The 116931-nt window shown below is 46.9% G+C and overlaps 2 protein-coding genes across 6 annotated transcripts in view; one reads left to right on the top strand and one right to left on the bottom strand.

The window, feature by feature from the left end:
• The first annotated feature begins 7301 nt into the window (after positions 1-7301).
• LOC118360694 (transcription initiation factor TFIID subunit 4) lies at positions 7302-95671 on the top strand. Its single transcript, XM_052462625.1, has 6 exons — positions 7302-7473; positions 11845-11975; positions 12985-13110; positions 39802-39924; positions 91161-91621; positions 93197-95671. Exons 2-5 carry the CDS (start codon positions 11874-11876, stop codon positions 91329-91331), a joined length of 522 nt encoding a protein of 173 aa, XP_052318585.1. The 5' UTR covers positions 7302-7473; positions 11845-11873; the 3' UTR covers positions 91332-91621; positions 93197-95671.
• A 3003-nt stretch (positions 95672-98674) lies between these two features.
• Positions 98675-116931, bottom strand: part of LOC127907375 (BTB/POZ domain-containing protein kctd15) — a 28650-nt gene continuing 10393 nt past the window's right edge. For all 5 annotated transcript variants that reach the window (XM_052462624.1, XM_052462623.1, XM_052462620.1 and 2 more), the window contains exons 3-5: positions 116287-116431; positions 110554-110859; positions 98675-102524 (exon numbers count right to left, since the gene is read on the bottom strand). In XM_052462624.1, coding sequence (XP_052318584.1) covers positions 102366-102524; positions 110554-110859; positions 116287-116431 — 610 coding nt within the window. In that variant the 3' untranslated portion in view covers positions 98675-102365. The remainder of the gene's footprint in view (positions 102525-110553; positions 110860-116286; positions 116432-116931) is intronic.

The following is a 116931-nucleotide window of genomic DNA, read 5'->3' as shown; positions in this document are numbered from 1 at the left end:
TATGGTTGCCCTCCTTCCAGGTTGTTCAGCTCGTTTCATCTTTGTAAAAAACATCTGCATGAAAAATTCTCTTTACGATCTGAACTATAAGTGTTAAGTGCTTATGTGTGTGTGTACATGCATGTTTGCGCACATCGTAGTTTGTGTGTGCGTGCGTTTGTATGCACATTTTCCTGTCCTGCTACATATTCAAAATGTAGCGAGTACTTTTGGGTGTCAGGGAAAATGTAAAGAGTAAAAAGTACATTATTTTCTTTATGAATGTAGGTGAGTAAAAGTACAGTAGAGATACCCCCAAAATACTTAAGTAGTGCTTCAAAGTATTTTTACTTAGTTACTTTACGCCTCTGGCTCCGAGCCCATAGTAGGCCACCGGGTTCATGGTAATGGCCTCCCTTCCTGAGGGAAATTAGCCGCCCGGGCCCTGATTGATAAACCAATAAATCTTTAGTGGCCTTGATAATTAAGCTGTCAGTGCTGCTTGTTACTGACAACCTTTTCCCTCTGGTGCTTCTGCCTCCATGTTTACACAACCCACGCATTGCCTCCCTGCCCTAGCAGTGCACTATACTGGCTTACCATACAGTACATAGGCTACACACTAGTTTCATGTCAGATCAATCAAATAGGGTTCATATATCCTCACCAGCACTACCCCTCTACTCTGCTGGTTGACATGGATTAGGAATCCCTGTTGTCTGGCTGTGTAGTGTAGTAGTCCCTGGTAGGGCAGGGCTGTATGTACCTCTATACTGTTCCCCTCCTGAGGACATAAGAGCATGTTGGAACAGAGCCCTGTGGCGTGTATATCCTCTCACCTCAGAGCACTCTCAGCCACTCCCTCCCAGCATGGGTGCACAATAGGCCAGAAATGGGGAGGGATGGTGGGAGTCTCCCCCCTCCTTAAAATAGTGATGATACTGAGATTGTACTGTAGGCATTTTTTTGTTTGATCTTAAATGCTCCCCCTCCTTCCACTCCCCAGTGTTGTGCTATGTAGATGGTGTTTGTATAACATCAGATTTGTATGGTTTCCTTGTAAAGAATATAATGCTCGGGTTGAGTAGATAAGTGGATAGGGGGTTGAATAGACTATGATCTGACAGATTTAGCTTATAACCAGTCAAACATGCTCCAAAAATAATCAACCAGGCATGACCCTCTAGTGTCTCCACCTTGACCTATGTATTTATTTATCTGTTGTGTTGTAATGTGTTGTGTTGTGCTGTGTTGTGATGTGTTGTGATGTGTATTGATGTGTTGTGCTGCGTTGTGATGTGTTGCATTGTGCTGTGTTGTGATGTTGCATTGTGCTGTGTTGCATTGTGTGCGTTGGTGTTATGCTGCGTTGTGATGTGTTGTGCTGTGTTGCATTGTGCTGTGTTGTGATGTGTTGTGCTGCGTTGTGTTGTGCTGTGTTGTGATGTGTTGCATTGTGTTGTGATGTGCTGTGTTGTGTTGCATTGTGCTGTGTTGTGATGTGTTGCATTGTGCTGTGTTGTGTTGTGCTGCGTTGTGATGTGTTGCATTGTGTTGTGTTGTGCTGCGTTGTGATGTGTTGTGCTGTGATGTGTTGCATTGTGCTGTGTTGTGATGTGTTGTGCTGCGTTGTGATGTGTTGTGCTGTGATGTGTTGCATTAAAGCTGTGTTGTGCTGCGTTCAGATGTGTTGTGATGTGTTGCATTGTGCTGTGTTGTGATGTGTTGTGCTGCGTTGTGATGTGTTGTGATGTGTTGCATTGTGATGTGTTGTGCTGCGTTGTGTTGTGATGTGTTGCATTGTGCTGTGTTGTGATGTGCTGCATTGTGCTGTGTTGTGATGTGCTGTGTTGTGTTGCATTGTGCCGTGCTGTGATGTGTTGCATTGTGCTGCGTTGTGATGTGTTGTGCTGCGTTGTGATGTGTTGCATTGTGCTGTGTTGTGTTGTGCTGCGTTGTGATGTGTTGCATTGTGCTGCGTTGTGATGCTGCATTGTGCTGCGTTGTGATGTGTTGCATTGTGCTGTGTTGTGATGTGTTGCATTGTGCTGCGTTGTGATGTTGCATTGTGCTGTGTTGTGATGTGTTGCATTGTGCTGTTGTGCTGCGTTGTGCTGTGATGTGTTGCATTGTGCTGCGTTGTGATGTGTTGCATTGTGCTGCGTTGTGTTGTGATGTGTTGTGCTGCGTTGTGATGTGTTGTGCTGTGTTGTGATGTGTTGCATTGTGCTGCGTTGTGATGTGTTGCATTTTGCTGCGTTGTGATGTTGCATTGTGCTGTGTTGTGATGTGTTGCATTGTGCTGCGTTGTGATGTTGCGTTATGATGTGTTGTGCTGCGTTGTGATGTTTTGCATTGTGCTGTGTTGTGATGTGCTGCGTTGTGATGTGTTGCATTGTGCTGTGTTGTGATGTGTTGTGCTCGTTGTGATGTGTTGCATTGTGCTGCGTTGTGATGTGTTGCATTGTGCTGTGTTGTGATGTGTTGCATTGTGATGTGTTGTGCTGCGTTGTGCTGTGATGTGCTGTATTGTGCTGCGTTGTGATGTGTTGCATTGTGCTGCGTTGTGATGTGTTGCATTGTGCTGTGTTGTGATGTGTTGCATTGTGCTGCGTTGTGATGTGTTGCATTGTGCTGTGTTGTGATGTGTGTTGCATTGTGCTGTGTTGTGATGTGTTGTGCTGCGTTGTGATGTGTTGCATTGTGCTGCCAGATGTGTTGCATTGTGCTGCGTTGTGATGTGTTGCATTGTGCTGTGTTGTGATGTGTTGTGCTGCGTTCAGGATGTGTTGCATTGTGCTGCGTTGTGATGTGTTGCATTGTGCTGCGTTGTGATGTGTTGCATTTGTGCTGTGTTGTGATGTGTTGCATTGTGATGTGTTGTATTTGCATTGTGCTGTGTTGTGATGTGTTGTGATGTGTTGCATTGTGCTGTGTTGTGATGTGTTGCATTGTGCTGCATTGTGATGTGTTGTGCTGTGTTGTGATGTGTTACATTGTGCGGTGTTGTGATGTGTTGTGCTGCGTTGTGATGTGATGTGTTGCATTGTGCTGCGTTGTGATGTGTTGCATTGTGCTGCGTTGTGATGTATTGTGCTGCGTTGTGATGTGATGTGTTGCATTGTGCTGCGTTGTGATGTGCTGCGTTGTGATGTGTTGTGCTGCGTTGTGATGTGATGTGTTGCATTGTGCTGTGTTGTGATGTTCTGTGTAGTGATGTGTTTTGATGAGTTGTGATGGGTTGTTATGTGAGTTCCAAATCAAATCAAATCAAATTTTATTTGTCACATACACATGGTTAGCAGATGTTAATGCGAGTGTAGCGAAATGCTTGTGCTTCTAGTTCCAACAATCCAGTAATAACCAACAAGTAATCTAACTAACAATTCCAAAACTACTGTCTTATACACAGTGTAAGGGGATAAATAATATGTACATAAGGATATATGAATGAGTGATGGTACAGAGCAGCATAGGCAAGATACAGTTGATGGTATCGAGTTCAGTATATACATATGAGATGAGTATGTAAACAAAGTGGCATAGTTAAAGTGGCTAGTGATAAATGTATTACATAAGGATGCAGTCGATGATGTAGATTACAGTATATACGTATGCATATGAGATGAATAATGTAGGGTAAGTAACATTATATAAGGTAGCATTGTTTAAAGTGGCTAGTGATATATTTATATCATTTCCCATCAATTCCCATTATTGAAGTGGCTGGAGTTGAGTCAGTGTCAGTGTTTTGGCAGCAGCCACTCAATGTTAGTGGTGGCTGTTTAACAGTCTGATGGCCTTGAGATAGAAGCTGTTTTTCCAGTCTCTCGGTCCCAGCTTTGATGCACCTGTAATGACCCTCGCCTTCTGGATGATAGCGGGGTGAACAGGCAGTGGCTCGGGTGGTTGATGTCCTTGATGATCTTTATGGCCTTCCCTGTAACACCGGGTGGTGTAGGTGTCCTGGAGGGCAGGTAGTTTGCCCCGGTGATGCGTTGTGCAGATCTCACTATTTTCTGGAGAGCCTTACGGTTGAGGGCGGAGCAGTTGCCGTATCAGGCGGTGATACAGCCCGTCAGGATGCTCTTGATGTGCATCTGTAGAAGTTTGTGAGTGCTTTTGGTGACAGCCGAATTTCTTTCAGCCTCCTGAGGTTGAAGAGGCGCTGCTGCGCCTTCTTCACGATTCTGTCTCAGTGAGTCATGGTGACCACAGACAGTGACCACAGACAGACAGACAGACAGACAGACAGACAGACAGACAGACAGACAGACAGACAGACAGAGTAGTTTTACATTGCTGAGTGGAAGCAGATGGTCTCCATGCTTTCTGTAAACACCCAACATCCACTTTAATCACAGCCGGCCCTCATCTCCTAGTTCTCAGACGTCGCCCCTTCAGCTCAATGCCGCTGCAGGTAGTCTAGTGGTTAGAGCGTTGGGCCAGTAATCCCAAAGGTTGCTGGATCGAATCCAGGCACTAACAAGGTAAACATCTGTTGTTCTGCTCCCTGAACAAGGCAGTTAACCCACTGTTCCCTGGTAGGCCGTCATTGTAAATAAGAATTTGTTCTTAACTGACTTGCCTAGTTAAATAAAGGTTAAAATGCCAGTGGTGAGCCCACTCTATGTCTGGTCTGGGTCATACGTCCCTTCTACCCCGGCCCCCATCCAGCTCATTCACGTCCAGACCAGGCCTGACACACAGTGAGGGAACATGTTTAAACGGTGGTAAACTGGCTTTGATACATATTGGCAGCAGTCAGCGTTGTCTAAAGCGACAGGCTGTAGTGCACATTGAGGGAACTAAGGAACTGTCCCTGTGTGTGTGTGTGTGTGTGTGTGTGTGTGTGTGTGTGTGTGTGTGTGTGTGTGTGTGTGTGTGTGTGTGTGTGTGCGTGCGTGTGTGTGACTATGTGTGACTATGTGTGACTATGTGTGACTATGTGTGTGTGACTATGTGTGTGTTCCATTCCACTGTGAGGTACGACTAGCTACATGGAGGGGTGTCAGGATGTTAGTCACTCAGATGGCTCGGTGGACTTACCCCTACCATGGCACAGGGGCACTCTGGGGGAGGTATCAGAGACGATCCTGGTCTGGCCCTGGATCCGGCTTCCTGACTCGGATGCCCTTTCCACACATACACATGCTCCTTCTAAATCCAATCCAGCCCCACCCACGGCGTGCCCTTCCTCCCATCCAGGCTTGATATGGAAAATACATGCACAAGTATTCATGTTTCTCGGTGTCGCGTCCCGCAGCAAAAGCCAAACCAATCATTGAGAGGTGTCTTTTTCCTCCACAGTGGAACCTAATTTCATATCACCTTTATTATGGTGAGGAGAAGGTACTGTACATTCGTTCAGCAATCTTTTTGTTGTTGTTGTGCTGCTTTCATGTTTAATTCACTCCTTATAATGTCAGCCATGTATTGCATTTCCGTTTGGTTGTAGCCCCCGCAACACAGGAGACATCTAGCTGTGCAATTAAGAATAAGGGATAAGGTAGTTATTTGCATAGAAACTTAGCACGTCCACTAGCTGTGTTGTGTAACTGAGTTAATCATCAATACATATGATGATTTATGTAAGGTTTTATTTATTTAATGGTTAATGAGGTTAGGAGGCCAGGTGTTGAGTGTTGATGAAGTTGACGGTGGTGAAGATGTATAGCCTACAGTAGAGAGATAGTAGGAGAGATATAATAATAACATAGTAAATCTCCTTGTATCATGAGAGTGTTGTTGGGTAGATTTACATGGAGGTTCATTATTAGACTCAGAGAGAGTAGGACTGGGACTGGCAGGGTGAGTAGAGGGTCTAGTGAGATCTCTTGGTGCAAGAAGGAGCTCTAATCGTCTTTGTCAACCTCCTGCCGGGATGTCAGGACTCATAGGTGCTCGTGGCCTTACAGAGGAACAGGAAGACATCAGCGGGTGCGATGCCTGCCGCTGACGATGGCGATGTGTTCCCATGCACGGACGTCCCGCCTGCTGCAGGCAGAGACTCAGGAACAAGGGCAGCATCAACGTGCTGCCTTGTTCCCTACAACACTGACGGTCAGAACCCAGCGACTGCTGGCGGTGTGAATTAGTTTAGAGGGGAGGCGATGGAATGGGCGAGGAGGGAGTGTCCGGCTGCCCTGTGTGTGTTCCTCCGTGGTTCTCTGTCACCGCCACTCAGTACTTCCTCCAGCCCAGCGGACGAGGGGAGGGAGGCAGTGTTTCCATGGATGATCTGCTCAGGGCATTGCCAGCCACAACTAGGTTACCACAGCACTCGTTCCCCTGTTAGGGTACAGTAGTCATTAGCACTCACTCATAGAGACTAGAAAGAGGATTTAGGCCTGACTGTCAATGTCAGATTCACCCAACAACTAAAATTAAAGTTGAACTGTTTGGGTAAGACACTCCATTATTTTAATGATGGTCATCCTTGGGGAGGACCTTGACCTCAATATGTCTTCTTGGTCCTTTATCCCCTTGTTACTCTTTACCTCAAATACAATATCTAATACATATTACTGATCCAAACCTATGTATGAATTCTAAAACCTCATATTTAAGAAAATGAACAATGTATTGAGAAGCCAGATCGTGTTGTGAATCAAATGGTGGTGGATATTTCCACTGGACTGGTACTGGATGATGTTGCTGTTCTCAGCAGAGTGGTCTGTATACAGTGTTTGTTGATATAAGTATATTGCCAGATTCATCACACAGCAGTTCCAATCCTCCTGTGCATCCTTACCCAGCTCCCCGCCATCCAAACATTGTCAACCCTACTATATGCTGACTCAAATGGACTCTGGATGGAATAAAGCCTATTAAAATAGTGTATTATTATGAGCAGTTTATACACCTCTGAATCATAACAATGCAAGTGCATACACTACTTTCCCTGTGTGATTGCACCTTGAATGAAATGAGAAAATCAGAGTCCTTTTTTCCACAGGAACAGCCCTGTAATTGCCTATAGGGACATGCAAACTAATACTGTAAAAGGGAGACATATAGTGTTGTTTTATACAGACATTGTTGTAAGAGCTAATGTATAGATGTAGGCTCTTAAGTTGAGCCAGTTTGCTACAGCAGGAAAATAGTCCAGCAACAGGACATTTGAATTATTGTGTGGATTATAATTAAATTACATTTTGTAGGGGTTGATACATTTTTCATGAGGGCAAAACAAGTCTGACATTTCTAAGTGGATATGACAACTTTAGATATATTTTTAAAACTCAAATACACTACAAGTTTGCAGAAACAAACTACATCTGTAGAGCCCTTAAAACATGAATCCTCCATCTATTTTTTTCCAGGGATGATGATGACATTAACGATGTGGCGTCCATGGCGGGGGTGAACCTGAATGAAGAGAGCGCTCGTATCCTGGCAACCAACTCTGAGCTGGTGGGGACACACATCCGCTCCTGTAAAGATGAGGCCTTCCTTCACCCGGCCTGTTACACAGACGCATCCTGGAGACAGGTATGGACAGTACACTACTACAGTACATTATAGTACATGATGACACCCTCACTAGAGAAACCTCTGGAGAATACCCATATTGTATATGATGAGGACTTGTTCACATCAATAGAACATTAGAAGTTGCATACACAGTAACTCTTTAACCTCTAGCATCGAGCAATCCCGTATCCGGGAGCGTAATTATAGCCTCAAGCTCATTACCATAACGCAACGTTAACTATTCATGAAAGTCGCAAATGAAATGAAAGAAATATATTCACTCACAAGCTTAGCCTTTGTTAACAACACGGTCATCTCAGATTTTCAAAATATGCTTTTCAACCATAGCTACACAAGCATTTGTGTAAGAGTATTGATAGCAAGCATAGCATTAGCATAGCATTAAGCCTAGCATTCAGCAGGCAACATTTTCACATAAACAAGAAAAGCATTCAAATAAAATAATTTACCTTTGAAGAACTTCGGATGTTTTCAATAAGGAGACACTCAGTTAGATAGCAAATGTTCAGTTTTTCCAAAAAGATTACTTGTGTAGTGAGAAATCGCTCCGTTTTGTTCATCACGCTTGGCTAAGAAAAAATCAGAAAATGCAGTCTCTACAACGCCAAACTTTTTACCAAATTAACTCCATAATATCGACAGAAACATGGCAAACGTTGTTTAGAATCAATCCTCAAGGTGTTTTTCACATATCTATTCGATGATAAATCATTTGTGGCAGCTGTGTTTCACCTCGAAGCAAACAAAAAATTTGCACCTTGGGAAACGACAGAAAGTCTAAATTCATTCGTGACCCATACACAGCCATATAAGGAGACATTGGAACACAGCACATTCAAAATCTGGGGCACTTCCTGTATGAAATTCCATCTTGGTTTCACCTGTAGCATTAGTTCTGTGGCACTCACAGACAATATCTTTGCAGTTTTGGAAACGTCAGAGTGTTTTCTTTCCAAAGCGGTCAATTTTCGTTACAAAATATCTTTGTTTAAAACAGGAACGTTTTTTATCCATAAATTAAAAGAGCGCCCCTATATCCAAGAAGTTAAAGTCATTAAATGATAGAGAATTGAGTTGGAATCATGTACCGTATCGTTGTCTTCACGGTTAGTACTATCTCCAGGTCCATAATAATAATTCCATAATCATCAAGTGTTGCCAATGATGCTGATCTTCATTTTCATCATAGTGATTATTATCTTCAGATTGATCTTGAATTTATTCATGAACGTGTACCAAACAGAATCATGTTCCTTCAAACGTGTGTTGGTTTAGAAAATATAGGCCAGACCCCTGTCTGTGTGTGTGTGTGTGTGTGTGTGTGTGTGATGAAATCTGTCTGTGAGCTTTGTGTTTTCTTGTATTCTCCTTGTTGTTTCTGCATCTGTAGTGTCATCACTAAAGACAGACAGTTTGATTTACTTCCCTGATGGGAGGTTGCAGGCCAGGCCGGAGCAGACGCTCCTTTCTGTCCTCCCTCATTTTAAACTTGTGCACTTAACAGTTCTTTCACCTCCTTTAATGAATTCTTCAGTGTCTGTCTGAACTTACTAGACCCCAGGCTCTGACATAAATACTTTATAGAGCTGTCTTTTGAAGGCTGCTTGTCAGATTGTCCTGTGGACTGAAGGAAGAGAGTTCAGAGTTACAAGACTGGATCTTGTTCTTCTTCTGTCCTTTGATTGGATCTCCACATTCAAATACTGTCCTATTTGTGAATCTGAGATGATACACGGATGTATATTACCATTAACAACTAAGTCTTGAGTACAAGTTGCATTATAAATCACACAGTAGATTAGAATTCAAGCACAACAGGGAGTTTTATCGCTAAGATGTTTTTTTCTGTTTTACCTAAGTATCCACAGTGACAGTGACAATGAGGCCCAGAGGTCATGTGCTGTTAGACAGTACATTGGTGAGGTTGTTATCCTGTCGCCTTGGGGAGGAGGGGGTTAAAAATGTAAATCTTGCTCTGGGGGCTTGGTGCTGTGCGGGGGCCGGGTGGGTGGGAGGCCATGGTGCCCCCTGCTGGGGAAGTGGCACTTGGGCGGCTTTGTTGTGTCAGTGATGGGCTGTGGAGAACTCTCAGCTGGCAGCAGAACCAAGGGAGGCTCCCCAGCCTGCCAACTCTGCTCAATCAGAAGCTAGTGGGGATGTGGTCCTCCTCACACAGTGGTACACAGCCCTGACTCACCCCTCTGCTTCATGCTGTCCTCTCTGCTCTCTGCTGCCACCACTGGGCAGGGAGATGTACAGCGGGGCAGGGTAGATTCAGACCCGGTGAGGACCAGGGAACCCTGTGTCTTTCAGAATGTCCACACACAGATTGGGAGAAGAGGAGCTTGTTTTTCTCCCTGTTTCTTTCTTTCTCTCTCCTTTTTTCTCTTTCTATCTCTTCCCATCTCTCTTTCCTCTCACCCCCCTTCTCTCTTTCTATCTCTCTTATCTCTCCCCCTCCCCATCATTCTTCAGGCTTGTCCTTGAGCCATGGGCCAGTTTCATTTGTGAAACTGCAAGCGGCAACTCCTCCTGACTCCCAGGGCCTAGAACATATGCACAGCTGGAGTTCTCTAGAATAGCCTCTCAAAGTAAATGTGCACTGGTACCTCAGAGGTCCAATTCTGCAGAGACACATGCAGAAGTACTCAACTCCAGAGAGACTCACTCGTGTTCAGTGCAGAAAGTTCACTTTTCTCTATTTAAGGGTAGATGAGATTACCAGTAAAAAACAGTACAAAATAAAGCCTGTTAAGGTGGTTGGAAACGAACACTAAAGCAATTCAATGCTGTTTAGACTCTCCTATAGTCTTAAGTGAGGGGCTGGTGTGGACTACATTGAGGAAGGTATTTATTATTTCATAGAGAACTTGGCTTTCTTTGTCTCGGTGCCTTAAAGATCTCAGTTTGTTGGAGAGTGGAAGCCTTTAGTAGTTTTCCTTTTGTCATCGCTTACGACCCAGAGAAAATGTTTTGAATTTTTCACACTAATTATCAGGCTTATACAGATCTCGATCCTTTCAAGATGTTAGACTGGGAAAAGATGTGTACAGTACAGCTGATTTAAATAATTGGTGTGGTTTACTTAAAAAGTGTACCAGAGAGAACATTCTGTTAATGGAATATTAAAAAGGAAGATAAACTGATCCTAACCTGCTAAACTCTGTCCTCTGAATTATGACTTCACAAACTGTTTACTGCCTGAAAACTAGTCGAAATGATCCTTTAAAGTTAAGGTTGGCCAATGTTGTTTACAGCTACACATGAAAGACTGCAGAGTAAGCTTGGCAATTCATACTTGGATATTATTCTCAACATGGCACTAGAACTGTGAAACATCTAGACAGAGCTTTATCATTATGAAACAAATACCCTTTTCACACTATGGTCCTGACCTAACACAAACTGTGAAACATCTAGACAGAGCTTTATCATTATGAAACAAATACCCTTTTCACACTATGGTCCTGACCTAACCCAAACTGTGAAACATCTAGACAGAGCTTTATCATTATGAAACAAATACCCTTTTCACACTATGGTCCTGACCTAACCCAAACTGTGAAACATCTAGACAGAGCTTTATCATTATGAAACAAATACCCTTTTCACACTATGGTCCTGACCTAACCCAAACTGTGAAACATCTAGACAGAGCTTTATCATTATGAAACAAATACCCTTTTCACACTATGGTCCTGACCTAACCCAAACTGTGAAACATCTAGACAGAGCTTTATCATTATGAAACAAATACCCTTTTCACACTATGGTCCTGACCTAACCCAAACTGTGAAACATCTAGACAGAGCTTTATCATTATGAAACAAATACCCTTTTCACACTATGGTCCTGACCTAACCCAAACTGTGAAACATCTAGACAGAGCTTTATCATTATGAAACAAATACCCTTTTCACACTATGGTCCTGACCTAACCCAAACTGTGAAACATCTAGACAGAGCTTTATCATTATGAAACAAATACCCTTTTCACACTATGGTCCTGACCTAACCCAAACTGTGAAACATCTAGACAGAGCTTTATCATTATGAAACAAATACCCTTTTCACACTATGGTCCTGACCTAACCCAAACTGTGAAACATCTAGACAGAGCTTTATCATTATGAAACAAATACCCTTTTCACACTATGGTCCTGACCTAACCCAAACTGTGCTGGCACAGATGTTTTGCTTTGTCCTTTTTAGCATGGTTCCAACAACTATGGTGGATGTGGAACCAGGCCAGCTTGGTTTGGTTCGGCTCAGCTTGGTTCAGTAGTATGAAAAGCCTTTTCTGACTGGGATTTGGGGAGATCAGCGTGTATTAATGTTGGAGTCCTTCTGTCTGTGTGTGACCCTAAGCTAAGAAGTTTGGCGTGTCAGAGGTTCCTATGGAGGCTGTGAACTTCATCTCCCACGCTACCCAGTCCCGACTCCGCACTGTGCTGGAGAAGGTCTCCTCCATCGCACAGCACAGGATGGACGGTGGTAAAGTAAGTAGATGTGCCAGAGACAGACATACCTATGAGGAGGTGGGCGCTTTTACACTTAAGTGATAAGCACCATAGCACAGTTTCCACATAAACATATTCTTCAGAACTTGAAAAATACCTGCTAGATCTTTTTCAGGCCTCTGTCTGGCACACCAGCATGGGTGACATTAACTTTTAGCCTTGAATATAGCAATGGAACCACATTTAATTGGGTTTCAATAAAGTCAATTCAACTCTGCTCCTTGTAAAAAGAAAGAAAGCAAAAACATAGCAACTTTGAAAAGCTGTTTTCCTGTTTGTATGTGAGGCAGAGGAGAGGGGTGGTGGGCTACAGCTGTCCCTGTCTTGTTTTGTCTTTTTTTGCGGTTTGTAAATGAGGCGTGTTAGATGCGTGAAGTCTCCTCGTCTCTGTGAAGCCACTCTGTTGACATCAGCGAAAAACCAACCCGGGCGGGCGGCCTGAAAGAGCGAGCACGGCTCGACTGAGTTACGGAGGAGGGGAGGAGTGCAGGCTCAGCTCTGAACAAAGGAGGGAGGAAGGATGAGAGAGACGTGCGCGTGGTGACAAACCCTCAGATGTCACTCTACTCTGTGCTCTGCTCTGCTACCCAGCTCCTCACATCGCCACAGAGAGGGAGATAGAGTGAGAGAAACTGATAAAGGGTGTTGGGGGAGAACAGAGAGACAGAGACACACACAGGGAATAAACAATTGTCATATTAACTTTTTGATGACCCACAAACTTTGTTTTCCTTCTGAAACTTGTCTCATCTTCCCATCTCCCAAGTGCAGAACAACATATTTAACACAACGAGAAGCAGTGATACCTGTAAACAAAGAAAAGTTGTGATTAGTTATCCAAACTGGCGGTTGTAAGAAACGAGGTGTCTAAAGTTGTAGTAATATGTTTATCCAAACTTGTGGTTGAAATGAGATCTTCTTAGTATCTTAAGTTATTTTTCCTCCTCTCACTCTCTTTTTCTTTCTTTCCCTCTCTGTCTCTCTGCAGGATGAGGAGTGGTTTGAGCAGTCGGCAGACGTGCGGTCGCAACTAAAGTTCTTTGAGCAGCTGGAGAGGATAGAGAAGCAGAGGAAGGATGAACAGGAGAGAGAGATCCTACTCAAAGCAGCTAAAGTAAGTCCTAGTCGCCTTCTTGTTATAAAGGCATATATCCCTTTTAGTTACAACCACACAGTCATGGAAGTGTTTTCACATTCCATCCTGATCCCGTGCTTCTACACCTGCATTGCTTGCTGTTTGGGGTTTTAGTCTGGTTTTCTGTACAGCACTTTGAGATATTTTGAGAAGGGCTATATAAATACATTTGATTTGATTTGATTTAGCCCAATTTAGCAATACGCTGAAATCTTACCAGTTTCAGTTTCCCCATTTCTAAGCCTACCTCATACACCATGAAGTCCAGTGTAGGGACTAGAGGTTGACTGATTAATCTGAATGGCCGATTAATTAGGGCCGATTTCAAGTTTTCACAACAATCGGAAATCGGTATTTTAGGCGGCGATTTTACATTTTTTTTTATACCTTTATTTAATCTTTATTTAACTGGGTACGTCAGTTAAGAACACATTCTTATTTTCAATGACGGCCTAGGAACAGTGGGTTAACTGCCTTGTTCAGGGGCAGAACGACAGATTTTCACCTTGTCAGCTTGGGGGGTCCAATCTTGCAACCTTAACTAGTCCAATAACGACCTGCCTCTCTCTCGTTGCACTCCACAAGGAGTTACGCGAATGCAGTAAACCAAGGTAAGTTGCTAGCTAGCATTTAACTTATCTTATAAAAAACAATCAATCATAATCACTAGTTAACTACACATGGTTGATGATATTACTAGATATTATCTAGCGTGTCCTGCGTTGCATATAATCTGACTGAGCATACAAGTGTCTGACTGAGAGGTGGTAGGCAGAAGCAGGCGCGTAAACATTCATTCAAACAGCACTTTCGTGCGTTTTGCCAGCAGCTCTTTGTTGTGGGTCAAGCATTGCTCTGTTTATGACTTCAAGCCTATCAACTCCCGAGATGAGGCTTGTGTAACCGAAGTGAAATGGCTAGCTAGTTAGCGCACGCTAATTGTAGTTGTGTTGTTGGTTCGATGCCAGGGAGGAGCGAGGAGAGGGACAGAAGCTATACTGTTACACTGGCAATACTAAAGTGCCTATAAGAACATCCAATAGTCAAAGGTTAATGAAATACAAATGGTATAGAGGGAAATTAGTCCTATAATTCCTATAATAACTACAACCTAAAACTTCTTACCTGGGAATATTGAAGACTCACGTTCAAAGGAACCAACACCTTTCATATGTTCTCATGTTCTGAGCAAGGAACTGAAACGTTAGATTTCTTACATGGCACATATTTTACATGGAACATATTGCACTTTTACTTTCTTCTCCAACACTTTGTTTTTGCATTATTTAAACCAAATTGAACATGTTTCATTATATATTTGAGGCTAAATTGATTTTATTGATGTATTATATTAAGTTAAAATAAGTGTTCATTCAGTATTGTTGTAACTGTCATTATTACAAAAAATATATATATATTTTTAAATCGTCCGATTAATCGGTATCGGCTTTTATGGTCCTCCAATAATCGGTATCGATGTTGAAAAATCATAATCGGTCGGCCTCTAGTAGGGACTGTAGCTCTGTTGCTATTGTGTGTGTTACTTGTGTGCGAGGTGGTGTGTAAGGTGGTGTGTAAGGTAGTGTGTAAGGTAGTGTGTGAGGTGGTGTGTAAGGTAGTGTGTAAGGTAGTGTGTAAGGTAGTGTGTGAGGTGGTGTGTAAGGTAGTGTGTAAGGTAGTGTGTAAGGTAGTGTGTGAGGTGGTGTGTAAGGTGGTGTGTAAGGTGGTGTGTAAGGTAGTGTGTAAGGTAGTGTGTGAGGTGGTGTGTAAGGTAGTGTGTAAGGTAGTGTGTAAGGTAGCGTGTGAGGTGGTGTGTAAGGTAGTGTGTGAGGTGGTGTGTGAGGTGGTGTGTAAGGTGGTGTGTAAGGTAGTGTGTAGGTAGTGTGTGAGATGGTGTGTACCTAGGATAGGGTAAGTAAGGGTAAGTAATCCTTCTCACCCCCCAAAAAAAAAAAAAAATATTTAGATGCAAGTGGCTGTTCCACTGGATGTCATAAGGTGTATGCACCGATTTGTAAGTCGCTCTGGATAAGAGCGTCTGCTAAATGACTTAAATGTAATGTAAATGTGTAAGGTGGTGTGTGAGGTGGTGTGTAAGGTGGTGTGTAAGGTAGTGTGTAAGGTAGTGTGTGAGGTGGTCTGTAAGGTGGTGTGTAGGTGGTGTGTAAGGTAGTGTGTAGGTAGTGTGTGAGGTGGTGTGTAAGGTGGTGTGTAAGGTGGTGTGTAAGGTGGTGTGTAAGGTAGTGTGTGAGGTGGTGTGTAAGGTAGTGTGTAAGGTAGTGTGTGAGGTGGTGTGTAAGGTGGTGTGTAAGGTGGTGTGTAAGGTAGTGTGTAAGGTAGTGTGTAAGGTAGTGTGTAAGGTAGTGTGTAAGGTGGTGTGTAAGGTGGTGTGTGAGGTGGTGTGTAAGGTGGTGTGTAGGTAGTGTGTAAGGTAGTGTGTGAGGTGGTGTGTAAGGTGGTGTGTAAGGTGGTGTGTAAGGTGGTCTGTAAGGTGGTGTGTAAGGTAGTGTGTAAGGTGGTGTGTAAGGTAGTGTGTGAGGTGGTGTGTAAGGTAGTGTGTAAGGTAGTGTGTAAGGTAGTGTGTGAGGTGGTGTGTAAGGTGGTGTGTAAGGTAGTGTGTAAGGTAGTGTGTGAGGTGGTGTGTAAGGTGGTGTGTAAGGTGGTGTGTAAGGTGGTCTGTAAGGTGGTGTGTAAGGTGGTGTGTAGGTAGTGTGTAAGGTAGTGTGTAAGGTAGTGTGTAAGGTAGTGTGTAAGGTGGTGTGTAAGGTGGTGTGTAAGGTGGTGTGTAAGGTGGTGTGTAAGGTAGTGTGTGAGGTGGTGTGTAGGTAGTGTGTAAGGTAGTGTGTAAGGTAGTGTGTGAGGTGGTGTGTAAGGTGGTGTGTAAGGTGGTGTGTAAGGTGGTCTGTAAGGTGGTGTGTAAGGTGGTGTGTAAGGTAGTGTGTAAGGTAGTGTGTAAGGTAGTGTGTAAGGTAGTGTGTAAGGTGGTGTGTAAGGTGGTGTGTAAGGTAGTGTGTGAGGTGGTGTGTGAGGTAGTGTGTGAGGTAGTGTGTGAGGTGGTGTGTAAGGTGGTGTGTAAGGTGGTGTGTAAGGTGGTGTGTAAGGTAGTGTGTGAGGTGGTGTGGTGGTGTGTAAGGTGGTGTGTAAGGTGGTCTGTAAGGTGGTGTGTAAGGTGGTGTGTGAGGTGGTGTGTAAGGTGGTGTGTAAGGTAGTGTGTAAGGTAGTGTGTGAGGTGGTGTGTAAGGTAGTGTGTGAGGTGGTGTGTAAGGTAGTGTGTGAGGTAGTGTGTGAGGTGGTGTGTAAGGTGGTGTGTAAGGTAGTGTGTAAGGTAGTGTGTAAGGTGGTGTGTAAGGTGGTGTGTAAGGTAGTGTGTGAGGTGGTGTGTAAGGTAGTGTGTAAGGTAGTGTGTAAGGTAGTGTGTGAGGTGGTGTGTAAGGTGGTGTGTAAGGTGGTGTGTAAGGTAGTGTGTAAGGTAGTGTGTGAGGTGGTGTGTAAGGTAGTGTGTAAGGTAGTGTGTAAGGTAGTGTGTGAGGTGGTGTGTAAGGTAGTGTGTAAGGTGGTGTGTAGGTAGTGTGTAAGGTAGTGTGTGAGGTGGTGTGTAAGGTAGTGTGTAAGGTAGTGTGTAAGGTGGTGTGTAAGGTGGTGTGTAAGGTGGTGTGTAAGGTAGTGTGTAAGGTAGTGTGTGAGGTGGTGTGTAAGGTGGTGTCTAAGGTGGTGTGTAAGGTGGTGTGTAAGGTGGTGTGTAAGGTAGTGTGTAAGGTAGTGTGTGAGGTGGTGTGTAAGGTAGTGTGTAAGGTAGTGTTTAGCTGTGGTGTGGTGTGTGTTCCTTGTCAGTGTCTAGGGCAGTGTGGTGTCTTCGCTGTTCCTGCCCAGGCCCTAGCTAACAGATGAAACCGAGTGCGCCCTCCGTAGTGTGACCTCAGTGTGTTCTCCCGCCCCCTCGCTCTAGGGCTCCTTTGTCCTCTCATTGTCCCCAACACAACAAGCAGAGGAACCACTGTGGAACTCTATACATTCCTCTGATCTGATCCTCCTCACATACCCGCTGACATGCCCAGAGCTAAGCGTGTCATGTCAGCCATCTCAATACTCAGGAGAACCAGCTTCAACAGTAGTGGGCAGGAGAGCCTCAGAGAGCCTTACAGAGTCTCAGAACAGATGAATTGCATCTAGGCAGTCTCTGCACACTCATGTGTGTCCATCCAGTCACACTCAGGCTGTTGATACTGGTGTAAACACTTCTTGCACACACTTAACTTGTATAAGATTGTGAAATGACTTGAATACGTTCTCACATACTTCATACAATCTATCAAATAAGACAGGTACATAATTCATTAGACATACAGTATGATGTGAAGGTCCAATACTGTCACCACCAACAGAATGTGTTTTGAAGGGAAATGCCCCACGGTGAGACATTAGAGAGAAGCTTGCTTCATTTAATACATCTTCAACAGAGACAATGTCCCACAGCTGATTGCATTATCACTTCCCTGTGTTAACAGCATTGTTATGGTCTGGCCCTGCCTGCCATGCAGGACATTAGAAACATTCAGACTGATGAACAATGACCCGCCTTGCCGCTGTTATAGTTGGTAATTAGGAAACTACTGCCTTGACAGCAAAGCTGTTAATTAAGCACCAAGCTTTATTTTGTTATTTTAAAAGATGCAATCTCAGGGTCTAACTGTAAGTGTCTTTAGAAGGAGTATATGACAGTAAGTTTTACTAAACACAAAATCTTTAGTATAACTGTATAGCTAATATGCAATATGTGTTGTCTGGCCTCATTATTATGTAATAGGATGGTGGCACATTAATTCATCTGACTTGTCCATTTCCACTATACACTTCCTACAGTATATTTCACTCTCTAACTGATGTATTCAAACAGTATAGTGAGGGTGGATCCAGCACCCAGCCACTGTACTGTTATGAGAGAGAGAGGGGGGGGGGGTCAGGACAGCTGGGCTGACAGAGGTGATATAAAGTATGTCAGTACCACCATGGCCCTTTGTAAACAGTCCATCTTTGTCCCTGTTTTCTCCCCGCTGATGGCCAGGCTCCACGCTGGGGCTCCCTTATAATTTGACCTCTCAAATAAGAATCTACTAAAATAATCCCCTCCTCCGTCCATTTAAAATATGACTCAGGTCTTCAGGGATGCTCCGGCCGACTGGAGGGCAAATGCAGTCGTTTTAGTTGAGACACCGACCAGTACGTGAACCGCCTGATATATTTAAAGCCAATTAGCAAGGAGCAGGGCAAGACGACTGCATCTGTTCATGAGGTAGTGAGGGAAGGAGGGATGGAGGGAGGGAGGGAGGGAGCCAGGGCACGGGTAGCTAGACTCTTGCTTTCCAGCACCACTGAAGGCAAATAGCATTTGATTGCTTATAGTAGAAAAAATAAACATCGGGAGGAGCATCACGTTCAGAGATATTAATGAGGTAGTCTTTAACACCACTGGGATGACCATGCTCTTAGAGAGGTTAGGCAATGTTAAAGACACATTGGACCATTACTAGTCACATCCCTAACCTTCATTCAAGCTAAATTAATTTATGCTAGTTAAACAGGAAGTCATTTTTAATATAATTATTCCCATTGCTATGGCAGGGGCAGCACTGTTAGCTGCCTGTATTACCATAGTATAGACGAAGACCTACAGGTCGAAACGTTGTACAATAAAACTGGGGGTAATTAAAAAGTGTATCTATCTTTCTTTCATAGACTCATAGGAAGAGTACACTGCGTCGCTGATAGCTACAGTAGGCTAGTACTGTGTTAGTGTGGTGATCTGGCAGGGTGCCACTAACAGTGAGCTTTTAGAAGAGTCCCTGTATGGTTAATTGGAAGCCCTGTGGTTAACAGCTCACACAGACAGGTACAAGCTGCACAGGCAGCTCAGCTCTCACTGACTAATTACAGTGGCGCTCCAGTACTGTGGACTCTGGTCCTGACTCCAGAGAGATACGCACGCACGCATGTACGCATGTACGCATGTACGCACGCACACACACACACGCACACACACACACACACACACACACACACACACACACACACACACACACACACACACACACACACACACACACACACACACACACACACACACACACACACACACACACACACACACACACACACACACACACACACACACACACACACACACAGCAATGGCACTGGAACAAAAGAGGGACAGAGTGCCAGTGACTTTCTGAGTTTGAGCACATTCTCCCAGCCCTGTGTGCTCTGCTGGCTCGTGCAGAATTTTTAATAACCTCTTTTGATTAGAATCTCCCTCCAGCAGCTTATTTACGGTGGGATTTGGTGCAGGTTTAAAGGGCACTGGCCTTGGGCGCTCAATTGCACTTCTATGAATCCAAATACGATGTCCTTGACACCTTGTATCCTGTTCCCATTTTGTACTATTTTTGTGCTGGCTGCAACAGATGAGGGGTCCTTAAACCAGCTGTTAACCTGTGTCCCCCAACTCTGCAGAGTCGCTCCAGGCAAGAGGACCCAGAGCAGGCTCGGCTGAAACAAAAGCTAAGGAGGTAAGCGCTGTGCTGGAGATCATTACCCTTGACATTTTCCCAAGACTTCAACATATAAATGTTTCATGCCTCGCTACATATGTAATGCCATTTAAAGGTCTGACTTAAAAAGTTGTAGGAATTATTTGTGCTGATTTATGTCTGCCTCGTTTGGAAAAGTGGTTATAGAACAGAGACACCACACCAAAGAGATCCTCCTCCTCTTTTCTCTCTCTCTCTCTCTCTCTTTTCTGGCTCCCGATAACATTTTGGAGACTGCTGTTCATTGTGCATGGCTCTTTCAAAGAGATAGATTGGGGAGCATATCAGTGTTGTGAGTACCGGTTTAATATTCACCATAGCACTTTCTGTAGAGCCATTTGCATTGTAAAGCTGATCGAAAAATGTTTACTGTCACAGTTATGTATACATTTTGGTTTAAAACTTTGAAATGGCTTTGGCACTGTAGGCGCACAAATGGGAAATATAAAAAATAAAGTAGGAAGCTACTGTGCTTATTTGTTAAATTGTACAGCTACAGTGTCTTCAGAAAGTATTCATACCCCTTGACTTATTCCACATTTTGTTGTTACTGCCTGAATTCAAAATTGATTAAATATAATGTTTTTCTCATCCATCTGCACACAATATCCAATAATGACAAAAAGTGAAAACGGGTTTTAGAATAGTTTTCAAATGTATTGAAAATTAAATACAGAAATATCTCATTTACATAAGTATTCTCACCCATGACTCAATACTTTGTAGAAGCACCTGACAGAGATTACAGCTGTGAGTCTTTCTGAGTAAGTCTCTAAGAGCTTTCCACACCTTAATTGCGCAACAATTTCCCATTATTATTTTCAAAATTCTCAAAGCTCTGTCAAATTGGTTATTGATCATTGCTTTAGAACCATTTTCAGGTCTTGCCATAGATTTTCAAGTAGATTTAAGTCAAAAGTTTAACTTGGCCTCTCAGTCACTGTCTTCTTGGTAAGCAACTCCAGTGTATATTTGGCCTTGTGTTTTACGTTATTGTCCTACTGAAAGGTGAATTAATCTCCCAGTGTCTGGTGGAAAGCAGACTGAACCAGATTTCCTCTAGGATTTTGCCTGTGCTTAGCTCCATTTTATTTATTTTTTATCCTGAAAAACTCACAAGTCCTTAGCAATTACAAGCATACCCATAACATGATGCAGCCACCACAATGCTTGGAAATATGGATAGTGGTAGTCAGTAATGTGTTGTATTGGATTTGCAGCAAACATAACATTTTGTATTCAGGACAAAATGTTAATTTCTTGCCACATTTTTTGCGGTATTACTTTAGTGCCTTTGGAATATTTTTATTCTGTACATGCTTCCTTCTTTTCACTCTGTAAATTAGGTTAATATTTAGGAGTAACTACAATGTTGTTGATCCATCCTCAGTTTTCTCCTATCACAGCCATTAAACTCTGTAACTGTTATAAAGTCGCCATTGGCCTCATGGTGAAATCCCTGATCGGTTTCCTTCCTCTCATTGGTCTTTGTGGTTTAATCTGTGTTTGAAATGCACTGCTTGACTGACGGATCTTACAGATAATTGTAAGTGTGGGTTACAGAGATGAGGTAGTCATTCCAAAATCATGTTAAACACTATTATTGTATGCAATTTTTACTCCTGAACTTATTTAGGCTTACCATAACGAAGGGGTTGAATACTTATTGACTCAAGACATTTCAGCTTTTCATGTGTAAAAATTATATTCTAAAAGCATAATTACACTTTCACATTATGGGCTATCGTGGGTAGGCCAGTAACCAAATAAATCTCAATTTAATACATTTTAAATTTACGATGTAACACAACAGAACGTGGAACAAGTTAAGGAGTGTGAATACTTTCTGAATGCACTGTAGACCATGATAGATCTCTAGCAACATAGAGCTGCTTAGCCCCATTTCAATTGGGTCCATACTAGTGTACCACTTAGTATGAAGCAATGTATTGGACATGCATTCCAAGTGGTATGCTATGGACATTAGAATGGGGATCTTCTCTCCTCTCCACTCTGCTCTCTGTAAAGAGATCTTACACTACCACCACACCAGTGTGTGGTGAAGGGATGCCTTTCATTGGCTCTGTTCATTCGTTTAGAACCTTGAGACTAGAGCTCAGCCTCCCCATAAGCCCTAGCTGCATATGCAAATGAAGCAGTGTAATAGGCTGTGCTGCGATAGGTTCGCCCCCGGGGTGGTGTGATCTCCTCCCCGTTAAGTGGCAGGCCGCTCATCATCTCGATGGAGCCAGATTATCTTCTGAGAAAGAAACGTGGCACGCGCACATTCTCATTTTCATTTTAGAATTTCAGAAGGAGCAGAGGGAGGGGGGTTGGGGGGTGAAATTGTTACTTTATGTAATGTTCAGTGCGACAGTCAGCGATGACACCAGTACAGGGGGAATTTTTTTTCTACGTTTTTTCTTCCCCCCTTCTCTCTTTTTTTGCTTAATGGCCGTCGTTTCTCAGTCCTGTGCCTCTCTGGTTTTCATCACCTGACTAGCTCAAGGGGACAGAGCTAGCTGTTTGTGTCACCACGGTTACCGCAGAGGGAGTCTGTCGGTGGCGGCTCCTTGTTCAGCACATCTGCACAAATTTCATCAGGATAATGAGGCTGAGCTGCTCTTCCAGGTGACTGATGGACGAGTGGACAATCCTGCCAACCCTCTTTCCGAAAATAATTTTCTATGACAGTTATATACTTGTTCCAAGAAATGTGTTTGAAATTGAGTTGGCGCTGATTTGTTTGTAAAGGCAGGTGTGGTATATGGGGAGGGAACAGGGAGGTGTTGGGGAACTTTATTGAGGTGCTTACAGGTGAATTACACCCAGTCAGAGTGGGATGATAGAGACACACTACTCTGGTAGTGTGATGGCAGCCTTGGCCCCATGTGGCCTCTATCAGACCTCTCTAGTTTCCACCTCAACCTAATCCATCCCCCTTCCCCGTCAGCCTTCAGTACCGCCCAGGCAGATAGCAAAAGGCATAAGGCCAAATGTGTGTAGCGCCCCTGTTTCCTCCATTCAGAAACATTCGCCCCAAAAGGTCAGATGGGCTATTTTAGAAATGCCCCCAGTGAAAATCAATGGCCAAAATGAGTATTCCTCATTTCTTTATTTTTTGGTCTGGTCTGTGTGCTCTGTCTGAAATCCCACTGAGGCAGGAGGCGAGGCAGTGCCTAATCATCAGGTCCTCTCAGCACTGAGAGAGGGATGGGGGTGGGAGTGGACCAGACCTACATACATCACAGTGTCAGACACACAGACACACTGCGGCCATAGATTCATCATCAGAACTCCATCTGGAGGCAGTGAGAGAGAGGAAGACTCTCTCTGGTCTAAACTCATCATCCCCAGGACCTCACATCCCACTGGGCACATCACATCATTTCAACGTGGATAATATATAATATATAATATAATAATAATATAATAATATATGCCATTTAGCAGACGCTTTTATCCAAAGCGACTTACAGTCATGTGTGCATACATTCTACGTATGGGTGGTCCCGGGAATCGAACCCACTACCCTGGCGTTACAAGCGCCATGCTCTACCAACTGTGCTACAGAAGGACCACATCACTCTGGATAACTTGGTAATATTTGGTCGAGGTGTTGATCAATGAGATTACAACCTATATTCACCCAGTCAAAAAGACAGCCAAAAGTTAATTGATTTTCCAATGTGGTATCACTCTGCTTTCAACCATCTAAAAGCACAACCACATTCCAATGGAAAAACAATGTCTTATTTTTAGTTGTCACCCAAAGTACAGTATCACTGTTCAACCATTTAAAAGCACAACTAGCACAACTGTCAGATATTTTGTTTTGTATTAATACAACCGATTAATGTGTTATCACTGTGCAGAACCAAACAACCTGGGCTGCAATTGAAATTACATAAAAAAATATATGGTGCAAGTGATCAATAGTCTTCGACATTATTAAAGCAATTGTAAAAATCTCCACAAACCTGCAGCGACCTATGCATTATTTTTATGAATACATAAGAAGACATTTTTAGTTACAGTAACCTCAATGAGGCCATGGATGTGTTACTCATTTTAAGGTTTAATGTTACATTAGCTTGTAAGATATTTAAATATATGTAGGCTATTACAACAGTATTACAACAGTAATTTTGAGTTGTGGTTGGTTGACAACGCAAACAACATCAACATTTGAAGGAGATGTATCTACTGCTTGAATAGTTTCATCTGAACCACCTCCCATTCTTTAACTTTTTTTGGGGGGGGGGGAGTTCGGAATTCAGCATACTGTATCATTTGTTAACTTGTCAACAAGTTAATAGGCTAAATGTATCGTATTTCAGAAGTGATATTGAAATGTGTTTGCTTGTCAATGCAATCACATAATAACATTTGAAGGAGATTTATCTTCTGTTGGATAGTTTCTTCTCTGTGCCGCTAATGTAGTCTGGCTTTAATTCCAGTTTGTCTACAAATGTCACGCCCTGGCCATAGAGAGGCTTTTTATTCTCTATTTTGGTTAGGCCAGGGTGTGACTAGGGTGGGCGTTCTAGTTTCTTTATTTATATGTTTTGGCTGGCTATGGTTCTCAATCAGGGCCAGCTGTCTATCGTTGTCTCTGATTGGGAATCATACTTAGGCAGCCTTTTTCCCACCTGTGTTTTGTGGGTAGTTGTTTTCTGTATAGTTTATGCACCTTTACAGAACTGTTTCGTTTTTTTTCCCACTTTATTTTGTTCAAGTGTTTTGGTTAATAATCATGAACACTTACCACTCTGCGTTTTGGTCCGATCCTCATTACGTCGAGAGCCGTGACAACCAATTAATAATTGATATGTTGGATTTACGTCTCCATCTCAACCAAAAATCTAAGTGAAAGAAAAGGACTAAATCAAATCAAACTTGAAATGCACTTTAAATAAAGTTTGATGTGATTTAGTCCTATTCTTTAACTGATTTGGTCACGTTTATTTTGCTCTGTTAAACCTGCCCTTTGGAATGACTTCGATAGCAACAGTGAATCTGTTTTGTTTTTAAGTGGAGATCTCTCAACAATCGTTCTCACGATATCACATTGGTAAAGGTCAGTGACAAATATCAAAGTTTATCAGGGCTGGGCTCAGTTAAAACCCTGGAAGGGAGACCAAAGGGTACCTGTAGATAGATCAATTCTCTAGTAGGAGGTGCTGCCCAGCCTATAGTTTTTTGTCTGAAAGTGGATATAACGTTGAAGATCTGACGTAGTTTTAAAGGTACAAATTCTACATATTTTATACAAGGTTTGTCTATGTTGCAATTTGGTTACCATGATGACATAATCCTGTGGTTGAAATGTTACCCTCAAAATAAGAGTTGATGACGTTTTTCAAATTCAATGTATTTTTATTTTCCACATAGATTCCACATCACAATACGTTGACAAATAACGTTGAAACAACGTTTATTCAACCAGTGTGTTCCCAGTGGGATGGTTCTGGCTTTTAGCCTATGATTGGTTGGGAGGAGTCGGTCAAACGTCTGTCAGCTGATTGGGATAAATGGTTTCCCTAGAATTTGTTGCCTTTGTAAGGACAGGCTTATTTTGATGATGGCCCTTATCCTCCTAATTACATTCTTGATCAAACCAGCTAAGAAATGCAGGTCATTGATGTTTCGGGCCATGGCTTCAGAATCTAATTTGTCGAAAACCATAAATAATTAATGGTAAATGTGTTATTGGAAAAGCCCAATTATATTTTATACGCCACATGCAATGCCAAGGCTGAGTGCAAAGCTTTTTGCTTCAGGTTTGCCACTAAAAGAAACATATAGATAATTGAAATGGTTGTAAAATGGGTTACAGACTTATCACAGCTTGATACACCTATGATAAACTTCCTGGCAAAATAGGAATTGAAAGAGGTGAACTTTGGCATCATCAGGTGACATGTTGATGCAGAGGAATATCAGGCGATAGACAGTTGGACGCAGAAGCCTGTCTTTTGTTCCTTCCTCAAACACACCTGATTTTATATAATCAACTAATCATGGTCTTCAGTCTGGACATGATTAGCTAAGCAGGTGTGTTACTGCAGGGCTGAAATGAAAGCCTGCACGCCCAGCTGCTATCCAAGACTGGAGTTTTACATAAAGATGATCCTCCACAAGAATTGAACATAGCTAGAGTATTTAGAGGCATATCACTATACAGTTTATGTGTTTGACTATAAGGACTGTCAGTGAGACTGTTGTTAAGACAGCTCTTGGTTGCTCTGAATGACACCCCCATATCAGCAGGTCACAGGGGGGCTGAGGGGTGTTGGGGTGGGGGGGTGAGATGCGGGAGCCCCTGTCTTCCCTTCCTCTCTCTTCTCATCCAGCCAGTCGGATCTGTGTCCTTGCAGCGTTGCTCCACTTTACCTCAGAGTGATTCCAGACCCGTGTGAAACTGAGAGCTGTCCAATGGGAATCGCTCAGCTTTTTGTTAGAATAATTTTCCTCAAATATTTTTCCTCCTCAGGCGTTCAGAGGGAGTTTTTTCTTGCCTCGTTTGCACACCAGGATTGATCATGAAATGTCTTGATCCACGCAGCAATGAATTCTGCCCTCGCTCAACTCTCAACCTTGTATGGCACCAATTAAAAGCAAGAGGCGTTATATGGACAGTATGTCCTAGCCAGATGCATAAACATCTACATACATCCACATAGTGTATTACTGGATTGACTTGGAGTCAGTAGCATCAACATGACATAGAAACACTGGTCAACATTTTTACATTTTTCTCTTCCCACCTCCATCAAGAGATATTGTAGATTTAGCCAACTTATTTTAATTATAACCTCTGGATGTAACCAATGTGCTCCAAGACATCATTGGCTCTAAGACACATGTTCATGATTTCCCAGCATCCCCCACAGATGACCAGGTCACATTTAGCCTGTAAAGGCGCTTGTGCAACAGGCCCCGTCATGCAGCGCTATTTCTCCTCTATTGTCAGAGGTGTCAGAGGACAAGGCTACAGTGCCATGCGTTTATTAGTGCTTTTGTGTCTGTTTTATCTGTGGTCGGCCTCTCATCACGTGGCCCCACAGAACCCGTCATCGTACCCATTGTAGAGCGCTCGCTGTTAGGCATGCTCAGGGCTAAAGCCTGTCAGAATAATCACTATGATTATGAAGCCAGTTTGGGCTAGTTAACAGAGCGCTGACATTTGGTGATATACTGTAAGGACCAACACATGGCAGTAAATCTCTCCGTTTCATTGAACTTTTACGTTTGGCTTTTTTAAAATATGCTCTTTGAGAGTCTCTGTACATGGAAGATTGTGTTCTACTACAGGAAAAACAGTGAGGTTAAGTACCTCTAACCTCTTAGTGGTTATTACAAATGTGTATGTAGATACATGCAAATATCAGATATCCACACGTCTTCTCAAATATTTCCCATGGTTGAAGTGTTTCATCAGTGTTGTTTGAAAGATCAAAGTGGGGCTATTTAATTGTTCATTTAATTATTTCAGAATGAAGATCTGTTTTGATGAACTCCTCAACATGCACAGCCTAGTCCACACTAGCACTATTTTTATTTATTTGTTGCTTTGTTGTCTGGAGTTTCAACTTCTTTCAGTTTTTTTCCCTTTCTTTTTTTCCTCAAGACATATTATAAAGAAAAAATCACCAGGCTTTTAAAAATACCTTTGGTGTTCCTGTGTGTTTTGGAATATTACAAAGTCCTGTAATGAGAATGAAAACAACAAAAAGGAGATTTGCCTCAGAGGGAGATTGCGGCTCGTCTTCTCTTGCAAAAGAAGCCTGTAGGAGCACTTTTTCTTTGTGCGCTGTAGCACTCCTTGGGACTCCAGCGACAGGGGAATTGGGTACGCTGAGCTACGCTCGTGGCGGGGTGCCAGCCAGCCTCCCTCCGTTCCCGGGATAACAGGGAGAGGAGAGGAGGCAGATTTGAGGACACGTTTCAATTAGGGAACAAACACCACACACACAGAGGAGAGAAGAAGATCTAAATCCTGACCAGCCAGACTACCTCATATTCTCTTAACCTCTTTCCTTTATAAACTGTACCTGCACTGGAGAACAATAGCTCAACCAGCCTGCCCCTTTTTTATTTGAGAAATGTAATTTGTATAGAACTTCACAGGGGAAGGAAGAGGAGGGTAGTGTAAAGAGAGGGGTCTTTCTTTGTGAGTTGATTCTCTAAGTGTGCCAGCTCTTCCCGCATGTTTCCATTAGATTGTCATGTTGGCTAATTAGAGAGCGGCAGCATGATTCACCTTGGTAATTAGCAGGACTTGCACACCACGTGCCTGGAGGCTAGTGTGAAAGAAGAGCCCAGCCTCAGAGCCCTGCAGTCTCCTCTCCCCTCCGCTGCATGCCTGCCTTCTCTCTCTCTCCCTGCTTCCCCGTGAAGATTCTCTTTCTCTCCCTGCTTCCCTGTGAAGATTCTCTCTCTCTCCCTGCTTCCCTGTGAAGATTCTCTCTCTCTCTGCTTCCCTGTGAAGATTCTCTCTCTCCCTGCTTCCCTGTGAAGATTCTCTCTCTCCCTGCTTCCCTGTGAAGATTCTCTCTCTCTCTCCCTGCTTCCCCGTGAAGATTCTCTCTCTCTCCCTGCTTCCCTGCAAAGATTCTCTCTCTCTCTCTCTCTCTGCTTCCCCGTGAAGATTCTCTATCCCTGCTTCCCTGTGAAGATTCTCTCTCTCTCCCTGCTTCCCCGTGAAGATTCTCTCTCTCCCTGCTTCCCTGTGAAGATTCTCTCTCTCTCCCTGCTTCCATGTGAAGATTCTCTCTCTCTCCCTGCTTCCCTGTGAAAATTCTCTCTCCCTGCTTCCCTGTGAAGATTCTCTCTCTCTCTCTCTCTGCTTCCCCGTGAAGATTCTCTCTCTCTCCCTGCTTCCCTGTGAAAATTCTCTCTCTCCCTGCTTCCCTGTGAAAATTCTCTCTCTCTCCCTGCTTCCATGTGAAGATTCTCTCTCTCTCCCTGCTTCCCCGTGAAATTTCTCTCTCTCTCTCTCTCTGCTTCCCTGTGAAGATTCTCTCTCTCTCCCTGCTTCCCTGTGAAGATTCTCTCTCTCTCTCTGCTTCCCTGTGAAGATTCTGTCTCTTCTCATCTACCTTACACTTTTTTGATTTAGAAATGAATAAATCATGGCGATCGTCCTCGTCCTCTTGAATATCTGAGTTCACATCTTTTCCTTGATGCAAATGATACGTGATCAATAGAAAGGTGATGAGCACTGAATCTCTTTCAAAAGAGAGAGAGAGGGAGAGAGAAGACTGCTAGCACAAGCACGGTCGCATGTAAAGGGAGACCATGTGAAAGAAGAACATTTCAAGTTGGACATTTTCCCTTAGATAAGCATTATTTTTAATGATCACCGCTTTCCTGGCGCTTCCTTATAATGCTGCTGCTTGAATATGCTTATCGGTGATTTCTGGGTTCCTCTGTTTAAAAACTCCTATTCTTTAAAAAAATATTCTACAAATGTTATTCTAAGGAATTAAAATACTATCTCTGTGGATGGGTTTTGGAGTGTGTTTTATACACAACCAATTTTTATAAACACAGTCTTTATACACGGTTTAATTTCTGCAAATAAGTTGCAAATAAATACGAACCGTAGTGTCATGATAGTGGCCCTCACATAATGACCTTAGCTCCGGGAGGGCTCATGGCGCTGAATAATTGGTTGTTGGCTCTGGAAATAGTTGTGACGTATCCATCCAGCTCAGGAGAAAATATAACATGCTGAGACTGTAACTAGGGTTCATTTCCATAGGTAACGTATACGTATAATAAGTATGGCAGCAAACAGATGCTTTCTTCATCTCTCGATTTTATGGTGAAGAAAAACACGACTGAAATTCCTCAATGTAGTATTAATCACTGTACATGAATCTATTCATCGAGATAAGCATGTCTATGTATAATCCTTGGTTAATGCAGTGACTCATACCTACCTACAGTATGTGTGTTTACTCAGAATAAATACATATTGTGGTGCATAAAACATTTGTAAAAACAAAAATTGAAAGACGTTATTATTTATTTTCTTTCCTGTATCTATTTATCTAGTTAAAGGGCCAATCTGAGATTGCTACATCCATTTTTGACTTTTAAATAGATTATATACAGTGCCTTCAGAAAGTAGTCATACCCTTGACTTATTCCACATTTTGTTGTGTTACAGCCTGAATTCAAAATGGAATACCTTTTTTTTCTTTTCTCACCCATCTACACACAATACCCTATAATGACAAAGTGAAAACATATTTTCCAGAAATATCTCATTTACATCAGTATTCACACCCCTGAGCCAATACTTTGTAGAAGTGCCTTCGGCGTCAAATACAGTCTTGGGTATGTCTATCAGCTTTTCACATCTGGATTTGGGGATTTTCTCCCATTCTTCCTTTAAGATTTTCTCAAGCTCTGTTAAGTTAGATGGGAGTAGCAGTGAACAGCAATCTTCAAGTCTTTCCACATATTTTCAATGGGATTCAAGTCTGGGCTTTGGCTGGGACACTGAAGGACTTTCACATTCTTGTTCTGAAGCCATTCCAGTGTTGTTTTGGCTGTATGCTTGGGGTCATTGTCCTGTTGGAATGTAAATCTTCACCCCAGTTTAAGGTTGTTTGCACTCTGAAGCAGGTTCTCATCAAGGATTTACCTGTATTTGACTCCATTCATTGTTTCCTCTATCCTTACCAGTCTCCCAGTCCCTGCCGCTGAAATGCATCCCCATAGCATGATGCTGCCACCACCATGTTTCACAGTAGGGATGGCGTCCGGCGGGTCATGAGCTGCGCCTGGTTTTATCCAAAACTATTATCAGACCACAGAATATTTTGCCTTTCACATGCCTTTTCGCAAATTCCAGTCGTGCTGTCATGTGCCTTTTTCTCAGGAGTGGCTTCTGTCTCTCCCATAATGTGCTGTAGAGACTCCATGACCAAGGTCATTCCTGCCCAGTTGCTCAGTTTGGTCGGAGGGACAGCTCTAGGCAAAGTCTGGGTAGTTCCATATTTTTTCCCCAGATGTATGCCTCATCACAATTCTATCTCAGAGATCTAAGGACAGTTCCTTGGACTTCATGGTATAGTTTCTGCTCTGACATGCACTGTCAGCTGTCGGACCTTATATAGACAGGTGTGTTTCTTTTTTTAAACCATGGCCAAACAATTGAAATGGCCACAGATAGACTCCAGTCATGTTGTAGCGACACTTCAAAGTAAATCGGATGAACCTGAGCTCAATTTGGAGTGTCATAGCAAAGGGGTGTGAATAATTACTCTATATGAATGAGATATTTCTGTATTTCATTGTCAATACATTTTCTGAAAGCATGTTTTCACTTAGTCATTTTATTTCACCTTTATTTAACCAGGTAGGCTAGTTGAGAACAAGTTCTCATTTACAACTGCGACCTGGCCAAGATATAGCAAAGCAGTGTGAGACAAGCAACAACAAAGAGTTACACATAAAATAAACAAACATACAGTCAATAATACAGTAAAAAAAAGTATATATACAGTGTGCACAAATTAGGTAGGATAAGGGAGGTAAGGCAATAAATAGGCCATAGTGGCAAAATAATTACAATATAGCAATTAAACACTGGAGTGATAGATGTGAACAGGAGATGAATGTGCAAGTAGAGATACTGTGGTGCAAGGGAGCAAAATAAATAAATAACAGTATGGGGATGAGGTAGTTGGATGGGCTATTTACTGATGGGCTATGTACAGGTACAGTGATCTGTGAGCTGCTCTGACAGCTGCTGCTTAAAGTTAGTAAGAGATATGAGTCTCCAGTTTCAGTGAATTTTGCAGTTCGTTCCAGTCATTGGCACCAGAGAACTGGATGGAAAGGCGGCCATAGTAGGAATTGACTTTGGGGGTGACCAGTGAAATATACCTGCTGGAGTGCGTGCTACACGTGGGTGCTGCTATGGTGACCAGTGAGCGGAGATAAGGCAGGGCTTTACTTAGCAAATAATTATAGATGACCTGGAGCCAGTGGGTTAGGCCAGTGGGTCAGCCAACAACAATTATGGGGTGTTGTGTGTAGATGGGTAAGAAAAACATCTATTTAATCCATTTTGAATTCAGGCTGTAACAAAACAAAATGTGGAATAAGTCAAGGGGTACCAATACATTCTGAATGCACATCGATTTTTGAAGAATATACAGTACCAGTCAAAAGTTTGGACATACCTACTCCTTCAAGGGTTTTTCTTAATTCTTTGTTATTTTCTCCATTGTATAATAATAATGAAGACATCAAAACTATGACATAACACATATGGAATCATGTAGTAACCAAAAAAGTGTTAAACAAATCAAAGATATATTTAATATTTTTCAAAGTAGCCACCCTTGGCATTCTCTCAACCAGCTTCATCAGGAATGCTTTCCAACAGTCGTGTAGGAGTTCCCACATATGCTGAGCAATTGTTGGCTGTTTTTCCTTCACTCTGCGGTCCAACTCATCCCAAACCATTTCAATTGGTTTGAGTTTGGGTGATTGTGGAGGCCGGGTCATCTGATGCAGCACTCCATCACTCTCCTTCTTGGTCAAATAGCCCTTACACAGCCTGGAGGTGTGTTGGGTCATTGTCCTGTTGAAAAACAAATGATAGTCACACTAAGCGCAAATCAGATGGGATGGCGTATCGCTGCAGAATGCTGTCGTAGCCATGCTGGTTAAGTGTGCCTTGAATTCTAAATAAATCACAGACAGTGTCACCAGCAAAGCACCCCAACACCATCACACCTCCTCCTCCATACTTCACGGTGGCAACCACACATGCGGTGATCATCCGTTGATCATCCGTTCACCTACTCTGCGTCTCACAAAGACACGCCGGTTGGAACCAAAAATCTCACATTTTTACTCATCAGACCAAAAGACAGATTTTCACCAGTCTGAAGTCCAATGCTCGTGTTTCTTGGTGTCCTTTAGTAGTGTTTTCTTTACAGAAAATTGACCATGAAGGCCTGATTCACGCAGTCTCCTCTGAACAGTTGATGTTGAGATGTGTCTGTTACTTGAACTATGTGAAGCATTTATTTGGGCTTCAATTTCTGACGCTGGTAATCTCTGATGAACTTATCCTCTGCACTGACCTTCATGTCTTAAAGTAATGATGGACTGTCATTTCACTTTTCTTTTTTGAGCTGTTCTTGCCATAATATGGACTTGGTCTTTTACCAAATAGGGCTAGTGGTTGGGTGCCTGTTTTGTTATCGTTTGAACTGCAGATAGCCCCTTTAAATCAACCTGTATACCACAGCTGTACTTTAGCTCTACCAAACACAGCCCCCACATCAGTAGGTCAGGGCTGAAACATGGGGAGACATAGCAGATTGGCCCAGTCATATTGGATGTCTACTGAGTTGAGATGAGGTTGGAGATCTGATCGGCGATTTAGCTTAGACTCCCCTCGCTTAACTACCAGGCATTTTAAATGAGAAAAGGCCTTACAGCTCACAGATGTTCATAGAACGGAGAGACAGACTGCCTCATATAGTTACTAAAAAAAGTCTGCTGTGCGGGTGTCAAGTAATGAAATCAAATGCATGGATTTAGGTAGCTGCATAAGTAGGAAGTTAATGCACGTACCCAGGCACGCACACACACACATGCGTGTACACACACCCTCAGAATACAGTATATAGGTTATTATATGGGTTGTTTTGGCCCCTGGCGAGTTCCCTGCTGTGCCCCCTCGGCCCTCAGACCAGGTCTGGGCTGGGGTAGAGATCAGCAGAGGCCCCCTGCCCCTGCCTTTATCCTGGGCTCTTTTAGAGGGCAGAGAGCCCCCTGCTCCTCTCCTCCACAGCCCCACAGCCATCTGTGACGTCAGCCCTGCCTGCCCTGCCTCCTCTCTGCTCTGCGTTCTGCTCCACCAAGGACATCTGTCTGTAAGCGTCTGGGGGGCCGCGAGGCGAGCAGCTAGTCCCCCAGGCCAGGGGGTAGAAGCCTTTGTTACCAAGCAAACTGCACAGATAGAAAACGTCAGGTTGGACATCGTGGCTTATGGAACTGACTCCTCTGTGTATGTGGGGTTTATCTGATTGCTGTCTGTCTGAAGAACGATCTCTCTCTAGCTGTCTGCCTTTCCCTGTTTCAGACATTTTTGCATCATGTAGAGAACATGGACATCGTGTTCTTTCCTTGTGAGGAGACAAATAACTGTGCATAGGTTTTTATGTGGGTTTGACACTTGAAGGGCTGAATTTTTTGTGAAACATTTAGGGCATAGCCCTGACTGAGTTTTTTACTGCTGTAAATAATTCAGAAAAAGGAACAACCAAGTAAATAAGCATGGGAAAACCTCAGCCAACAAATGGGACAGAATTGGCCTATAAAAGACAAACATATCCACTCTTCTGATATTGACTGTTTCTTCACTTCACTCAATCCATTTACTGAATACTTTTCCAGTTATGATGTTAAAGGTGTTAACATTGCTGTTTGTGTATTGAAACCAGACTTCTAGCTATAGGAAGTGTAGCCTGATTATTGGGCAAACACATTGATTGGAGATTCTATCGGGGGATTTTTGCATCACATCTAAGCAATGTTCTACTTCTCCTGACCTTTGTAAATCATTTGAGTTTCCAAGTCTCCTTCCCTGTTTCCAAAGGGCATGCGGGCAGACTGCAGGAACTGGTTTTTAAGAGACTTCGGGAGAACCAAATACTTAAGCGCAGACATTGATCGAACCTGGCAAATATATGTTTGTTGGTTCTTGGTTATTTTATTCTATTGTTTTGAGCTGCAGACTCCAGTATTTCAGTGACCTTGGTGGTAGTCTAGTTGAGGCTTCTCATCCATAGGTTAGACGAGTCAATAATACACAGTACACAGGCCCCGCCCAGGGGTGTGTCCAAAGGCCAACCTAGGCCTATAAACGGCACTACGTTTGACCTGGTTAAATGGAGGGCATTATACAGGAAAACGTAGTGCACTATATAGGGAATATGGTGCCAGTAAGGTCAAATCCATCCACCCTTTAGTTTTGACCTGGACTCATAGTGCTCTGATCAAAAGCACTGCGCTGTATAGGAAATAGTTTGTCATTTCAGATGCAGCCCAGGTTTGCAGTCATCTTATGTAGAGTTATAGAAGCACTATGGCAGCAGGCCTCAGATCAGATTGGAATCAGTCTCTTCTCCCAACATCATTATGGCCTCAGTCTCCAGTGAGGGGAAATGCAGACTGGAGGAGGGAGGGTTGGGGTTGAAGGAGGGTTGCAGATGGTGAAATGAGGTCTGCATTTATCATACAGTCATAAATCTGAATGGCAGAACAGGCAGGGTAGAACGCTGCAGGCTGTGAGCCCACGCCTGGTGCCAACTGCCAGGCAGGGTAGAGATGCATCCCAGCATCATGGTGCCATCAGAGAGATAGCAGGACCCAGACCCTAACACACACACACACACATAGACACACAGACCCCAGTAGACCCAGTCCCTCTCTCTCCATGGAGGCAGCAGAATCCTTTGAGGTCAAGCCTTAACAGCTTTCTGTGTGTGACCAAGCTTAACAGGGTTAACACTGATACCAGAGTTCCATCTGATATCTGTACCCAAACTGTGTAATGGAAATCTTTAGCCATAATAGCTAGCTAGTTTATCCAGCTGTCTCCTAACTTTCCACTGGATTTTCTCATTTGTATAGTTCTGCTTTAATTCACACCCAAACACTCCCTGGAATCACTTCCTGAACCTGTCATCTGGTTACGTGTTTATGGGTGTTTGGGAGCCGTGGTGGAACAGTGGTGGGACTGCTCCTCTCCTCAGGACCCCGTGTTGCTTACATCACACAGCCCTGTAAAACGGCTACAATACTTTCATGTGATGGAAAATGCACAGTAGCAGCAGTAAAGTTTGGGTGGATTTCTGTCTGGTTATTATTGCAGTTTTTCCTGTCTCCTAGTTTATCCTAGTTTATGTTGTCAGTGTGCTTTGAATTTTTCAACGGTTTTGCCTTGATAAATGTGAAGTGGCAACACCCTAAGGGCATGCTTTGCCTGGGGCTTTTTAAGATTCAGAGACAACTGCATGCGCATTTTGGATCAGGTTTTTGTAAACCAATGCAACCTTTTATAGAGCACCATCTGAAAGCAACATTTCCTCTGATCAGACAACATGCACATGCACACGCACAGTTTAAATACTGAAATTGAATCAACAAATCACATTACATCAAGAAGGATTCAAACATTTCAAGGTATTGCATACAAGGATACAAAAAGCACCTTCTCCATATAGCTTGGCTGCCTATAACAGCTGAAACAGAGCACCATCTGAAAGCAACATGACATTTCCCCTGATCAGACAACACGCATGCATGTACACACTCTCACACACACACATACACACACACGATCTTAGATAACATAAAAGAACATGAAAGACATGAAAGAACACATTGATTGTCTCTATTCACTTCGACCCAGGCCTCTCCCCCACTGGGCAGGCAGGCATTTCTCCCCTCCGTGCTGTGGCTGTGACTGGAGTTGATAGGATAGGCACGTGGGTGTGGGGAGAGGAACTGACGCCCTCTGTGCTACCATGACCCCAGGCTCTCACACGTCCGCCCTGCCCCAGCCCCATGCAGCAGAAACGCCAGCTCCCAGCAACGCTCCCTCCCTCCCCTCAGCCCTTCTCCCTCTCAGCCCCCAGGTCAGACAACACTCCCCTCCCTCCCCTCAGCCCTTCTCCCTCTCAGCCCCCAGGTCAGACAACACTCCCCTCCTTCCCCTCAGCCCTTCTCCCTCTCAGCCCCCAGGTCAGACAACTCCCCTCCTTCCCCTCAGCCCTTCTCCCTCTCAGCCCCCCAGGTCAGACAACGCTCCCCTCCCTCCCCTCAGCCCTTCTCCCTCTCAGCCCCCAGGTCAGACAACGCTCCCCTCCTTCCCCTCAGCCCTTCTCCCTCTCAGCCCCCAGGTCAGACAACGTTCCCCTCCCTCCCCTCAGCCCTTCTCCCTCTCAGCCCCCAGGTCAGACAACACTCCCCTCCTTCCCCTCAGCCCTTCTCCCTCTCAGCCCCCAGGTCAGACAACGCTCCCCTCCTTCCCCTCAGCCCTTCTCCCTCTCAGCCCCCAGGTCAGACAACGCTCCCTCCTCCCCTCAGCCCTTCTCCCTCTCAGCCCCCAGGTCAGACAACGCTCCCCTCCCTCCCCTCAGCCCTTCTCCCTCTCAGCCCCAGGTCAGACAACACTCCCCTCCTTCCCCTCAGCCCTTCTCCCTCTCAGCCCCCAGGTCAGACAACGCTCCCCTCCCTCCCCTCAGCCCTTCTCCCTCTCAGCCCCCAGGTCAGACAACCCTCCCTCCCCTCCTTCTCCCCTCAGCCCTTCTCCCTCTCAGCCCCCAGGTCAGACAACACTCCCCTCCTTCCCCTCAGCCCTTCTCCCTCTCAGCCCCCAGGTCAGACAACGCTCCCCTCCCTCCCCTCAGCCCTTCTCCCTCTCAGCCCCCATGTCAGACAACACTCAGCCCCCTCCTTCCTTCCCTCAGCCCTTCTCCCTCTCAGCCCCCAGGTCAGACAACGCTCAGCCCCTCCTTCCCCTCAGCCCTTCTCCCTCTCAGCCCCCATGTCAGACAACGCTCCCCTCCTTCCCCTCAGCCCTTCTCCCTCTCAGCCCCCAGGTCAGACAACACTCCCCTCCCTCCCCTCAGCCCTTCTCCCTCTCAGCCCCCAGGTCAGACAACACTCCCCTCCCTCCCCTCAGCCCTTCTCCCTCTCAGCCCCCAGGTCAGACAACACTCCCCTCCCTCCCTCAGCCCTTCTCCCTCTCAGCCCCCAGGTCAGACACACTCCCCTCCCTCCCCTCAGCCCTTCTCCCTCTCAGCCCCCATGTCAGACAACACTCCCCTCCCTCCCCTCAGCCTTCTTCTCCCTCTCAGCCCCCAGGTCAGACAACGCTCCCTCCCTCCCTCAGCCCTTCTCCCTCTCAGCCCCCATGTCAGACAACGCTCCCCTCCCTCCCCTCAGCCCTTCTCCCTCTCAGCCCCAGGTCAGACAACACTCCCCTCCCTCCCCTCAGCCCTTCTCCTCTCAGCCCCCATGTCAGACAACACTCCCCTCCCTCCCCTCAGCCCTTCTCCCTCTCAGCCCCCAGGTCAGACAACACTCCCCTCCCTCCCCTCAGCCCTTCTCCCTCTCAGCCCCCAGGTCAGACAATGCTCCCCTCCCTCCCCCTCAGCCCTTCTCCCTCTCAGCCCCAGGTCAGACAACGCTCCCCTCCCTCCCCTCAGCCCTTCTCCCTCTCAGCCCCCAGGTCAGACAATGCTCCCCTCCCTCCCCCCAGCCCTTCTCCCTCTCAGCCCCCATGTCAGACAACACTCCCCTCCCTCCCCCTCAGCCCTTCTCCTCTCAGCCCCCATGTCAGACAACACTCCCCTCCTTCCCTCAGCCCTTCTCCCTCTCAGCCCCAGGTCAGACAACACTCCCCTCCCTCCCCTCAGCCCTTCTCCCTCTCAGCCCCCAGGTCAGACAACGCTCCCCTCCCTCCCCTCAGCCCTTCTCCCTCTCAGCCCCCAGGTCAGACAATGCTCCCCTCCCTCCCCTCAGCCCTTCTCCCTCTCAGCCCCCATGTCAGACAATGCTCCCTCCCTCCCCTCAGCCCTTCTCCCTCTCAGCCCCCAGGTCAGACAACGCTCCCCTCCCTCCCCTCAGCCCTTCTCCCTCTCAGCCCCCAGGTCAGACAACGCTCCCCTCCCTCCCCTCAGCCCTTCTCCCTCTCAGCCCCCAGGTCAGACAACACTCCCCTCCTTCCCCTCAGCCCTTCTCCCTCTCAGCCCCCAGGTCAGACAACGCTCCCCTCCCTCCCCTCAGCCCTTCTCCCTCTCAGCCCCCATGTCAGACAACACTCCCCTCCCTCCCCTCAGCCCTTCTCCCTCTCAGCCCCCAGGTCAGACAACGTTCCCCTCCCTCCCCTCAGCCCTTCTCCCTCTCAGCCCCCAGGTCAGACAACGCTCCCCTCCCTCCCCTCAGCCCTTCTCCCTCTCAGCCCCCAGGTCAGACAACGCTCCCCTCCCTCCCCTCAGCCCTTCTCCCTCTCAGCCCCCAGGTCAGACAACGCTCCCCTCCCTCCCCTCAGCCCTTCTCCCTCTCAGCCCCCAGGTCAGACAACGCTCCCTCCCCTCCTTCTCCCTCAGCCCTTCTCCCTCCCCTCAGCCCCCTGTCAGAGGTCAGACAACACCCCCTCCCTCCCCTCAGCCCTTCTCCCTCTCAGCCCCCAGGTCAGACAACGTTCCCCTCCTTCCTCAGCCCTTCTCCTCTCTCAGCCCCCAGGTCAGACAACGCTCCCCTCCCTCCCCTCAGCCCTTCTCCCTCTCAGCCCCAGGTCAGACAACGCTCCCCTCCCTCCCCTCAGCCCTTCTCCCTCTCAGCCCCCATGTCAGACAACACTCCCCTCCCTCCCCTCAGCCCTTTCTCCCTCTCAGCCCCCAGGTCAGACAACACTCCCCTCCCTCCCTCAGCCCTTCTCCCTCTCAGCCCCCAGGTCAGACATGACATTACCTCAGGCAGCGCCTCACCACTGCTTCCCCTTTACACATCACATACTGAAAAATCACAATGAGGCATGTGACCATGCAGCACCGCTCACCACTCAGACTCACAGACATGTACGCTGCTAAACCCTGACAACATGCTGCCATTTTGTCTCTCTCTGAGTTTGGGGAGGGAGGGAGAGAGATGGGTCATTTATTGGAGGGATGGACATTAAAATGTAATTTCTCAGCAATAGACCTGTTCTGTGCGCACAGACATGCCTCTGCTACTGATGATGTCCATTGTGTTCATCCATTTATGATATGTAACATCTTAGTCTGCTTTGGCAGATGGGACAAAAATCAATTTTCCCTGACAAATAGAGTTGGTCAAATAGTTACAGTTGGTTATGATAGAGGGTAGATATACAATAAACCAGTAGATCTAAACAACAAGTACAGTAAGATAACCACCAATGTCTCTGAATCGTTACCCCCATGTAATCTGTTGACCCATGTAACTGAAGGTCATGCTGAGCTAGTAATGCTAAGCTAACGTGTGCCTGTTGCTTTGTCTCCCTCAGATGCAGCAACAGGAAATGGCCCTGGTGAGGCAACGAGACGCGAACCTGACCGCGCTAGCTGCCATCGGACCTCGGAAGAAACGCAAGGTGGACTCGCCAGGGGCCACGCCGTCAGGGACCGAGGTAAGACCGGAGCCCCCCTATAAAGTTTCCAACTGCTAGTTAGCTTTTGTCGTTTTCTTTAACCTGCTGTAGGAGGACGAAATATATACCTACACAATTACTTCTGAAACAAAACTAACAAATAAAACAAACATTGTTCGATTTCCCTCTCAATTTTTTAAAATCCGCCCAGTCGCCCTAAAAACAAGTTTTAGGACCACACTGTTGAGATGCATGTCAATTGTAATTACTCACCAACCCCAGTAGGAGTACTAAGGTGTACATATTAGATGCCCAGAATGGGATGTTCACACACAACAGGTTTACACACCCCGTGGACTGTTTTCTCTTCTGTTTCTACTGAACATTGATGAATTGCATGGCCACATGCTCTGCAGTATTGGTATTCATTAGTCAAGAACCAGATGTTGGATTGGCTCTGTACTCTGATTGGCTCTGTTTTGTTGTCCTCATATTATTTAGGAAGAGTTCTATGGTGGGCCTGGTACACAGTGTGCAGGCCATCCTCTCAACCATTACGTTGTCCTCATGCTTATTTGTCTATAAAGTGGATGAAGATGAGTCCTTCTGAAGTCTCCCTTTAGATTAGAGACATGAGCCAATACCAAGGTGCGAGGCAGAGAAATACAATCCCTAGAATGGGATCCCCATTCAAGTCAATGTTCTAGGGATTCTATTTCTATGAAGAGAGGGGATGGTGGTTTGTTAGTTTGTTTATCAATTATCCAAGGATTGGAGTTGTTGTTTTGGGGGTATTATTGTTGTATTCTTAATACCAGACCTCCTGAACAGAAATAATCTGTTCTACATTATCCCGGTTTGGGGCATGTATCTAATGCACCACATTGAGACCTCAGTAAGCTAATACAGGGAAGATGATGGGAATATATCTCTGATACATGAACCAACATCCACATCGACAGGACCAGAGCATGTTGACTTACTCCCGTCTGACTGTCTGTTGTTAATTAAGATGAGTTATGTTTTTATAAAATAATAGTCTCCTGTTGAAAATGGTTAAAGAACAGCCCGATTATCACATTTCTCCTATACGGGGTTATACATTGTCATAAACACAGTTATTCTGTAACCAAAAATATTTTACATTCTCAGAGAAAGAAATGTTGACATATTCAAACTCCCCTCGATATTCCCTGATTACTGCTGTTATTCTGTGAATATGATGAATAAAACATTTAAAAAATCTTCTGAATTTCTGAATGACAATTGGTCATTTTAATAACCTGCTTGTTGGGTTGTATCTTCACATCATTCGCTTAGTTGCAATCTGCTGCAGAAAGAGCACATTAATGCACCCAGTATAAGAAGGCAGAAATAACTAAATAAAAGCATTACTTCTGGTCCTTGAGTGCAGTGCCAACCTCTTTCACTATGTTTTTTATCCTGATTGGTTAGCGAGCCCTCGACCCTCTGCTTTCTGCTGAGAACAAACAAACTACAATAATCCGGTTTATATATCTAACATAAACAGTCACACAACATAAACATGAATATCCAGAGCTGTTTCTAATGTCCTGTCCCCGTTTAATTTGGGGCTATAATTAAGTGAAGTCATCCCCCTCCTCCCCTCCTCACCCCCTCCACCCCTCTTCTGAGTGATTGAGAGGGGAGGAGAAAGAGGGAGGAATCTTAACTTATTTTCACTTCATTTTCACCTCCTCACATTTCTTCATTTCACATGGGCTGGAAGCGCCAGTGGCGTTCTCTTTCCCTTCTCCAGAGCAAAGTGAATGTGACTTTTCTAAGGGGGTCACAGGATGCCTGCAGGCCCTGTGGGTGTTACTGGACTGTTGCCTGCTCTCAGCTTCACTGAGGGGTTTGTCATAGATTTCATCTCCACAGAAATGAGCCGGGGGCCCTGGCCAGGAGCAGGCAGCATTATGAAGGAGTAGGGCCCACGCTGCCTGGCTGGCTGATTACTTCCCTCTGACATCGCATCCTGAGCTTTCCGCATTAATCCCAGACAGACAAAGGCAGTCCTTCAGTGCTGCGCCAGAGCTCAAATTAGGAGAGGGAGGATAATGACCTTCTTGAGATCCTGTTCTCTGTTACTCCGTTCTGTTAGTAGAGAGAGCTCCTGTTGAAACTAACAACTAACTCTACCCCTTCCGACCACCCTTCCACCGTGTTCCAACCGTGACAGAATTCAGGTGACACAATTTCGGTACATGTTTTTTTTTTCTACCTCCATTTGATGGTGGCTTGGCCAGAGCTCTGCTGTGCTGGAGCCTGGTTGCCTCGACTAGACTGCCAAAAGGTCTGAAACTGATAGCCAGTCAAGACTGGAGTGTCTGTCTCCAGCCTGATCTGGTCTGCAGGAGGGAACAAAGGGGGGCTTACAGGGCTCCGGAGGACGGATTAGTTCCCAGGAGCCAATGGCAGGGCCTGTTCACAGGGGCAGAGAGACGAGGTCCGGCTGTGGCCCTGACTGTGGGTCACAGCACAGACACCGGTAGCACTGACCCCCCTACTACCCCCCAACAACCCCTGGCTGAGAAGGATGGCCTTTTGAAGTGCTCTACTAAGCCAATTCGAGGGCTAGAGAAGGATGAAGGAGGACTAGAGGAAGGAGGATGTGGAATGAAGAAGGAGAAGGACTGATGAATAGAGGCTCTTTACCTTTACACCTTCTCAAACATCAGCCTACAGTATCAGCCCTGACATGACTAGCCTCCAGTAACATTTACAGCTAATGGGTTAGCCATGCATCCCAGCCTGGCAGACTGAGCAGGGTCACTGTCCAGTCACCCAGACAAACACTGGATTATTCCATTTTCATTAGATTACTCCACTGTCACCATCACTATGTTATGGAGTCTCCTTCTTTTCACAAACGGAATAGTTTCAGAGCAGTAGTAATTCATTGTTTGTTTTTTGTGCATGAACTGCCCATGTTGTGGTTTTATCCCTTTTAAAAGAAGAATAGAAGGTGCAGTATTGTTGGGGAGAGTGTCAATGTAGGGTGAAATTTCAGAACTGTAATATTGGCCAATATCAGGACACGCTTTAGCTTTTAAATGTAAAGATCCCATTGCCTCTACTATGATGGAACATATTGTAGTGTAAAACGTGCTCGGAGCTCTGAAACATCCTTGACACGTTTACGAGCACACAGTTATCATCATCTAGACAGTTGGGCCATTTATCACATCAAAGGAACAGCCTTGTTTGTTGACGTACAACAACAATGGCAGCTAAAATGCCCGGACTTGTACAGTACTGTATAACCACACTGTCAGACTCCTATCTGTCTCTCCCAGGCAGTGCTGGGTGGAAAAGGTACGGCAAGAAGAGATTTAATAGCAAGCAGACTATTTCTCCATTTGAATTCATTTCACCTTCTTACTTTGACGGTGTAGATCAGAAAAATGGAGTGAGGCAATAGAGCAAGAGGCAAAGTGAGAGAGAGGGGAAAAGCAGAAGGAAAACTGATGCCCTTTCCTACAGCTAAATTAACAGGAATCACGTGGAAAACAATCTGAGCCTCCAATGAAAGGGGGAACCATTAAAATTAGCCCCGAGCTATGGACTGCACCCAATATCACTAAAGCTGCACTCACTACAGATGTGGAGGCTGGCTTACAGGCAAACTATGCTCTGTTCTATAGCTACAATTAAAATCAACCTCTCTGCCAAAAAATAGGAGAGGAGAAGAGGGGAGAAAGGCAGACATGGAACATCAAAGACAGATTGAAATGTGTAGTCAGTAATAAGACTGGTCTCCAAGCCCTTGGGTTCTCCACGGTCCCCTTGTTAATGAGAAATTTTGACCTCTGGTTTGTAAGTTAAACTTGTAATCTCTGGTTAATGAAGTAAATCAATCCCAACTTGGAGTGTGCAGTTTCTCCCTCCATCCTCCCCCTTCCTTCAACCCTCCCCTTACTCCCCCTTACTCTCTTCTCTTCTTCTCCTCCTCTGCCTTCTCCTTCCCTCCCAACACGCTGCCTGGGAGTAAACGGTCAGGTCTTCAGCCAGACAAACAGGAAAGAGAGGCAGAGAGGAGAACATCGTTCTGGGGGAGGAGGAGGGGACTGGGACTGGGCAGGCAGGCTGGCTGTTTGGTTAAGGCATGCAGGCCAGCTTCTTGGTTAGGGAGAGGGGACATCCACCTCATCCACCACTCCCTCCCTCCCCTCCTCCTCCTCTCGTCCTCTCCTTTCCCCTGCCCATTCCATCCGTCCAGTGGGATTTCACTGAGAGCACAGTGGAAGAGGCTAAAGGCGTGCTCCTCTATTAACCGTCCTTAACATGTTGCTCAGGGAGTAACTACTGTATTGCATCGGAGTGTTTTTCCCTTTGCTGTTACCATATGTATAATTTTGGTTATTTTACCTTTATTTAACCAGGTAGGCTAGTTGAGAACAAGTTGTCATTTACAACTGCGACCTGGCCAAGATAAAGCACAGCAGTGTGAACAGACAACAACACAGAGTTTCACATGGAGTAAACAATAAACAAGTCAATAACAAAAGGCATGAGGAGGTAGGCGAATAGTACAATTTAGCAGATTAACACTGGAGTGATAAATGATCAGATGGTCATGTGCAGGTAGAGATACTGGTGTGCAAAAGAGCAGAAAAGTAAATAAATAAAACAGTATGGGGATGAGGTAGGTAAATTGGGTGGGCTATTTACCGATGGACTATGTACAGCTTCGGTTAGCTGCTCAGATAGCAGATGTTTAAAGTTGGTGAGGGAGATAAAAGTCTCCAACTTCAGCGATTTTTGCAATTCCGTCCAGTCACAGGCAGCAGAGAACTGGAAGGAAGGCGGCCAAAGGAGGTGTTGGCTTTAGGGATGATCAGTGAGATACACCTGCTGGAGCGCGTGCTGCGGGTGGGTGTTGCCATCGTGACCAGTGAACTGAGATAAGGCAGAGCTTTACCTAGCATGGACTTGTAGATGACCTGAGCCAGTGGGTCTGGCGACGAATATGTAGCGAGGGCCAGCCGAATAGAGCATACAGGTTGCAGTGGTGGGTGGTATAAGGTGCTTTAGTAACAAAACTGATGGCACTGTGATAAACTGAGATTGAGGGCATCTAGCTTAGATTGTAGGACTGCCGGGGTGTTAAGCATATCCCAGTTTAGGTCACCTAACAGAACAAACTCTGAAGCTAGATGGGGGCGATCAATTCACAAATGGTGTCCAGGGCACAGCTGGGAGCTGAGGGGGTCGGTAGCAGGCGGCAACAGTGAGAGACTTATTTCTGGAGAGAGTAATTTTTTAATTAGTAGTTCGAACTGTTTGGGTATGGACCTGGAAAGTATGACATTACTTTGCAGGCTATCTCTGCAGTATACTGCAACTCCTCCCCTTTGGCAGTTCTATCTTGATGGAAAATGTTATAGTTGGGTATGGAAATCTCTGAATTTTGGTGGCCTTCCTAATTTTAATGATATTTGATTGGTGCAGTCAATGTATTCATTGGCCTTGACCTCCAATTGGCTGTCATTTGAATCCCTCAAGGAAAGGAATGCAGCATGAGTAACATATGGAATTTTGAAGAGGTTCTGGAATGGAGCCCACATTTACATATGTAGTGTGATGATATAATGAGCCACGCAGGAGGACTCCTGTGGGTTATCTCTACAGCTTTAACATGGTACATACATAGTCCTGATTAGAGGGGGCACCAAGAGGCTGTTATCGGTTGCGTAATGTCAGTAAGATCGTAATGCTCGTTTTACTTTTTGTCTTTAGGCAGTTACATTTATTTTTTCAGAGCGGGGACAAAGAGAGGAGATGAAGTTGAGTCTTTAAGAAGTGTTACAGGAGCTGCTGTACTTGGCCAGATGCCATGTTGTTAGAGCTGTACCATACTGCACTTTGCCAGCCAGCATCCCTGGCATCACAGTGCAATGCTATAGACTATAGACTACTGATCGTAGGCTGACTGCTGGTTAAAGTCCTTGAATAGAAATGCAGCTACAGTTAACATCTGTTCGTGATCTTTGTCACTTGGAAAATATTTGTTTTATACTTTTGTCCTCTTAATAAAATGAACTCTGTTATTGTGAGACAAACGTCAGGCAACTGAAGTGTGAATACAATTCGCAAATGGAATACCAGATTATATTATCTTTCATATTTAAATGTTTCAGTTTTCTCCAATGTATTTGTGTCATGCTCTTTGAATATGTATGGAATGCAGAACATATGAATTGATGAGATGGCCATCATCATGCATGGCTGGTTAGGTTCTTTATAAAACTGTCAACACGGTTTAAAATCAATGTTTTTAATTCCCACATGAATGGAAACAGGGCAAACAGATTCCAAGATCAGAAATAGTTAAATAGTGATGAATCATGGTGTTAAAGATATGAAGCTGTGTGTGTGTGTGTGTGTGTTTGTGTGCGGCGAGCATATTGTAGACACGTGTACTGTAGACATGACATTAAGTGTGATTAATTACACTATGGGTCATTGAATATTACCAACCTTTGATCATATTCAATCAGGTTTTTCATGATAAAAACAACATTCCTATTGCGCTTATTAATGCGCAAAACAATGTTTACAGGATGAAACAAACACTCCATATTGATTACTCAACCCCTTACACATGTACAGATTTGGTAGCCTCTTTGACTGTGAAACTCCAAGGTCGTCTTGGTAGTTTAGTCCTGGCTAACCCTGGTAGCAGTACAGTAATTATGTCCTTCAGTGCCAGTCTGGAGGCCAGGTGGCTGTTGTAGTAGGTGACAGTGTGTGGCTGGGGGCTCCTGTCCTCCTGCAGCTCCTGAATGCCCTGAACCCCTCCAGTCCCACACAGCCCTGAATGCCTTGACCCCCTCCAGTCCACACACAGCCCTGAATGCCTTGACCCCCAGTCCACACACAGCCCTAAATGTCCTGACCCCCTCCAGTCCACACACAGCCCTGAATTCCCTGACCCCCCTCCATTCCACACACAGCCCTGAATTATCTGACCCCATCCAGTCCACACAGCCCTGAACAGCCCTGAATTCCCTGACCCCTCCATTCCACACACAGCCCTGAATTCTCTGACCCCATCCAGTCCACACACAGCCCTGAATTCCCTGACCCCTCCAGTCCACACACAGCCCTGAATACCCTGACCCCCTCCAGTCCACACACAGCCCTGAATTCTCTGACCCCATCCATTCCACACACAGCCCTGAATTCTCTGACCCCTCCAGTCCACACAGCCCTGAATTCTCTGACCCCATCCATTCCACACACAGCCCTGAATTCTCTGACCCCTCCAGTCCCACACAGCCCTGAATTCCCTGACCCCTCCAGTCCACACACAGCCCTGAATTCCTGACCCCCTCCAGTCCACACACAGCCCTGAATTCCCTGACCCCTCCAGTCCACACACAGCCCTGAATACCCTGACCCCCTCCAGTCCACACACAGCCCTGAATTCTCTGACCCCATCCATTCCACACACAGCCCTGAATTCTCTGACCCCTCCAGTCCACACACAGCCCTGAATTCTCTGACCCCATCCATTCCACACACAGCCCTGAATTCCCTGACCCCTCCAGTCCACACACAGCCCTGAATTCTCTGACCCCTCCAGTCCACACACAGCCCTGAATTCTCTGACCCCATCCATTCCACACACAGCCCTGAATTCCCTGACCCCTCCAGTCCACACACAGCCCTGAATTCTCTGACCCCATCCAGTCCACACACAGCCCTGAATTCCCTGACCCCTCCAGTCCACACACAGCCCTGAATTCTCTGACCCCATCCATTCCACACACAGCCCTGAATTCCCTGACCCCTCCAGTCCACACACAGCCCTGAATTCCCTGACCCCTCCAGTCCACACACAGCCCTGAATTCTCTGACCCCATCCACACACAGCCCAGTCCACACACAGCCCTGAATTCTCTGACCCCATCCAGTCCACACACAGCCCTGAATTCCCTGACCCCTCCAGTCCACACACAGCCCTGCATTCTCTGACCCCATCCAGTCCACACACAGCCCTGAATTCTCTGACCCCATCCAGTCCACACACAGCCCTGCATTCCCTGACCCCATCCAGTCCACACACAGCCCTGAATTCTCTGACCCCATCCAGTCCACACACAGCCCTGACTTCCCTGACCCCTCCATTCCACACACAGCCCTGAATTCTCTGACCCCATCCAGTCCACACACAGCCCTGAATTCTCTGACCCCATCCAGTCCCACACAGCCCTGAATTCCCTGACCCCTCCAGTCCACACACAGCCCTGAATTCCCTGACCCCTCCAGTCCACACACAGCCCTGAATTATCTGAACCCCTCCAGTCCACACAGCCCTGAATTCCCTGACCCCTCCAGTCCACACAGCCCTGAATTCCAAGACCCTCCAGTCCACACTCAGCCCTGAAAGCCCTGACCCCCTCCAGTCCACACTCAGCCCTGAAAGCCCTGACCCATCCAGTCCACACTCAGCCCTGAAAGTCCTGACCCCCCTCCAGTCCACACTAAGCCCTGAAAGCCCTGACCCCTCCAGTCCACACTAAGCCCTGAATTCCAAGACCCCTCCAGTCCACACTCAGCCCTGAATTTCCTGACCCCTCCAGTCCACACACAGCCCTGAATTCCCTGACCCTCCAGTCCACACACAGCCCTGAATTCTCTGACCCACTACAGTCCACACACAGCCCTGAATTCCAAGACCCTCCAGTCCACACTCAGCCCTGAAAGCCCTGACCCATCCAGTCCACACTCAGCCCTGAAAGCCCTGACCCATCCAGTCCACACTCAGCCCTGAAAGCCCTGACCCATCCAGTCCACACTCAGCCCTGAAAGCCCTGACCCATCCAGTCCATACTCAGCCCTGAAAGCCCTGACCCCCTCCAGTCCACACTCAGCCCTGAAAGCCCTCAGACCCCCTCCAGACCACACTCAGCCCTGAAAGCCCTGACCCTCCAGTCCAGTGACCCCTCCACTCAGCCCTGAAAGTCCTGACCCCCTCCAGTCCACACTCAGCCCTGAAAGCCCTGACCCATCCAGTCCACACTCAGCCCTGAAAGCCCTGACCCCCTCCAGTCCACACTCAGCCCTGAAATCCCTGACCCCTCCAGTCCACACACAGCTCTGAAAGTCCTGACCCCTCCAGTCCACACTCAGCCCTGGAAAGCCCTGTCCACACACAGCCCTGAAAGTCCTGACCCTCCAGTTCACACTCAGCCCTGAAAGCCCTGGCCCCCTCCAGTTCACACTCAGCCCTGGAAAGCCCTGGCCCCCTCCAGTTCACACTCAGCCCTGGCTGCCCACCGGCTTCAACAAGCACACCCCGCAACTAACCACCTCATAATCACTGAGTAATAGAGGCTACAGGTTTCCAAGAAATTAGACCACAGTTACCAATGAGAGGCTACTGCCTTATGCCTTCATCAAGCTCAGAGGATGATAGTGGTTTGTGAGGTGAGAGGAATGCCGGTGAAGATGTTGCCTAAAGGGTTAAAGAAGCACGGTCAAATGAAATGGACAGCTGGACCAGATTCCTACCTTTATAGCTGGATTTTCTGATGGCCCTATCATAGACATTGCTGTGTCCATGCTGGATGTCTTTGCTAGCTGAGAGGACTCTGGACATAGTAGCAGCGAGGCTATTTGGTGAATTGTCTCAGTTGTCCGGCAGACTGATGAACGGTCCCTGTCCAGACTTGCAGAGAGAGACATCAGGGAAGCTTTTCAACCCTTCCAGAGTAACACGCCTCCCACTGGCTCTGTGCTTGTAAAATACATATAACAGTCATCATCGTATCACATCGCTGAGTTGAGTGATCTTGTACACTGAGGAAATTGTTCAGTCAGGAACATTTACATATCGGAAAACTTATCATGATAAATGGTTTGATCACACATTGTTCTGTTGTAGGGTTTCAAGCAGACAGCAGCCTACTCTGTCTCCTCAGACAACAACAGCTCTGTTACCTAACCACATTCCCTTGACTGTAATCATGTTTGTGTTTGTGCTGACAATCTGCTGGGCAGTGTGAGATCCTGGCCTGGAGAATGGTCCAGAACCAGACAATGGGCCAGTGTTATAACCTTGGATCTATGACATGGAGACCAGGTGTGTCCCCAAAATGGCAACATATTCCCCATATAGTGCACTACTTTTGACCAGAGCCCTATGCAGACCCTGGCCAAAAGTAGTGCACTATATAGGGAACAAGGCGCATTTTCAGACGCAGACTAGCCGTTCTGTCCATTCTACACAGCCCATTAGCTTAGTACACTAGATGGCCATGCCTGTAACAAGCCAGTGGAATGGAGCAGTCTGTCCAAGCTGTAAAAATATACAAACTTAACATGCCTCATTATTTTAATTAGAGTGAAACTCAGATTTTTATGGAATTCACAATATTCTTCGTCGACTTCTTTGTGGCATTAATAAATACATTTTTACATTTATATATGTACATAATTGCGTGTATTTGTGCTAATACTGTAAAAGAATCGTTTAGATAAGAAACTCCTATATTTCCATATTCATGGTGAAAGCAGTGATCCTCCGCTTTTCTCTGCCTTTAAAACTTTGCCCTGAAATAATGGTTAAATATACAGTTTTGACAACAAAGTTGAGCCCAAGGCAATTAAAAGATACCCATCTTAAAGAAATTAATTACCTCCCTTGTTAATCTTGATATAATTAAATTTCTGAAGAATGAAATTTGCTGCAGTCTTTCTTGTGCTACTGGTGCCATGGAGACAGGGCCGATAAAGTCTGGTTCTCTAGCCCACAGACTCTGCCTGCTGGCCAGGGACATGGGGCCAGGGATCCCATGGGGATCCCATCCCCAAACCCCTCTCCCCCATCCAGGGCCCCTCCAAACCCCCTTTCCACATCCCACTGCCATCCTCCAAACCCCCTCTCCCCATCCCACTCCCACCTCCAAGTCCCCTCTCCAGAGAAAGAATAGATAGAATACCTCCAAACCCCCTTTCCACATTTTCTGCCGTCCTCCAAACCCCTCTCCCCATCCCACTGCCGTCCTCCAAACCCCTTTCCACATCCCACTGCCATCCTCCAAACCCCTCTCCCCATTTCCAAACCCCTTTCCACATCCTGGATCCTCCAAACCCCCTCTCCCCAAGTCCTCCAAACCCCTCTGCAGCCTTCTCCAAACCCCCTTTCCACATCCCACTGCCGTCCTCCAAACCCCCTCTCCCCATCCCATCCCACGCCTCCAGTCTTACAGAGAAAGAATAGATATACCTCTATACTACGTCATTTTATATTTTCTGAACTTTCTCTGTTTCTTTCCCCAGTCCTGGAGGTTTGGGAGCTCTGGGTCTCCAGTCTAAATTGCGTCTCTCAGTCTCAGTCAGTGATAACATAGCGTGGTATGAATTGAGGGTTTGGGAGGGCTGCTAACGAAGTTGTCGATATGAAGCGGCCTAGTCAGCCTGTGTAACTGCAATGGCAGGACCCCTGAGAGATCAGTCAGAGAGTATGCGCCCTCCTCGCTGCTCTGACTCGCTCCAGGAACTCCTGTGTGTCTTTGTGTCACTTAGTGGAGTTATTTATAGTGTGTTCTCTCTCTCCTCTGTCTGATGTTAGAATTAGCCGTGATTGGTTTGTGCAGCGTAGCATTGTGACATCGCCGAGAAAGTGGTTGGATTTGTTGTTACTATTTATTAAAGTTAGTTTTTCTTTTGACTGGATTACTTTTGTCAGCTACATTGTCAGCTCTAAAGGTTGGAGCCTTGGGGAAAGAAACAAGTGGAAATGCTGCAAATTATCTTTCATTAAAAGCTGGCATGGGGCTGAGGGAAACATTTTTTGTTGAAATGTATAGCAGTAGGCAGAATAACTAGATGGCAGGAATGCCAACATAAACATAGAGATTCAAAGTTTTCCACAACAGGATCTGATTTAATATGTTTCCTTGTGGAGGTTAATGTATACTGCTCTAACTGAAGAAAAATAGCACATCTGGCCTCAACTTTCTAGATAAGACAAGGTTACTGTATAATGAATGTTCCATCGTTATATAGTGTACTTATAGTGCAGCATTACTTACATGTGCTCTTTCTCTAAGCAGACTAGAGACACAAGTAGATGCTTTTTTCAGAATTAACATTCCACATTCAGACAGGCTTAGTTTGCTTATTAGGATTTTTAATTTTTATTTCGTTTTGGTTGGTCTCAGTGCCTCGTGTCCGCAGCATGACTTAGAAAGAGCATTCCTGGATATTACTTTTAATTTGAAGGGCCTTTGGTCGCTTGCCGGGGAAGGTTTGATTAAAAAGAAGGGCACCATATTGTTTGCAGATGGAGGCGCTTCAGGAAGACTCTAATTGAATTTATGCATTGAGATGCCAGGCTAGTCAAAGCACCTGTCTGGCACATAGTAGGACAGCATGCATGTGGAAGTATTACTGACAAATCTGTCAGCTGGTTCTCCACTATCAAATTCATGATAAATGTTACTGTTTGCAATGCAGAAGAACTCAAAGAAGAACCAATGAGAAAATAGATTGTTGCTGGTGTTGTATGTATATAATTCCCTCTCTATTGGAATCATTTGTTGTGGGAGGAGACTTGGGTATATTTTTTCCATACCTTGCTTCACATCTCAAACATAAACATACTTCAATCATAAACAATCCTTTCAGCCCCTTCTCAGTACTACAGACCCTAGTGTACAGTAGACCCCATCCACCCCCCCTTTCTCTCTCTAGCCTTCCACTGTGAGAGAACTTGCCTTGTTCTGGCAATTACTCTGCATCACCCCTCTAATATAGAGCCAGCCACCATTCCTTTATCTCATATCAATCAGTGCTTCATTCAAATGGCTGATATGCCCTTTAACTAACAGACGATAAAGAACCTTTTAAATGGTTACGTTTTGTACATTTCTATACATTTGTTGTGATGCAATTTATTCCTCTCATATGTTATTTTTTATGATAAAAACAGTGTGGCTAAAATTAGCCCTCTAGAAAATCGAAAATGGTGCAGGAGAATAAACAAGGCAGCGAGTGGCTCCGTTAGTGGGGATGGGTTATTGGCTGACTTTCCTCTTCTCATGGCGGCCCATTAAAAGTGGTAATGTCTGCCTGCAGCAGCGCCTAGGGGAACAGAAGGAGGCCATGAAAGGCATATTTCACATGCATCAGACACTGGAATTAAATAGACCAATGTTCCCTAAAAATACTGAAGTACATCTCTTTCTGATGTGCGTCCCGGGCAAAAAATTCATTGATCTTGGAATGTCCCTTGGCAATTATAAAATATTAAATCCAAGTCACACTTTTGGGCTCCAGCTTCATTCTTTTTTCTGGCGCTTTTCCACTGCTCTCCCATTTGATCAATTTAAATGGAATGGATGGTACTAAAACAGACTGCACTAATAATAATACCTCACAACTGGAGGTCCTTGGTAGGTTCCAGAGTTGTTTCTTCCTTCTTTTTTGGGGTATTTTTTCCGAGATATTCCTGGACATTAAACAAGCGATATCTCCAGCAACAACAGAACGGTCTGGAGACTTCACACTAGAATTACCCCGCAGTTCTATCAAGCCATGCAAATGACTGTCATTTCACCACACCGGGAATTGAGACGTGCGTGTATGATATATTTATTTCTAAACACAAAGTCTGTTCAGTCTCTTATGTTCCAGAACTCTGGGGACGACAATTATTTGTCAGCTGCTTTTCATTTAGGGCAGTGGCCCCGGTGCCTCCCTCCCCATCCCCTCAGTGTCCTCTGAGATTAGAGAAGGGGTCCACAGTTAATTGCCCAAATCATTAAATGTAACGTTGATCTCAATAAATATATTCACCCAGCTGTTTGATAAAGTACACGGTTCATTAAGTCCTGCAATTGTTTGTCGTTTGCCTAATTAAGATTTAGAATCGATCATTGAGTGCCGTAATGTACAGTGTAGTATAGCCTAGCCAGGCTTGTTGTACAGGGTCTGGGTGCTGTAATGTACAGTGTAGTATAGCCTAGCCAGGCTTGTTGTACAGGGTCTGGGTGCTGTAATGTACAGTGTAGTATAGCCTAGCCAGGCTTGTTGTACAGGGTCTGGGTGCTGTAATGTACAGTGTAGTATAGCCTAGCCAGGCTTGTTGTACAGGGTCTGGGTGCTGTAATGTACAGTGTAGTATAGCCTAGCCAGGCTTGTTGTACAGGGTCTGGGTGCTGTAATGTACAGTGTAGTATAGCCTAGCCAGGCTTGTTGTACAGGGTCTGGGTGCTGTAATGTACAGTGTAGTATAGCCTAGCCAGGCTTGTTGTACAGGGTCTGGGTGCTGTAATGTACAGTGTAGTATAGCCTAGCCAGGCTTGTTGTACAGGGTCTGGGTGCTGTAATGTACAGTGTAGTATAGCCTAGCCAGGCTTGTTGTACAGGGTCTGGGTGCTGTAATGTACAGTGTAGTATAGCCTAGCCAGACTTGTTGTACAGGGTCTGGGTGCTGTAATGTACAGTGTAGTATAGCCTAGCCAGGCTTGTTGTACAGGGTCTGGGTGCTGTAATGTACAGTGTAGTATAGCCTAGCCAGGCTTGTTGTACAGGGCCTGGGTGCTGTAATGTACAGTGTAGTATAGCCTAGCCAGGCTTGTTGTACAGGGTCTGGGTGCTGTAATGTACAGTGTAGTATAGCCTAGCCAGGCTTGTTGTACAGGGTCTGGGTGCTGTAATGTACAGTGTAGTAATAGCCAGGCTTGTTGTACAGTAATGTACAGTGTATATAGCCTAGCCAGGCTTGTTGTACAGGGCCTGGGTGCTGTAATGTACAGTGTAGTATAGCCTAGCCAGGCTTGTTGTACAGGGCCTGGGTGCTGTAATGTACAGTGTAGTATAGCCTAGCCAGGCTTGTTGTACAGGGCCTGGGTGCTGTAATGTACAGTGTAGTATAGCCTAGCCAGGCTTGTTGTACAGGGCCTGGGTGCTGTAATGTACAGTGTAGTATAGCCTAGCCAGGCTTGTTGTACAGGGTCTGGGTGCTGTAATGTACAGTGTAGTATAGCCTAGCCAGGCTTGTTGTACAGGGCCTGGGTGCTGTAATGTACAGTGTAGTATAGCCTAGCCAGGCTTGTTGTACAGGGTCTGGGTGCTGTAATGTACAGTGTAGTATAGCCTAGCCAGGCTTGTTGTACAGGGTCTGGGTGCTGTAATGTACAGTGTAGTATAGTCTAGCCAGGCTTGTTGTACAGGGTCTGGGTGCTGTAATGTCAGTGTAGTATAGCCTAGCCAGGCTTATTGTACATAATGTACAGTGTAGTATAGCCTAGCCAGGCTTGTTGTACAGGGCCTGGGTGCTGTAATGTACAGTGGTTATTAGCCTAGCCAGGCTTGTTGTACAGGGTCTGGGTGCTGTAATGTACAGTGTAGTATAGCCTAGCCAGGCTTATTGTACAGGGTCTGGGTGCTGTAATGTACAGTGTAGTATAGCCTAGCCAGGCTTGTTGTACAGGGCCTGGGTGCTGTAATGTACAGTGTAGTATAGCCTAGCCAGGCTTGTTGTACAGGGCCTGGGTGCTGTAATGTACAGTGTAGTATAGCCTAGCCAGGCTTGTTGTACAGGGCCTGGGTGCTGTAATGTACAGTGTAGTATAGCCTAGCCAGGCTTGTTGTACAGGGCCTGGGTGCCTGTCTTTATCTTGGGTGTTAAGGAAAGGCATCTGCTTGATAAAGCTCTACCATTTAGCACACTGACTGCAATGGGAATTAGACATCCTGTGCTAATTAACAAGCCCAATTAACTGTGAAATTCAGTCGTTTTTGACAAATAATCTCAGCAGAATTCAGACATCATCACCCTAGACGGTATCATCATCTACCTCTCAATGAAGAGAAAGAGAGGGAGAATAAAAGACTTGTGATTTTGGAAAGGTGCTCGACAATTGTTTGTTTTTGCTCAACCCCATAGGTTAAGTTGTTATTCAAGTATATCACATTACAAAGGTTTTCATAGTAAGTCAGGTGGGTTGGATCAATTTAGCACACTTCCTTAAGAGGGCCACCACATACGTTACTGAAAACTACATTTCTATTGGATGGTGCCTTTTTTTATCTGGTTGAATAGCCTAATTGCCGTTCTAGAACTGAGAGCAAAGAATTCAAGTAAACAGACTGATTGCTCCTATTTGTGAGTGAAGCATTAACAAGCCAGGGGGAGCGTTAAGTCTTTGTTCTCTGAGGAGAAGTACGGTACGACAGAGCTTTGTTGTGGTTGGAAATGGTTGGAGTGAGATCAGCTGGCCAACATGTAACTAACTAACTCAAGGCTCTCCTGACCAGTTCTTACTGTTCACACGAAACAAAGAATTGTCATCGCCCGAGAGAACTTCGCTCTGTGGCTTTTGTGTCTCATTCCCATTTTGATTCATTATCACATGTATTTTTTAGATTGCATCAATTATGTATTTGTTGGACTAATGAACACTCTCTCGACTGATAGAACTTTGGGAGTTTGAGTTGTGAGTGTGAAGAACCGGATTTGGTCTGCCCAGATTGCGTCAGTGTGGCTGATTACATGTCAGTTGAGAGCGATAGATGTGGTCTTGCTGCAAGGCTTGGTGGGTCTTTGTCAGTGTTTATATAAACCCACAATGAAGGAGAGGGAGCCAGGAGAAGTAAACATACCTCCTGGGTCAGACTGTATTACTGTATGCACTGTGTGTGTCTGTGTCTGTGTGTCTGTCTGTGTGTCTGTCTGTGTGTGTCTGTGTGTGTCCGTGTGTGTGTGTCCGTGTGTGTGTGTGTGTGTCCCTGTGTGAGGACACTGTGTGCGTGCAGGCACATTACATCCACTCTGCTGTCTGACAGGTACGGTGTAAACCAGGCACATTACATCCACTCTGCTGTCTGACAGAGGACACTACTGCGTGTAAACCAGGTACTCTGCTGTCTGACAGAGGACCCATTACATCCACTCTGCTGTCTGACAGAGGACACTGACCCGTTGACAAGCATTAAACAGGCCCCTGCTGGCTTTATTACCTGTCCATTACATCCACTCTGCTGTCTGACAGAGGACACTACTACGGTGTAAACCAGGCACATTACATCCACTCTGCTGTCTGACAGAGGACACTACTACGGTGTAAAACAGGCACATTACATCCACTCTGCTGTCTGACAGAGGACACTACTACGGTGTAAACCAGGCACATTACATCCACTCTGCTGTCTGACAGAGGACACTACTACGGTGTAAACCAGGCACATTACATCCACTCTGCTGTCTGACAGAGGACACTACTACGGTGTAAACCAGGCACATTACATCCACTCTGCTGTCTGACAGAGGACACTACTACGGTGTAAACCAGGCACATAGCATCCACTCTGCTGTCTGACAGAGGACACTACTACGGTGTAAACCAGGCACATTACATCCACTCTGCTGTCTGACAGAGGACACTACTACGGTGTAAACCAGGCACATTACATCCACTCTGCTGTCTGACAGAGGACACTACTACGGTGTAAACCAGGCACATTACATCCACTCTGCTGTCTGACAGAGGACACTACTACGGTGTAAAACAGGCACATTACATCCACTCTGCTGTCTGACAGAGGACACTACTACGGTGTAAACCAGGCACATTGCATCCACTCTGCTGTCTGACAGAGGACACTACTACGGTGTAAACCAGGCACATTACATCCACTCTGCTGTCTGACAGAGGACACTACTACGGTGTAAACCAGGCACATAACATCCACTCTGCTGTCTGACAGAGGACACTACTACGGTGTAAAACAGGCACATTACATCCACTCTGCTGTCTGACAGAGGACACTACTACGGTGTAAAACAGGCACATTGCATCCACTCTGCTGTCTGACAGAGGACACTACTACGGTGTAAACCAGGCACATTACATCCACTCTGCTGTCTGACAGAGGACACTACTACGGTGTAAACCAGGCACATTGCATCCACTCTGCTGTCTGACAGAGGACACTACTACGGTGTAAACCAGGCACATTACATCCACTCTGCTGTCTGACAGAGGACACTACTACGGTGTAAACCAGGCACATTACATCCACTCTGCTGTCTGACAGAGGACACTACTACGGTGTAAACCAGGCACATTACATCCACTCTGCTGTCTGACAGAGGACACTACTACGGTGTAAACCAGGCACATTACATCCACTCTGCTGTCTGACAGAGGACACTACTACGGTGTAAACCAGGCACATTACATCCACTCTGCTGTCTGACAGAGGACACTACTACGGTGTAAACCAGGCACATTACATCCACTCTGCTGTCTGACAGAGGACACTACTACGGTGTAAACCAGGCACATTACATCCACTCTGCTGTCTGACAGAGGACACTACTACGGTGTAAACCAGGCACATTACATCCACTCTGCTGTCTGACAGAGGACACTACTACGGTGTAAAACAGGCACATTACATCCACTCTGCTGTCTGACAGAGGACACTACTACGGTGTAAACCAGGCACATTACATCCACTCTGCTGTCTGACAGAGGACACTACTACGGTGTAAACCAGGCACATTACATCCACTCTGCTGTCTGACAGAGGACACTACTACGGTGTAAAACAGGCACATTACATCCACTCTGCTGTCTGACAGAGGACACTACTACGGTGTAAACCAGGCACATTACATCCACTCTGCTGTCTGACAGAGGACACTACTACGGTGTAAAACAGGCACATTACATCCACTCTGCTGTCTGACAGAGGACACTACTACTAAACGGTGTAAAACAGGCACATTACATCCACTCTGCTGTCTGACAGAGGACACTACTACGGTGTAAACCAGGCACATTACATCCACTCTGCTGTCTGACAGAGGACACTACTACGGTGTAAACCAGGCACATTACATCCACTCTGCTGTCTGACAGAGGACACTACTACGGTGTAAACCAGGCACATTACATCCACTCTGCTGTCTGACAGAGGACACTACTACGGTGTAAACCAGGCACATTACATCCACTCTGCTGTCTGACAGAGGACACTACTACGGTGTAAAACAGGCACATTACATCCACTCTGCTGTCTGACAGAGGACACTACTACGGTGTAAAACAGGCACATTACATCCACTCTGCTGTCTGACAGAGGACACTACTACGGTGTAAACCAGGCACATTACATCCACTCTGCTGTCTGACAGAGGACACTACTACGGTGTAAACCAGGCACATTACATCCACTCTGCTGTCTGACAGAGGACACTACTACGGTGTAAACCAGGCACATTACATCCACTCTGCTGTCTGACAGAGGACACTACTACGGTGTAAACCAGGCACATTACATCCACTCTGCTGTCTGACAGAGGACACTACTACGGTGTAAACCAGGCACATTACATCCACTCTGCTGTCTGACAGAGGACACTACTACGGTGTAAACCAGGCACATTACATCCACTCTGCTGTCTGACAGAGGACACTACTACGGTGTAAAACAGGCACATTACATCCACTCTGCTGTCTGACAGAGGACACTACTACGGTGTAAACCAGGCACATTACATCCACTCTGCTGTCTGACAGAGGACACTACTACGGTGTAAACCAGGCACATTACATCCACTCTGCTGTCTGACAGAGGACACTACTACGGTGTAAACCAGGCACATTACATCCACTCTGCTGTCTGACAGAGGACACTACTACGGTGTAAACCAGGCACATTACATCCACTCTGCTGTCTGACAGAGGACACTACTACGGTGTAAACCAGGCACATTACATCCACTCTGCTGTCTGACAGAGGACACTACTACGGTGTAAACCAGGCACATTACATCCACTCTGCTGTCTGACAGAGGACACTACTACGGTGTAAACCAGGCACATTACATCCACTCTGCTGTCTGACAGAGGACACTACTACGGTGTAAAACCAGGCACATTACATCCACTCTGCTGTCTGACAGAGGACACTACTACGGTGTAAACCAGGCACATTACATCCACTCTGCTGTCTGACAGAGGACACTACTACGGTGTAAACCAGGCACATTACATCCACTCTGCTGTCTGACAGAGGACACTACTACGGTGTAAAACAGGCACATTACATCCACTCTGCTGTCTGACAGAGGACACTACTACGGTGTAAAACAGGCACATTACATCCACTCTGCTGTCTGACAGAGGACACTACTACGGTGTAAACCAGGCACATTACATCCACTCTGCTGTCTGACAGAGGACACTACTACGGTGTAAACCAGGCACATTACATCCACTCTGCTGTCTGACAGAGGACACTACTACGGTGTAAACCAGGCACATTACATCCACTCTGCTGTCTGACAGAGGACACTACTACAGGTGTAAACCAGGCACATTACATCCACTCTGCTGTCTGACAGAGGACACTACTACGGTGTAAACCAGGCACATTGCATCCACTCTGCTGTCTGACAGAGGACACTACTACGGTGTAAAACAGGCACATTACATCCACTCTGCTGTCTGACAGAGGACACTACTACGGTGTAAAACAGGCACATTACATCCACTCTGCTGTCTGACAGAGGACACTACTACGGTGTAAACCAGGCACATTGCATCCACTCTGCTGTCTGACAGAGGACACTACTACGGTGTAAAACAGGCACATTACATCCACTCTGCTGTCTGACAGAGGACACTACTACGGTGTAAAACAGGCACATTACATCCACTCTGCTGTCTGACAGAGGACACTACTACGGTGTAAACCAGGCACATTACATCCACTCTGCTGTCTGACAGAGGACACTACTACGGTGTAAACCAGGCACATTACATCCACTCTGCTGTCTGACAGAGGACACTACTACGGTGTAAAACAGGCACATTACATCCACTCTGCTGTCTGACAGAGGACACTACTACGGTGTAAACCAGGCACATTACATCCACTCTGCTGTCTGACAGAGGACACTACTACGGTGTAAACCAGGCACATTACATCCACTCTGCTGTCTGACAGAGGACACTACTACGGTGTAAACCAGGCACATTACATCCACTCTGCTGTCTGACAGAGGACACTACTACGGTGTAAACCAGGCACATTACATCCACTCTGCTGTCTGACAGAGGACACTACTACGGTGTAAACCAGGCACATTACATCCACTCTGCTGTCTGACAGAGGACACTACTACGGTGTAAAACAGGCACATTACATCCACTCTGCTGTCTGACAGAGGACACTACTACGGTGTAAACCAGGCACATTGCATCCACTCTGCTGTCTGACAGAGGACACTACTACGGTGTAAACCAGGCACATTACATCCACTCTGCTGTCTGACAGAGGACACTACTACGGTGTAAAACAGGCACATTACATCCACTCTGCTGTCTGACAGAGGACACTACTACGGTGTAAACCAGGCACATTACATCCACTCTGCTGTCTGACAGAGGACACTACTACGGTGTAAACCAGGCACATTACATCCACTCTGCTGTCTGACAGAGGACACTACTACGGTGTAAACCAGGCACATTACATCCACTCTGCTGTCTGACAGAGGACACTACTACGGTGTAAACCAGGCACATTACATCCACTCTGCTGTCTGACAGAGGACACTACTACGGTGTAAACCAGGCACATTACATCCACTCTGCTGTCTGACAGAGGACACTACTACGGTGTAAACCAGGCACATTACATCCACTCTGCTGTCTGACAGAGGACACTACTACGGTGTAAAACAGGCACATTACATCCACTCTGCTGTCTGACAGAGGACACTACTACGGTGTAAACCAGGCACATTACATCCACTCTGCTGTCTGACAGAGGACACTACTACGGTGTAAACCAGGCACATTACATCCACTCTGCTGTCTGACAGAGGACACTACTACGGTGTAAACCAGGCACATTACATCCACTCTGCTGTCTGACAGAGGACACTACTACGGTGTAAAACCAGGCACATTACATCCACTCTGCTGTCTGACAGAGGACACTACTACGGTGTAAACCAGGCACATTACATCCACTCTGCTGTCTGACAGAGGACACTACTACGGTGTAAAACAGGCACATTACATCCACTCTGCTGTCTGACAGAGGACACTACTACGGTGTAAACCAGGCACATTACATCCACTCTGCTGTCTGACAGAGGACACTACTACGGTGTAAACCAGGCACATTACATCCACTCTGCTGTCTGACAGAGGACACTACTACGGTGTAAACCAGGCACATTACATCCACTCTGCTGTCTGACAGAGGACACTACTACGGTGTAAACCAGGCACATTACATCCACTCTGCTGTCTGACAGAGGACACTACTACGGTGTAAAACAGGCACATTACATCCACTCTGCTGTCTGACAGAGGACACTACTACGGTGTAAACCAGGCACATTACATCCACTCTGCTGTCTGACAGAGGACACTACTACGGTGTAAACCAGGCACATTACATCCACTCTGCTGTCTGACAGAGGACACTACTACGGTGTAAACCAGGCACATTACATCCACTCTGCTGTCTGACAGAGGACACTACTACGGTGTAAACCAGGCACATTACATCCACTCTGCTGTCTGACAGAGGACACTACTACGGTGTAAACCAGGCACATTACATCCACTCTGCTGTCTGACAGAGGACACTACTACGGTGTAAAACAGGCACATTACATCCACTCTGCTGTCTGACAGAGGACACTACTACGGTGTAAAACAGGCACATTGCATCCACTCTGCTGTCTGACAGAGGACACTACTACGGTGTAAAACAGGCACATTACATCCACTCTGCTGTCTGACAGAGGACACTACTACGGTGTAAAACAGGCACATTGCATCCACTCTGCTGTCTGACAGAGGACACTACTACGGTGTAAAACCAGGCACATTACATCCACTCTGCTGTCTGACAGAGGACACTACTACGGTGTAAAACAGGCACATTACATCCACTCTGCTGTCTGACAGAGGACACTACTACGGTGTAAACCAGGCACATTACATCCACTCTGCTGTCTGACAGAGGACACTACTACGGTGTAAACCAGGCACATTGCATCCACTCTGCTGTCTGACAGAGGACACTACTACGGTGTAAAACAGGCACATTACATCCACTCTGCTGTCTGACAGAGGACACTACTACGGTGTAAAACAGGCACATTACATCCACTCTGCTGTCTGACAGAGGACACTACTACGGTGTAAACCAGGCACATTACATCCACTCTGCTGTCTGACAGAGGACACTACTACGGTGTAAACCAGGCACATTACATCCACTCTGCTGTCTGACAGAGGACACTACTACGGTGTAAACCAGGCACATTACATCCACTCTGCTGTCTGACAGAGGACACTACTACGGTGTAAACCAGGCACATTACATCCACTCTGCTGTCTGACAGAGGACACTACTACGGTGTAAAACAGGCACATTACATCCACTCTGCTGTCTGACAGAGGACACTACTACGGTGTAAACCAGGCACATTACATCCACTCTGCTGTCTGACAGAGGACACTACTACGGTGTAAACCAGGCACATTACATCCACTCTGCTGTCTGACAGAGGACACTACTACGGTGTAAACCAGGCACATTACATCCACTCTGCTGTCTGACAGAGGACACTACTACGGTGTAAACCAGGCACATTACATCCACTCTGCTGTCTGACAGAGGACACTACTACGGTGTAAACCAGGCACATTACATCCACTCTGCTGTCTGACAGAGGACACTACTACGGTGTAAACCAGGCACATTACATCCACTCTGCTGTCTGACAGAGGACACTACTACGGTGTAAACCAGGCACATTACATCCACTCTGCTGTCTGACAGAGGACACTACTACGGTGTAAAACAGGCACATTACATCCACTCTGCTGTCTGACAGAGGACACTACTACGGTGTAAAACAGGCACATTACATCCACTCTGCTGTCTGACAGAGGACACTACTACGGTGTAAAACAGGCACATTACATCCACTCTGCTGTCTGACAGAGGACACTACTACGGTGTAAAACAGGCACATTACATCCACTCTGCTGTCTGACAGAGGACACTACTACGGTGTAAAACAGGCACATTACATCCACTCTGCTGTCTGACAGAGGACACTACTACGGTGTAAACCAGGCACATTGCATCCACTCTGCTGTCTGACAGAGGACACTACTACGGTGTAAACCAGGCACATTACATCCACTCTGCTGTCTGACAGAGGACACTACTACGGTGTAAAACAGGCACATTGCATCCACTCTGCTGTCTGACAGAGGACACTACTACGGTGTAAAACAGGCACATTACATCCACTCTGCTGTCTGACAGAGGACACTACTACGGTGTAAACCAGGCACATTACATCCACTCTGCTGTCTGACAGAGGACACTACTACGGTGTAAACCAGGCACATTACATCCACTCTGCTGTCTGACAGAGGACACTACTACGGTGTAAAACAGGCACATTGCATCCACTCTGCTGTCTGACAGAGGACACTACTACGGTGTAAACCAGGCACATTACATCCACTCTGCTGTCTGACAGAGGACACTACTACGGTGTAAAACAGGCACATTGCATCCACTCTGCTGTCTGACAGAGGACACTACTACGGTGTAAAACAGGCACATTACATCCACTCTGCTGTCTGACAGAGGACACTACTACGGTGTAAAACAGGCACATTACATCCACTCTGCTGTCTGACAGAGGACACTACTACGGTGTAAACCAGGCACATTACATCCACTCTGCTGTCTGACAGAGGACACTACTACGGTGTAAACCAGGCACATTACATCCACTCTGCTGTCTGACAGAGGACACTACTACGGTGTAAAACAGGCACATTACATCCACTCTGCTGTCTGACAGAGGACACTACTACGGTGTAAAACAGGCACATTACATCCACTCTGCTGTCTGACAGAGGACACTACTACGGTGTAAAACAGGCACATTACATCCACTCTGCTGTCTGACAGAGGACACTACTACGGTGTAAACCAGGCACATTACATCCACTCTGCTGTCTGACAGAGGACACTACTACGGTGTAAAACAGGCACATTACATCCACTCTGCTGTCTGACAGAGGACACTACTACGGTGTAAAACAGGCACATTGCATCCACTCTGCTGTCTGACAGAGGACACTACTACGGTGTAAACCAGGCACATTACATCCACTCTGCTGTCTGACAGAGGACACTACTACGGTGTAAACCAGGCACATTGCATCCACTCTGCTGTCTGACAGAGGACACTACTACGGTGTAAAACAGGCACATTACATCCACTCTGCTGTCTGACAGAGGACACTACTACGGTGTAAAACAGGCACATTGCATCCACTCTGCTGTCTGACAGAGGACACTACTACGGTGTAAAACAGGCACATTACATCCACTCTGCTGTCTGACAGAGGACACTACTACGGTGTAAACCAGGCACATTACATCCACTCTGCTGTCTGACAGAGGACACTACTACGGTGTAAAACAGGCACATTACATCCACTCTGCTGTCTGACAGAGGACACTACTACGGTGTAAAACAGGCACATTACATCCACTCTGCTGTCTGACAGAGGACACTACTACGGTGTAAACCAGGCACATTACATCCACTCTGCTGTCTGACAGAGGACACTACTACGGTGTAAAACAGGCACATTACATCCACTCTGCTGTCTGACAGAGGACACTACTACGGTGTAAACCAGGCACATTACATCCACTCTGCTGTCTGACAGAGGACACTACTACGGTGTAAAACAGGCACATTACATCCACTCTGCTGTCTGACAGAGGACACTACTACGGTGTAAAACAGGCACATTGCATCCACTCTGCTGTCTGACAGAGGACACTACTACGGTGTAAACCAGGCACATTACATCCACTCTGCTGTCTGACAGAGGACACTACTACGGTGTAAAACAGGCACATTGCATCCACTCTGCTGTCTGACAGAGGACACTACTACGGTGTAAACCAGGCACATTACATCCACTCTGCTGTCTGACAGAGGACACTACTACGGTGTAAAACAGGCACATTACATCCACTCTGCTGTCTGACAGAGGACACTACTACGGTGTAAAACAGGCACATTACATCCACTCTGCTGTCTGACAGAGGACACTACTACGGTGTAAAACAGGCACATTACATCCACTCTGCTGTCTGACAGAGGACACTACTACGGTGTAAAACAGGCACATTACATCCACTCTGCTGTCTGACAGAGGACACTACTACGGTGTAAAACAGGCACATTACATCCACTCTGCTGTCTGACAGAGGACACTACTACGGTGTAAAACAGGCACATTGCATCCACTCTGCTGTCTGACAGAGGACACTACTACGGTGTAAACCAGGCACATTACATCCACTCTGCTGTCTGACAGAGGACACTACTACGGTGTAAAACAGGCACATTACATCCACTCTGCTGTCTGACAGAGGACATACTACGGTGTAAACAGGCACCATCCACTCTGCTGTCTGACAGAGGACACTACTACGGTGTAAAACAGGCACATTACATCCACTCTGCTGTCTGACAGAGGACACTACTACGGTGTAAAACAGGCACATTGCATCCACTCTGCTGTCTGACAGAGGACACTACTACGGTGTAAACCAGGCACATTACATCCACTCTGCTGTCTGACAGAGGACACTACTACGGTGTAAAACAGGCACATTACATCCACTCTGCTGTCTGACAGAGGACACTACTACGGTGTAAAACAGGCACATTACATCCACTCTGCTGTCTGACAGAGGACACTACTACGGTGTAAAACAGGCACATTAATCCACTCTGCTGTCTGACAGAGGACACTACTATTAAACCAGGCACATTACACTCTGCTGTCTGACAGAGGACACTACTACGGTGTAAACCAGGCACATTACATCCACTCTGCTGTCTGACAGAGGACACTACTACGGTGTAAACCAGGCACATTACATCCACTCTGCTGTCTGACAGAGGACACTACTACGGTGTAAAACAGGCACATTACATCCACTCTGCTGTCTGACAGAGGACACTACTACGGTGTAAAACAGGCACATTGCATCCACTCTGCTGTCTGACAGAGGACACTACTACGGTGTAAACCAGGCACATTACATCCACTCTGCTGTCTGACAGAGGACACTACTACGGTGTAAAACAGGCACATTACATCCACTCTGCTGTCTGACAGAGGACACTACTACGGTGTAAAACAGGCACATTACATCCACTCTGCTGTCTGACAGAGGACACTACTACGGTGTAAACCAGGCACATTACATCCACTCTGCTGTCTGACAGAGGACACTACTACGGTGTAAACCAGGCACATTACATCCACTCTGCTGTCTGACAGAGGACACTACTACGGTGTAAACCAGGCACATTACATCCACTCTGCTGTCTGACAGAGGACACTACTACGGTGTAAAACAGGCACATTGCATCCACTCTGCTGTCTGACAGAGGACACTACTACGGTGTAAACCAGGCACATTACATCCACTCTGCTGTCTGACAGAGGACACTACTACGGTGTAAAACAGGCACATTACATCCACTCTGCTGTCTGACAGAGGACACTACTACGGTGTAAAACAGGCACATTACATCCACTCTGCTGTCTGACAGAGGACACTACTACGGTGTAAACCAGGCACATTACATCCACTCTGCTGTCTGACAGAGGACACTACTACGGTGTAAAACAGGCACATTGCATCCACTCTGCTGTCTGACAGAGGACACTACTACGGTGTAAAACAGGCACATTACATCCACTCTGCTGTCTGACAGAGGACACTACTACGGTGTAAACCAGGCACATTACATCCACTCTGCTGTCTGACAGAGGACACTACTACGGTGTAAACCAGGCACATTGCATCCACTCTGCTGTCTGACAGAGGACACTACTACGGTGTAAAACAGGCACATTGCATGGCGCTGTGCTCACGGTGATTTGGATGCTGTGCAGTAGCAGTTTAATAGGAAGCCTACCATTGACTGGGAACACAATGGCTTTGGGTGTGTTTGAATATCAGGCTACGCTGGAGGTGTTAGTCGGCAGGGCGGGCGCCGGTGGGCACTCCCACAGCTTCCCGCCCCTGGTGCAGGAAGAATGAAGCACTTCCTTTTACATGATATGTAATTATTATGGCAGACAAGGGTGTGGGTTTAATACCGAGTCAATATGTAGATAAGGTTTTATACATACACACAGTTAGATTAGCTGCCTGAGAAGACAAAATGCTGTTACTGTAGAACAGGTTGCTAAAACGCTGTGCAGGTATACTGAGGAAGCCTTTAGGGCCTCTGCAGGAGAAATCTGTTGAGATAAATTAAGCTTCCAGTGTACGTGAAGAAGGCTGGGGGGAGTGTCATGATGAGTCCCAATAACTGAAGACAAACAGGGAGCTGCACATCTCTTCTTAACCTTTGACCCTGTGGGTGTCTCTCCTAATTGGCCCAGATGGAGCCTAGACTCATCCCCTAATCACCTACAGTATGCTTCTCATACTCTCTAGTACTGTTCACTTTTTTCCACCTAAGCTGAACACCATGTTCAAGAAAATAAGGATGTTTTAATTAGATGTAAAATGTGCTGTAAATGTCTCAGGTTTGACAACCCCTTTCAATATGACACCCAGGCTTGGGTAGGTAGGTCAAACATGCACATGGAGTTGCTCTTTAGAAATAAACTCCTCAAGTTTCAGTTGGTTCTTTCTGGGGCATCTATATAAAACATGAAGATCATCTCTATCTGTCCCCTGCAGACCCAGGATGTTAATCAGAGCTGCTCTTCAGACGTAACCTACTCCCCCTGCCTTTAATGACACACTGTAGCTACACGCTTTATACACGCTTTACATCAGGTGGGGATTGGTGACAGGAGCAGTACAGGGACAGAGCGTACGACGGCTAAGGCGATAGTTTGCAAAAAAGGACCCATTTATTTGAGATCAAGGACCTGTTTAGAGTTTGAACCTCCACTGGAAAACTCCTCTCTAATATCTCAGTGATCTGAATAAGCAGTCCCTTGGTGCTCTGGGTTACATTACATTTCCTTGGAAGTGAAAAGTGTCGCTTCTCGTATATGGTTTTATGGGAAAACACTGACAGTTCTGGGTAGATGGGTAGAGTGTGGTGCTCTGGGATCTACTCTTGTGCCTATAGTTTGCCTCCCATTACCCTGTGAAGTCAGGATCTATCAGTACCACAGTACGATGCTCTATAGTTCTCTAATGTTGGCTACCATTACGCTAGCCTACTTTCTTCTCCCCAATTAGTCCATTTCTGTCTGGGATGTGTTCAGTAATGTGTTCAGTATCTGGTCATCCTTTACTCTTTCCTGAGTAGCTTCTTTATTTCTGTTTGCTGGTTCCTGTCCCTCCCTGCCCAAGTTTAGGAGTGATTCACTTCAACAAAGACATCTGAGTTGGACCACAGCCCTCATTTGGCATCTTTCTTAAAGGCCCAATGCAGCTGTTTTTATATCAATATCAAAACATGTCTGGGTAACACTGAACTACCACACTGTTGTTGTTTCCCTTAAAATTGAAATAAAATAAATAGCTTTTTAGCCACAAACAAGAATTTTGCTAGGACTGTTTGGGGGGAGTGGTCTGAGTGGGGAGGGGAAAACTTAAAACTAGCTGTTATTGGCAAAGAAGTTTGGAACTGTCTTTCTTATTGGTCTATTAATCAATTTACAGCATGGTGATGTCATCAGGCAAGCCGAAACTCCCGCTCTGTGTAGATTATATTTTCAACCAGCAACTGTCAGGAAATAACAATGATCACTTTTTTTCACTCTTTCACAGTGTTAGTTTCATCAGCTGTTGTACAATATAATATAAAATACAGGAACAACTGAATTTTCACTGCACTGGGCCTTTAAAAGTAGATAACCATCAGTTGAAAAACACCCCGACCAGTGCCTTGGTTATTAACTCAGTCACCACCCACTCATTCAACTTGAATTAAAAATTTAAAACCGCAAGAAATGACACTGCCACACCATTTAAAGTGTGTAAAAACCAACAAGGGCTCATTAGCAGAGTACTTCTGAAGACAAGCATTCTGACTTGAGACTCATTACACTTTCCCCATTTTAACTCTAATTGGGTTCATTTTATATATGAAACGCTCTGAATATTTAATGCAGAAAAAGTTTGGCACAACTGATACTTTCTGAACAGCAGTTCTGAAGATACTTGCCCTGATAAATTGCCCAGGTTATCAAGCATGTAGAGTACAGTATTGTCCTATTAGTAGTATGTTGTATTGCTGGAGATAGAACTTCAGAATGGGTTGCTAAGATGGGGGTTCCATGTTTAACAGTCTAATAGTCTTATTGTTTAATTGTCCATGTCTTTTAATGTTAAAAGACAAAGACATTTCATGTTACGTCTAATCGATTTGATTTAGGTAATAACAGCTCTGTTGTTGTACCACTGGCAAACAATAGACCATCAACCCCACAATGTTATTACCAACTTTAACATTGGGAATATAACCTACTTAATATATTGCAGTCTCTTAATTTGGTAAGATAGTCAGCTAGTCCAGCTAAGAGCGTTGCAATTAAACATATTCTAAAATATGTTGTGTTTTTTGTTGTACTTTCTGCCATCTCCGACTCGCTCCTCAACAAAATCTTTTGTTTCTCTGAGGTTGGAAAATAAAAAACAGCCCAGAATCTGTTTCCAGGCAGGGAAGTTTGAAGTTCTTTGTTTGGAAGGAAGGTTCCGGGTGCTGCACACTGTTTAGCTTGGTGACCCTGTGACTGTCTTCTGAGGAGTTGTATGAGCAGCCCTCCAGAATACTGCTTCAGGTTCAGCTTTCATCTTAGCAGTAACCTGTGGACTTTGAAACTCAAGGCGATGGAATTGCAGCTTTGTCAGTACACTACTAATTAGAAAATTCCTAACCTAAAGCAAGATGTTTTAATTATGTGTTGTGTCAACGAGTTTGCAGATTTAATCCATGGTTGGTACACACTCAAGTGTACCTCGAACTGTGTTGTTGTACTCACACCGTAAATCAACTGTTAGGGATTTGTTTTAAGGCTCTTTTCCCTTTCCCTCTATCTGCCCCGATAACCTTCTGCCTTCTCATCCTCCATGTTTGTTTTAAGGCTCTTTTCCCTTTCCCTCTATCTGCCCCTATAACCTTCTGCCTTCTCATCCTCCATGTTTGTTTTAAGGCTCTTTTCCCTTTCCCTCTATCTGCCCCTATAACCTTCTGCCTTCTCATCCTCCATGTTTGTTTTAAGGCTCTTTTCCCTTTCCCTCTATCTGCCCCTATAACCTTCTGCCTTCTCATCCTCCATGTTTGTTTTAAGGCTCTTTTCCCTTTCCCTCTATCTGCCCCGATAACCTTCTGCCTTCTCATCCTCCATGTTTGTTTTAAGGCTCTTTTCCCTTTCCCTCTATCTGCCCCGATAACCTTCTGCCTTCTCATCCTCCATGTTTGTTTTAAGCCATCACATGCTTAAGTAGCCAGACTAGATGGTGAGTTAATGTGTTAGCTGGTGAAAAAGCTGTGCTGATTTGCGTTGGTTTGTGTTGTGTGTGTGAGGCTGAACAGTGTGACAGCTAGGCTATAGAGCTGTAGCTGGGTGTAGACTACATCGCTGGTCTGTTGCTGTGAGTCAGTGTGAGGAAAGCCAGGGAAGGGTTAAACAGAAATTGAGCGGGGATGCTGGGGGCAGCAGTGCTGCAGAACATAGCAGTGTTCGTGCGAAGGCAAGTCATTTCCCGAAACACTGCAGACACATGGCCTGCGGCGCTCTGAAACCTTTGGAGACCAAAATGGCTTGCAGGAGTTAGAAGTAATAAGGTGTTTTTTTGCCTCTTTCTCCTTGACTGAAATTCTGCACGGTTGCTATGCATTATTGCCATGGAGCTGGGTAGCAGTTTTTATGTTTTATGTGGGTATTAAGATGCTCTGCAACTGGCATTTTTTTTGTATATTTGTTGTTCTTTAGTGGAGAACCAAATGGAAGTTGTTTGTTTTGAAAGTAATTCCTACATGTTTTTATCATGATCAGAATGCCAGACCTGACTATTCTTCTCTCGTATTTATTCAGTTTTTTTTGTAATCTTTTCAAGGACAAAGGGGAAATATGAGACCCTTTTTAGATTAAAATGACTATATTTACCTTACATGGTTGAACATTCTCTCTCTCTCTCTCTCTCTCTCTCTCTCTCTCTCTCTCTCTCTCTCTCTCTCTCTCTCTCTCTCTCTCTCTCTCTCTCTCTCTCTCTCTCTCTCTCTCTCTCTTTCATGATCATTGTCATAGTGCTTTCCTTTCTGGTGTATGGTTTCCTACAGAATAGGACCTCTCTATGAGCCCTGACCCTCCACAAGGTCAGATAAAGGGCAATCTGTGTACGAGTCTGAACATAAACCTGCAGTATTAGTCCAGTCTTCCTCTGTCCTCTCTCCCATCCTGACCCCCTGATTACCAGCAGACTGAACCAAAGCCTTTTCATCCCCTCCCCTGGTTCTGTTAATCTTGGCTTGCCTTGTCTTCGTGGTTCAAAGAGTGGCTCCGGCATATAATCTGGTGTATGGTACATCTGTGAATTATTATTCTAATTCTTTATACGTTTATTAGAGCTGAATAAACTCCACATCAAATACATCACTTGGGCGATGTCAAAAGGCCCAGGGCAAATCAGCCGACATCTGTTAACTCTTTCAAAATGGCCTCATCCAGCATGTCTGTGGGCGTATAGGGAGAGGAAGAGAAAGAAAGAGAGAGAGCGAAAGAAAGAGGGACAGGGGGAGAGAGACCAATGGGGACAGAGAAAAGAGGGAGAGAGAGGGAGAAGGAAATGGAGGGAGAGGGAGAAAGAGAGGGAGAGAAAGAGAGAGGGGCTCTGTTGCTGATTAATGGCTGCCGTAGGAGAGAGGGAGAGGCGGTTGGGCAGACGGAGAGTGCAGACCGAGCGTGGAGAGAGAGGAACTGCACTCCCACGGCTGGGCTACACACTATAAACAGAACTGAGGGAGGGAGGGAGGGAAGAGAGGAGGAGAGGAGCGTTCCCTGGATGAAATGCAGCGTGGAGGTGAACATGTGGGAAAGCTTTGTGTTCCTGGCACACAGTCAGTCAGTCGGTACGGTGGTGATGGGAGGGCCTTTCCTAACTTCACAGAGCAGGGCGGCGGGTTGGGCTCTTTGACGAAGAGGGACTATAACACACTCACTCACCCTTTCACCACCGTCTGACCACTGGTCCCCCATTAGATGTTCCCAGTTGCACAGCCGGTCAGCCACAGTAATGACTGTTGTACTGTTAATGTCTGGTTGTGCCTTGTCACAATAACTCCTGGTTTAGCTTGTCAAGAAAGAGGTTTCGTTGTAAGTCTGTTTGTAAGTCAGAGATAAAAAAAATTTGCCGTGAGTTTCAGGCTTTATGAACATTTGGAAAGGGATGGTTTAACATGTAAGTTGTAGGTTAATATGTACATACAGCCCACATAGCCAAGCTATTTCTTGACCTTACAGATTTTTCCCCAGAATGTGAAACACATTTGGAGAAACTGTGCAGACTGCTGTGTGCATATGCACTCTTGTCTGTCTGTGTGTGTGTGTACATGTGTGTCTGCAGCCTCCTCTCGTCCCAGACCCCTGTCTGCAGCCTCCTCTCCTCCCAGCCCCCTGTCTGCAGCCTCCTCTCGTCCCAGACCCCTGTCTGCAGCCTCCTCTCGTCCCAGCCCCCTGTCTGCAGCCTCTCCTCCCAGCCCCTGTCTGCAGCCTCCTCTCCTCCCAGCCCCCTGTCTGCAGCCTCCTCTCCTCCCAGCCCCCTGTCTGCAGCTTCCTCTCCTCCCAGCCCCCTGTCTGCAGCCTCCTCTCCTCCCAGCCCCCTGTCTGCAGCCTCCTCTCCTCCCAGCCCCCTGTCTGCAGCCTCCTCTCCTCCCAGCCCCCTGTCTGCAGCCTCCTCTCGTCCCAGACCCCTGTCTGCAGCCTCCTCTCGTCCCAGCCCCCTGTCTGCAGCCTCCTCTCCTCCCAGCCCCTGTCTGCAGCCTCCTCTCCTCCCAGCCCCCTGTCTGCAGCCTCCTCTCCTCCCAGCCCCCTGTCTGCAGCTCCTCTCCTCCCAGCCCCCTGTCTGCAGCCTCCTCTCCTCCCAGCCCCCTGTCTGCAGCCTCCTCTCCTCCCAGCCCCCTGTCTGCAGCCTCCTCTCCTCCCAGCCCCCTGTCTGCAGCCTCCTCTCCTCCCAGCCCCCTGTCTGCAGCCTCCTCTCCTCCCAGCCCCCTGTCTGCAGCTTCCTCTCCTCCCAGCCCCCTGTCTGCAGCTTCCTCTCCTCCCAGCCCCCTGTGTGCAGCTTCCTCTCCTCCCACCCCCTGTCTGCAGCCTCCTCTCCTCCCAGCCCCCTGTGTGCAGCTTCCTCTCCTCCCAGCCCCCTGTCTGCAGCTTCCTCTCCTCCCAGCCCCTGTCTGCAGCTTCCTCTCCTCCCAGCCCCTGTGTGCAGCTTCCTCTCCTCCCAGCCCCTGTCTGCAGCCTCCTCTCCTCCCAGCCCCTGTCTGCAGCCTCCTCTTTTCCCACCCCCTGTCTGCAGCCTCCTCTTTTCCCACCCCCTGTCTGCAGCCTCCTCTTTTCCCACCCCCTGTCTGCAGCCTCCTCTTTTCCCACCCCTGTCTGCAGCCTCCTCTTTTCCCACCCCCTGTCTGCAGCCTCCTCTCCTCCCAGCCCCTGTCTGCAGCCTCCTCTTTTCCCACCCCCTGTCTGCAGCCTCCTCTTTTCCCACCCCTGTCTGCAGCCTCCTCTTTTTCCACCCCCTGTCTGCAGCCTCCTCTCCTCCCACCCCCTGTCTGCAGCCTCCTCTCCTCCCAGCCCCCTGTCTGCAGCCTCCTCTTTTCCCACCCCCTGTCTGCAGCCTCCTCTTTTCCCACCCCCTGTCTGCAGCCTCCTCTTTTCCCACCCCCTGTCTGCAGCCTCCTCTCCTCCCAGCCCCCTGTCTGCAGCCTCCTCTTTTCCCACCCCCTGTCTGCAGCCTCCTCTTTTCCCACCCCCTGTCTGCAGCCTCCTCTTTTTCCACCCCCTGTCTGCAGCCTCCTCTCCTCCCACCCCCTGTCTGCAGCCTCCTCTCCTCCCAGCCCCCTGTCTGCAGCCTCCTCTTTTCCCACCCCCTGTCTGCAGCCTCCTCTTTTCCCACCCCCTGTCTGCAGCCTCCTCTTTTCCCACCCCCTGTCTGCAGCCTCCTCTTTTCCCACCCCCTGTCTGCAGCCTCCTCTCCTCCCAGCCCCCTGTCTGCAGCCTCCTCTCCTCCCAGCCCCCTGTCTGCAGCTTCCTCTCCTCCCAGCCCCTGTCTGCAGCTTCCTCTCCTCCCAGCCCCCTGTGTGCAGCTTCCTCTCCTCCCACCCCCTGTCTGCAGCCTCCTCTCCTCCCAGCCCCCTGTGTGCAGCTTCCTCTCCTCCCAGCCCCCTGTCTGCAGCTTCCTCTCCTCCCAGCCCCCTGTCTGCAGCTTCCTCTCCTCCCAGCCCCTGTGTGCAGCTTCCTCTCCTCCCAGCCCCCTGTCTGCAGCCTCCTCTCCTCCCAGCCCCCTGTCTGCAGCCTCCTCTTTTCCCACCCCCTGTCTGCAGCCTCCTCTTTTCCCACCCCCTGTCTGCAGCCTCCTCTTTTCCCACCCCCTGTCTGCAGCCTCCTCTTTTCCCACCCCCTGTCTGCAGCCTCCTCTTTTCCCACCCCCTGTCTGCAGCCTCCTCTCCTCCCAGCCCCCTGTCTGCAGCCTCCTCTTTTCCCACCCCTGTCTGCAGCCTCCTCTTTTCCCACCCCCTGTCTGCAGCCTCCTCTTTTTCCACCCCCTGTCTGCAGCCTCCTCTCCTCCCACCCCCTGTCTGCAGCCTCCTCTCCTCCCAGCCCCCTGTCTGCAGCCTCCTCTTTTCCCACCCCTGTCTGCAGCCTCCTCTTTCCCACCCCTGTCTGCAGCCTCCTCTTTTCCCACCCCTGTCTGCAGCCTCCTCTTTTCCCACCCCTGTCTGCAGCCTCCTCTCCTCCCAGCCCCCTGTCTGCAGCCTCCTCTTTTCCCACCCCCTGTCTGCAGCCTCCTCTTTTCCCACCCCCTGTCTGCAGCCTCATCTTTTCCCACCCCTGTCTGCAGCCTCCTCTCCTCCCACCCCTGTCTGCAGCCTCCTCTTTTTCCACCCTCTGTCTGCAGCCTCCTCTCCTCCCACCCCCTGTCTGCAGCCTCCTCTCCTCCCAGCCCCTGTCTGCAGCCTCCTCTCCTCCCACCCCCTGTCTGCAGCCTCCTCTCCTCCCAGCCCCCTGTCTGCAGCTTCCTCTCCTCCCAGCCCCCTGTCTGCAGCTTCCTCTCCTCCCAGCCCCATGTCTGCAGCTTCCTCTCCTCCCAGCCCCCTGTGTGCAGCTTCCTCTCCTCCCAGCCCCCTGTGTGCAGCTTCCCTCCTCCCAGCCTCCTGTGTGCAGCTTCCTCTCCCTCCCAGCCTCCTGTGTGCAGCCTCCTCTCCTCCCAGCCCCTGTCTGCAGCCTCCTCTCCTCCCAGCCCCCTGTCTGCAGCCTCCTCTTTTCCCACCCCCTGTCTGCAGCCTCCTCTTTTCCCACCCCTGTCTGCAGCCTCCTCTTTTCCCACCCCCTGTCTGCAGCCTCCTCTTTTCCCACCCCCTGTCTGCAGCCTCCTCTCCTCCCAGCCCCTTGTCTGCAGCCTCCTCTTTTCCCACCCCCTGTCTGCAGCCTCCTCTTTTCCCACCCCTGTCTGCAGCCTCCTCTTTTCCACCCCCTGTCTGCAGCCTCCTCTCCTCCCACCCCCTGTCTGCAGCCTCCTCTCCTCCCAGCCCCTGTCTGCAGCCTCCTCTTTTCCCACCCCCTGTCTGCAGCCTCCTCTTTTCCCACCCCCTGTCTGCAGCCTCCTCTTTTCCCACCCCCTGTCTGCAGCCTCCTCTTTTCCCACCCCCTGTCTGCAGCCTCCTCTCCTCCCAGCCCCCTGTCTGCAGCCTCCTCTTTTCCCACCCCCTGTCTGCAGCCTCCTCTTTTCCCACCCCCTGTCTGCAGCCTCCTCTTTTCCCAGCCCCCTGTCTGCAGCCTCCTCTTTTTCCACCCCCTGTCTGCAGCCTCCTCTCCTCACACCCCCTGTCTGCAGCCTCCTCTCCTCCCAGCCCCTGTCTGCAGCCTCCTCTCCTCCCAGCCCCCTGTCTGCAGCCTCCTCTCCTCCCAGCCCCTGTGTGCAGCTTCCTCTCCTCCCAGCCCCCTGTGTGCAGCTTCCTCTCCTCCCAGCCCCCTGTCTGCAGCCTCCTCTTTTCCCACCCCCTGTCTGCAGCCTCCTCTCCTCCCACCCCTGTCTGCAGCCTCCTCTTTTCCCACCCCCTGTCTGCAGCCTCCTCTCCTCCCACCCCCTGTCTGCAGCCTCCTCTCCTCCCAGCCCCCTGTCTGCAGCCTCCTCTTTTCCCAGCCCCTGTCTGCAGCTTCCTCTCCTCCCACCCCCTGTCTGCAGCCTCCTCTTTTCCCACCCCCTGTCTGCAGCCTCCTCTTTTCCCACCCCCTGTCTGCAGCCTCCTCTTTTCCCAGCCCCTGTCTGCAGCCTCCTCTCCTCCCAGCCCCCTGTCTGCAGCCTCCTCTTTTCCCACCCCCTGTCTGCAGCCTCCTCTCCTCCCAGCCCCCTGTCTGCAGCCTCCCCTCCTCCCAGCCCCTGTCTGCAGCCTCCTCTCCTCCCAGCCCCTGTCTGCAGCCTCCTCTCCTCCCAGCCCCCTGTCTGCAGCCTCCTCTCCTCCCAGCCCCTGTCTGCAGCCTCCTCTCCTCCCAGCCCCCTGTCTGCAGCCTCCTCTCCTCCCAGCCCCCTGTCTGCAGCCTCCTCTCCTCCCACCCCCAGTCTGCAGCCTCCTCTTTTCCCAGCCCCTGTCTGCAGCCTCCTCTCCTCCCACCCCCTGTCTGCAGCCTCCTCTCCTCCCAGCCCCCTGTCTGCAGCCTCCTCTCCTCCCACCCCTGTCTGCAGCCTCCTCTCCTCCCACCCCTGTCTGCAGCCTCCTCTCCTCCCAGCCCCCTGTCTGCAGCCTCCTCTCCTCTCAGCCCCCTGTCTGCAGCTTCCTCTCCTCCCACCCCCTGTCTGCAGCCTCCTCTTTTCCCACCCCCTGTCTGCAGCCTCCTCTCCTCCCAGCCCCCTGTCTGCAGCCTCCTCTCCTCCCAGCCCCCTGTCTGCAGCCTCCTCTCCTCCCACCCCCTGTCTGCAGCCTCCTCTCCTCCCAGCCCCCTGTCTGCAGCTTCCTCTCCTCCCAGCCCCCTGTCTGCAGCCTCCTCTCCTCCCACCCCCAGTCTGCAGCCTCCTCTTTTCCCAGCCCCTGTCTGCAGCCTCCTCTCCTCCCACCCCTGTCTGCAGCCTCCTCTCCTCCCAACCCCTGTCTGCAGCCTCCTCTCCTCCCACCCCCTGTCTGCAGCCTCCTCTCCTCCCACCCCTGTCTGCAGCCTCCTCTCCTCCCAGCCCCCTGTCTGCAGCCTCCTCTCCTCCCAGCCCCCTGTCTGCAGCTTCCTCTCCTCCCACCCCTGTCTGCAGCCTCCTCTTTCCCACCCCTGTCTGCAGCCTCCTCTCCTCCCAGCCCCCTGTCTGCAGCCGCCTCTCCTCCCAGCCCCCTGTCTGCAGCCTCCTCTCCTCCCAGCCCCCTGTCTGCAGCCTCCTCTCCTCCCAGCCCCCTGTCTGCAGCCTCCTCTCATCCCACCCCCTGTCTGCAGCCTCCTCTCCTCCCACCCCCTGTCTGCAGCCTCCTCTTTTCCCAGCCCCTGTCTGCAGCCTCCTCTCCTCCCACCCCCTGTCTGCAGCCTCCTCTCCTCCCACCCCCTGTCTGCAGCCTCCCTCTCCTCCCAGCCCCCTGTCTGCAGCCTCCTCTCCTCCCCCCCCCTGTCTGCAGCCTCCTCTCCTCCCACCCCTGTCTGCAGCCTCCTCTCCTCCCAGCCCCCTGTCTGCAGCCTCCTCTCCTCCCCGCCCCCTGTCTGCAGCCTCCTCTCCTCCCACCCCCTGTCTGCAGCCTCCTCTACTCCCACCCCCTGTCTGCAGCCTCCTCTCCTCCCACCCCCTGTCTGCAGCCTCCTCTTTTCCCAGCCCCTGTCTGCAGCCTCCTCTCCTCCCACCCCCTGTCTGCAGCCTCCTCTCCTCCCACCCCCTGTCTGCAGCCTCCTCTCCTCCCAGCCCCCTGTCTGCAGCCTCCTCTCCTCCCAGCCCCCTGTCTGCAGCCTCCTCTCCTCCCACCCCCTGTCTGCAGCCTCCTCTCCTCCCACCCCCTGTCTGCAGCCTCCTCTTTTCCCACCCCCTGTCTGCAGCCTCCTCTTTTCCCAGCCCCTGTCTGCAGCCTCCTCTCCTCTCTACATAGTGCTGATCCAGCAGTATTGGCTCTGCTGGGCCAACCAATCCAACCCTCTCTGTGCTGTGTAGAGCTGTGTGTATGCCAGGAGAAGTGGGCCATTAACCCTCAGCCCGAAGGTGTGACCTGAGCCAAATCCAATATTGGCTCCAGCATCAAAGCCCAGTGCCACTCAAGTTCAAACCTGCTGATCAGCAGAAAGACCCTAAACAATAAAGGACCAAATGTTAATTCCTAAGACACCTAGGAGCTTCAACACCACCAGACAATTAGCCAGGAGAGGAGAGGAGAGAGAAAACATACATTATTAATCAAAAGTAAATTTAGCAAAGTGGGGACTAATCTTGGCCCTCTCTGTACCCAAGGTTGAACAGTAGATTAGGGAAGATAGAAAATATTGAAGGTAGACTGACCTGAGCTCAATCTTCCCTTTATGGTATAGATACTATCCTATAGTAATGAGTGAATAACATAGCAGTGTATGGAGGACAAATATCTAAATATCCTCTTGCTGTCTTCCTGATCATTTTGTGTGCTGAAATATGTAGGCGCCATAATGATACTGAGTGTACACTATGCACATCATGTCAGTTGTGTCGTTGTGTGTTTCTGCATGTACATGCACACCCAGGCTCCCTGGTCCCTCCCAGCCAGTCTGTCTATCCAATTGGCACACTGTCCTGTTAGAGTGTGGATGTGAGGCGGTAAGGGCTGTAGCCAGTGTTAACGGACTGGGGCCCTTCTCTAGAGTATCCAGTCTCTATAGTCACCTCTCCTCTCAGCCCCTGTCCTCTCCTCAGGTTCTCCACAGCTCTGTGTGTCTGTGTGTCTCAGGGCACCAAACAACTGGAACATCTGAAAGGATGTATCGAGGTATCTCTGTGTGTGTTGCAGGATGGATATGTCATGTGACATAATGCCTCGCAGCACCCATCACAGATAAAATGACAGATGCTGCTTTTTGCCTCGTGGATCTTTCTCAGCAGCAAAGACGATTTTGCAAAGACGAACTCTCTCTGTCTGTCTCTCTATCTCTCTCTCCACGGTGACCTTACGAAGCGTGCCATTCTGCCGTTCATTTAATGTCAGACGCCATTACTATATAATTGCTGTTTGACGGGATAAGCGTGGTGTCTTGACTTCTCGCCTCTCCTTATATCTGACACTCAGCCATCTGCTTTGTTTTGTGTTTGTGAGTGTATTTCCCTATTTTCCCCCTTAACATGAGTCAACATGCTTTTGTAAGAGGGATTGGTCTCCATAGATACAGACAACAACAGACCGTGTGTTTGGGTTGCTGGCAGGTTGCAGGCTTATTAAGATGAGGGGAGGAGGAAGAGAAGAGGCTGCCTGCGACGCTGCTGCGTTAGCTAAGTGAAATCAGCTTGGCTCGCTGGCAGCAGGCTGACCTTTCTCCCTGTATTTGGATCACTTACCCAGGCTGAGGCTCGCCATGAACTAGGTACCCACAGGAGATGAGTGAGGCATTCTGGGAGCTCCAGACCACAAGGCCAGGGGGCTTGTAGTGATGTCCAGGGCTACTGCCCATCCCCACCTCCCTCCTCACCCCTCCACGCCACACGCCGGCGGCCACCCGCCACGTCTGTCCAGGTGGATGGATGGCTTTGATTGGTGGAGTGTGTTGCTGTGTCGCAGGGCGGTGGGGTGAGTGGCAGTAATTGGCATGGCAGCGGGCAGGCCCATCTTTCACGTGTGGTCAGTCGTGATTGGCCTGATGAGCCAGGCAGGGTGAGGGTAGGGGCGCTTCTTCCCAGTGAGGACCCTGGGGACGGAGGAGACAGACGGAGGCCTGTCCCGGGTGCACCTCCACCCCGACTGGCCCTCCCGACTTGTCAACATCACTGACAGGAACAGATGTGTGGAGGGAGACATGGGAGGGACAAATGGAACTCTATTCCCTATATAGAGCACTACTTTTGACCAGAGCTCTATGAACACTATAGTGCACTCTAAAAGGAATAACGTTTGACCAGAGCTCTATTTATTTTATTTATTTTTTTATTTCACCTTTATTTAACCAGGTAGGCTAGTTGAGAACAAGTTCTCATTTGCAACTGCGACCTGGCCAAGATAAAGCATAGCAGTGTGAACAGACAACACAGAGTTACACATGGAGTAAAACAATTAACTAGTCAATAACACAGTAGAAAAAAATGGGCAATCTATATACAATGTGTGCAAAAGGCATGAGGAGGTAGGCGAATAATACCTTTTGCAGATTAACACTGGAGTGATAAATGATCAGATGGGCATGTACAGGTAGAGATATTGGTGATATTGGTGTGCAAAAGAGCAGAAAAGTAAATAAATAAAAACAGTATAAAAACAGTATGGGAATGAGGCAGGTGAATAAGGGTGAGCTATTTACCTATAGACTATGTACAGCTGCAGCGATCGGTTAGCTGCTCGGATAGCTGATGTTTGAAGTTGGTGAGGGAGATAAAAGTCTCCAACTTCAGCGATTTTTGCAATTTGCTCCAGTCACAGGCAGCAGAGTACTGGAACGAAAGGCGGCCAAATGAGGTGTTGGCTTTAGGGATGATCAGTGAGATACACCTGCTGGAGCGCGTGCTACGGATGGGTGTTGCCATCGTGACCAGTGAACTGAGATAAGGCGGAGCTTTACCTAGCATGGACTTGTAAATGACCTGAGCCAGTGGGTCTGGCGACGAATATGTAGTGAGGGCCAGCCGACTAGAGCATACAAGTCGCAGTGGTGGGTGGTATAAGGTGCTTTAGTGACAAAACGGATGGCACTGTGATAGACTGCATCCAGTTTGCTGAGTAGAGTGTTGGAAGCCATTTTGTAGATGACATCGCCGAAGTCGAGGATCGGTAGGATAGTCAGTTTTACTAGGGTAAGCTTGGCAGCGTGAGTGAAGGAGGCTTTGTTGCGGAATAGAAAGCCGACTCTGGATTTGATTTTTGATTGGAGATGTTTGATGAGTCTGGAAGGAGAGTTTGCAGTCTAGCCAGACACCTAGGTACTTATAGATGTCCACATATTCAAGGTTGGAACCATCCAGGGTGGTGATGCTAGTCGGGCATGCAGGTGCAGGCAGCGATCGGTTGAAAAGCATGCATTTGGTTTTACTCGCGTTTAAGAGCAGTTGGAGGCCACGGAAGGAGTGCTGTATGGCATTGAAGCTCGTTTGAGGTTTGATAGCACAGTGTCCAATGACGGGCCGAAAGTATATAGAATGGTGTCGTCTGCGTAGAGGTGGATCAGGGAATCGCCCGCAGCAAGAGCAACATCATTGATATATACAGAGAAAAGAGTCGGCCCGAGAATTGAACCCTGTGGCACCCCATAGAGACTGCCAGAGGACCGGACAGCATGCCCTCTGATTTGACACACTGAACTCTGTCTGCAAAGTAATTGGTGAACCAGGCAAGGCAGTCATCCGAAAAACCGAGGCTGTTGAGTCTGCCGATAAGAATTTGGTGATTGACAGAGTCGAAAGCCTTGGCGAGGTCGATGAAGACGGCTGCACAGTACTGTCTTTTATCGATGGCGGTTATGATATCATTTAGTACCTTGAGTGTGGCTGAGGTGCACCGTGACCGGCTCGAAACCAGATTGCACAGCGGAGAAGGTACGGTGGGATTCGAGATGGTCAGTGACCTGTTTGTTGACTTGGCTTTCGAAGACCTTAGATAGGCAGGGCAGGATGGATATAGGTCTATAGCAGTTTGGGTCCAGGGTGTCTCCTCCTTTGAAGAGGGGGATGACTGCGGCAGCTTTCAATCCTTGGGGATCTCAGACGATATGAAAGAGAGGTTGAACAGGCTGGTGATAGGGGTTGCGACAATGGCGGCAGATAGTTTCAGAAATAGCGGGTCCAGATTGTCAAGCCCAGCTGATTTGTACGGGTCCAGGTTTTGCAGCTCTTTCAGAACATCTGCTATCTGGATTTGGGTAAAGGAGAACCTGGAGAGGCTTGGGTGAGGAACTACGGGGGGCGGAGCTGTTGGCCGAGGTTGGAGTAGCCAGGCGGAAGGCATGGCCAGCCGTTGAGAAGTGCTTATTGAAGTTTTCGATAATCATGGATTTATCGGTGGAGACCGTGTTTCCTAGCCTCAGTGCAGTGGGCAGCTGAGAGGAGGTGCTCTTGTTCTCCATGGACTTCACAGTGTCCCAGAACTTTTTGGAGTTGGAGCTACAGGATGCAAACTTTTGCCTGAAGAAGCTGGCCTTAGCTTTCCTGACTGACTGCGTGTATTGGTTCCTGACTTCCCTGAACAGTTGCATATCACGGGGCTATTCGATGCTATTGCAGTCCGCCACAGGATGTTTTTGTGCTGGTCGAGGGCAGTCAGGTCTGGGGTGAACCAAGGGCTGTATCTGTTCTTGGTTCTGCATTTTTGAACGGAGCATGCTTATCCAAAATGGTGAGGAAGTTACTTTTAAAGAATGACCAGGCATCCTCAACTGACGGGATGAGGTCAATGTCCTTCCAGGATACACGGGCCAGGTCGATTAGAAAGGCCTGCTCACAGAAGTGTTTTAGGGAGCGTTTGACAGTGATGAGGGGTGGTCGTTTGACTGCGGCTCCGTGGCGGATACAGGCGATGAGGCAGTGATCGCTGAGATCCTGGTTGAAGACAGCGGAGGTATATTTGGAGGGCCAGTTGGTCAGGATGACGTCTATGAGGGTGCCCTTGTTTACAGAGTTAGGGTTGTACCTGGTGGGTTCCTTGATGATTTGCGTGAGATTGAGGGCATCTAGCTTAGATTGTAGGACTGCCGGGGTGTTAAGCATATCCCAGTTTAGGTCACCTAACAGGACAAACTCTGAAGCTAGATGGGGGCGATCAATTCACAAATGGTGTCCAGGGCACAGCTGGGAGCTGACGGGGGGTCGGTAGCAGGCGGCAACAGTGAGAGACTTGTTTCTGGAGAGAGTAATTTTCAAAATTAGTAGTTCAAACTGTTTGGGTATGGACCTGGAAAGTATGACATTACTTTGCAGGCTATCTCTGCAGTAGACTGCGACTCCGCCCCCTTTGGCAGTTCTATCTTGACGGAAGATGTTATAGTTGGGTATGGAAATCTCTGAATTTTTGGTGGCCTTCCTGAGCCAGGATTCAGACACGGCAAGGACATCAGGGTTAGCAGAGTGTGCTAAAGCAGTGAGTAAAACAAACTTAGGGAGGAGGCTTCTGATGTTGACATGCATAAAACCAAGACTTTTCGATCACAGAAGTCAACAAATGAGGGTACCTGGGGACATGCAGGGCCTGGGTTTACCTCCACATCACCCGCGGAACAGAGAAGGAGTAGTATGAGGGTGCGGCTAAAGGCTATCAAAACTGGTCGCCTAGAGCGTTGGGGGCAGAGGATAAGAGGAGCAGGTTTCTGGGCATGGTAGAATATATTCAGGGCATAATGCGCAGACAGGGTATGGTGGGGTGCGGGTACAGCGGAGGTAAGCCCAGGCACTGGGTGATGATGAGAGAGGTTGTATCTCTGGACATGCTGGTTGTAATGGGTGAGGTCACCGCATGTGTGGGGGTGGGACAAAGGAGGTAACAGGGGTATGCAGAGTGGATCTAGGGGCTCCATTGTGAACTAAAACAATGATAACTAACCTGAACAACAGTATACAAGGCATATTGACATTTGGGAGAGACATACAGCGAGGTATACAGTAATCACAGGTGTTGAATTGGGAAAGCTAGCTAAAAACAGTAGGCGAGGCTAATCAGCTAGCACAACAAACAGCAGGTAAAATGGCGTTGACTAGGCAACTGGGTCGACAGATAAAACAAACAAGCAGAATGGAGTACCGTGATTAATGGACAGTCCAGCGTGCGTCAGCTATGTAGCCAAGAGATCAGTGTCCAGGGGGCAGCGGTGGATGGGCAGGGAAGCTGGGCTGGCGAGTGTTATCCAGGTTTAAAAAAAAAAAAAACTAACAATGACTAAATAGCTTGTAGCTAGTTAGCTGGTTAGCGTCTGGAGGTTCTTGAGTGTGTCATAAAAATAAAATAAAAATTAAAGGTGATAGCGATTCCGTATCACAGTGGGTGATGCAGGTTTCCGGAAGGTATAAACAAAAAATAAAAATCAAAGAGAGATAGAAAGTAAATGGGTTCAGAGTGTTTAGAACGCAGTGAGCCAGATGGTTAGCAGGCCTGTGCTAACAAGCTAACAGTTCGTAGGCCCGGGCTAGACAAGCTAACCGTTAGCAGGCCGAATTAGCAAGCAGGGAGATAGCGAGGGCTAGAGAGCTAACCTTTGGGGGACGTCGCGATGGGGTGAGTCTGTTTATTCCTCTTCTTGCGGTGACATCGACAGACCGGTTGTGGGCCCGGGTAATTGTAGCCCAGGATTATGCTACAGGAGCTCTAATGCGCTGGGTGAGCTGGAGACACAGCGTTTCAGAAAGCTCGCGGGCCTTGGCCAGCAGATGGATCTTTGGCGATGTCGCAACGAAAAAGCCTGTTGAAACCACCTCGGACGATTATGTCGGCGGACCAGTCGTGATGGATCGGCGGGGCTCCGTGTCGGCAGTAAAGGGTCCAGGCCAATTGGCAAAAGAGGTATTGTTGGGCCTCTTCGGCTAGTCGGGAGATGGGTTTAGCTCAAGGCTAACTGTAGCTTGTTTTGGGACAGAGACGTTAGCCAGGAGTAGCCACTCGGATTGCAGCTAGCTAGTTGCGATGATCCGGTGTAAAGGTTCAGAGCTTGCGGTAGGAATCCGGAGATGTGGTAGAGAAAGAGCAGTCTGATATGCTCTGGGTTGATGTCGCGCTGGTGTCCTAGTTAGCTTTGAAGACCGCTAGCAATGGCTAACTGAGTAGTAGCTAGTTAGCTGGCTAGCTTCTGACGGTTCTAAAGTAAAGTATAGAAAAAGCAGATCCGTACCACATTGGGTGATGCGGGTTGCAGGAGAGTACTATAGTGCACTCTAAAAGGAATAACGTTTGACCAGAGCTCTATGAGTACTATAGTGTACTCTATAGGGAATAACGTTTGACCAGAGCTCTATGAGCACTATAGTGTACTCTATAGGGAATAACGTTTGAGCAGAGCTCTATGAGCACTATAGTGTACTCTATAGGGAATAACTTTTCACCAGAGCTCTATGAGCACTATAGTGCACTCTAAAAGGAATAACGTTTGGCCAGAGCTCTATGAGCAATATAGTGTACTCTATAGGGAATAACCTTTAACCAGAGCTCTATGAGCACTATAGTGCACTCTAAAATGAATAACGTTTGTCCAGAGCTCTATGAGCACTATAGTGTACTCTATGGGGAATAACTTTTTACCAGAGCTCTATGAGTACTATAATGCACTCTAAAAGGAATAATGTTTGGCCAGAGCTCTATGAGCACTATAGTGTACTCTATAGGGAATAACTTTTGACCAGAGCTCTATGAGTACTATAGTGCACTCTATAGGGAACAACTTTTGACCAGAGTACCATAGTGCACTCTATAGGGAATAACTTTTGACCAGAGCTCTATGAGTACTATAGTGCACTCTAAAAGGAATAATGTTTGGCCAGAGCTCTATGAGCACTATAGTGTACTCTATAGGGAATAACTTTTGACCAGAGCCCTATGAGGACTATAGCGTACTCTATAGGTAATCATTTTTGACCAGAGTGCTATAGTGCCCTCTATAGGGAATAACTTTTGACCAGAGCCCTATGGATACTTTAGTGCACTCTATAGGGAATGAGGTTCTATTTGGGATGCAACCTAGAGACTACAGAGAGGCTGTGGCCACCCTTACTCCCCCACTGTCATGTATACAACGTCTATAGGGTGAGTTTGTACAACTGCACTGTAGTCTTGGGTCCTGTAAATCCATACCTTTCATATGCTTGCAATTAGGCTCTGTCTATACAACTGTGTGTTTATAGAGTGGTGCAATCAATGTAATTGTGGGAGGGTGTTATGGGGAGTTCCTCACGGAAATGGCTGTCTTATTTCTTTCTGACTGGGTTACAGTGGGCATTTTGGTGGATTTGCTACCTGATGTTTTTCATTTGGAAACGTAAACGGTTGTCTGTGATTTATATCAGGGTTCTGTATACACTCATTCTATATTTTAATTTTCCCGCTTCTTTGCATAGAATTGAATACAAACAAGGAGTTCGTTTCAGAATGGAAAAGTCAGCTCAGATCTGTGTCAGCTGATTTGTTTATCTAGAGAAAATGTGTTCATTTCCAGGGCGATATAAAGAGCTATGAAGACAATTAAATATGAACAATGTCTTCCCCCTCAGTCTGAGTACATCAAGATTGTTTTCATGATCTTCACATCCTGCTAGTTTAAGTGCAAAGTAATGCTGTAAATGATTTCTTTGTACACTAGAATGCACCTAAAGTTCTGGACTTTATTAGTGAATCAGCTTTGATCTCGTTCTCTTACTCTACAAGAGGGTTTTACTTTGTTAAAACTGAAGTAAGGGCTTGTAAGTAAAGCATTTCACTGTAAGGTCTACACCTGTTGTCACGTTCTGACCTTGGTTATTTTATTATGTCTTTGTTTTAGTATGGCCAGGGGGTGAGTTGGGTCAGTTGTCTATGTTCCTTTTTCTATGTTTTGGGATTTCTGTGTTTGGCCTGGTGTGGTTCTCAATCAGAGGCAGTTGTTTATCGTTGTCCCTGATTGAGAACCATATTTAGGTAGCCTGGTTTCACTTTTGAGTTGTGGGTGATTATTTTCTGTTTAGTGTGTGTTGCACCTGACGGAGTTGTTTTGTTTGTTCTCTTTTGTTAATTTGTATTTAGTGTTCAGTTTATTAAAAGGATGAACACTTACCACGTTGCACAATGGTCTGACATTTCTTACTCCTCATCAGAGGAGGACGAAGACGAACGTTACAGAATCACCCACCACCAAAGGACCAAGCAGCGTGGTAACTAACAGGCAGCAGCACTGATCTCAGGACTCCTGGACATGGGAGGAGATTCTGGACGGAAAGGGACCCTGAGCACAGGCTGGAGAATATCGCCGCCCCAAGGCTGAGCTGGAGGCAGTGAAAGCCGAGAGGCTGGGGTATGAGGAGGCAGCGCGGCTGGAAGCCCAAGAGGCAGCCCCAAAAATGTATTGGGGGGAGGCACACGGGGAGTGTGGATAAGTCAGGTAGGAGACCTGCGCCAACTCCCTGTGCTTACCATGGAGAGAGAGGGATCTGGCAGGCACCGTGTTATGCCGTGAGGCGCACGGTGTACCCGGTGCTCAGGCATAGCCCGGTGCGATACATAGCAGCGCCTCGTATCGGCCGGGCTTGAGTGGGCATCGAGCCAGGTGCCATGAAGCCAGCTCAGCGCATCTGGTCTCCAGTGCGTCTCCTCGGGCCGGGTACATGGCACCAGCCCTACGCATGGTGTCCCCGGTTCGCCAGCACAGCCCAGTGCGGGCTATTCCACGTCGCCGAACTGGCCTGGCTACGGGGAGCATTCAACCAGGTAAGGTTGGGCAGGCTCGGTGCTCAAGAGCTCCAGTGCGCCTTCACGGTCCGGTCTATCCGGTGCCACCTCCACGCACAGCCCTCCAGTGGCAGCCCCCCGCACCAGGCTGTCTCTCCGTCTCCTTCCTACAGGTGCTCCCGCGTGCTCAGCGCTGTCAGAGTCTTCCTCCTGCCCAGTGCTGCCAGAGTCTCCCGTCTGTCCTGAGCTGTCAGAGTCTCCCATCTGTCCTGAGCTGCCAGAGTCGCCCGTCTGTGTCCTGAGCTGCCAGAGTCGCCCGTCTGTCCTGAGCTGCCAGAGTCGCCCGTCTGTCCTGAGCTGCCAGAGTCGCCCGTCTGTCCTGAGCTGCCAGAGTCGCCCGTCTGTCCTGAGCTGCCAGAGTCGCCCGCCTGTCCTGAGCTGCCAGAGTTGCCAGTCAGCCAGGAGCTGCCAGAGCCGCCAGTCAGCCAGGAGCTGCCAGAGCCGTCCGTTAGCCAGGAGCTGCCAGAATCACCTGTCACGCCGGCGCTGCCAGAATCGCCCTTCACTCCGGAGCTGCCAGAGCCGCCAGTCAGCCAGGAGCTGCCAGAGCCGCCAGTCAGCCTGGAGCTGCCAGAGCCGCCAGTCAGCCAGGAGCTGCCAGAGCCACCAGTCAGCCAGGAGCTGCCAGAGCCGCCAGTCAGCCAGGAGCTGCCAGAGCCGTCAGTCAGCCAGGAGCTGCCAGAGCCGTCAGTCAGCCAGGAGCTGCCAGAATCGCCTGTCACGCCGGCGCTGCCAGAATCGCCCTTCACTCCGGAGCTGCCGGAGTCACCCGCCTGTCCGGTGCTGCCGGAATCTCCCGTCCATTCGAGACCCGTGGCTTGGGTCCCCAGTCCGAGGACGGTGGCGAGGGTCGCCGCGTTAAATAATTCACTGTATCACAATTCCAGTGTGTCAGAAGTTTACATACACAAAGTTGACTGTGCCTTTAAACAGCTTGGAAAATTCCAGAAAATTATGTCATGGCATTAGAAGCTTCTGATAGGCTAATTGACATAATTTGAGTCAATTGGAGGTGTATCTGTGGATGAATTTCAAGGGCTACCTTCAAACCCAGTGCCTCTTTGCTTGACAACTTGGGGAAATCAAAAGAAATCAGCCAAGACCTCAGAATAACAATTGTAGACTTCCACAAATCTGGTTCATCCTTGGGAGCAATTTCCAAACGCCTGAAGGTACCACGTTCATCTGTACAAACAATAGTACACAAGTAAAAACACAATGGGGCCATGCAGCCATCATACCGTTCAGGAAGGAGACGCATTCTGTCTGCTTGAGATGAACGTACTTTCGTGCAAAAAGTGCAAATCAGTCCCAGAACAACAGCAAATGACCTTGTGAAGATGCTGGAGGAAACAGGTACAAAAACATCTATATCCACAGTGAAACAAGTCCTATATCGACATAACCTGAAAGGCCGCTCAGCAAGGAAGAAGCCACTGCTCCAAAACCGCCATAAAAAGCCAGACTACGGTTTGCAACTGCACATGGGAACAAAGATTGTACTTTTTGTGGAAATATGAAACAAAAATGTTACTCTTTGTCCATAATGACGATTGTTATGTTTGGAGGAAAAATGGTTGCAAATGGTTCTTCCAAGTGGACAATAACCCCAAACATACTTCCAAAGTTGTGGCAGAATGGCTTAAGGACAACAAAGTCAAAGTATTGGAGTGGCCATCACAAAGCCCTGACCTCATCCTATAGAACATTTGTGAGCAGAACTGAAAAAGTGTGTGTGAGCGAGGAGGCCTTACAAACCTGACTCAGTTACACCAGCTCTGTCAGGAGGAATGGGCCAAAATTCACCCAACTTATTGTGGGATGCTTGTGGAAGGCTTCCTGAAGTGTTTGACCCAAGTTAAACAATTTAAAGGCAACGCTACCAAATACTAATTGAGGTTATGTAAACTTCTGACCCACTGGGAATGTGATGAAAGAAATAAAAGCTGAAACAAATAATTCTCTCTACTATTATTCTGACATTTCACATTCTTAAAATAAAGTGGTGATCCTAACTGACCTAAGACAGGGAATCTTTACTAGGATTAAATGTTAGAAATTGTGAAAAACTGAGTTTAAATGTATTTGGCTAAGATGTATGTAAACTTCAGACTTCAACACGTTGGATGACTTAGACACAGAGGAGTGAAGGCGTTCACAGTATTGAAAGCCTTGTCGTGGATGATATTGATGTTAGTGATCTGTTGTCCCTTACTTTCTTTACCTTCCCCTCTATCTGTCTCTTCTCTCTGTCTGTTTGAGTGCCAACTCAAATATTTTGAACTTGAATTGGTTATTTAATTCTTACCAGCCACCTACAGCCGCTAGCCTTGAAGCACATGATGTTCATGATGTTGGTGTACATGATGTTGAAATGGATATGTTATCCCATGACTTCCCCCTGTCCTCCTCTCTCTCTCCCCAGGTATCAGGCAGCTCAGTGGGGTCGCCGGGCGCCTCCTCCTCCCCCTCCACGTCGTCACAGCGGCAACGTCAACGCATCACCCGCGTCAACCTCAGGGACTTCATCTTCTACATGGAGCAGGAGAGAGAGACAGCCCACTCACTTCTGCTCTACCGGGCTCTGCTCAAGTAGCACCCTCTCCCTCCCAGCACCCTCCTCTCTCTTCCTTACCATCTCCTTCTACCCCTGCAACGTGCCTTCAATCGGGTCAGATGTTTCAGCTCAGTGTTTGTTGTGATATTGATATTAACGTAGCTTTTGATATAAAGGCGAGAGAAAAAACTCACTAAAATATATTGTATGTGTCTTTATCTGTTTTAGTTTCATGATAAATACACTGAGTACCAAACATTAAGAACACCTTCCTAATATTTCCCTTTTGCCTTTTGCCCCCAGAACAGCCTCAGTTCAGACTCTACAAGGTGTTTACATTTACATTTAAGTCATTTAGCAGACGCTCTTATCCAGAGCGACTTACAAATTGGTGCATTCACCTTATGACATCCAGTGGAACAGCCACTTTACAATAGTGCATCTAAATCTTTTAAGGGGGTGAGAAGGATTACTTTATCCTATCCTAGGTATTCCTTAAAGAGGTGGGGTTTCAGGTGTCTCCGGAAGGTGGTGATTGACTCCGCTGTCCTGGCGTCGTGAGGGAGTGTGTTCCACCATTGGGGAGCCAGAGCAGCGAACAGTTTTGACTGGGCTGAGCGGGAACTGTACTTCCTCAGTGGTAGGGAGGCGAGCAGGCCAGAGGTGGATGAACGCAGTGCCCTTGTTTGGGTGTAGGGCCTGATCAGAGCCTGGAGGTACTGAGGTGCCGTTCCCCTCACAGCTCCGTAGGCAAGCACCATGGTCTTGTAGCGGATGCGAGCTTCAACTGGAAGCCAGTGGAGAGAGCGGAGGAGCGGGGTGACGTGAGAGAACTTTGGAAGGTTGAACACCAGACGGGCTGCGGCGTTCTGGATGAGTTGTAGGGGTTTAATGGCACAGGCAGGGAGCCCAGCCAACAGCGAGTTGCAGTAATCCAGACGGGAGATGACAAGTGCCTGGATTAGGACCTGCGCCGCTTCCTGTGTGAGGCAGGGTCGTACTCTGCGGATGTTGTAGAGCATGAACCTACAGGAACGGGCCACCGCCTTGATGTTTGTTGAGAACGACAGGGTGTTGTCCAGGATCACGCCAAGGTTCTTAGCGCTCTGGGAGGAGGACACAATGGAGTTGTCAACCGTGATGGCGAGATCATGGAACGGGCAGTCCTTCCCCGGGAGGAAGAGCAGCTCCGTCTTGCCGAGGTTCAGCTTGAGGTGGTGATCCGTCATCCACACTGATATGTCTGCCAGACATGCAGAGATGCGATTCGCCACCTGGTCATCAGAAGGGGGAAAGGAGAAGATTAATTGTGTGTCGTCTGCATAGCAATGATAGGAGAGACCATGTGAGGTTATGACAGAGCCAAGTGACTTGGTGTATAGCGAGAATAGGAGAGGGCCTAGAACAGAGCCCTGGGGACACCAGTGGTGAGAGCGCGTGGTGAGGAGACAGATTCTCGCCACGCCACCTGGTAGGAGCGACCTGTCAGGTAGGACGCAATCCAAGCGTGGGCCGCGCCGGAGATGCCCAACTCGGAGAGGGTGGAGAGGAGGATCTGATGGTTCACAGTATCGAAGGCAGCCGATAGGTCTAGAAGGATGAGAGCAGAGGAGAGAGAGTTAGCTTTAGCAGTGCGGAGCGCCTCCGTGATACAGAGAAGAGCAGTCTCAGTTGAATGACTAGTCTTGAAACCTGACTGATTTGGATCAAGAAGGTCATTCTGAGAGAGATAGCGGGAGAGCTGGCCAAGGACGGCACGTTCAAGAGTTTTGGAGAGAAAAGAAAGAAGGGATACTGGTCTGTAGTTGTTGACATCAGAGGGATCGAGTGTAGGTTTTTTCAGAAGGGGTGCAACTCTCGCTCTCTTGAAGACGGAAGGGACGTAGCCAGCGGTCAGGGATGAGTTGATGAAAGTGTTCCACAGGGATGCTGGCCCATGTTGACTCCAATGCTTCCCACAGTTGTCAAGTTGGCTGGATGTCCTTTGGGTGGTGGACCATTCTTTATACACACAGGAAACTGTTGAGCGTGAAAAACCCAGCAGTGGTGCAGTTCTTGACACAAACCGCTGCGCCTGGCACCTACTGCCATACCCCATTCAAAGGCATTTACATCTTTTGTCTTGATCATTCACCCTCTGAATGGCACACATATGCAATCCATGTCTCAGAAATCCTTCTTTAACCTGTCTCCTCCCCTTCATCTACACTGATTAAAGTGGATTTAACAGGTGACATCAATAAGGGATCATAGCTTTCACCTGCAGTCTCCTGGTCAGTCTATGTCATGGAAAGAGTAGGTGTCCTTAATGTTTTGTACACTCAGTGTATATGTATTTAGTGTTGACTTTAAGGCCATGGTGATGCAAACTCCTTGGGTATTATTGGGACTGGGTTTTTAAGGAGAAATGGGTTTTTGTGTCTAAGGACCTGAGCCAGTACTTTTTCCATGTCAGTTGTAAATTTGATGTCCCAGGCGAAATACTGAATGAACCATCTCAAAGTGATTTTCTTAAAAAAAAATCATATTCTGAACTTAATACAGCCTACAGTATTCTCTAGAATTTATTTGTTGAACAAAGTTCAGTGAATATGGTCACACAAAACTAACAAGTCATAGAGTGGTCTGATTCTTTATACCAGAAACTTACCAGAGCAGCTTTTTGGAAAGTTTATATTCAGACAATGGATTACAGCATAACAGAAATCAAGCTCTTTAAATGTAAATAGTCATTTTGAATACTTTTAAATAGCATGTATGATATTTTTACCACATGTAATGTTAATTACTCAGTACTGAGATTTTCTGTAAAATCATGTGCATTGAAATTTGTTATGATTAGAATGTTATTTTGTTTGGATCCCCATTATCTGACGCCATGACGACAGCTAGTCTACCTGGGGTCCGACACAAAATGAAAAAGACATTACAGACAAAAATAGTTTGTAATTTACATACAGTACAATTAAAAACCATGAACAAATGGAAAATACCTGAAAGGTAACATTTAACTGTCAATAAGCAAATTGTATTCTTTGTATTCTTTCACTTTATAAACTTTATTTCAATACAATGCAGAAAGTCTTATCCAATCCAACAGGTCAATAATATAACAATGGTCAGAGTTACCACAGTCCACCAATATGGTGGATTCTGGCCAGTCACCCTCATTGAGCAAGGCACAGTAGTCTCTCTCTGTACCCACATTTACGGAGAGATAATTTTTTTCTAGATGTCCCTGTAGAATTTAGATGTTGGCCATCTGTCTCGTTGTTTGTGCCCATTTCCACAATACTTTAGGTTGTCTGAAGAACCTATTCTGTGAAGCCAGGCCCATACCCTCAGCAGACGCCCAGAGTGCAGTAAGGTCGTTCGACAAGCAGCTCCCATCTTAGGGTTTCCTCTGTTTCACTTCAAGACTATTAACAAAACATATCAGACGTGTGAGCAGCTGGACAGTTGTTGAAGTACAGTTTTGAGAATTATTCCTTTAAGCCTAATATTGACATTGCAATGTTTTTAGAGTTGTATGTTTTTATGTTCTCTCTAGAACAAGAGATGGCAGGTGACTGCCTCTCTGTCAGTAGCTATAGATCCTTGTCATTAGGGTCCAACTCTGCAAGGCCTCAGTGTTGTCACCTGTTTCTGACCATCCTCTTATTAACATGGCCTTTCTCTTATTGGTTAGTTTTGAATAGCCTCTATGCAGCTTGTCTTGTGTCGCTTTGTCATTTATTTGTTGAATGGGCAAAATTTTAAATGAATGTTCATTGAAGTTCTTTCTAACAGCACTATTATATACAGTTTTTTATTACTTATACAATGAGAAAAAAACAGAACGCTGTGTTACCAATGTATAGAAAGAAATAGTTCCTGTTTCTTAAGCATCAAACAGTATTGTCAGTTGGTGTTGAAAGGGAAATGTATTTTTTAACTATTTATATATTTTTCTTTTTAGTTATTTTTTCATTGGAATTTCATTCGCCACATTTTAGGCAATGCCATTTTATCTCACAAGTACTTATAGTTGAAAAAATGTAAATGTAAAAGCACAAAAATACCTATTTGTTCAGTGGTTATTAATATTTTAATAATTATTTGTATGATTTCTGATAAATTAACAGGAGAACATTTCTACTACTTCAGCTTTTTAGCCAAAATATAAGGATTACTGATGTACCCAGTTGGAAGATGTTTTAATGTATGGATAATTTGTAAATATTGTTTACAGGACCATGTGTTTATTAGGACTATGTTATTTTTGGTAAACTCTGTACATATCCTGAAAATGTCCTGTTTGTGTGAAAAACATACTTCTGTATTTGTACCTATTTTGTAAAGGAATAAATAAACTGTTTACTAAACTAAGCAGACACATACTTGTGATTTGAGTACAATTTCTTTGAATATCTTTGAATATCCATATTACATACTCATCTCATATGTATATACTGCACTCAATACCATCTATACCATCTTTATTTGATTTAATACTGTATCTTGCCTATGCCGCTCTGTACCATCACTCACTCATATATCTTTATGTACATATTCTTTATCCCCTTACACTTGTGTCTATAAGGTAGTAGTTTTGGAATTGTTAGCTAGATTACTTGTTGGTTATTACTGCATTGTCGGAACTAGAAGCACAAGCATTTCGCTACACTCGCATTAACATCTGCTAACCATGTGTATGTGACAAATAAAATTTGATTTGATTTGATCAATCTGTAATATGTTTAGTAACACTTGATACCATACAGTACAATTCTGTAGTTTTGCAGAGCATAATAATCCGTTTCTCTTAATTATTTAAGGTTAACCACAAAATCAACAGTAATATTTTTACAAGACAGTTAGTTGTACCCAAACTGAAATTGACTATTGAAACCAACTTCATATCCATTTACTAGCATTACACATGCTAAGTACAAATCGAGTTAAGTACCAGTGTTAGAGACCAAGAAGAAGTCCCCTCCGGATTCTACTACTAATTAAGCAGCAGCATTTTGAAAAGACCAAAACGTTTAACTCAGTGCCAAACCCAGGGATTTGGGAGCAGATTCTGGTGTTTGTTGTCCAGATGCAGGGATTTGGGAGCAGATTCTGGTGTTTGTTGTCCAGATGCAGGGATTTGGGAGCAGATTCTGGTGTTTGTTGTCCAGATGCAGGGATTTGGGAGCAGATTCTGGTGTTTGTTGTCCAGATGCAGGGATTTGGGAGCAGATTCTGGTGTTTGTTGTCCAGGTGCAGGGATTTGGGAGCAGATTCTGGTGTTTGTTGTCCAGGTGCAGGGATTTGGGAGCAGATACTGGTGTTTGTTGTCCAGATGCAGGGATTTGGGAGCAGATACTGGTGTTTGTTGTCCAGATGCAGGGATTTGGGAGCAGATTCTGGTGTTTGTTGTCCAGGTGCAGGGATTTGGGAGCAGATTCTGGTGTTTGTTGTCCAGATGCAGGGATTTGGGAGCAGATACTGGTGTTTGTTGTCCAGATGCAGGGATTTGGGAGCAGATACTGGTGTTTGTTGTCCAGATGCAGGGATTTGGGAGCAGATTCTGGTGTTTGTTGTCCAGATGCAGGGATTTGGGAGCAGATTCTGGTGTTTGTTGTCCAGATGCAGGGATTTGGGAGCAGATTCTGGTGTTTGTTGTCCAGATGCAGGGATTTGGGAGCAGATTCTGGTGTTTGTTGTCCAGATGCAGGGATTTGGGAGCAGATTCTGGTGTTTGTTGTCCAGATGCAGGGATTTGGGAGCGGATTCTGGTGTTTGTTGTCCAGATGCAGGGATTTGGGAGCAGATACTGGTGTTTGTTGTCCAGATGCAGGGATTTGGGAGCAGATTCTGGTGTTTGTTGTCCAGATGCAGGGATTTGGGAGCAGATTCTGGTGTTTGTTGTCCAGATGCAGGGATTTGGGAGCAGATTCTGGTGTTTGTTGTCCAGATGCAGGGATTTGGGAGCAGATTCTGGTGTTTGTTGTCCAGATGCAGGGATTTGGGAGCAGATACTGGTGTTTGTTGTCCAGATGCAGGGATTTGGGAGCAGATACTGGTGTTTGTTGTCCAGGTGCAGGGATTTGGGAGCAGATTCTGGTGTTTGTTGTCCAGATGCAGGGATTTGGGAGCAGATTCTGGTGTTTGTTGTCCAGGTGCAGGGATTTGGGAGCAGATTCTGGTGTTTGTTGTCCAGATGCAGGGATTTGGGAGCAGATTCTGGTGTTTGTTGTCCAGATGCAGGGATTTGGGAGCAGATTCTGGTGTTTGTTGTCCAGGTGCAGGGATTTGGGAGCAGATTCTGGTGTTTGTTGTCCAGATGCAGGGATTTGGGAGCAGATTCTGGTGTTTGTTGTCCAGATGCAGGGATTTGGGAGCAGATTCTGGTGTTTGTTGTCCAGGTGCAGGGATTTGGGAGCAGATTCTGGTGTTTGTTGTCCAGATGCAGGGATTTGGGAGCAGATTCTGGTGTTTGTTGTCCAGATGCAGGGATTTGGGAGCAGATTCTGGTGTTTGTTGTCCAGATGCAGGGATTTGGGAGCAGATTCTGGTGGGTTTGGTCCAGATGCAGGGATTTGGGAGCAGATTCCGGTGGGTTTGGTCCAGATGCAGGGATTTGGGAGCAGATTCTGGTGGGTTTGGTCCAGATGCAGGGATTTGGGAGCAGATTCTGGTGGGTTTGGTCCAGATGCAGGGATTTGGGAGCAGATTCTGGTGTTTGTTGTCCAGATGCAGGGATTTGGGAGCAGATTCTGGTGGGTTTGGTCCAGATGCAGGGATTTGGGAGCAGATTCTGGTGTTTGTTGTCCAGATGCAGGGATTTGGTAGCAGATTCTGGTGGGTTTGGTCCAGATGCAGGGATTTGGGAGCAGATTCTGGTGTTTGTTGTCCAGAAGCAGGGATTTGGGAGCAGATTCTGGTGGGTTTGGTCCAGATGCAGGGATTTGGGAGCAGATTCTGGTGTTTGTTGTCCAGAAGCAGGGATTTGGGAGCAGATTCTGGTGGGTTTGGTCCAGATGCAGCAGCAGAACCATTTGAAAGTCCCTTTGGCCCCTCAGACTGCTGATCTTCATTTAACCCCTAACGCCCTCTACTTTACCCATGCAGGGATTAAACTGGTGCTCTGCAAAGATATGTTTGTGCAGGGTCTGACACATTTTTCTGGGGGATTATAGTATATTATAGTATATTGAGAGTTCACTTCAGGTCAAACTGAAAAAGTTCATGACCACCTAAGAAACCACATGAGATCTGTTTTACATGTAACTGCATGAGGTGTACTGTATTTTCCCTCTTGAAAGAGACAATGTTAGTGCAGATGAAAGGAGGAAAAAACCCACAATATTATCCAAGAAATGACACAAAGGACAGGAATGAGGCAGAAAATATACAGTACATCCTTTTATTATCGCAAATATGCAAGAAAAATCAAATGGACACACTGTAAGTGAACACATGCCCTTTAATACCACAGTCTAATTATTAAAACATTTTCAATAATATACATTTTGTACCTTAAGTATACCCTTTTGAAATGTGTTTAATCCATATGTACACAACATAATGCTTGCAAATTGGAAATTATTTTTGTTATTTTTGTTTGGTAGTAAATGAGAGGACTTATAGGTCTCTTTTTTATTAAGACGGTCGAGGGCTCAGTAAAAGCCAGTGTGCTGATAACAATTTAATATACAAACAACTGTACAACTGCCCTCCGGTCTCTGGACTGTGTGGACACACCACACAGAGAAGTGGTAGGACTCCTTGTTAATTATGGTCTTACTGACCACAAATTACTAAAAGAAAATGGTACACTCTCAGAAAAAAAAGAGTGCTATGTGGCACCATGTGTCCCTGTAGGGGAACCCTCTGAAAAAAGGGTTCCAGATAGAACCATTTAAGATCTGGTTCAAAATAGCATGCTTTAATAGCACCTGGAACACAGGTTCAATTTGGAACCCAAAATGGTTCTGTCTGGAGCCAACTTTCAGGGGGTTCTCCTACAGGGACAAATGGTGCTGCACGGCACTTCTTTTTTTCTGAGGGTATGTGTGAAAACATACAATATGTTAGAAGAAATGGCCCAGTAATGTAATGAGGTATCTGTCAGAACCTGCCACCTGTAAGAGGTATTGTTGAGTTGCTTTACTCTTGTGTCAACAGGGAAGTGAACTGATGAAGGTGGGCTAAATGCTGCCACATACTGTAACTATTCAGAACCATTGAGAACTGAGCCGGTTCCCTTCAGATGTAAAGTTGAATCTAGAGATACCAGAGGACATAAAGTAGGGAGGGAATGTTTGTTTGGTCTGGTGCGGTGCGGTCCAGTGAGCCATGGGGGTAACGTTAGGAGGGTGCTCTGTACAGAAGGGTCTGGGAATGTGATGACGCAGTGGGGGGCACAACCCTTGTCTCTACTGGCATTTCTGAGGAGCTGGGAGTGCATGGGAGCCCGGGGGACCCGCTGGGCTCTGAAGCCCCACATCCCTCAGCAACATAAAAGGCCTGGTTGGCCATTCCCTTTGAGGCGACTGGATACAAGGGCCCAGGACAGTAGCAGGTCAGAACAAAGAGGAGCCTGATTGGGAGGGAGGCCCCCTAGGAGGTCTGTGCTGCCTTCTGGACTTCTTGGAGCTAAACTAACTAACTAACCCTGACCATCTTTAAAAACTGAAGACTGAAGAAGTCCTGTGGCTTGTTTAATCAGTGGACATCCACAGAGAAGACACTGGACACTAGGACCAAGAGGATAGTTGGTTCATTACAAATTAGACTACCATCCCATTTGAAATAAGATTTTTGTAATTGTAATTAGTGAAACACCCACCATAGGAGGTTTCAAAACAAACTCATCAACAAGCCGGTGCTGAACCAAGATCAGAATGGGCCTCTTTTTGATCTATTATTTTGGAATGGATGAAACACAGATATAAAGTATGACAACTTTATACTCTTTCTTTCTTGTTTCTCTCTTTGATCCACAAATGTAGAGAATCAAACCATGGAATCACAGCAGGATAGAACAAGTGCCTCCCACTCTTTTTCTCTGTAAACAATGCTCTGATGCTCAGCTTACAGTTCATTTTAGGTTATGCTGCTGCAGACATGTGAAGAGTGATTGAAATAATCCTCCCTTAGAAATGAAATGACAGTCAGCAAGACAAACATGATTGAACGTAAAGTATTCTTTCAATTGTCAGACTATTTGTACTGTGTTTGTTCCTATCATTTTTTTTTGAATAATCATAGTGATTTCTGTGTCAAATAAACAATTATGAAAACATGAATTTTAAACTTTGTACAATCATCAAATAGGCAACTTCGCTTTATCACCGAAGTTTGATATTACTTACATTGGACTCTCTCAACATATTAATATGTGCTAATTACTATAAACACAATGAAATAATGTGTGGGTTGATTGGGCGCTGGTCATCAGGACGTATACTAAGAACTTATTTGGGGTGGAGGATGTTTTGTAGAGGATGTGTTATAAGTGCAAACAAAGTTATCAAGCATTTAGAGTACATCTCATCACAATCATGGAGATACACTGATCTACCTCAGTTCACATGTTCCTTGTCAAGTTAGGAACATTCTGGCATTCCACAACCAGCAACACATTCAGAGCCTTCATATACAATTTCATTCAGATTTTCTCATTTCACATTACAGATCATTTTACATGTTGACTTTTAACTTTTTAATAAATATATGTACTCTCACATTGTTAATCTTATTTGATGTAAGATATGTTTGACAGCTAATTGCAACAAAGCCAATGCACTTTATGCATGCTACAAATGTTTCCTCTGAAAGATGTAGAAATAGCCAGGTTCCCTTGCAGCCCCATTTAAACAATGAGACCTTCTCCAGCTCTGAATGCATTACCAGCCAGACTGCTGCTTTAGCCACGTAGCCTCCAGACATAATAGTGTTTCTATAGCCACTGCCAAGTCTCTCTCTCTATGTCTCTCTATGTCTCTCTCTCTCTCTCTCTCTCTCTCTCTCTCTGTCTCTCTCTCTCTCTGTCTCTCTCTCTCTCTGTCTCTCTCTCTCTCTCTGTCTCTGTCTCTCTCTCTCTCTCTCTCTCTCTCTCTCTCTCTCTGTCTCTCTCTCTCTCTTTCTCTCTCTCTCTCTTTCTCTCTGTCTCTCTCTGTCTCTCTCTCTCTCTTTCTCTCTCTCTCTCTTTCTCTCTCTGTCTCTCTTTCTCTCTGTCTCTCTCTGTCTCTTTCTCATTCTCTGAAGCTTTCAAACATACTGACTGAATACAACACTCATACATCCTTCATATAGGAGGGGAAAAAAACATAAAACAATCCTATTAATAATTGTTTACACCATGTTGTGATAAAACAGCAAAAAAATCAGAGAAAAAAGTTGTACTTTATAAACAACAATGAAAATAAGAAAGACAATCAATTGGACCTCCCTTGGCTGCGAGGCCTGGTTGCTGGCTATAAGAGCAATGTGGGCTGGATGGCTGTCACTTCCTCCTCTTCCTCTCTGTCAGCCCTGCCCCTTGTCAGGCCAGGCCTCCCTAAATAGCACCTGTCTTGTCCCCACTCAGCTGCACTGGACGGCGCACACAACACATGGGCCTCACACAGACACGTACGGGACTGGACGACACACCGCCATGCGCTGCACTGAGGGCAAGGGGGCCGTTCTCCTCACTGAGGTCAGGACACCTCTTCACAAGGGGTCAGAGAGCCTTACAACTGGAGGAAAAAGAGATTGGTCACGGTGCTTAAATGGGTCAAGAGATGGAGCTGCTGTTTCAGTCTTTCTGTTCATCATCATAGTCCTTTATTCCTTTGGGTGTTATTAGTAAACAGAATCAAATCCTTTTGTTTTCTTTCTTTGCTTTTTTGTGTTTATACTACATTCCCCTTAGTGCACTGAGTTCCTCAGAGCTGGCAACGTTATCAGGCGTCTGCTAATACTTAGGTGTTTCTTGCTGGGTTGGTTTTTGTGGTGTGAGGTGGAGGGATATTAGGGTTTGGGTTTGTTCTGTTCTGTCCAGTAGGGGGGTGAGGAGCCCCTCGTGGCTAGTCCCTCTCCTCTCCTAAAGTCTCTCTAGTCCAGGGGCTCCTGTTTTATCCTGATGGGGGTGTTCATGGACATACTCCGCCGGTCCTCACGGCACAGCACGTACTCGCTGAACTGGGAGGAGTCCACCCCGCCGCCGCAGGACGCTGCCACGCTGAAACCCTTCTGGAACAGACGCTCTAGAACCTGCAGGGACAGAGCAACAACAGAGGTTTAATCAATCAAATCTATTCATAAAGCCTGTTGTACATTAGCAGCCACAAAATGCTTTGCAGTAACCCAGCCTAGACCCGAAAGAACAAGTAGAAGTACAGTGGCCAGGAAAAACTCCCAAAGGGTTAACACAGACTTATCAATAATAATGACCGTGTCCACCCACCACCTCCTCATCAATCAAAGCACATTTACTGGTGATGAGTCACGTATACAGAGCACATGTCACTAACCCAATCACATAGATGGATATGTGCCGGAGGGGCGGTCGGACATCATACTGTCTCTAATATTCATGGTGGTGGGTGGTGTTGAAGGATCTGCTGATGATGATATGAGGGCATGAGCTCAAAGAGATGGAGGGGGTTGGGGGTGTATTAGAGAGAGTTAGCTAGGTGTGTTTGGAGGGAGCTGGCTTGAGTTCAGTATATGGAAAGATAACTAGGGCTCCTAATTGGAGTAATAAGCAGTAGGGGTTGAGGAGTGATGCTGAGGCCTGTAAGATACTGGGAGCTGTGAGGGGCTGTGAGGAGCTGTGAGAGGCTTTGAGAAGCTGTGAGGGGCTGTGAGGGGCTGTGAGAGGCTGTGAGGAGGTGTGAGGGGCTGTGAGGAGCTGTGAGAGGCTTTGAGAAGTTGTGAGGAGCTGTGAGGAGCTGTGAGGGGCTGTGAGGAGCGGTGAGGGGCTGTGAGAGGCTGTGAGGGGCTGTGAGTTTCTGTGAGGAGCTGTGAGGGGCTGTGAGGAGCTGTGAGGGGCTGTGAGTGGCTGTGAGAGGCTGTGAGAAGCAGTGAGGGATGTGAGGAGCTGTGAGGGGCTGTGAGGAGCTGTGAGGCTGTGAGAGGCTTTGAGGAGCTGTGAGGGTCTGTGAGGAGCTGTGAGGGGCTGTGAGGGGCTGTGAGAGGCTGTGAGGAGCTGTGAGGGGCTGTGAGAAGCAGTGAGGGCTGTGAGGAGCTGTGAGGGGCTGTGAGTGGCTGTTAGGAACTGTGAGTGGCTGTGAGGAGCTGTGAGAGGCTGTGAGGAGCTGTTAGGAGCTGTGAGGAGCTGTGAGGGACTGTGAGGAGCTGTGAGAAGTTGTGAGAGGCTGTTAGGAGCTGTGAGGAGCTGTGAGAATTTGTGAGGGGCTGTGAGGAACTGTGAGGAGCTGTGAGGGACTGTGAGGAGCTGTGAGGGACTGTGAGGAGCTGTGAGAGGCTGTTAGGAGCTGTGAGGAGCTGTGAGGGGCTGTGAGAGGTTGTGAGTGGCTGTTAGGAGCTGTGAGGAGCTGTGAGAGGCTGTGAGTGGCTGTTAGGAGCTGTGAGGAGCTGTGAGGAGCTGTGAGGGGCTGTGAGAGGTTGTGAGTGGCTGTTAGGAGCTGTGAGGAGCTGTGAGAGGTTGTGAGTGGCTGTTAGGAGCTGTGAGGAGCTGTGAGAGGCTGTGAGTGGCTGTTAGGAGCTGTTAGGAGCTGTGAGGAGCTCTAAAAACTAAGATGTGAGAAGGATGGAGGCATGTTAGTGAGGCTCAGATTTTTTACATCTCCTGTAATCCTTCTGTGTTTTTTAGGAGAGGGAGTATCTCTAAATCCCAATGTGTGGAGTGCTGTGTATCTATTTATTCCCCAGTTCCTTAAATGGAGTGTTGCAGCGTATGGAAATGAAAGGTCTTGCTCAGGGCTAGCCTCTCTCTCATTATATTGCCAGATACAAAGCCAGAGACGAAAATCACGCAAAATACAATGGTTTTCTCCTGTTGCCCCATATAAACACACACTCGCACACACACACATACACACACACACAAGTGAGAGTGGCCTCTCTAATTGCGAGAGTGGTGGCCCCATTGGAGGGCTAAAGCGGGACAATTTGTCTTGGTGGTTGAGTCACGCAGCCTCCTCAGTCTGGGGGTTAGGATGCCTGCTGAGGAATTCACAGATCACACAGACCGATAGGACTTGTTAAACAGGCTTGCTCAACTCTTAATGGCTGGTTTAAACACCCCCCCTACCACCTCGCCCTGCTTCCCCCCCTGCCCTGATGCAAAAACAAGGCAGAGAGTTCGTCCCAAATTATACCCTATTCCTATGTAGTGCATTACTTTTGACCAGGGCCTATAGCATTCTGGCCAGGGTGCCATATGGGACACAAGCTAAGATTAAATGTGGGCCAGCAGCATTTTTATTCTTGCACCTAACTAACTCCAATAACGATAACTACCCCCTCTCCCTCCCCCTTCTCCTCCCCTCCCCTCCGGAGCTCTGTGACGATGACGGAGTCAGTCATTTGTGGGAAAGAGAGGCGGCAGAAGGCTGATGGTGAGCTTAAGAGAGGCACTAATTAAGAGACCTGCCGAAGCATCAAACGAACGCTCCCCAAATCCACGACAGACGATGGAGAGGAGTAACGATTATGGAAATGATATTACACTCCCTGCTTTGATCATTGCATCACATTGCATTTTCACCCCATTTCTTTTTTTTTTTTTTACATATGTGAGACTTCAGTCACAAAGGAGAGAAGGGTTGATCAATAAATATACTCTTAATTAAAACATTTTGATAATGAGGCATTATCACACTGTAAATGTATTGAATTTAACCTCAACATTTCATATTGAATTTCAACACATGTACATTGATCTTTGATTCAAAATGCCAAATGTACCAATGTTCAAGTGTCTTTAACCCTTCTTGCTGTAAATAAGGTATTGGCTCTTTCACAGAACCCAAAACTCATTGCCCAGGAGTTACAGTGGTTTCTGAAAGTTGCAAAGTTTCTTAACTTCTTCCACTGTAGCAGCACTTTCTGTTCCACTTTTTCTTTATGTTTGAAGCTCAGAATGTGAACAAAAGCTTTGCCTCACTTCATCCCCTGTGCACCTTCATAAACGTAGCCCACTGTAGCATACTCATCTATTCTCACTGTTGCAGGGTTGACTTGGCTGCAGAGGGATCAGCTACTGTCACATTCAACCCTCACCCCCCTGTACAGCATACAGGGACATCACAGCGCTGCCACTCAAACCTGGGGTCGCCATGGGGATGAGCAGGGGATACGTATCAAGCTCGCTCCACTAACCTCCCAGCATCATAACGGAACAGAGCGCAGTAAGAGAAGCCGGTGAGGCAGGAATCAAAGTGGATGAGCCTCATGGCTGGAAACAGAGCGTGATGTAATATTGATGGCCACCGGAGTGCACACACACACACACACACATACCGGAGTTCACACACAAACACTGGAGTTAACACACACACGCAGGAATGCAGGCACACGAACGTGCATACACACACAAGCACACCCACATCTCCAGAGGGGCTAGAGATGCCTGTGCAGCACTCGTCTAAGTCTCCAGTTGTCAGGACGTAGGACTGGGGGTCTCAGTCTCCAGTTGTCAGGACGTAGGACTGGGGGTCTCAGTCTCCAGTTGTCAGGATGGGGCGGCAGGGTAGCCTAGTGGTTAGAGCATTGGACTAGTAGCCGAGCTGACAAGGTACAAATCTGTCGTTCTGCCCCTGAACAGGCAGTTAACCCACTGTTCCTAGGCCGTCATTGAAAATAAGAATTTGTTCTTAACTGACTTGCCTAGTGAAATAAAGGTTAAAAAAATAAAAAATAAAAAATAAATAAAATGTACGACTGGGGGTCTAAGTCTCCAGTTGTCAGGGTGTAGGACTGGGGGTCTAAGTCTCCAGTTGTCAGGATGTAGGACTGGGGGTCTAAGTCTCCAGTTGTCAGGATGTAGGGCTGGGGGTCTCAGTCTCCAGTTGTCAGGATGTAGGACTGGGGGTCTAAGTCTCCAGTTGTCAGGATGTAGGACTGGGGGTCTAAGTCTCCAGATGTCAGGATGTAGGACTGGGGGTCTAATTCTCCAGTTGTCAGGACGTAGGGCTGGGGGTCTCAGTCTCCAGTTGTCAGGATGTAGGACTGGGGGTCTAAGTCTCCAGTTGTCAGGATGTAGGACTGGGGGTCTAAGTCTCCAGTTGTCAGGATGTAGGACTGGGGGTCTCAGTCTCCAGTTGTCAGGATGTAGGACTGGGGGTCTCAGTCTCCAGTTGTCAGGATGTAGGACTGGGGGTCTTAGTCTCCAGTTGTCAGGACGTAGGACTGTGGGTCTATGTCTCCAGTTGTCAGGACGTAGGGCTGGGGGTCAAAGTCTCCAGTTGTCAGGACGTAGGACTGGGGGTCTTAGTCTCCAGTTGTCAGGATGTAGGGCTGGGGGTCTAAGTCTCCAGTTGTCAGGACGTAGGGCTGGGGGTCTAAGTCTCCAGTTGTCAGGATGTAGGACTCGGGTCTAAGTCTCCAGTTGTCAGGATGTAGGACTGGGGGTCTAAGTCTCCAGTTGTCAGGCTGTAGGACTGGGGGTCTAAGTCTCCAGTTGTCAGGATGTAGGACTGGGGGACGAAGTCTCCAGTTGTCAGGATGTAGGACTGGGGGTCTAACTCTCCAGTTGTCAGGATGTAGGACTGGGGGTCTAAGTCTCCAGTTGTCAGGACGTAGGACTGGGGGTCTAAGTCTCCAGTTGTCAGGACGTAGGACTGGGGGTCTAAGTCTCCAGTTGTCAGGACGTAGGACTGGGGGTCTAAGTCTCCAGTTGTCGGGACGTAGGGCTGGGTGTGAGTGACAGGTAGAGCAGACTCAGAGTAATGTGGTGCTGCACAGAGGGAGTCCTACTTTGTTTAACTATACATGGCCATTAAAATGTTGTTTCTACCTCATCTTCATTCTCCACTTCATCACAAGCATCAAAAGACCTATTAGAAAGTGGTTGTCTGATCACACTAACGTGTTCCATTTCTAGGGGGGACAACTGCTGCCTTGTCTAAGAGACAAGTTCACAATATAAGTTTGTAGTAAAGCTTTGACACAGGAGGGTCAGAAATAGTGTTGGTAGCTAAGTTTATCATGTGCTCTGTGTTTTTTTTCTCGGAAGGGTGAGGGTGAGGGTGGTGGTGATGGAGGTGGTGATGGTAGGGCGGAGCCATGTTCTCCCTGTTACTAGCTGACCCCGTATGGATTGATAGGCTGGCTATGTGACATGGCGTGTCAGAAAGAGTGGCTGGGCCATGTAATGTCCCCGGCCCTGGCAGCCCTGGCAGTGAGAGGGGACAGGAAGGACAGGGGCCGTCTCAGAGTAGTGTTGCTGTCAGGGTGATGAAGGAAGGATTGCGTCTGGCTTGATCACAGTGCTCCATCACTGTGATGTACGGAGGTGGGTACCGGCCGGCTCCTGCTTCGGGACTGTGTGTGTGTGTTTGTGTGTGTGTTTGCGTGCGTGCGTGCATGTGTGTGTGTGTGTGTGTGTGTGTTTGCGTGCGTGCGTGCATGTGTGTGTGTGTGTGTGTGTTTGCGTGCGTGCGTGCATGTGTGTGTGTGTGTGTACACCTCTGTGGCTCTTTAGCTAAATGTTTTCCCTCTTAAGCGGCCCAGTTCTTTTTTTCCCATGGCTCTACATCACAGGTGGTTTGCATTATTCCCCTTAAATTCCTTCATGACTGGAGGAATGAATCGTTCACTCACCAAGGTGGGGTTGTTTATAGGTTTTCTCTTTGGTTGGAGTTGGCAAGAACGATTTCTCAGACAGAATGAGTTAGTAAGCCTCCCAAAATCTTATTGGTGATTAATTATAATGAATGTACCTGCCCTTGTATCGGAAGAGAAATGCTGTAACTAAGGGCAGCAGATGACTGAAGAGACTAAAGAATCCAAACCAGGGCAACACGGAAATAAACACAAGTTCCCAACACTATTTTCCATCTCTTTCTCAAAACATTCCCTCTTTTTTTTCTTCTCTTTCTTCCTCTGTGGGCAGGGTGTGGTTGCATTCCCTTGGGTCGGGGTCCAGGACTGTAATCAGATCACAGGCACATTGTCTGGCCAGGTAAAATGAGGATTATTCTCATAACCTTCTCATACCAATGACACAGGACAGGATGAGGAAGTTCTTTAGAAAAATCTCCCCTTACACCAGAAAACACCTCCATCTGCTCTCTGTTCCCCTCACCTATAGCAGCTCAATGAGCCTAACTGCCAACCTAACTGCAGTGTGTGTGTGTGCGTGTGTGCGTGTGTGTGTGTGTGTGTGTGTGTGTGTGTGTGTGTGTGTGTGTGTGTGTGTGTGTGTGTGTGTGTGTGTGTGTGTGTGTGTGTGTGTGTGTGTGTGTGTGTGTGTGTGTGTGTGTGTGTGTGTGTGTGTGTGTGTGTGTGTGTGTGTGTGTGTGTGTGTTTGTCTTAAAGGGGCCAGCCCAGAGAGAGAAAGAGCCCTGCCGCGAACAATGCCTCCCCATCCGGGCAAAGGCTATACGTTGAGACAAAGCCCTCTAGAGCCCCACTGTGTCCCTCATTCACTAACACAAACATCACAAACAGGTAACCCTGAAGAGAGGGCAGGCTCCCGTTTATGCCAGCGCCAAGTCATTCCCATGCTGTCTGAGTCCCAAATGACACCCTATTCCCTATATAAGGTGCCATATTCCCCACTATGTAGGGCATATGGTGCCATTTGGGATGCAGACACTGAATAATGGGGTTGGTTTCACCTCAGCTCAACAGAGAGACAGTGAGTCTGTGGGTTTGTTTCACCTCAGCTCAACAGAGAGACAGTGAGTCTGTGGGTTTGTTTCACCTCAGCTCAACAGAGAGACAGTGAGTCTGTGGGTTTGTTTCACCTCAGCTCAACAGAGAGACAGTGAGTCTGTGGGTTGGTTTCACCTCAGCTCAACAGAGAGACAGTGAGTCTGTGGGTTTGTTTCACCTCAGCTCAACAGAGAGACAGTGAGTCTGTGGGTTTGTTTCACCTCAGCTCAACAGAGAGACAGTGAGTCTGTGGGTTTGTTTCACCTCAGCTCCACGAGAGAGACAGTGAGTCTGTGGGTTGGTTTCACCTCAGCTCTACAGTCTGTGGGAAAGGCCTGATAATGAAAACTAAAATAGGAGGGATCCTTCCCAGTCCATTTGAGACAGATGTACGGCGCACACTGAGACCAAACTCAGCGGTAAACATAGTGAGAAAATGTTGTGTTAGTTGATGCGGCCAATTAATTATATTGCAAGCCATTTAAAAATCTATAAAAGAAGTATAAACCGGTTTAGGCTGTTTGAGAAATTGTAAGTATGGTATTAAAAAATGCAATACGTGTATTTCAATCTCCCCGGGCGGTGTTATATTGGAGTCTTTTTAAAAAGAGGAGCTGTGTCTTAAAAAGGAGTCAAACGTAAATTATGCATATCATTTTTTCACCCCTCTCATTTTTGTGAGAAGAAAACATGGCCGCAGCGCAGGCAGACAGACAGTGGAGAGGAGACAGGCTTTGTCCCGCTGCTCAGGCAGCTAGGCAGCAGCCCCGGAGGTGGTCTCTCACATTGGCAGGAGGACGGTGGAGGTGTCAGAGCAGAACGCCTGCCTGGCGTGTTGGGGGTAGTGTGGGGCATGCTGGGCGCTGGGTGAGGCTCCTCTATGTGTTGATCTGTATGGCTATTGGCAATAAGGTGTTGATGATACCACAGAGCTGTGGTGAGAGGCTGCTCTGCTCCTTAAAGCCTCATTCAAACCTTGGAGAGGGAAGAGTGCTTTCTGAGAGGAAGATGAATATTATTGCTGTGACATAAACCTACAAGTGGCTGAAAAAACGTGTCACTATCTCCGAACATCTTAAACAAATCCACTCTAAATCACATCAGAGTAACTATTATCCCATGTGAGTTATGATGAGGGGTTGTTGCTACAGAACAGTCATCTTGTCTGTGGCTACACACAGGCTACAAATCATGTCACATGCCTTTACATGGACATTTCAAAGTGGAGTCCTTGTCCTATAGATCACCAGTGATGACTTTAGAACAGTCAACAGTCAACTTCACACCTGTAAAACGTGATACACCATTATACCCACTTTAAACCCTGCTCCCTCAAGACAATAGGAAAACAGAAGTCACAGAGGCTCTCTGGGGTTTTCATCACCAGGAAAAAAAAACTTCTAGTGATGATTAAAGACAGCTGCCGACATTCATGCACAGACAAAACGTTATCTACCTGGACAGAGTTGAGCCTGCAGTAGCCGTTGAGGGGGAAGCGGATGACGTGCGTGGGGTCCTGGTTCCAGCCGGCATTCACCGAGTTGCACATGACGTCTCCAGTCTCGGGGAAGATCTCCTCGATAAGCACCTTCTCCCCGCTAAGGGCGATCCTCTCACCTAGGTCAGGCGTCACCCGCACCACCAGGCAGTCACAGGGCTGGGCCGTCCTGCGCTGCTCCCTCTCCTGCTTCCAACGTTCCAGCTCCTTAATCATGGGGGACAGCTGGTAGTACCGAGCCTCCTCATACAGCAGGTGGAACTCCTGGATGGGACAGGATAGGGAACATGCACAAACACTCAAATCCAAGTAATGTCATGCCTCTTTATCCTTTTCACGGCACTTCGATACAAAGTAATTTTCTTAGCAAGTTAGGAGAGCATTTTTGCTAACCCTAACCATTTTCCTAACCTTAACCTCAGTCTCCTAACCTGCTATGTTAATTATCCTAACCTACTGTGTAAATTCTCCTAAGCCGCTACGAAAAAATCACTTCCCTATCGAAGTGGTTTTAAAAGAGTGTATTTTATAGTCAGTCCCTCATATTCATCTCATGGTATTTCCTGGTTACAAATGATCTCAGTTAGGCTCACATTGAACATTAAAATATCTCAGATTGAAGAATGATTCACTGGTAAACCAGATCAGTCTCCAGTTGTTTACAAGAAAGGCCTGTATTGTTTTTTATTACCATGCTAACCATGGCCATACTGTAGCTGCAATCAGCCAGTCACTCTCTACTGCAACAGTAGCTGTTGGCAGGGCTGAGTAATCCTCTAGCATATTGTATTGAGCTCTACTCTATAGAGGCCTGTGTCAGTGAGGCGAGATTCAGCGAGCCCAGGCTGCAGTGATGTGGGATGGGATGGTACATTCCTATGTGCAGACAGTCTAGCTGCAGCAGATTGCCTAGCTGCCTCCCCCCTGGGCTGTGCTTGCTGGGGGCCATTTGCCTCTGCGCTCTTGCCTCTAATTTCCCACAAGACCAGATGGCACCATCGTTCAACACTACCATAGAAAATACCAGGAAGACTGAGGGGGAAAGGCAAGCTATTGGTAGCTAGCTAACAGAGGGGATGTGAGGGGAATATATATGGGAGAAGAAGTGAACATGAGGATAATTATAATATAAGCCATGGTTGATTTTTTATGCATGCTTTACACAGAGGGGATTTATGGTAATGTCTAATGTGAATAGTGGCCCGATGTTAAGCTCTGATATCACAATTTTATATTGCGTCAGATGAGTATTGTAAATATTCTAGCAAAACAATAAGTAATTGATTTAGCTACCAGAAGCTCTAGCTGGAAATTAGACAAAGGTAAATTGCTACATTTATGGGTGCTGCATTCCTAAAATGTTATTTGATGCATTTCCTATACAAAGGGTAGGTCAAAAATACACAGAGGTTAAGATAACGTTGTCACAAATCTTGGACCAGCACTGTTGCTAACTACCAGCAGAGTTGCTAACTAGCATAGCTGGTCACATTGTTGAAAAGAGCTATGGGATATTAGAATCTTGTTGTCTTAACAATTGTCCATGTCATAATGAGTTGCCATACCCTCCATGTATTTGCACTTCTAAAATAAGTTAGGGTTTGTGCAGAGGAAAGAAAGAGAGCGTGCCTGTTTCAGTCTGACTGCATCATCATTGGCTGTGGGTGTTGGGTGTTGGGTACTGGGGGTGTTGGGTGCTGGGGGTGCTAGGGGTGCTGGGGGTGCTGGGGAAACCAAATCTAAAAAGAGTTTTCCCCCGCCTCTCCAGAACACTGCTGGGTACAGAGTATGGTACGGCAATAGCAGCCAACAGCATATTATTAACCCTGTCTGCCTCAGTCAGGATGGAAGAAATAGCCACTTTCAAATCCCCCTGCATGAAAAACCTTCTGCTTCTTTATCCCTCATTCGATCCCCCATCTGAAAACCAGGAATGGCCCAAAACCAACTCTAGCTGAAGCAGGCGGTGACGCAACACATCTTAAGCCGACATTCTAATATTTAATATTACAGAATATGAAGGGGTGGTTCGGTCACTTTTTTTCTCAGCCTTCTCTAGGCCCTCCTCACTGCGGCTGACAAAATACATAAAGAGACGTTCCCCCTTAGGGGTGCTCTCTGTATCGAAGTGTAGCTCCTCATCCTTCACAGGTCTGAAGCCACGGATGGATGTGTTTTTAACAGGGGTCTGTCTGCGAGGCACTTTAGTCATCCTGAGCCTGAGCCGGGCAGAACAGAAAACAAGAGAATAATCCTAACGTAATGCTGAAGTGAGGATGAGAGGGGAGACAGGCCCAACAGCTCTGTCTTGGCTGTATGCTGCCAGCTCCAAGAGACAATCTATCCCACACTCCTGTGTCCAGACAGGCCGGTTGAGCTCCAAAATAATGATCCGACCTGATCACCCACTGGCAAGGCAACATCGCAGGGAAGGACGGAGGGAGGGGGGATGGAGGGAGGGAGGGAGAGCAAAATAGAGAGATGGGGAGAGAGAGAAAGAGAAGGAGCATACAGAGAGAGAGAGAGACAGAGAGAGAGAGAGAGAGAGAGAGAGAGAGAGAGAGAGAGAGAGAGAGAGGGGGGAAGAGAGAGAGGGAGAAAGAGAGAGACAGAGAGAGAGACAGAGAGAGAGAGAGAGAGAGAGAGAGAGAGAGAGAGAGAGAGAGAGAGAGAGAGAGAGGGGAACAGGAAAAAATAATTTTTTACAGCTAACTAAACTATCCAAATTAGAAGTTACCTTCTGCACTGTCATTTGACATGGATATGGCAACACCACTGACCTATATGCAGTGATAATGAATAAGACGATAATGAATGTTAAAATGAGTTTGCCTTAATATTATAATAACACTTTGTCTATCACTGTGAGTAGCTGAGAAATCTACTGGATCGAACTGAGAAATAAAGAACTTACTGTTCATTGATATAAGAATATAATTGTAACATGCAAAAACACACCGGAATGGTTAAGGACCATCACCGAATTGACTGAGCATTGCTTACACTCTTTGTGATTCATTGTAGTCTGAATAATGTCTGAAATATGTCATGTGGAAAGCACATTAAGGGTGAATATTGTATTACATCTACTGATATATGCTGAATATTTGTTACTATACTGCTAAGCAGGCTTTCACATTGATTTAGCTAAACACACAGCATGTTGGCTGCCAGCAGCAGAAGAGAGCCAGGCCTGGGGCGACGCCAACACTGATTGTGTTCAGATAAGAACATACTCAAGTCATCCTAACCGTATTTGCATTTTTTTCAGAGTTCACACAAATTGAAAGGTATGCAGATCAACAGAGAGAGAGAGAGAGAGAGAGAGAGAGAGGATGAGGGCACGTGAAGAGGGCACAACAAAGCCTCTTCCCCCTCAGGAAACTAAACAGATTTGGCATGGGTCCTCAGATCCTCAAAAGGTACTACAGCTGCAACATCGAGAGCATCCTGACCGGTTGCATCACTGCCTGGTACGGCAATTGCTCGGCCTCCGACCGCGAGGCACTACAGTGGGTAGTGCGTACGCCCCAGTACATCACTGGGGCTAAGCTGCCTGCCATCCAGGACCTCCACACCAGGCAGTGTCAGAGGAAGGCCCTAAAAATTGTCAAAGACCCCAGTCATAGACTGTTCCCTCTACTACCGCATGGCAAGCGGTACCGGAGTGCCAAGTCTAGGACAAAAAGGCTTCTCAACAGTTTTTACCCCCAAGCCATAAGACTCCTGAACAGGTAATCAGATGGCTACCCGGACTATTTGCATTGTGTGCCTCCCCTCCCAACACCTCTTTACACTGCTGCTACTCTCTGTTTATCATATATGCATAGTCACTTTAACCATATCTACATGTACATACTACCTCAATAAGCCGACTAACCGGTGTCTGTATATAGCCCCGCTACTGTTATTTTTCACTGTCTTTCTACTGTTGTTTTTATTTCTTTACCTAGCTATTGTTCACCTAATACCTTTTCTGCACTGTTGGTTAGAGCCTGTAAGTAAGCATTTCACTGTAAAGTCTACTACACCTGTCATATTCAGCACACGTGACAAATAAACTTGGATTTGATTTGATGCAAGGGAATTAATGTAATTAGTTGAAACAATGAGTCCTGATCCTGCATTCGTTTCACTTACAGTCATTGGCTGATTGGACTGTGTAGAATAGGAGTGGATGAGAACAGCTCTAGCTTCCATACAGTACACTATACAGATCAAACCAAAACCAAAATGTAATTTGCCAAAAATGTGAAGGAAACTTTCGTGTTCTCACAGTTGTTCAGGTCAGTCCCCATTCAGCCATAATGCTTGGCCCTGAGAGTTAGCCAGGGGGATCTGCCTCTCCTCTACTCCCCTTAGCCAGAGTGATGAACTACTCCAAGCCGATAGGGAAAGACATGGAAATGTGGGTATAATAGACTGAACTAAAAGGGATCTGGAAGGACAGGAACAGATGGAGCACTGAATATGCTCTCCTTAGACATCATCAACCGGAACTTGACATTTTACTAATGGTGTTTTAGATCGATCAAAGTGGTTATATCACAGAAGATTTGGCCAGAGTCCATGATCGATCGTTGGCCTGAATCTTTTCTCTGTATCTAAGTAGAATAACTTATTAACAATAATATGTGCATATTTCCAGAGCCGGTTGTTTTGCTAAGCCAAGCGCATACAGGAAGGAGTCTCCTCATGCGCACTCTGGAACAGGAGACAGGTGTGTGCAGCCACAGTGGGCTAACATGGACCAAAGTTGCTCCAGTTTCCCAGATAGAGCACGGTATAAAAGTGTGTGTGTGTGTGTGTGTGTGTGTGTGTGTGTGTGTGTGTGTGTGTGCGTGCGTGCGTGCGTGCGTGCGTGCGTGCGTGTGTGTGTGTGCGTGCGTGTGTGTCTGTCTGTCTGTAGACATCCACTACAGTACACTCCCTCCCCACACATTCCCCTCTGTCAGAATCAGGACCACATTATTCTCGCCTCCTCTAGTATTCCTACTTCCCTCTCAAGCCCAGTTCCTTTAAACTGTCATGGCACTTTATTGAGAGCAGAGAGAGAGGCAGTGGCTGGGAGACTGGGTGGTACTGTCAGACTGGAACAAGTGGAACAGGGGCTATACAGCCTGTTTCACCTGGCCTCACCTCTATAGAAATATTTTTTTTGTGTGTGAGAAACAACAGCTCTGGGCTTTATTCACATCACAGAACTATGTTATGTTTTTGACCGAATTTTCACCTTTCCTCCACTGTATATTAAATGTTCAGTCTGGGATCTTAAGCACTTACAAATTGTAACATATTGTACAAATTGTATTAAAAATATATATAGAATAATTTGCAATTCGTAACATATCGAATTCAGAACTACTGGCTGAAATTATTCAATACCTTCAAAGCATCACTTTAATGATAAATCGGTGGGGATTAATTAGATTAGATTTCCAATGTTTTAGTAATAAAACAAATGACTGCTGATATTGACTTATAGAATGTGAAAGTAATGCTAAATAATGTTTATAATATAAATTGATAGACAGCTAAAACTAACATGTTGGACATTCCTCTCAGATGAGAGGGAAGATCAAACTTTGAATCAATCATCTATCCTTTGTATATTTCTACACTGTGTGAGTTCCTACAGCGCAGATACTGTACACATGATGCTATGGTGTGCAAATAGAAATCATCATGTACCTTGAAGTCATCTGGGAGAAGCAGTTTGCAGGTCCTGAGGAAGCTGAGAATGTAACGGAATATTTCTCCATCCCTGTCGATGAAGTAGTGCTGCTTCAAGCTGTCCAGCACGATGGGCTCTGTGCCATTAAACAGACGGCTGATTCTGGAAATTGAAACACACACATATAATGGAATGAGGTTGAGTTGAGCGGCTGCCTTCAAATGTATGAAACAATTACCCTCCATTTATTTTTTCCATTTTATTAGCTCTAAGTCTGAAATGTATTAGCATCCTGGTTGAAACAAGGGGCTTAAGGCACATTTCCTGTGTTCCAGGCCTGTTTGAAGTGTCCCTTCTGCTGTGTGATTAGGACAACATACAGTGTCTCAGCTGGTACTTACAGATATTAATGCTATGGGTTCAGTTTAAAGCTCTATTACTAAAGGCTTAATAAAACCTTTACCTGGGGTTTGCTACAATTAAATATGATATATGTTTCTCTATAGCATTTGAATCCATGATGCTCTGATACCTATTTGTGTTTTGAATACAAATGTTCTATTGAATTATGTATTGATTTGGTTCATCTTTGAAAACAAATAAGACCCGAAGTGTGACTATTACACCTCGTGCAGTGAAACAGCATTCACTCAAAAAGTCAT

Source organism: Oncorhynchus keta, chromosome 14 (assembly GCF_023373465.1).
Source record: "Oncorhynchus keta strain PuntledgeMale-10-30-2019 chromosome 14, Oket_V2, whole genome shotgun sequence".
Classification (NCBI taxonomy): Eukaryota; Metazoa; Chordata; class Actinopteri; order Salmoniformes; family Salmonidae; genus Oncorhynchus; species Oncorhynchus keta.
Note: the sequence above shows the minus strand (reverse complement) of the source record. Positions and strands in the feature narration are given on the sequence as shown.

Excerpts from the sequence above, each read along its gene's own strand:
- LOC118360694 (XM_052462625.1), top strand. The coding sequence starts at position 11,874 with ATGGAGGCTGTGAACTTCATCTCCCACGCTACCCAGTCCCGACTCCGC. Across the intron at positions 13,111-39,801 it reads TCCTACTCAAAGCAGCTAAA|ATGCAGCAACAGGAAATGGC; the intron begins GTAAGTCCTAGT and ends TGTCTCCCTCAG. Across the intron at positions 39,925-91,160 it reads CCACGCCGTCAGGGACCGAG|GTATCAGGCAGCTCAGTGGG; the intron begins GTAAGACCGGAG and ends CTCTCTCCCCAG.